The sequence below is a fragment of the Loxodonta africana genome, chromosome 9 (assembly GCF_030014295.1).
Source record: "Loxodonta africana isolate mLoxAfr1 chromosome 9, mLoxAfr1.hap2, whole genome shotgun sequence".
In the NCBI taxonomy this organism is placed as follows: domain Eukaryota; kingdom Metazoa; phylum Chordata; class Mammalia; order Proboscidea; family Elephantidae; genus Loxodonta; species Loxodonta africana.
The window spans coordinates 123,208,636-123,349,710 of record NC_087350.1 but is presented as its reverse complement, the minus strand read 5'-3'; the positions used below and the strand labels follow the sequence as shown (position 1 = coordinate 123,349,710).

The 141,075-nt window shown below is 53.2% G+C and overlaps 3 protein-coding genes across 30 annotated transcripts; all 3 read left to right on the top strand.

The window, feature by feature from the left end:
• Positions 1–20,524: 20,524 nt before the first annotated feature.
• On the top strand, positions 20,525–23,952 carry ENTPD8 (ectonucleoside triphosphate diphosphohydrolase 8). 2 transcript variants are annotated; one of them, XM_064290923.1, is made up of 9 exons: positions 20,525–20,686; positions 20,764–20,881; positions 21,673–21,823; positions 21,932–22,091; positions 22,259–22,489; positions 22,561–22,824; positions 22,955–23,065; positions 23,540–23,674; positions 23,761–23,952. In XM_064290923.1, exons 1-9 carry the CDS (start codon positions 20,561–20,563, stop codon positions 23,950–23,952), a joined length of 1,488 nt encoding a protein of 495 aa, XP_064146993.1. In that variant the 5' UTR covers positions 20,525–20,560. The 2 variants fall into 2 exon arrangements, with proteins under 2 accessions (XP_064146993.1, XP_064146994.1); XM_064290924.1 differs by lacking the exon at positions 22,955–23,065.
• Positions 23,953–33,485: 9,533 nt separating this feature from the next.
• Positions 33,486–133,168, top strand: EXD3 (exonuclease 3'-5' domain containing 3). 27 transcript variants are annotated; one of them, XM_064290767.1, is made up of 23 exons: positions 33,487–33,630; positions 49,873–50,040; positions 64,144–64,245; positions 76,326–76,390; positions 80,300–80,476; positions 80,880–81,047; positions 86,005–86,058; positions 86,730–86,869; positions 99,205–99,305; positions 105,938–106,011; positions 106,347–106,385; positions 110,120–110,286; positions 110,394–110,535; positions 110,684–110,894; positions 110,994–111,103; positions 111,343–111,505; positions 111,634–111,800; positions 111,980–112,141; positions 114,831–114,884; positions 115,063–115,194; positions 130,117–130,210; positions 131,464–131,502; positions 131,852–133,165. In XM_064290767.1, exons 3-23 carry the CDS (start codon positions 64,182–64,184, stop codon positions 132,163–132,165), a joined length of 2,637 nt encoding a protein of 878 aa, XP_064146837.1. In that variant the 5' UTR covers positions 33,487–33,630; positions 49,873–50,040; positions 64,144–64,181; the 3' UTR covers positions 132,166–133,165. The 27 variants fall into 27 exon arrangements, 25 of the variants coding, with proteins under 25 accessions (XP_064146839.1, XP_064146842.1, XP_064146837.1 ...); XM_064290768.1 differs by lacking the exon at positions 49,873–50,040 and adding an exon at positions 131,270–131,349 and having other exon boundaries at positions 131,852–132,185; XM_064290769.1 differs by lacking the exon at positions 49,873–50,040 and having other exon boundaries at positions 33,486–33,630; positions 86,754–86,869; positions 131,852–133,168.
• A 4,374-nt stretch (positions 133,169–137,542) lies between these two features.
• On the top strand, positions 137,543–138,015 carry NRARP (NOTCH regulated ankyrin repeat protein). The gene has a single exon (XM_064290764.1). The coding sequence runs from the start codon at positions 137,606–137,608 to the stop codon at positions 137,948–137,950; it is 345 nt and encodes a 114-aa protein (XP_064146834.1). The 5' UTR covers positions 137,543–137,605; the 3' UTR covers positions 137,951–138,015.
• Positions 138,016–141,075: the final 3,060 nt, after the last annotated feature.

The window sequence follows — 141,075 nt, the reverse complement described above, 5'->3', positions numbered from 1 at the left end:
ACTAGGTAGAAGCTACCTCGTATCCCTCTTGCAACAAAGACTCGGAAAAACAAGTGAATTGATCACATACGTGACAATCTACGAACCCTGACCATCAAACACAGATCTAAAGAGTTGACCTGAGTGACAGAGACTGAGAACGAACAACCACGGGGAAGCAGCGACTGTTTTTGGAGCCTGGAGCCAGCATCCCAGTCAGGAAACCTTGGCCCTGGGCTTTGGTCTGGGTGCACGGGAGCTGAGCAGAGCATCCTGAGACGATGCAAACACGGGACGCAGCCCTAGCCCCCAGAAGTGACCTCGGGGGGAAGCCCAGCCAGTGGACGCAGGCAGTGCAGCGACGCGGCTGACAGGAGGAGAAGTTACCAGGAGGCACTCGGGGGCAATCCCTACCCAGCCAACGCACACAGGCTACACGCCCCTCGGGAATCTCAGATAAAACTGTCCTCACCAAGCAAGATAAGTAACTTTGTCTATATTCCTGGGTGCTACTCTCTTCTATCTATCTGATCCCTCCCCTCCCCTTCCCAGGCAGCTTCATTAACACTGGAATTTCCTGGGCCAGAGAGTGAAGTGCACTGCGGTTTTTTTTTTTTTCCTGGTCTTTTCCTAACCCATTCTCCTGGCCTGAGAGAAGCAGCTACAAAAAACCCAGGGACCAAAAATCCTTCCCTAATTGGACTAAAAACACAGAACCAGCTCCAGCCAAACATATGTGATCCACAGTCTTGGGCTTTCATCCCTACAGGGAACAAGGTGGCTATTATAATGCAAAGGCATTTCTGGTAGGGATCTGGCTATAATTGTTTTAGCTGATTACTGGAAAGACAAGTTTCCCAGGTCTGATACCTCTGCTTATTCAACAAAGCCCTCACTGACCCACAACAGGGAACTGAGGGCTGAAGCTCCCCCCAGACCACCTAGCCTCCTGCCTTAGGGGTCTAAGGAGGGTGACACCTACCAGTCTGTAGAGGTACTTGCATCGGGGCCTAAGGTACAGCTGCAGAGCCCACCCACCAAAGTGCTTTAGGAATAGAGACACACCTACCTCACTAACACTTGGGGGAAGCCTGTCAGGATCCTGCCCCCCCTGGAGTGTGAACCCCAGCTACTACTAGAATCTGGTGCACACAACTATCACCACTACTTCTCGAGGTGGATAGGTGACAGTCTGCACCACACACTTGATGACCCAAAATCAGATTCTACTCAAGAATAGTGAACAGACTCTTAGGCTTACATATCTGGTAACAGCCCAAACCAGCTGGTAATAGGACATAAGTGATTCAAGGGCTACAACAATCAAGATAGTGCAATCTAGTAGCCCATCTATGTGTATTGAAAGAAAACAAAACAAGATAAGACCCTGTGAGCAAATATAGAATAAATCACTACAATATCTTAGAGATGGCTCGGAGACAGCAGTCGATATCAAACCACATAAAGAAGCAGACCATGACTGCTTCTAAAACTCCCCAAACTAAAGAATCAAAATCTTTCCCAAATGAAGATACAATCCTGGAATTGCCAGATGCAGAATATTAAAAACTAATTTACAGAATGCTTCAAGACATCAAGGATGACCTCAGAAATGAATAAGGCAATCTACAGAAAAAGCCAAAGAACACACTGATAAAGCAGTTGAAGAACTCAAAAAGATTATTCAAGAACATAGTGGAAAAATTAATAAGCTGCAAGAACCCACAGAGAGACAGCATTCAGAAATCCAAAAGATTAACAGTAAAATTACAGAATTAGACAACGCAATAGGAAGTCAGAGGAGCAGAATCGAGCAATTGGAATGCAGAGTGGGGGAGCTGGAGGATAAGGGAATTGACATCAATGTGGCTGAAAAAAAATCAGATAAAAGAATTAAAAAAAATGAAGAAACCCTAAGAATCATGTGGGACTCTAACAAGAAGAATAAGTTGTGTGTGATGGGAGTCCCAGAACAGGGAGGGGGGACAGAAAATACAGAGAGAATAGTTGAAGATCTGTTGGCAGAAAACTTCCCTGACATCATGAAAGACGAAAGGATATCTATCCAAGATGCTCATCGAACCCCATTTAAGATTGATCCAAAAAGAAAATCACCAAGACATATTATCATCAAACTTGCCAAAACCAAAGATAAAGAGAAAATTTTAAAAGCAGCCAGGGATAAAAGAAAGGTCTCCGACAAAGGAGAATCAATAAGTTCAGACTACTCAGCAGAAACCATGCAGGCAAGAAGGCAATGGGATGGCATATATAGAGCACTGAAGGAGAAAAACTGCCAGCCAAGGATCATATATCCAGCAAAACTCTCTCTCAAATATGAAGGCGAAATTAAAACATTTACAGATAAACACAAGCTTAGAGAATTTGCAAAAACCAAACCAAAGCTACAAGAAATACTAAAGGAAATTGTTTGGTCAGAAAACCAATAATATCAGATACCAGCACAACACAAGGTCACAGAACAGAACATCCTGATATCAACTCAAATAGGGAAATCACAAAAACAAATTAGATTAATATTAAAAGGAAAAAAATGCTCAAAACAGGGACTCATTGAAGTTAATATGTAAAAGATCACAATAATCAAAAAGAGGGGCTAAATGCAGGTGGCATAGAACTGCCATATGGAGAGGGAAACAAGGCAATATAGGACAATATAAGTTAGGTTTTTACTTAGAAAAATAGGGGTAAATATTAAGGTAACCACAAAGAGGTATAACAACTCCATAACTCAAAATAAAAACCAAGAAAAACTTAACGACTCAGCAAACAGAAAGTCAAATACTATGAAAATGAGGAACACACAATTTACAAAGAAAAAATCTCAGCACAAAAAAGTAAGTGGAAAAATGAAATTGTCAACAACACACATAAAAGGCATCAAAATGACAGCAATAAACACATACTTATCTATAATTACGCTGAATGTGAATGGACTAAATGAACCAATAAAGAGACAAAGAGTCTCAGACTGGATAAAGAAACACGATCCGTCTATATGCTGCCTACAAGAGACACACCTTAGACTTAGAGACAAAAACAAACTAAAACTCAAAGGATGGAAAAAAATATATCAAGCAAACAACAAGCAAAAAAGAAGAGGAGTAGCAATATTGATTTCTGACAAAATAGACTTTAAAGTTAAATCCACCACAAAGGATAAAGAAGGACACTACATAACGATTAAAGGGACAATTGACCAGCAAGATATAACCATATTAAATATTTATGCACCCAATGACAGGGCTGCAAGATACACAAAACAAACTTTAACAGAACTGAAAAGTGAGATAGACACCTCTACAGTTGTAGTAGGAGACTTCAACACACCACTTTCAGTGAAGGACAGGACATCCAGTAAGAAGCTCAACAGAGACACGGGAGACCTAATTGCTACAATCAACCAACTTGACCTCATTGACTTATACAGGGCACTCCACCCAACTGCTGCAAAGTATACATTTTTTTTTCTAGAGCACATGAAACATTCTCTAGAATAGACCACATATTAGGTCATAAAACAAACCTTTGCAGAATCCAAAGCATCGAAATATTACAAAGCATCTTCTCAGACCACAAGGCCATAAAAGTGGAAACCAATAACAGAAAAATATGGGGAAAGAAATCAAATACTTGGAAACTGAACAATACCCTGCTCAAAAAAGACTGGGTTATAGAAGACATTAAGGACGGAATAAAGAAATTCTTAGAATGCAACGAGAATGAAAACACTTCCTATCAAAACCTCTGGGACACAGCAAAAGCAGTGCTCAGAGGCCAATTTATATGGATAAATGCACACATACAAAGAGAAGAAAGAGCCAAAATCAGAGAACTGTCCCTACAACTTGAACAAATAGAAAGTGAGCAACAAAAGAAATCCATCAGCACCAGAAGAAAACAAATAATAAAAATTAGAGCTGAACTAAATGAATTAGAGAACAGGAAAGCAATTGAAAGAATTAACAAAGCCAAAAGCTGGTTCTTTGAAAAAATTAACAAAATTGATAAACCATTGGCCGGACTGACTAAAGAAATACAGGAAAGGAAACAAATAACCTGAAAAAGAAACAACATGGGTCACATCACAACAGACCCAACTGAAATTAAAAGAATCATACCAGATTATTAGGAAAAATTGTACTCTAACAAATTTGCAAACCTAGAAGAAATGGGTGAATTCCTAGAAAAACACTACCTACCTAAACTAACACAATCAGAAGTAGAACAACTAAATAGACCCATAACAAAAAAAGAGATTGAAAAGGTAATCAAAAAACTCCCAAGAAAAAAAAGCCCTGGACCAGACAGCTTTACTGCAGAGTTCTACCAAACTTTCAGAGAAGAGTTAACACCACTACTACTAAAGGTATTTCAAAGCATAGAAATGAGGAATACTACCTAACTCATTCTATGAAGCCACCATATCCCTGATACCAAAGCCAGGTAAAGACATCACAAAAAAAGAAAATTATAGACCTGTATCCCTCATGAACATAGATGCAAAAATCCTCAACAAAATTCTAGCCAAAAGAATTCAACAACATATCAAAAAAAAATCCACCACGACCAAGTGGGATTTATACCAGGTATGCAAGGCTGGTTTAATATTAGAAAAACCGTTAATGTAATCCACCATATAAATAAAACAAAAGACAAAAACCACATGATCTTATCAATTGATGCAGAAAAGGCATTTGACAAAGTCCAACACCCATTTATGATAAAATAGGAATTGAAGGAAAATTCCTGAACGTAATAAAGGGCATCTGTATTTTTTTTTATACAAAGCCAACAGCCAACATCACTCTAAATGGAGAGAGCCTGAAAGCATTTCCCTTGAGAACAGGAACCAGACAAGGATGCCCTTTATCACCGCCCTTATTTAACATTGTGCTAGATGTCCTAGCCAGAGCAATTAGGCTAGACAAAGAAATAAAGGGCATCTGGATTGGCAAGGAGGAAGTAAAATTATCTCTATTTGCAGATGACATGATCTTATACACAGAAAACCCTAAGGAATCCTCCAGAAAACTACTGAAACTAATAGAAGAGTTTGTCAGAGTCTCAGGTTATAAGATAAACATACAAAAATCACTTGGATTCCTCTACATCAACAAAAAGAACATCGAAGAGGAAATCACCAAATTAATACCATTCACAGTAGCCCCCAAGAAGATAAAATACTTAGGAATAAATCTTACCAAAGATGTAAAAGACCTATACAAAGAAAACTACAAAGTACTAGTGCAAGAAACTAAAAAGGACCTACATAAGTGGAAAAACATACCTTGCTCATGGATAGGAAGACTTAATATAGTAAAAATGTCTATTCTACCAAAAGCCATCTATACATACAATGCACTTCTGATCCAAATTCCAATGACATTTTTTAAAGTGATGGAGAAACAAATTACCAACTTCATATGGAAGGAAAAGAAGCCCCGGATAAGTAAAGCATTACTGAAAAAGAAGAAGAAAGTGGGAGGCCTCACTCTACCTGATTTTAGAACGTATTATACAGCCACAGTAGTCAAAACAGCCTGGTACTGGTACAACAACAGGCACATAGACCGATGGAACAGAATTGAGAACCCAGATATAAATCCATCCACGTATGAGCAGCTGATATTTGACAAAGGCCCAGTGTCAGTTAATTGGGGAAAAGATAGTCTTTTTAACAAATGGTGCTGGCATAACTGGATATCCATTTGCAAAAAAATGAAACAGGACCCATACCTCACACCATGCACAAAAACTAACTCCAAGTGGATCAAAGACCTAAACATAAAGACTAAAACGATAAAGATCATGGAAGAAAAAATAGGGACAACATTAGGAGCCCTAATACAAGGCATAAACAGAATACAAAACATTACCAAAAATGACGAAGAGAAACCAGATAACTTGGAGCTCCTAAAAATCAAACATCTATGCTCATCTAAAGACTTCGCCAAAAGAGTAAAAAGACCACCTACAGATTGGGAAAGAATTTTCAGCTATGACATCTCCGACCAGTGCCTGATCTCTAAAATCTATTTGATTCTGTTAAAACTCAACCACAAAAAGACAAACAACCCAATCAAAAAGTGGGCAAAGGATATGAACACGCACTTCACTAAAGAAGATATTCAGGCAGCTAACATACATGAGAAAATGCTCTCGATCATTAGCCATTAGAGAAATGTGAATTAAAACTATGATGAGATTCCATCTCACTCCAACAAGGCTGGCATTAATCCAAAAAACACAAAATAATAAATGTTGGAGAGGCTGCGGAGAGATTGGAACTCTTATACACTGCTGGTGGGAATGTAAAATGGTACAACCACTTTGGAAATCTATCTGGCGTTATCTTAAACAGTTAGAAATAGAACTACCATACAACCCAGAAATCCCACTCCTTGGAATATACCCTAGAGAAATAAGAGCCTTTACACCAACAGATATATGCACACCCATGTTTATTGCAGCTCTGTTTACAATAGCAAAAAGCTGGAAGCAACCAAGGTGTCCATCAACGGATGAATGGTTAAATAAATTATGGTATATTCACACAATGGAATACTACGCATCGATAAAGAACAGTGATGAATCTGTGAAACATTTCATAACATGGAGAAACCTGGAAGGCATTATGCTGAGTGAAATTAGTCAGAGGCAAAAGGACAAATATTGTATAAGACCACTATTATAAGATCTTGAGAAATAGTATAAACTGAGAAGAACACATACTTTGTGGTTTTGAGCGGGGGAAGGGAGGGAGGGTGGGAGAGGGTTATTTACTGATTAGTTAGTAGATAAGAACTACTTTAGGTGAAGGGAAGGACAATACTCAATACACGGAAGGTCAGCTCAAGTGGACTGGACCAAAAGCAAAGAAGTTTCCGGGATAAACTGAATGCTTCAAAGGTCAGAGCAGCAAGGGCGGGGGTTTGGGGACTATGGTTTAAGGGAACTTCTAAGTCAATTGGCAAAATAATTCTATTATGAAAACATTCTGCATCCCACTTTGAAATGTGGCGTCTGGGGTCTTAAATGCTAACAAGCGGCCATCTAAGATGCATCAATTGATCTCAACCCACCTGGATCAAAGGAGAATGAAGAACACCAAGGTCACACGATAACTATGAGCCCAAGAGACAGAAAGGGCCACATGAACCAGAGACCTACATCATCCTGAGACCAGAAGAACTAGTTGGTGCCCGGCCACAATCGATGATGGCCCTGACAGGGAGCACAACAGAGAACCCCTGAGGGAGCAGGAGATCAGTGGGATGCAGACCCCAAATTCTCATAAAAAGACCTGACTTAATGGTCTGACTGAGACTAGAGGAATCCCGGCAGTCATGGTCCCCAAAACTTCTGTTGGCCCAGGACAGGAACCATTCCCGAAGACAACTCATCAGACATGGAAGGGACTGGACAATGGGTTGGAGAGAGATGCTGATGAAGAGTGAGCTACTTGTATCAGGTGGACACTTGAGAATGTGTTGGCATCTCCTGTCTGGAGGGGAGATGGGAGGGTAGAGAGGGTTAGAAACTGACAAAATTGTCACGAAAGGAGAGACTGGAAGGAGGGAGCGGGCTGACTCATTAGGGGGAGAGTAAGTGGGAGCATGGAGTAAGGTGTATATAAGCTTATATGTGACAGACTGACTTGATTTGTAAACTTTCACTTAAAGCATAATAAAAATAATTAAAAAAAAAAAAAACCCAGGAGGTCTATACACAAATTCCTAGAACTAAGGTCGGAGTTTAGCAAGGTCACGGGCTACAAGGTCAACACAAACACCAGTCATATTTATATATACTACTAGTCAACAATTGAAAACCAAATTTAAAACAATACCATTTACAATAAAAACCCAAAAACCAAACTAATTGCCATCGAGTCAATTCCGACTCATAGCGATCCTGTATAGGGTTTCCAAGGCTGTAAATGTTTATGGAAACAGGCTGTACATCTTTCTCCTTTGGAAGGGCTGGTGGGTCCAAATCACTGGCCTTTTGGTTAGCAGCCAAGTGCTTAACCACTGCACCATTGTGCCCCCATAATGAAATACTTAGGTGTAAATTTAACCAAACATATATAGGAACTTTATTCTGGAAATTAGAAAATGCTGGTGAAATTTTTTTTTTAATGTTTTTAAGCCTAAATACAAAGTAAATGGAAAGGTAAATCACATTTGAATTGGAAGTCTCAATATTGTTAATATATTAATTCTCCCCAAGGTGGCCATAGATTTAATACAATACCAATCAAAATGTTAGAAGAATTTTTTGTAGCCAGAGAAACTAATTATAAAATTTATGTGGAAGGGAAAAGAAACTAGAATAATAAAACAATTTTGAAAAAAAAGAATAAAGTTAGAGGACTCACTACCCAATTTTAAGATTCATGCATGGCTACAATAATCCTGACAGACTGGTGAATAGACAGACACACGGATCAACAGTGCACAACAGAGCCCAGAAATAACCCCACAAATACAGCTATTTAATCTTATCACAAACATGCAGAAGAAATTCAATGCAGAATGGTTCTGAGACATAGGTAAAGAAAATGAGCTGCAGCCTAAATCTCACACATATTATACAAAGATGAACTTAAAATGGATCAGGAATTTGAATTTATAACGAGAAGCCATAAAACTTTCAGGAAGAAGAAACCTTCATGAGGTGAAGAGTTGTTAGAAATGACACGAGGAGGTGGGGCCAAGACGGTAAGTAGTCAGACACTTCCTGTGATCCTTCTTACAACAAAGTCCCGAAACAGCAAGTGAATCATTTATATATGATAATCTAGGGGTCCTGAACATCAAAGACAAAGTTGAGGAGTTGGACCGAGCGGCAGGGGGAGGGAGAGACAGTTCAGAAGCAGTGAGGATTGGCCAGACCTGACCTGGCCAGCACCCTGCAGGCTGGATTGGCCAGTGCACATGGGCTGAGGCAAGCGGTAGCGCTCAGGACTCATTTTCCATGCCGAGAGAGACCCAGCGGCTGAGAGTCTTCGCAGACCTGTGGAATCGGGGCAAGTGGCGCTGAATCTGCAAAAGTAAAGTGCAAGCATCTAACCTACTGTGAGGGAGCAAAAAACCCTTCCTACCTCTGGGGAGAGAGGTACTTCCCAGAAGAATTCCAGCTTCAATGATTGCCACACTCCCTCGGCTGAAAGCGGGACCCTTCACTCACCCCAAGCCACATTCCTGACTTTGGAGAGGCAAGATATTAACAGAAGGAAAAAAATAATCTGCCAGCTCCCCTAAGCCAGCAACTCAGGGCAGGCACAGCCCCTTTGCCTAGGCACAGCCATTTGGGTTCTACAGACTTTGAATGCCTTTTACCCCTGCCTAGACCTGTGTGGGCCCATTTCAATAGCATAAGCCCTCATTAGCGCAGTACAACAGGGTATATTCCTGAAGCCTAATTTCAACTGCAACAGCCAAGGGGGAATGGCAAATTCATGACATTTGATACCACCTTGTCCATTAAGCAGGGTCCTCACCTACCCGCATCAGGGGCTTGAGGACTGGTGGCTCCACCCACTCCACCTAGCCACCTGCGACAGGGGTTCAACAATAAGTGGTGCCTCTCAGTCTTTACAGCCAACAGCAATGGGTGCCCAAAGTCTGGCTGCAAAACCCACCCACCTATGTGCTCTAGGGAACAGGGGCACGCCTTGCACCTGAGCACTCAGGGGCAGCCGTCAGCCCCCTACCTTGCTTAGCACATAACCCCCTACTGCAGCCGGATACCTGGGCCTACTCCAATCACCCGTATATAGCCCGGCCCGTGTAGGACTTTAGGTGAGGGCCTGGACCACAGACTCGGTGACCGATGACCTGGACACCTGAGCTGAATCCACACAAGAAAGATAAACAGACTCTTGGGCTCACATACTGCCTGGTGACAGGATTTGAGAGCTTCAAAGGCACCGATAATCAAAGCAGCTCACATCACCTGCCTATTTGGGCATATCAAAACAAAAGAAGAAGCTAGGACAGAGTAAGCAAACATAAAATAAATAAATATAATAACTTATTGATGGCTTGGAGACAACCCAATCAAAAAACCCATTGCCATCAAATCGATTCTGACTCATAGCGAGACAACGGTCAACATCAAATCACATAAAGAGGCAGACCATGATGGCTTCAACAGGAGACCAAAATAAAGAACCAGGAAACCTCCGAGAGGAAGATAAAATCTTGGAATTACCGGACATAGAATTCTAAAGATTAATATACAGAGATTTCAAGAGATCAGGAAGGGGACTGGGCAAAATGCAGAACAAGCCAAGGGACACACAGAAAAAACAACAGGGGAAATTAAGAAGGCTATACAAGAGCATAATGACAAATTTAACAGGCTGCAAGAACCCATAGACAGATAGCAAACAAATCTGAAAGATTTAATAACAAAATTTCAGAGTTAGACAACTCAGTAGAAGTCACTGGAGCAAAACTGAGGCAACGGAAGTCAGAATGAGTGAGACTGAAGATAAAGCACTTGACACCAACTTATTTGAGGAAAAATCAGATAAAAGAATTAAAAAAAATGAAGAAACCTAAGAATTATGTGGGACTGTTTCAAGAGGAATAACCTACGAGTGACTGGGGTACCAGAACAGGAAGGGGAACGGAAAATACAGAGAGAATTGTGGAAGATTTGTTGGCAGAAAACTTCCCTGATAGTGTGAAAGATGAGAAGATATCGATCCAAGAAACTCATCAAACCCCTCACAAGGTAGATCCCAAAAGAAAGTCACCGAGACATATTATAATCAAACTTGCCAAAACCATAGATAAAGAGAGCATTTTAAGACCTGCTAGGGAAAAATGAAAAGTCATCTACAAAAGAGGGTCAATTAAGACTAAGTTCTGACTACTCAGCAGAAACCATGCAGGCAAGAAGGCAATGGGATGACAAACATAAAGCCTTGAAGGAAAAAAAATTGTCAGCCAAGAATTACATATCCAGATAAACAGTTGTAAAAACCAAACCAAAATTACAAGAAATACTAAAGGGCGTCCTCTGGTTACAAAATCAATAACATCAGATAACAACCCAAGACTAGAACAAAGGACAGAACAACCAGATATCAACCCAAATAAGGAAGTCACAAAAATCAATCAAAACTAAAACACTGAAAACAGGGAAACGAGATGTCTATATGAAAAACATGACAACATTAAAACAAAAAAGAGGGATTAAATAATATAGTCATAGAATTTTCATATGGAGAGGAAGTCAAGACGATATCAAGAAATAAAAGATTGGTTTAAATTTAGAAAAATAGAGGAAAATATTAAAGTAACCACAAAGGAAACTAACAATTCTACACATCAAAATAAAAAAGAAGAAAAACATAAAGACTCAGCACCGAAAATTAAGTGGAACAAAGAAACTGTCAACAACACACACAAAAAATATGTCAAAATGACAGCACTAAAAAAAAACTCATACCTATCAATAATTATGCTGAAAGTAAACGGACTAAATGCACTAAGAAAGAGACAGAGAGTGGCAGAAAGGATTAAAAAAAAAACCACAATCCATCTATATGCTGCCTACAAGACACACACCTTAGACTCAAAGACACAAATAAACTAAAACTCAAAGGATGGAAAAAAGTATATCAAGCAAACAACAATCAAAAAAGAGCAGAATTAGCAATATTAATCTCTGACAAAATAGACTTTAAAGCAAAATCCACCATAAAGGATAAAGAAGGATACTACATAATAATTAAAGGGCCAATACACCAGGAGGACATAATAAATATTTACACACCCAACAACAGGGCTCCCAAATACATAAAACAAACTCTAACAGCATTGAAAAGAGAGATAGACAGCTTCACGATAATAGTAGCAGACTTCAACACACCACTTTTGGTGAAGGACAGAACATCCTGAAAGAAGCTCAATAAAGACATGGAAGATCTAAATGCCACAATCAACCAACTTGACCTCATAGACATATACAGAACACTCCACCCAACAGCAGCCAAGTATACTTTCTTTTCCAACACACATGGAACATTCTCCAGAATAGACCACATATTAGCCCACAAAGCAAGCCTTAACAGAATCTAAAATATCAAAATATTCAAAGCATTTTTCTGACCATAAAGCCATAAAAGTGGAAATCGATAACAAGAAAAGGGGAAAAAAATCAAATACATGGAAACTGAAAAACACCTTGCTCAAAAACTACTGGGTTATAGAAGAAATCAAGGATGGAATAAAGAAATTCACAGAATCAAATGAGAGTGAAAACATATCCTACCAGAACCTTTGGGACACAGCAAAAGCAATGCTCACAGGTCAATTTATAGCAATAAATGTACACGTCCAAAAAGAAAAAAGGGCCAAAATCAAAATATTAACCCTACAACTCAAACAAATAAAAAGAGAGCAGCAAAAGAAGCCCACAGGCTCCCGAAGAAAGGAAATAACAAAAATTAGAGCAGAAATAAATGAAATAGAGAATAGAAACAACTGAAAGAGTTAACAAACCCAAAAGCTAGTTCTTGGAAAGATCAACAAAATTGATAAACCACTGGCCAAACTGACAAAAGAAGAACAGGAGAGGAAGCAAATAACCCAAATAAGAAATCAGATGGGCAATATTACAACAGACCCAACTGAAATTAAAAGAGTCATAACAGAATACCGGAAACCCTGGTGGTGCAGTGGTTAAGTGCTACGGCTGCTAATCGAGGGGTCGGGAGTTCAAATCCTCCAGGCGCTCCTCGGAAACTCTGTCTATAGGGTCGCTATGAGTCGGAATCGACTTGACGGCACTGGGTTTGGGTTTTTGGTTTGAACAGAATACCATGAAAAATTGTACTCCAACAAATTTGAAAACCTAGAGGAAATGGGCAATTTATAGAAACACACTACCTACTTAAACTAGCACAAACTGAGGTAGAATAACCAAATAAACCTATAACAAAAGGAGAGATTGAATATGTAATTTAAAAACTCCCAACCAAGCAAAGAGAATGAAGAACACCAAAGGCACAAAGTAATTATGAGCCCAAGAGACAGAAAGGGCCACATAAACCGGAGATTACATCAGCATGAGACCAGAAGAACTAGATGGTGTCTGGCTACAACCAATGACTGCTCCGACAGGGAACACAACAGAGAACCACTGAGGGAGCAGGAGAGCAGCAGACCCCAAATTCTCTAAAAAGACCAGACTTAATGGTCTGACTGAGACTAGAAGGACCCCGGAGGTCATGGCCCCCAGACCTTCTGTTAGCCCAAGACAGGAACCATTCCCAAAGCCAACTCTTCAGACAAGGATTGGACTGGACTGTGGGATAGAAAATGATACTGGTGAAGAGTGAGCTTCTTGGCTCAAGTAGACTCATAAGACTATGTGGGCAGCTTCTGTTTGGAGGGGAGATGAGAGGGCAGAGGGGCTCAGAAGCTGGACGAATGGACACAAAAAGAGAGAGTGGAGGGAAGGAGTGTGCTGTCTCATTAGGGGGAGAGCAACTAAGAGTATATGGCAAGGTGTATATAAATTTTTGTATGAGAGACTGACTTGATTTGTAAACTTTCACTTAAAGCACAATAACATTTTTTAAAAAGCATTACTGTATACTAATGCTATTATCGGACAGCACTTTTCTCACAGGCTTTCACTGGAAGGTCCACAAAGTAGCTTTTTAGGGGTTCTGAATATGAACAGAAGCACTTTAAGTGTGTGTAACTTAAACGTATGGAGGTACAAATGAAAAATACCATTCTCCAGGAAGGGTGAAGAGACTGGCCTGTTCAGAATAAAGGATGACAGGAAGAGTTGAAGACCAAGACACCAAATATAAGAATAAGAAATAGTGGAAGGTAAGAATAGGTAAATCTTAAATTGCTTGCAATTCTGAGAGGCTACAGTTTTTTTATTTGTTTGTATGTTTGTTTTTCAATGGACACCAAAGGATAGTACTATTTAATGAGATCTTTTAATAAAAGCCTGTGTTGGACAAAAAAAAAAAAAAAATCCCAACCAAAAAAAGCCCTGACCCTGATGGCTTCACTGGAGAATTTTACCAAACTTTCAGAGAAGAGTTAACACCACTACTACTAAAGGTATTTCAGAGCATAGAAAAAGATGGAATACTCCCGAACTCATTCTATGAAGCCAGCATAACCTGGATACCAAAACCAGGTAAAGACACCACACACAAAAAAGAAAATTACGGACCGACATCCCTCATGAACATAAACGCAAAAATTTTGTCAACAAAATTCTAGCCAATAGAATTCAACAACACATCAAAAAAATAATTCACCATTACCAAGTGGAATTCATACCGGGTATGCAGGGATGGTTCAACATTAGAAAAGCAATCAATGTAATCCACCACATAAATAAAACAAAAAACAAGAACCACATGATCTTAAAATCAATCAATACAAAAAAGGCATTTGACAAAGTCCAACACCTACTCATGATAAAAACTCTCAGCAAAATAGGAACAGAAGGAAAATTCCTCAACATAATAAAAGGCCTTTATACGAAGCCAACAGCCAACATCGTCCTCAATGGAGATAGCCTGAAAGCATTCCCTTTGAGAACGGGAACCAGACAAGGATGTCCTTTATCACTGCTCTTATTCAACATTGTGCTGGAAGTCCTAGCCAGAGCAATAAGGCAAGAAAAAGAAATAAAAAGCATTCAAATTGGTAAGGAAGAAGTAAAAGTATCCGTACTTGCAGATGATATGATCTTATACACAGAAAACCCCAAAGAATCCACAAGAAAACTACTGGAACTAATAGAAGATTTCAGCAAAGTATCAGGATACAAGCTAAACATACAAAAATCAGTTGGATTGCTCTACACCAACAAAGAGAACTTCAAAGAGGAAATCACCCAATCAGTACCATTTACAATGGCCCCCAAGAAGACAAAATACTTAGGAATAAATCTAACCAGAGATGTAAAAGACCTATACAAAGAAAACTAGAAGACACTACTGCAAGAAACCAAAAGAGACTTACAAAAGTAGAGAACATACCTTGCTCACGGATAGGAAGAGTCAACACTGTGAAAAAGTCACTTCTACCCAAAGCGATCTACAGATACAATGAATCCTGACCCAAATTCCAATGACATTTTTTAACGAAATGGAGAAACAAAGCACCGGCTTCATTTGAATAGGGAAGAGGCCCCGGGTAAGTAAACCATTACTGAAGAAGAACAAAGTGGGAGGCCTCACACTACCTGATTTTAGAACCTATATACCACCACGGTAGTCAAAACAGCCTGGTATTGGTACAACAACAGCTACATAGACCAGTGGAACGGAATTAAGAATCCAGACATAAATTCATCCACCTATGAGCAGCTGATATTTGACAAAGGCCCAAAGTCCGTTAGATGAGGAAAAGACAGTCTCCTTAACAAATGGTGCTGGCATAACTGGATATTCATCCGCAAAAAAATGAAACAAGACCCATACCTCACGCCGTGTACAAAAACTAACCTGAAATTAATCAAAGACCTAAATATAAAATCTAAAACAATAAAGACCATGGAAGAAAAAATAGGGACAACACTAGGAGCCCTAATACATGGCATAAGCACATACAAAACATTACTAACAATGCACAAACACCAGAAAAGAAACTAGATAACTGGGAGCTCCTAAAAGTCGAACACCTCTGCTTACCCAAAGACTTCATCAAAAGAGTAAAACGATTACCTACAGACTGGAAAAAGTCTTTAGCTATGACATTTCTCATCAGCATCTGATCTCTAAAATCTACATGATACTGCAAAAACTCAACAACAAAAAGACAAATAACTCCTTAAAAAATGGGCAAAGGATATGGACAGGCACTTTACCAAAGAAGACATTCAGGCTGCTAACAGATACATGAGGAAATGCTCACAATCATTAGCTATTAGAGAAATGCAAATCTAAACTACAATGAGATTCCATCTTTTCCAACAAGACTGGCACTAATCCAAAAAACACAAAATAATAGTTGTGGGAGAAGTTGTGGAGAGACTGGAACTGCTGATGAGAATGTAAAATGGTACGACCACTTTGGAAATCAATTTGCCACTTCCTTAAAAAGCAAGAAATAGAACTACCATATGATTCAGCAATCCCACTCCTTAGAATATATCCTAGAGAAAAAAGAGCCTTTACACGAACAGATATATGCACACCCATGTTCACTGCAATACTGTTCATGATAGCACAAAGACAGAAACAACCTAGATGTCCATCAACAGACAAGGGGATAAACGAATACTAATACTAGCAACGATAAAGAACAACGATGAATCCAAGAAACATCTCACAACATGGTTGAATCTGGAAGGCATTATGCTGAGTGAAATTATTCAGTGGCAAAAGGAGAAATATTGTTTGAGACTATTATTATAAGAACTCAAGAAAAGGTTTAAGCACAGAAGAAAACGTTCTTTGATGGTTACGAGGGTGGGGAAGGAGGAAAAGGGGAGTTCACTAACTAGATAGTAGACAAGAATTATCTTAGGTGAAGCGAAGGACAACACACAACACAGGGAAGTCAGCACAACTGGACTCAACCAAAAGCTAAGAAGTTTCCTGAATATGACCAAACACTTCAAGGGACAGAGGAATAGGGGCAGGGGTCTGAGGACCATGGTTTTGGGGGACATCTAGGTCAACTGACATGATGAAGTTTATTAAGAAAATTTTCTGCACCCCACTTTGTTGAGTGGCATCTGAAGCCTTAAAAGCTTGCGAGCAGCCATCTAAGATGCATCAATTGGTTTCAACCCACCTGGAGCAAAGGAGAATGAAGAACACCAAAGACACAAGGAAAATATGAGCCCAAGAGACAAAAGGGCCACATAAATCAGAGACTCCATCAGCCTGACACCAGAAGAACTAGATGGTGCCTGGCTAGCACCAATGACCGCCCTGACAGGGAACACAACAGAGAGTTGCTGATGGAGCAGGAGAAAAGTGGGGTGCAGAACTCCAATTCTAGTAAAAAGACCAGACTTAATGGTCTGCCTGAAACTAGAGGAAGCCCAGAAGACATGGCTCCCAGACTCCCCGTTAACCCAGAACTGAAACCATTCCCGAAACCAGCTCTTCGCACAAAGATTAGACTGGACTACAAAACATAAAATAATACTCACGGAGTTCAAGTACTTCAGGAGACTAAATGGGCAGCTCCTGTCCAGCGACGGGATGAGAAGGTAGAAAGGGACAGGAGCTGGCTGAATGGACACAGGAAACCCGGGCTGGAAAGGGGGGGCGGGGCGCAACTAGGATCAGGTAACAATATGTGTATAAATTTTTATTGAGAAATTAACTCGAGCTGTAAACTTTCACCTAAAGCAACATAAAAAAAGAAAGAAATGACACGGAAACCATAACCTATAAAAGAACAAATTGATAAACTGGACTTCATCAAAATTAAACATTTGTGCTTTGTGACATATACTGTTAAGAGAATAAAAGACAAGCCACAGACTGGGAGAAAATATTTGCAGATGACATACATACCTGACAAGGGACTTGTATGCAGAAGATGTAAGGAGCTCTCTAAACTTGAAAGGAAAAAATGAAACAATAATAACAGGAGAGAAAACCATGGGCAATGGACATGAAGAAACATTTTGTAGAAAATGATATGTAGGTGGCAAACACTGTAGGCACATGAAACGATGGTCGGCCTCACTAGCCATCAGGGAAATGCAAATTAAAACCACAATGAGATGCCACTACACACACACATCAGGGTGGCTAAAACAGAAATGTGGGACAGCACCAAATGCTGGTGAGAGTGTGGAGAAACTGGACTCTCTCATTGCTGGTGGGAATGTAAAATAGTGCAGGGACCTGGTTTGGCAGTTGTGTGGTGTATTCTCATACAGCCCAGCAGCCCCACTCCCGGCTGTTTACTCGAGGGAAATGAAAGCCAAACAAAGAGTTATCCATGAACATTTGCTGAGCTGTAAACACAGAAGCCTAAAGATGGAAACACCCTGTACCCTTCAACAGGTGGATGGCTGAACAAACCCCGGTGAGCCCATACAGGGGGGCTCCCCTTGGACTCACAAAGGAGAGGCCGCTGACCAGCACCCCCAACGGTTCTCAGGGTTTTATGTGGTGAGAAGGAAGTTAGTCTGCAACATTGCACGAGGTCTGATCCAGTCATATGACATTCTCTAAAGGACAAAACTCTAGTGAAGAGAACTGGCAAGGTGGGGATTCGGGGGGGCTGACTACAAAGGGGCTGCTCCAGGGAGATGTTTGGGTGATGGGGCTGCTCTGTGTCTCACCGTGGTGTGACCACACAAATCTACACATGCACAGGGAAAAAAAAGGGGCAATTTAACTGTGCGAGGAAAAAATACCCAGGTGAGAGGCTGGACTGGACTGGGTCCTCTCTGTTCCACTGCAGCTGCCAGGCCTCCCCACCTTGGCTCTGGCCGGCCTGGCTCAGGCCCCTTCCGGTCACCTGACTCCCACCGTCCCTTAGCCTAGCCCAGGCACTCCGTCTTCCCACTGGCGGAGGGTGAAGGGCAAAGTCCATGGGGCCTTGGCCAGGGAGGGCTGCCATGGGGTGGAGCGGGGTGGGGGCCACAGGCCCCAGGTCACAGGAGGACAGGGGCCCGGGGGACAGAGAGGCTGGGATGACAGAAGACTGGATGGACGGGGGACTGGAGGTTGGAGAACAGGGGTTTCCTGCAAGCACCTGCCCTCCCCGCCCTGTCACCATGGTGGGTCCAGCCTTTGCCCTCCCTGTGATCCTGAGAGCTAAGGGCACTACCGCTCCCCTCAGTTGGTCCTCCCCTCCCGACTTTTCTTCTTTCCACCGCCCGATCCCCCACCTGAGGCCGTGCCTGATGCAGGGCCTGTAAGAGTTAAGGCCAGCGGGGTACAATACGGCAGCTGCGAGAGAATGGGGTCAGGTAGGCAGTGCCGCCTGCTGTGTGCTACTTCCTCCACCTCGGTCAGTCACCACCATGGACCCGGGTCCAGGTGGGCGGTGACTGGAGGGTGGAGCAGACAGCAGGTGCCCAAAGGACAACAGACGTGTCCAGCCAGAGCTTCCTCATTGCTGCCGGTCGGCTGTCAGCCCAGGTGAGGGGGATGTCCCTGTCCCGAGGCTGTCCTGTCCCCAGGGGGCTGTCCTGTCTTTGCAGCAGCCTGCTGCCTCCTCTTTGCTGCCCACCTGGGGGGCTCAGGCTGGAGTGTGGGGTTGCTCTTCCCATGGTGTTGTGTGAGGTGGGGGTCCCTGGCTGTGTCTCTGAGTTGTCCTGAGACTGCAGGCGGGGTGCTGATCAGGAACACAGGCAGGTTTGGTGGAGGGCTGCATCTTCCCTTTGCTCTGTGGGTCTCAGTCTCACCTGAGAGTGGGATGACCCCCCTCCACGGGACAGCTGTAAGAACCATGAGCCAGTACTCCTGAGGTGTGCCCGAGCCCTCCCCAGAGCTGGGGTGAAGCCTGTGTTGGTGCCAGCATCCTTAAGGGGCACTCGGATGATACACCAGCCAAAATGGCTCAGAGCTCCCATCTCCGAACTGGGTTCTAAGCTGCCATCTGGGCAGTAGAGCCCAAAGAGGGCTGGAGCAGTCAGCGCTGGGGGCAGGGTCACCCTAGGCTGCCTGGTGACCCCTGTAGGCTCTCCCGGCACATCTGGGGACCCGGGCTGCTGTGGCCCCACACAGGCCCAAGCTAAGGGGGCAGATGCCGCTGGGCCCCACTGCCAACTGCATTCCCATGCCCGCCTCAGCCAGTTGGCAAGTGCCCATCTCAGGCCAACAGAAAAGTTTCAGGATCAGATTAGAGAAATCTAAGGTCTGGGTTTTTAAACAGAAACCAGATTTCTTTGTTCAGAATCCCCTGCGTGAAGGTCCCTTAACCGAGATGACCTGTGTCTGGGAAGCCAGCTGACCTTGCTCGTAGGGTTATATACATGGATGCCAGGGAAAAACTAGACCTCCCGGTGGGGACAGAAAAGATCACTGGTAACCCTCCTGGGTCAGCCTGATTGCAGAGAGGAGGCAAGTGGGCCAAGAGGGCAGGGGTCTGGGCCAGCTCTGCCCAAGTTCAGAGTAGGGAGACCCAAAGAGCTGGGACATGACCTCCTCCCAACCTGCCATGAAGGGAGGCTGTGAGGGGCGCAGAGGGGCCTGGAGGGTGGGGTGGGGGATACTTCCTCAGATGATGTGGATGGGGACAGTTCTGCCCACCCATCTGTTGCAGGTCCACAGAGTCCCAGACAGTGGCATTAAAAAGGGCTATCTTAGACCAACCCACAGTGTGTGTCATGGGCTAGCCTTGACCCAGACAAGGTACCTGTTCCCCACAGGCCCCTCTGGCAGTCCTGGGCCCTGCACCCTGTGGCTCCCCAGGACCCGGGCAATGGTGGTATCTGATCCCCAGGAAGATGCCCAGGGCAGCAGTGTCGAGAGACATCAGGTGCACTGAGCCCCTACTCAGAGGGCCAGGGGAGGAGCAGTAGGTGGTATCTGGTGCCCATCGCTGCCCCCCCTACAGGTGCCAGCCCTGCCCCCACTATGGGGCTGTCCTGGAAAGAGGGGGTCCTCACCATCCTGCTGGGGGCTGCCGCTGCCTCAGGCCTCACCACACTCATCCTCTTTCTGGTGGAGGCCACCAGCATCCTCCTGCCCGCAGACACCAAGGTGAGCCGGCTAGTCCAGAGCAGGGGCGCGGGCTGGGGTGACACCACGGGTTCCCTCCTGACCCATGCCACCCCCAGTTCGGGATTGTGTTTGATGCTGGCTCCTCCCACACGTCCCTCTTCGTGTACAAGTGGCCAGCAGACAAGGAGAACAACACAGGTGTGGTCAGCCAAGCCCTGGCCTGCCAGGCAGAAGGTGAGTGAGGTGCCCGTGGCTGCCGGCAGGGGGGCTCTGACAGGGGGCGGGAGGTGTGGCACCAGGCGGGGAGCTGCATTTTCCACCCCCCACAGACCAGCAAGTCAACCTAGAGAAAACAGGCTCAGAGAGATGGAGTGGCGTGCCCAAGGTCACACAGCTTGGGTGCTGGGCTGCACCTGCATGCACTCCAGGGAGGCCCCTCGCTGCTCTTTCCTTGGCACCCCTGCCTCCCAGCTCTGTCCCCTCTGTTGCCCCTCCCTCTAGACCCCAGAGGCTCCCCACCCCCACCCTGCTGGGCAGCTGCACTTCCCGGCCCTGAGGGAGGAAGGAGCTAGGCCGGCCTGGGTGTTGGGGCTGCCTCAACAAGGTGTCTCAACTAGGGGCTTCAGACCACAACAAAGTACGCCTTCAGAAGTCCGAAGCCAGGTGTCTGGGTCCAGCTGCCTCTGAGGCTCTAAGTGAGGACCCTTCCTGGCCTCTGCCAGCTTCCGGTGGCTCCAGGCATCCTGGCTTGTGGTGGCATAGCTTCAGTTGCTACCTCTGTGGTCACATGGCTTCTCTTCTTGTGTCTTCTTCTCTTCTGTCTCTTATAACAATGCTTAAACTAGGCCCCTCTCTCCCCCTACCCTGTAACCCAGGATGTTCTCACCTGAGACCCCTCACTTGGTCACACCTGCAGAGACCTTTCCCCAAGAGGTGCACAGTCACAGGTTCAGGGCCGCCCTTCCCCCCACTACCCTCCTGTCAGCCCAGTAGCCACGGAGCCTGGCCCCAGTCCTCTGTTTCAGGGCCCGGGATCTCCTCCTACACGTCTGACCCTGCCCTGGCCGGTGAGAGCCTGCGGGGCTGCCTGGAGGAGGCGCTGGCGCTGATCCCGGAGGCCCAGCACCGGGAGACGCCCACTTTCCTGGGGGCCACCGCGGGCATGAGGCTGCTCAGGTGAGGTGGCTGGGCGCTCGGGCGCTCCTGGTGACACCAAGGTGGGTGGAGTGGGGGCGGCGGCAGGGGCTCCAGCTCCAGCCAGCCGGACCCCTCCCCTCCATCCAGCCAGAAGAACAGCTCTCAGGCCGAGCGCATCTTCGCCGAGGTCGCCCGGGTCCTCAGCCAGTCCCCTGTGGATTTCCAGGGCGCCTCGCTCCTGGCGGGGCTGGATGAAGGGGCCTTTGCCTGGATCACGATCAACTACGTACTGGGGTCCCTGCTTACGGTGCTGGGCCCAGGGGTCCACGGGGGCAGGGCCTGAAGGGCAAGGCTGGGATCTGAGGGGCAGGGCGGGTCCAAGGGCTGGGCGGAGGGTGGGCGAGACCAGTGTCAGTGCTGGCTGACTGGGCCTGGGGTCAGCGGGTCAGAGTGAGCCCTGTTTGTGGTCAGCAGTACACCTTCTCCGGAGAATGGGCCCGGCCCCCCGAGGCGACGCTGGTGGGCGCCCTGGATATGGGCGGGGCGTCCACGCAGATGTCCTTCGTCCCTGGGGGCCCCATCCTGGACGCGAGCACGAAGGCCTCTTTCATCCTCTACGGCTCCAGCTACAGCGTCTACTCGCATAGCTACCTCTGCTTCGGGCGGGACGAGGTGCTGAACCGGCTCCTGGCCCGGCTGGTGCAGGTCAGGCCCACGAGGGCTGGGCGGTGTGGGGGGCTGCGAGTTCCCGAGGTGCTTAAGCGCTCTCCTTTCAGGGCAGCCACTCCGGCCTGGCCCGTCATCCCTGCTACCACAGCGGCTACCGGGCCACGGTGCCCCTGGCGCCCCTGTTCGAGTCGCCCTGTGTCCACACCTCTATGCCCCCTGGTGCCGCCCAGAACCTCACGGTTGAGGGCGCGGGAAACCCCGGGGCCTGCGTGTCCGCCATCCGGGAGCTTTTCAACTTCTCCAGCTGTGAGGGCCAAGCAGACTGCACCTTTGATGGGGTCTACCAGCCCCTGCTGCAGGGCCGGTTCTACGTGAGTGCCCCTACTGCCCTCAGTCCCGCCCCCTCCCTCTGATGGGACCTGGGGCCCTGGGTGTGATGGGGTCCCTGCTGGCCCATGGGCCTGCTGGCTGCCACCCCTAGAGCAGGGCTCCCACCCCCAGGCCTTCTCCAACTTCTACTATACCTTCCACTTCCTGAACCTCACCTCTGGGCAGACCTTGGACACTGTCAACGCCACGGTCTGGGAATTCTGCCAGCGGCCCTGGAAGCTGGTGAGTGGCCCAGGGCTGTGCCCACCTGGCCTCCTCTGGCCCCTGGGCTTTAGCTGTGGGCAGATGGGGCCTCTGAGGGACCTGCCAGGCGGCAGGGATAAGCAGGCAGGGGTGTCAGGGAGAGTGGGCTCTAGCCTCTCAGGGCAGTGTGGCCAGCTGGGTTTGGGGGAGCCCAGGGGAGGGAGGACAGCCATGGTCACCCTGCTCCAGTAGAAGCCCATGGTCTAGTCAGCTGTGAGGTGGGGACTGCACCAGCCTCCTCTTGGCAGATCCCATGAGTCCCCAAAAGAACAGCGGGGAAGAGCTCTCTGTGACTTCCCAGGCCCCCAACCCTTCCTCCTGCTGTCCAGTCTCAGTCCGGCCAGTGAGTAGGGTCTGCCCATCACTGGGACAGGGCGCCGTTGGGGGTCCTGAGCCCACAGCCAGGAAGGGTGGAGCCCCCCACCCCTGATGCCTCAGCCTCTCGGGTCCCAGGTAGAGGTGAGCTACCCTGAGCACACCAGCTGGCTTCGAGACTACTGCGCCTCAGGCCTGTACATCCTCACACTCCTGCTTGAGGGCTACGGCTTCAGCGAGGAGACTTGGCCCAGCATTGAGTTCCGCAGACAGGTGACCAGGGACCCCATCCGGCATGGCTGCACCAAGTGGGAGCTTGGGGCAGTGCCTTGCAACCCTGACCATGTGCTTGTCCCCAGGCTGGTGGGACCGACATTGGCTGGACGCTGGGTTACATGCTGAACCTGACCAACATGATCCCGGCCAAGGCACCAGCCATGAAGCAGGCAGAGAACTATGGCATCTGGGCGGCCGGTATTGTCCTTGTGGGGCTGACCCTTGGGGCCATTCTTGGGGCTGCTGCGGTCCAGCTCCTCTGGCCCCGGGACTAGGCCAGCGGCGCCTGCTGTTGCGGCAGGTAGAGGCCCAGCCCCGCAGCTCAGTGGGGGCTCCTTCACAGTTGAGGCCCTGCCCCCATCGTGCCCCTAGTGACCTGTCCTGTGGGCTCTGGGTCCTCAGTTAGCTGACCATGGACAGGGCCTTGGCATGACCTGACCCTGCTCCCAGAAAATCTGGACACTGTCCTGCAGCGTGTGTGACAGTGCAGTCTACCCAGGACTGAGAAGTGCTGATGCAGGCAAACATGGTGCCAGGGCTGCTCAGAGACGAGATGTATAGACCCAGCCCTGGTCCTGAGCCCCTGTGCCTGTGAGTGCTGACGCGTGTTCTCTGCCCCACCCTGTGAGTGCTCACGTGTGTCCTCACCATTGCTTCATGAGTGCCCACTGTTCTCGCTCCCACCCCGTGAGTGTGCCAGGACTCAGGGAGGCTGGGATCTTGTGTGGGGACACCGACTACACAGAGAAGCCCCAATAAAACCCAGACTCAGTGTGGCAGTGGTTCTGTGTGTTGGGGGCAGAGGTGGGGAGGAGGTAGACGGGGTGCACCCTGCAGAGCTGTAGACAGAGACCACAGAGCTGCCTGCCAATACTGTCCTTCGATGCCCATGAGGCTGTGGGCAGAAGTAGGTGGGAAGAGGGCCTTGTTCCCACCCTGGAGGCATCCTGCACCCAGAAGCTCAGGAGCAGGGCTCTGGAAGATGACCAGGCCTGTCCTTCCCAGCCGTGCATTGCAGGAGGGCAGCAGGGGTGGGCTGCAGTGGCCTGCAGGGTGGTGACTCTTGGGTCCACCCAGAGAAGGTGATGGGGAAGCATTCCAGGTGGAGCAGCCAGTGCGAAGGCCCTGAGAGAAGAGGGACAGGTGAGGGGCAGTGTGGCTGGAGCAGAGTGGGGGCCCATGGTCAGGAAGGGGCCAGAGTGTGGGGGGCTGCAGACAGGTCCTGCTCTGATCTGCGATGACCCTGTTACTTTGCTGCTGCATTGGGGGAGGGTAGAGGTGGAGGCCAGGAGACAAGGAGGGGCTGCTGCAGCCCCTCAGCCACCTCCCAGACACCCCTTGGTCCCTCTCTGTCCTCACGGTCACTCTGACCATGGAGGCAGCTGTGGCCTCCCCAGGCGTCCAGGTTGTGTGACTGCAGCCCTCAGTGGAATGTGAGCCTGGGCTGAAACCTGGGAGGTGGAAGTGACAGCTGGAAAGAAGGGGCCTGGCCCCTGGGGAAGGGCTGGAGGGGCTGGCCCTGTCCCTCCTGTGGTCTGAGGATGTGCCAACATGGTTAAGCGCCTCTCCCAAGCTGCGGTCAGGCCCCTCTCAGTCGCCAAGCACAGCACATGGACCACATGGGGAGGGGACAGGTAGTCTTTATTAAAAGCCCCCTGCACAGGACTCCTCAGGGCACGCCCCCTGCAGGGCTGGGGCACCTGGGGGCCCAGGAGGCTGGATTTAGCAGGTGGCTCTGCTTACATGCCCACCCAGGCCACAAAGCACTTGGGAAAAATGCCAACGCGGCTGTCATGGTGGCCCTCCAGCCACGCTTCATCCACTGCAAAGCGAGAGGGGCTCAGGACATTTCAAGACATCCGCTCACCTGTGCAGGTGCCCTGGGTGGCCACCTGAGCCCCAGCAGCACCCTGACCCCCAGGCAGACCCTCTGTCCCCTGCAGCCCCTCAGCTGTGCCTGGGGCAGCTTGAGGTCCAAAAGGGCTTCCTGGAACCTGCAGGCGTCTGGGACTAGTCCTTTTGAGGTGGCAGGGACCCAAGGAGTGCCCAGCCATGCCCTGCTTGGGGTACCTGCAGATGGGCAGTGCTGGTCACCTGGCTTGGCCTTAGCAAGGGTGGACACTCAGATCCTGGAAGTGAGTCACTGTGTCAATGCGCAAACCTGGGTTGGCATAGGAGGGGCCATGCCCTGGGGTTGTGAGGGCAGGGAACACCCTGAACCTAAATGGCTGGTTGAGTTCATTGCCTCGGCCTGACTCAGTTTCCTGCACACTGGCCTCCTTTCTCCTGGGCACCCTGCCCACACCTTTCTGGGTCTGTGGACACCCCAGACCCTCCTCCAAACCAGGGCTTCTAACTGGTTCATTCCTGTTGGAACCCCTGCTGAGAATTTGAATTTCTAACAAGTTCCCAGGAAGTTGTACATAAGAATCACCTGGGGATCTTGTTAAAATGTAGATTCTGATTCAGTATATCTAGGGTGGAAATGCAAATTCTCTGCAGGGGTTGGAACCCACCCACCGAACTGGAGTCCCGCTCCAAACCCAGGGCTGTGCAGTGTCCTGGTGGCAAAATGGCCTGGTGACGTTGGACCTCCTCTGACTTCAGGGGGCCAGGAGAGAAACAAGACAGCAGCACAGCCCAAGGCTGATGATTCCCTATGAGGTGATGGTCAGACATACCTCCACCCTCCAACTCTTTTTACCAGTTCTGACACCAGTATCCCTCCCAAGGCACTCTGCTTCTCTGCTTAATTCGTGACAATGGCTACGCAGAACTCACAGACCATACTCACGATTGTGGGGTTCATTAGGGAAGTAACTGGTTATAATTCAGGATCAGGAACAACTCGGGACAGTTCTTTAACCAGGGCAGCTTTTTCCTGGCGGTGCCCCCAGGCAGACAGGCCTTTCTCTTGGCCCTCGGCCCTGGGCTCAGCTCTCGGCTCTTGCTCTCAGCCTGGTCTCTGCCCTACTTGGGCAAGTGTTACAAAACTCTTTAGCTCTACCAGTAAGTGCCTGGAGGCACCCCAAGAGCTCCCCTAATAAGTACCGGAGGCACCCCACTCCACCAGCTAGTCTGCTGCCCCTCTCTTGCTCCAGGCAGAGTGGGTCTGCAAGCTTAGCCTGCTAGTCCCACAGTGCTGCCTCCTTATGCCGTGTTCAGTGTTATAGCTCTCTGTCCTCTGGGTCTAAGAGGTTCTCAGTGCAGGGACCCTGGGTTCAAAGTGTATGCTCCACTCCTGGGCCTTCTTCTTGATGGTAGTGAGGTACTCCCCAGCCTCTGGAATTGGCTCCCTTTAAGCCTAGTAGGATGGCAAAATTGACCAGTTCCCTCAAGAATTCCATGCACCTTATTTGCATGGACCCACTCTCGCAAGGTTCCACGTGCCATATTTGCAGTAGCAAAGCTGTCCAAAGTTGCCGCAAACATCATTTGCCTAGTCCCACACAGTCATCTTGTGGGAGCCACAGGACCACAGCTAGAAGGGCCACATCCAAGCATTTCTCCTCCTGCTTCTCAGCCTGCTCCACCCCCATGCCACAGCCTAGACTCAGCTTCCTTCTGGAAGCTTCTGCTGGAAGCTTGTCCCTCCAACTGGAAACCCCATCTCCCGCCAGCAGGCTTCCTGGGTGGATCAGAGAATAAGAGGTTGCCCATCAGATCCTGCTCTGCTGGCATGGGGCCTCCTCCCTCAGGCATCCTTCTTCACCCCTCCTCACCCCTTGTGCTGGGAGCCAGGCAGAGGGGCCAGGACCAGTCCTGGAGCTGCTGACCATGGCCCCTTCCCCAATTCCTCCTCCAGGAAGGACTGAGTGACAGAGAGGCCTGGGGGAGTGGTCAGGACCCTCAGGGTCTCTGCTGGGCCCTGACCACCATCGTGTTCTGGGTAAGCCACCCCTCCAGCTCTGCCCTCAGTTTCTGTATCTGTAAAATGGGTACAATCCTATGGCTCCTGCTGCTGCAAAGATGTAGTGAGGAGTAGAGGTGGGTCCATGAAAGTGCTCTGCAAGCCACTACACAGAGTGACATGGTTCTGCTCTGCATCTGCCATGGGGGTGGGGGGGATTTGGGAGCCAGAGAGTGACTAGCTGAGACAAAGGGCCTCTGTGTTCACTGTGCCAGCTGGAAGTTGGCCACCCCATGTTGGAAGAGGTCAATCGCCATGTAGGCGTCCTTAGTTACCACCTGGTCAAATGCCTGGGGACAAAAATACCCTCGAAACTTCAAAGCCTGCAGCCCAGTCACCCGGTGTTACACAAGTCCAGGCAGGTGACAGGCCTGCACTTCCACTGGCCCCTCATGGAAGTCACTGCCGGCTCCTCCCTCCTAAGCTGCCACAATGCCATCTACTCATGCTGGCCCAGGGTCCTGGAAGATAAGACCAGAGCGTGCCGAGGGTTGTCAGAAAGCAATCTGTGGACAGTGGGGACAAAGGAGAAACAAGAGAAGGAAAAACTTCAGGGTGCTAATAGTCACCTCTGGGGGATGGGCTATGTAGGGTCGTTGTCTTCTTCTTTACTCTTTTTGGTAGTCCAAAGAAACGCTCTACATACGTCTTAGAATCAGAAAGAAAACCACCAAAAGCTCTTGGTATGACAGGCTGCTCTGCATCCAAAGCACAACTCTTCCTTAAACCAGAGAAAACACGCGGACTGTTCCTGTTGAGGACAGCAGCCATCAGTTCAGTACAGGGACCTGGAGGCACACGCGGACTGTTCCTACTGAGGACAGCAGCCATCAGTTCAGTACAGGGACCTGGAGGCACACGCGGACTGTTCCTACTGAGGACAGCAGCCATCAGTTCACTACAGGGACCTGGAGGCACACGCTGACTGTTCCTATTGAGGACAGCAGCCATCAGTTCAGTACAGGGACCTGGAGGCACACGCTGACTGTTCCTATTGAGGACAGCAGCCATCAGTTCAGTACAGGGACCTGGAGGCACACGCTGACTGTTCCTATGGAGGACAGCAGCCATCAGTTCAGTACAGGGACCTGGAGGCACACGCTGACTGTTCCTATGGAGGACAGCAGCCATCAGTTCAGCACAGGAACCTGGAGGCACACGCTGACTGTTCCTATTGAGGACAGCAGCCATCAGTTCAGCACAGGAACCTGGAGGCACACGCGGACTGTTCCTATTGAGGACAGCAGCCATCAGTTAAGTACAGGAACCTGGAGGCACACGCGGACTGTTCCTACTGAGGACAGCAGCCATCAGTTCAGCACAGGAACCTGGAGGCACACGCTGACTGTTCCTATTGAGGACAGCAGCCATCAGTTCAGTACAGGGACCTGGAGGCACACGCTGACTGTTCCTATTGAGGACAGCAGCCATCAGTTCAGCACAGGAACCTGGAGGCACACGCTGACTGTTCCTATTGAGGACAGCAGCCATCAGTTAAGTACAGGAACCTGGAGGGACACGTGGACTGTTCCTACTGAGGACAGCAGCCATCAGTTCAGTACAGGGACCTGGAGGCACACGCTGACTGTTCCTATTGAGGACAGCAGCCATCAGTTCAGCACAGGAACCTGGAGGCACATGCTGACTGTTCCTATTGAGGACAGCAGCCATCAGTTAAGTACAGGAACCTGGAAGGACACGCAGACTGTTCCTACTGAGGACAGCAGCCATCAGTTCAGTACAGGGACCTGGAGGCAGATGGCAGGGGTGTTTGGGTCCTGCTCGAACAAGCTGGGCTGAGCGGGGGGCTTGCTGGGTGAACTGAGTTTGAGTCAGGTCTGAAGGCTCAATGGCTGTTATAACAAAGGCATGAGAGTGGCGTCTGACTCCTTTAGCTTCACAAGGGGAAGGAGAATCAAGATCAACAGCCCAAGCCTGATTCCTGTGAGGTGGCGGTCAGACGTGCCCGCTTTCTCCACCGTCGTTACCAATCCTGACACCAACCATTCTTCCACGGCACTCTCTGCTTCTCTGCTGGGTTTGATTCACTGCAACGGCCACACAGAGTTCACACACGGTGATCATGGGGTTTATTAGGGAAGTAAGAGGTTCAGAAACGCTCAGGACACAGTTCTTCTATCAGGACAGTCCCCTTGGCCTCTGCCCTGCTTGGGCAAATGTTACAAGGCTCTTTTAACTCTGCCTATAAGTGCACAGTTTGATTGGTTTAAAGTCAGGAAAGGTGTGCGTCAGGGTCGTATTCTTTCACCACACCTATTCAATCTGTATGCTGAGCAAATAATCCGAGAAGCTGGACTATATGAAGAAGAACGGGGCATCAGGATTGGAGAAGACTCATTAACAACCTGCGTTGTGCAGATGACACAGCCTTGTTCACTGAAAGTGAAGAGGACTTGAAGCACTTACTGATGAAGATCAAAGATCACAGCCTTCAGTATGGATTGCACCTCAGCATAAAGAAAACAAAAATCCTGACAACTGGACCAATGAGCAACATCATGATAAACGGAGAAAAGACTGAAGTTGTCAAGGATTTCATTTTACTTGGATCCACAATCAACAGCCATGGAAGCAGCAGTCAAGAAATCAAAAGATGCATTGCAGTGGGCAAATCTGCTGCAAAGGACCTCTTTAAAGTGTTGAAAAGCAAAGATGTCACCTTGAAGACTAAGGTGCACGTGACCCAAGCCGTGGTATTTTCAATCACATCATATGCATGTGAAAGCTGGACAATGAATAAAGGAAGACTGAAGAAGAGTCGACGCCTTTGTGGTGCTGGCGAAGAATATTGAATATACCATGGACTGCCAAAAGAACGAACAAGTCTGTCTTAGAAGTACAACCAGAATGCTCCTTGGAAGCAAGGATGGCGAGACTGCGTCTTACATACTTTGGACGTGTTGTCAGGAGGGATCAATCCCTGGAGAAGGACATCATGCTTGGCAGAGTACAGGGTCAGTGGAAAAGAGGAAGACCCTCAACGAGGTGGAGTGACACAGTGGCTGCAACAGTGAGCTCAAGCATAACAACGATTGTAAGGATGGTGCAGGACCAGGTAGTGTTTTGTTCTGTTGTGCATAGGGTCTCTGTGAGTCAGAACCAACTCGATGGCACCTAACAACAACATAAGTGCATGGAGACATCGCACTCCACCAGTAAGCCTCAGCCTGAAGGCACTCAGCTCTAGCTCTGTAGGTCAGCAAACCCAGGTCCACCAAGTGCCCGGAGGCACCCTACTCTACCAGCAAACCTCCTGCCTGAAGGTACTCAGCTTTCTCGCATCATGGACTAGGAAACCCACCATGCCATCTCCTGCCAGCCTCTCCTGCTGCCATTTCTCTGCCACCACTTCTCACCGTCTTCAGTGTTACAGCTCTCTCTCTTTCTCTTGATCTCCTGGTTCCAGGAGCTTCTCAAAGAATGAGCTCTGCTCTTGGCTCTTCTTTGGCGGTGGTGAGATCCTCTCCTTCCACCCCTGGGATGGCTCATTTTAAGCCTAGTGGGGCAGCAAAATTGACCAGTCCCTTGGTGGGCCACAATTACCTTGTTTGCACTGTCCTGCCTAATCACTTGGGAGTTACAAGCAGTGGGAGTTACAAGCAGTAGGAGTTATAAGACCATGTTGAGAAAGGTCACACAAAGGTGAACCATCATACCGCAGCTGTGCAGAGAGGGGTGCTGATGTGGGGTGGCTGCTCTGTGTGGGTTAAATCCAACTGTGCCACCCCCAGAGTGACCAAATAAAATATTATACCTAGTTCATGCCCACAAATAGCAGTGCCAGGTACACCTCTCCTCACCCTCAAGCAATTTGAATGTTGGCAGGAGCTCTGTCTGCCTTCAAAATCTCCGTATTCCTACCTCATCTGCCTGTGCCATAGTTCCTTAACTTCATCGACTTTGGGTACTACTCGCTCGTTTCTTATTGTGGTAGAGAATTTAACTTTCATGGCCTGCACCCCTTGTCCCTTCCCGCCAGTTAAATCACAATTGCCTTAAACTTTGAGTTTTGGTTGAAGCACGTGGTGTGTGATGATTAGGCCCCCCTTTTCCTGTGACCTTCTAAAAGGGAGATTCTTAGTGAAACGAGGGTAGATTAACACAGGGTGTAAGAAACAACAGATCTGGGTACACTTTACCTCATTTTCCCCAATTTTTGCAAAGTTATTTTTTTTTTATGCTTCAGTATCACAACCAGGACACTGACATGGAGTCTCTGTTGTAACTTTTCGTTCTTTTTCCCTCCTTTCTTCCCTCTCATTTGCATCATTTCCCAGGTAGTTGTCACTGGATACTCTGAACTTTCCTATGTGAGGACCTGGTTGTTTCTGTGGGGCAACTTGAGGCCGGGGCCATGGCAGGATGCTGTCTGTGGAACTTGTCTGACTTTGAAGAAAATAAGATCTTTAAAAAGCCAGGGACAGGTGCGTGTGCCTTTGTGCCCCTCCTGAGCTCTTAGACGCTTTTTGGGAAGAGGTTGGCAGACAGGTCAGCACTCACATCAGGGATTTGGACACCTCTGCCCTCAAGTCCCTGCTCATGGCCAGATCTAGCTTCTACCTGTTCCAGGAATGTCCCCGCCTTTGGCCGTTAGGTTCTGGCCTGTCTCTTTTTGTCTCTGGAATCCCAGAGGAACACGGTAGTGACAGGGGAGGCAGTGAGGGAGTGCCGTGACCGCCATGTGGCCCTTACTCAGCTACTGGTGGGGACCTGGCCTTACTGCTCCCACCCCACCTTAGGCGCCGGCTGAGGCGAGACACCGGATGGACAACCCCAGGTCACTGTCGGGGAGGGAGGGCAGGGGCTCTGGGCTTCACCTCTGTAGCAGGGTCTTTGCTGGCCACCTCTCATTCACCTACCACAGGGTAAGGAGTACAGCGTCCGAGAGTTGGGCCAGTGGGCAGAAACTAAGGATGGAGAATGTCCTCACTCAGGGATGAGGTCTCCGCGCCCAGTCCCGGGGACCCCCCGGCCGCCAAGGCCCTGGCTCCCCGGCAGCGCGGGCTCCGGTCCCGGCCAGGTACGCAGCCCACGTTAAAGCTGGCGGGCAGCTCTGGGAAACGGAGGCGCAGGGCGCAGCCCAGGTCCCCCACGGTCCACGGCCCTCGCTCCCCGGGGCCAGCCGCGCACTAGGTCCCCGAGCGCGGCCAAGGCAGTGAGACACCTGGCCGGCCGCTCAGCGGGAGGTGGGGGCGCAGGTGGAGTCCTGGGAGGGTCCAGGAGACGACGGTGGTGGTGAGGAGGCCCAGTGCTGCGGCGTAGGGGCTTCAGGGTTCAGACAGCGGCGTGGGGCAGTGGGGCCCCTTCAAGGAGGAAAGTCACGAGCGGGGACCGGGGTCACTGGGCGTTTCAAGTTCGCGGCCTCGGTGAGCGCAGGTGCGCCGGCGTCTCCGCTGCCCAATGGCGCCCTCTGGCGGTAGTGTGGCCACACCACGCGCCCAGCCAGCCACGCCCCGGCCCTTCCTGACCACGCCCATCCACCGGCTAAACCCCTCCCCAGCAAGGCATGGCCACGCCCCCTTCCGGCTTAGCCCCACCCCAGTCCGCCTTCCGGAATCTCCCGGACCTGGTTCTGCTCCAGCCAGCGGCTCGGCCTGGACCCGGCCTGTCCACGTCCCTTCTTCCTCGTTCCGGCACGGCCTGAGCATGCCCATAGACAGCCTAAGCTCCGCCCCGATCATGCAGGGACCTGACCACGCCTCCAGTTTGACCTGGCCCCGCCCCAGCCCGCCCCTTCTCTGGTTGGCCTCTCCCCTCCCTGACTCAGCTTCCCTCCCCCTGCCCCGCCCCGCCCCGGTTTGGCCCCGCCCCCGCCCCGGTTTGGCCCCGCCCCCGCTTCGGGGTTGGCCCCAGCCGCACTTCCGGCTATCCCCGCGACCCTGCTTCCGGGTCTCGGCCCACAGCCCGCCCAGCCCCAGTCGGCCTCGGTGCACCGGGGAAAGCCGTCCGGGCCGGCTCCTGACGCCGCTGCCCGCGGCGGGACCAAGGTTCCGTACGGGCCGGGCGTGGACGGCGTGTCCAGGTGAGTGTCCTCCGCGAGTGGCCCTCCTACCGGCGCCCTCCGACAGCCAGGCCTTCCGGGCACCGAGGGGGCGGAGCCGGGGCGGGGCGCGGGGACGGCGGGTGCGGGGACGGCGGGCGGGGCCTTCGCGCTGCCCCTTTCGCGCCCGGAGAGGGTCTGGGGTCGTTGCGCCGAAGTCCGTGCCGAGCGGGGGGTCCCCGGGACACTGCCTGGGGTGGACGGGCCGCGCCTGTCGGCTTGGGGGGCCACGTCGCGTCGGGGGCCGGGCTCCTAGGGGTACCTGGGGGGCTCCTGGGGGTTCCTGGGGGGCTTCTGGCGGGCTCTGGGGGGACTTCGGGAGGGTCCTGGGGGGGACTCCGGGGGGGTCCTGGAGGGGCTCTGTGGGGGCTTCGGGAGGGTCGTTGGGGGGGGCTCCTGGGGGGGCTCTGAGGGGGACTCCGGGGGGCTCTTGGGGGGACTCCTGGGGGGGCTCTGGGGAGACTTCGGGAGGGTCCTGGGGGGGACTCCGGGGGGCTCCTGGAGGGGCTCTGGGGGTTCCTGGGGAGCTCTGGGGGCTCCTGGGGGGCTCTGGGGGGCCTTCGGGAGGGTCGTTGGGGGGACTCCGGGGGGACTTCGGGGGGGTCCTGGGGGGGCTCCTGGGAGCTTCTGGGGGGACTCCGGGGGGGGGCTCCGGGAGGCATGCCTCTGCCTCCTCCAGCGGGGTCCCGCGCAGCTGGCTGGGCACGGCTACCACGGGCCTGGGGCCCCCCACGCCAGCGGCCAGCGCTGAGAGGGGCCGAAGCCAGCCCTTCCCGGTGCTCCAGGTGCGGAAACTGAGGCCCAGAGTGGGGAGGCTGGGCGGGGCGCCCTCCCCGGAGGGCCTGCTCTGGGAGCCTGGAAGCCCCCTCGGCTGTGTGCAGACGTGCCTGGGAGCCCAGGGAGCCTCGGGCTGCGAGGGGCAGGTCCCGGCAGGGCTTGGAGTCCCTGCGGAGAATTGGCATTTCCAGCCCAGTTGTACTAAACCAGAACCCATAGTTTAACAAGAATCCCAGGAGACTCTTAAGTGTAAGGTCTTGGCAACTTGTTAGAAAATGCAGCGAACTCGAACAAACCGGGTGGAAGCCCTGGGTCTGAGACCCAGGCCAGAGGCAGGTGCTGGGGGCTCCTTCTGACTTTCGGGTTCAGGAAGTAGGGACAGGCCTCGGAGGCGGTGTGGTCAGCCAGGCAGAGTGCTTTGTCCCGGGTGCGTTAGGACCCGGGCCAGGCTGGCTGGGAGGATGCCCCTCTTGGCTTCTAGTGTCAGAGGGTGTGACGCTGCGGCCCTGAGTGGGAAACAGACGGCCATGCCCTTGGGACCTTTTGGTCAAAGTGGAGGTGTGGCCCTCGGCGCCATGGGCGGGATATGAGGCCCCGGGACTAAGGGTGCTGCTGGAGGAGGTGGACAGGGACGGGGGGCTCTGGCCAGCCAGACTGGTGAGAAGGGGTCAGTGTGGACCGGAGAGCCAAGGCTCTGCCAGGCACGCACCTCTCACCTGGTGGCCCACCTGTTGTTGCACACACCTGAGAAGCCACCAGGGGGCGCTGACACCACAGCTTCCGTGAGGCTGGTCGCCCTGGCCTCCACTCCAGCTCGGCACCTGGGGTTACAAACTCAGACAAAAGGAACCCTTGTCATTGCTACATTGCTAACGAAGAACTGAACCCTGTCTGCTGTAGAAGGTGCAGGGCACGTGGCAGGCGAGCATGGAGGCAACCTGGATCCCACCAGTGCTGATTCGCTCAGGCCCCCTTCCTGTGAACCTGGACTGTTTTAGGGGTGCGTTTAAATTGCCCTGGGCCACTTCCCTCTGCATGGTGGGTGCTCCAGCACTAGCTTCGGTCAGCTGTCTGCACTGACCCTCTTCCGACTACACTCCAGCCACCAGCTGATGTGGTCACACCCCTCTGGTCATCATGAGGGTCCTCAGCTGCCACCTTTGCCCACTGAGGTCCTATCCAGGCTGCTGAGAGGGTGCCCGTGGCAGAAGGGTCCTTGGAGAGCCCACAGGGCAATGGGGAGACCGGGGCACAGAGGCCAGATGTGGCTGAGAAAGTGGCAAGGCCCTATGCAGTGGGCCATGAGCACCACAGGTGAGGAACATGGGGATGTGAGGTACTTAGTCTCCTAGGAAGCATGTTGGTCACTAACCACCTTTTGAGCTTGGAATGTTCTGTGTTGCACCCTTCAACAAATGCAAAGGCGTTTGGGCCCCACATCCTGGCCAGTCGAGAGCACTTACAGCCCAGGACACTAAGCCCAAGACAGGACACTGAGCCCAGATTTTGAGTCTGGGACGCAGGATGCCACGCTCAGGAGGCCCAGCCTGGAGTGCTGAGCCGGGATGGAGGATGGTGAGCCCAGGACGCCCAGCCCAGATGCCAAGCCTGGCGTGCTGGGTGCTCTCTCAGGCACTGCTGGGAGGAGGCGGTTCCTTGTGGAGGGAGGACTGGGGAGCCCCACACACCCCCATTCCTGTGCCTGTAGTGGCATGCATGGTTGCTTGGAGATGAGGCTGTTCCGAAGCTGGGGACAGTGTGGATACTGGCTTGGGGCTCCCAGCCTTTTAGCCCTGAATGTGCTCTCAGGAAGCTGCCACCCCTGAGCAGGGCAGGTGGAGGGTGGCCCTTCCACCACCCATCCTGCGTGTTGGAGGTTCTTCAGTGCTAGGGTGCGCCTGTTGGTGGAGTTCCATCTCATTCCTCGTGTTTCCCCACCTGGTCTGTGGAAGAAATTCACCTCTTACAGTTGTCTGGACTGTTCCCTGACTCCCAGCAACCACTGCTGTGTTCTCCGTTTCCATAATTCTGTCATTTCAGGAATGTTAACCCACTGCTGTTGAGTCAATTCTGACTCATAGTGACCCTGTAGGACAGAATAGAGCTGCCCCGTAGGGTTTCCAAGGCTGTAATCTTTACAGAGATGGATTGACACAGTGGCTGCAGCAGCAGGCTCGAGCCTAACAACGGTTGTGAGGATGGCGCAGGACCTGGCAGTGTTTCATCTGTTGTGTACGGGATTGGTATGAGTCGGAGCCGACTGAACGGCACTTCACATTAACAGTCTTTATGGAAGCCAACTTCCACATCTTTCTCCCACAGAGTGGTGTGTTTGAATCTCCAGCCTTTCGGTTCACAGCTGAGCGCTTAACCACTGCGCCACTAGGGCTCTTTAAGAATGTTACGTGGATGGAATCGTAGAGTACGTATCGTTTTGTATTGGCTCTTTTCATTCCATGTAATTCTCTGAAAATTCACCCAAGTTGTGTGTATCAGTGGTTTGTTCCTTTCTACTGCCGAGTAGTATTCCATGAGTGGACGTAGCACCGTCTGTTTGAACGTTCATCTGTTGAAGAGTGTCTGGGTTATTTCTATTGTACTTTTTGGTCACTGGAAATAAAACTGCTATGAACTTCCATGCGCTGGTTTTTGTGTGCCCACAAGCCTATGTTTCTGTGGGATGAAAGCCCAGGAGTGAAATAACTGGCTTATGTGGTAATTACATGTTTAGTTTTATAGGAAACTGCCATACTCTTTCCTGAGTGGCTGCACCCTTTCACATTCCCATCAGCAGTGAGTGAGTGAGCCAGTTTCTCCACGTCCGCGCCAGCCTTTGGTGTCATTGCTGTTTTTTGTTTTAGTCATTTTAATAGGTGTGTAGTGATGTCTTCTGTGGTTTTGACTTGCATTTCCCTTACGGCCAGTGAAGTTGAGCATCTTTCCATGTGCTCCCTTGTCACCTGTATATCGTCTTCAGTGCTGTGTCGCTTTGTGTCCGTAGCCCAATTTCTAGGCACCTCGTTCTTGTGCTGCTGTGTTTTCTGGGTTTTTTATAGGTTCTAGGTATGAGTTATTTGTCAGATATGTAGTTTGCAAACTTTCCCCCAGTCTGTACCTTGTCTTCTCATTCTCTTAATGGGGTCTTTTGCAGAGAAAATGTTTTAATTTTGATGAAGTCCACTTTATCAGTGTCATTTTTTATGGAGTTAAGTCTAAGAACACCTAATGATTTTCTCCTGCTTTTAAAAAAAGGTTTTATAGTTTTACGTTTATATGCAAATGCGTGATCCATTTCAAGTTACTCTTTGTGTAAGCCATGAACTTTAGGCCAAGGCTCACTCTTGGCCTGTGGGCGTCCAGTGGCTCCAGAGGGCTTCTGCCACTGAATGGTCTCTGTACCTCTGTCAGAAGTCAGCAGGCGGCACTGTGTGGTAGATACGCCTAAGGAAAAGGAGCACCAAAAAAAAAAAAAAACACCAAACCCAGGGCCCTCCAGACCATTCCAACTGGTAGTGACCCTATAGGACAGAGTAGAACAGCCCCATAGAGTTTCCAAGGAGCGCCTGATGGATTCGAACTGCCATCCCTTTGGTTAGCAGCTGTAGCACTTGACCACTATGCCACCAGGGTTTCCAGGAAAAGGAGTAGGTACGTTTATATGCGCTGATGTGTAAAGATGTTAAAAACACACTGGTAAGTGAACTACATTACAAAAACTTATGCACTGTATAATTGAAGTTTCGTTTTTGTAAAATGTTACCATATTGATGTAGTGTTTGAGTAGTTAAAAAGTAAAATAATGGCAGAAATACAATAAGTCAAATCAGTAAAAACAAAAAGTGGGGTGTATTTGTGGGTTCAGTTTCCGAGTTCTCTGTTTGTTCCACTGATTTGTCTGTCCCTCCACCAGTACGCCACTGTCTCGTTACTGCAGTGACATGGGCTCCATGCCCGTTGGGTCTTACTCCTGCAAGCCCTGAGTACATGAGATTGTTAGGTGCGTTGAGTCAGCTCCGACACTTAACAACCCTGTATACGACGGAACAAACACTGCCTGGTCCTGCACCATCCTCACAATCATTGCTAGGCTGAGCCCATTGCTGCAGCCACTGTGTCAGTCCATCTCGTCAAGGGTATTCCTCTTTTTCAGTGACCCTCTACCTTACCAAGCATGATTTCCTACTCCGGGGACTGGTCCCTTCTGAGAACATGTCCAAAGTACGTGAGACAAAGTCTTGACATCTTGCTTCTAATGAGCATTCTGGCTGTACTTCTTCCAAGACAGAGTTGTTTGTTCTTCTGCAGGCCATGGTACACTCAACATTCTTTGCCAACACCATAATTTAAAGGCATCAGTTCTTCTTTGGTCTTCCTTATTCATTGTCTAGTTTTCATATACATATGACATGACCGAAAACACCATGGCCTGGGTCAGGTGCACCGTAGTCCTTAAAGTGACATCTTTGCTTTTTAACACTTTAAGAGATCTTTTGCAGCCGATTTGCCTAATGCGATGCATCGTTTGATTTCTTGACTGCTGCTTTCATGGGCGTTGATTGTGGATCCAAGTAAAATGAAATCCTTGACAACTTCAATCTTTTCTCCGTTTATCATGATGTTGCTTATTGGTCCAGTTGTAAGGATTTTTGTTTTCTTTATGTTGAGGTGTAATCCATACTGAAGGCTGCAGTCTTTGATCTTCATCAGTAAGTGCTTCAAGTCCTCTTCACTTTCAGCAAGCAAGGTTGTGTCATCTGCATAACTCAGGTTGTTAATGAGTCTTCCTCCAGTCCTGATGCCCCGTCCTTCTATATACAGTCCAGCTTCTCAGATTATTTGCGCATATACGAATTGACTAGGTATGGTGAAAGAATACAACCCTGACACACACTTTTTTTTCTTTTATTATACTTTGGGTAAAAGTTTACAGCTCAAGTTAATCTCTCATGCAAAAATTTATACACATATTGCTATGTGACACGAGTTGCAATCCCTACAATGTGACAGCATGTTTTCCCTTTTCGCCCCAGCTTTCCTGTGTCCGTCCAACCAGCTCCTGTCCCTTTCTGCCTTCTCATCCTGCCTCCAGACAGGAGCCGCCCATTTGGTCTTGCGTATCTGCTTCAGCGCCCCCACGTGTCTGTCAGTTTGTTGTACTGTGGGGGCTTGTGTGGTGCTGTGATGCTGGAAGCTATGCCACCGGCATTCAGATACCAGCAGGGTCACCCATGGAGGACAGGTTTCAGGTGAGATTCCAGACTAAGACAGACTAGGAAGAAGGGCCCAGCAGTCTACTTCTGAAAAGCATTAGCCAGTGAAAACCTTATGAATAGCAGCGGAACATTGTCTGATATAGTGCTGGAAGATGAGCCCCCCAGGTTGGAAGGCACTCAAAAGATGACTGGGGAAGAGCTGCCTCCTCAAAGTAGAGGCGACCTTAATGACGTGGATGGAGCTTTTGGGACCTTCATTTGCTTTCGGGACCTTCATCTGCTGATGTGACACGACTCAAAATGAGAAGAAACAGCTGCAAGCATCCATTAATAATCAAAACGTGGACTGTACGAAGTATGAACCTAGGAAAATTGGAAATCGTCAGAAATGAAATAGAACGCATAAACATCGATATCCTAGGCATTAGTGAGCTGAAATGGACTGCTATTGGCCGCTTTGAATCAGACAATCATATAGTCTACTATGCTGGGAATGACACCTTGAAGAGGAATGGTGTTGCATTCATCGTCAAAAAGACCGTTTCAAGATCTATCCTGAGGTACAGCGCTGTCAGTGATGGATAATATCCATACGCCTACAAGAAAGACCAGTTAATACGACTGTTATTCAAATTTATGCACCAACCGCTAGGGCCAAAGATGACGAAATAGAAGATTTTTATCAGCTGCTGTAGTCTGAAATTGATCGAACATGCTATGAAGGTGCATTGATAATTACCAGTGATTGGAATGCAAAAGTTGGAAACAAAGAAGAAGGATCAATAGTTGGAAAATATGGCCTTGGTGATAGAAACAATGCTGGAGATCGAATGATAGAATTTTGCAAGACCAACGACTTCTTCACTGCAAATACCTTCTTTCACCAACATAAACAGTGACTGTACACATGGACCTGGCCAGATGGAACACACAGAAATCAAATTGACTACATCTGTGGAAAGAGACAATGGAAAAGCTCAATATCATCAGTCAGAACAAGGCCAGGGGCCGACTGTGGAACACACCATCAACTGCTCATATGCAAGTTCAAGCTGAAACCAAAGAAAATCAGAGCAAGTCCACAAGAGCCAAAATATGACCTTGAGTATATCCCACCTGAATTTAGAGACCATCTGAAAAATAGTTTTGACGCATTAAACACTAGTGACTGAAGACCAGACGAGTTGTGGAATGACATCAAGGACATCATCCATGAAGAAAGCAAGAGGTCATTGAAAAGACAGGAAAGAAAGAAAAGACCAAGATGGATGTCAGAGGAGACTCTGAAACTTGCTCTCCAACATTGAGCAGCTAAAGCAAAAGGAAGAATTGATGAAGTAAAGACCTGAACAGAAGATTTCAAAGGGCGTCTCGAGAATACAAAGTAAAGTATTACAATGACATGTGCAAAGAGCTGGAGATAGAAAACCAAAAGGGAAGAACACACTCAGTGTTTCTCAAGCTGAAATAAAAAAATTCAAGCCTCGAGTTGCAATAGTGAAGGATTCTATGGGGAAAATATTAAACAATGCAGGAAGCATCAAAAGAAGACAGAGGGAGTACACAGAGTCATTATACCAAAAAGAATTAGTGGATATTCAACCATTTCAAGAGGTGGCATATGATCAGGAACTGATGGTACTGAAGGAAGAAGTCCAAGCTGCTCTGAAGGCATTGGCAAAAAACAAGGCTCCAGGAATTGATGGAATATCAATAGAGATGTTTTAACAAGCAGATGCAGCGCTGAAGGTGCTCACTCGTTTATGCCAAGAAATATGGAAGAGAGCTTCCTGGCCAACTAGATTGGAAGAGATCCATATTTACGCCTATTCCCAAGAAAGGTGATCCAACCAAATGTGAAAATTATAGAACAATATCATTAATATCATATGCAAGCAAAATTTTGCTGAAGATCATTCAAAAACGGCTGCAGCAGTATATCAACAGGGAACTGCCAGAAATTCAGGCCGGTTTCAGAAGAGGATGTGGAACCAGGGATATCATTGCTGATGTCAGATGGATCCTGGATGAAAGCAGAGACTACCAGAACGATGTTTACCTGTGTTTTATTGAGTATGCAAAGGCATTCGGCTGTGTGGATCATAACAAATTATGGATAACATTGTGAAGAATGGGAATTCCAGAACACTTAATTGTGGTCATGAGGAAATTTACATAGATCAAGAGGCAGTTGTTCAGACAGAACAAGGGGATACTGATTGGTTTAAAGTCAGGAAAGGTGTGCATCAGGGTTGTGTTCTTTCGCCATACCTATTCAATCTGTATGCTGAGCAAATAATCCGAGAAGCTGGACTATATGAAGAAGAACGGAGCATCAGGATTGGAGGAAGACTCATTAACAACCTGCGTTATGCAGATGACACAACCTTGCTTGCTGAAAGTGAGGAGGACTTGAAGCACTTACTAATGAAGATCAAAGACCACAGCCTTCAGTATGGGTCGCACCTCAACATAAAGAAAACAAAAATCCTCACAACTGGACAAATGAGCAACATCATGATAAACGGAGAAAAGATTGAAGTTGTCAAGGATTTCATTTTACTTGGATCCACAATCAACAGCCATGGAAGCAGCAGTCAAGAAATCAAAAGTCGCGTTGCATTGGGTGAATCTGCTGCAAAGGACCTCTTTAAAGTGTTGAAGAGCAAAGATGTCACCTTGAAGACTAAGGTGTGCCTGACCCAAGCCGTGGTATTTTCAATCACATCATATGCATGTGAGAGCTGGACAATGAATAAGGAAGACCGAAGAAGAGTTGACGCCTTTGAATTGTGGTGTTGGTGAAGAATATTGAATATACCATGGACTGCCAAAAGAATGAACAAATCTGTCTTAGAAGAAGTACAGCCAGAATGCTCCTTAGAAGCAAGGATGGCGAGACTGCGTCTTACATACTTTGGACATGTTGTCAGGAGGGATCAGTCCCTGGAGAAGGACATCATGCTTGGCAGAGTACAGGGTCAGCGGAAAAGAGGAAGACCCTCAATGAGGTGGACTGACACGGTGGCTGCAACATTGAGCTCAAGCATAGCAACGATTGTAAGGATGGCTCAGGACCGGGCAGTGTTTCATTCTGTTGTGCGTAGGATCGCCCTGAGTCGGAACCGACTCAATGGCACCTGACAACAACATCTGCTTGAACTAAGAAGCGCACGCTTCACAGGTATTTTGTGTTTATAGTTCAATCTTTGTCTGAAGAGTGGGTTTTAGGAATGGTTTTAGTCCTGGGTTAACAGAGTGTCCGGGGGCCGTGACTTCAGGGGTTCCTCCAGTCTCAGTCAGACCATTAAGTCTAGGTTTTTTTAACGTGAATTGGAGTTCTGCTCCACAATTTTCTCCAGCTCCGTGAGAGACTCGCTGTTGTGTTCCCTGTCAGGGCCATCATTGGTGGTAGCCGAGCACCATTTAGTTCTCCGTCTCAGGCTGATGGAGTCTCTGGTTTATGTGGCCCTTTTTGTCTCTTGGGCTAATGTTTTCCTTGTGTCTTTGGTGTTCTTCATTCTCCTGTGCTCCAAGTGGGTTGGGACCAATGGATGCATGTTAGATGGCTGTGCTCAAGCTCTTAAGACCCTAGAGACAGTTCACCGAAGTGAGATACAGAACATTTTCTTAAAAAACTTTGTTATGCCAGTTGACCTAGATGACACACACTTTTCTTGGCTTTAAACCACGCAGTAACCCCTTGTTCTGTTGGAACAGCTACCTTTTGGTCTAAGAACAGGTTCCTCATGAGTGCAATTACCTCATGAGTACAATTAAGTGTTCTGCAATTCCTAGTCTTCACAATCTTACCCATAATTTGTTATGATCCACACAGTCAAATGCCTTCGCATAGTCAATGAGACACAGGTAAACATCCTTCTGGGATTCTCTGCTTTCAGTCAGGATCCATTTGACATCAGCAGTGATATCCCTGGTTCCAAGTCCTCTTCTGAATCCGGCTTGAATTTCTGGCACTTCCCTGAAGATGAACCGCTGCAACGACTTTTGAATGATCTTCAGGAAAATTTTACTTGTGTGTGATTTTAATGATATTGTTTGATAATTTCCACATTCTGTCGGATCACCTTTCTTTGGAATGGACACAATCTCTTACAGTCGGTTTGCCAGGTAGTTGTCTTCCAAATTTCTTGGCATAGACAAGTGAGCACTTACACCACTGCATCGTTTGCTGAAACATCTCAGTTGATATTCTGTCAATTCCTAGAACTTTGTTTTTTGCCAGCATCTTCAGTGCACCTTGGACCTCTTCTTCAGTGCCATCGGTTCTTGATTATATGGTACCTCCTTAAATGGTTGAACGTTGACCAGGTCTTTTTGATACAGTGACTGTGTATTCCTTCCATCTTCTTTTGATGCTTCCTGCATTGTTTAATATTTTGCCCATAGAATCCTTCAGTATTGGAACTCGAGGCTTGAATTTTTTCTTCAGTTCTTTCAGCTTGAGAAATGCTGAGCTAGCTCTTCCCTTTTGGTTTTCCATCTCCAGGTCTTTGCACATTTCATTCTAATACTTTGTTTTCTTGAGCTGCCCTTTGAAATCTTCTGAACAGCTCTTTTACTTCATCATTTCTTCCATTTGCTTTAACTACTCTGCTTTTAAAGAGCAAGTTTCAGAGGCTCTTCTGATATCCATTTTGGTCTTTTCTTTCTTTCCTGTCTACTTAATGACCTTTTGCTTTCTTTCTGTATGATGTCCTTGGTGTCATTCCACAACTCATCTGGTCTTCAGTCGTTAGTATTAAGGGCGTCAGCTCTATCCTTGAGACAGCCTCTAAATTCGGGTGCGATATACTCAAGGTCATACTTTTGCTCTTGTGGATTTTTTCTAATTTTGTTCATTTTCAGCTTGTACATGTGCATGAGCAATTGATGGTCTGCTCCACAGTTGGGCCCTGGCCTTGTTCTGGCTGATGATATTGAGGTTTTCCATCATCTCTTTCCACAGATGTAGTCGATTTGATTCCTGTGTGTTCCATCTGTTGAGGTCCATGTGTATAGTAGCTGTTCATATTGTTGAAAAAATGTATTTGCAATGAAGAAGTTGTTGGTCTTCCAATATTCTAGCACACAATCTCTGGCGTCATTTCTATCACCAAGGCTATGTATTCCAACTACCAATGCTTCTTTTTTTTTTTCCAACTTTCACATTCCAATTGTCAGTAATTATCGATGCATCTTGTGTGAATGTTTGATCAATTTCATACTGAAGATGTTGGTAAAAATCTTCAGTTTCTTCATCTTTGGGCTTGGTGGTTGGTGCATAAATTTGAATAATAGTCGTATTAACTGGTCTTCCTTGTAGGCATGTGGATATTATTCTATCACTGACAATGTACTTCAGGATAGATCTTGAAATGTTCTTTTTGACAATGAACGCTACGCTGTTCCCCCTCAGTTTGTCATTCTCAGTGTAGAGACCATATGATTTTCTGATTCATAATGGCCAATTCTGATTCATAATGGCCAATTCATAATGGTCTTTTTGAGCTCACTAATGCCTAAGATATCGATCTTTATGCATTCTATTTAATTTTTGATGACTTCCAGTTTTCTACATTCCGATTATTAATGGATGTTTGCAGTCATTTCTTCTCATTTTGAGTTGTGCCACATCAGCAAATGAAGGTCCCGAAAGCTTGACTCCATCCACATCATTAGGTCGACTCTACGTTGAGGCCCTCACATGTCTACTTTGATGAGGCAGGTCTTCCGGAGTTGTGTTTTCAGTGCTGTCCAGGCTGAGGGGCTCATCTTCGGGCACTGTATCAGACGATATTGCACTGCTATTCTTAAGGTTTTCACTGGCCAATTTTTTCAGAAGTAGACCATCAGGTCCTTCTTCCTAGTCTGTCTTAGTCTGGAAGTGCCACTGAAACCTGTCCATCAAGGGTGACCCTGCTGGTGTTTGAAATACTGATGTCAAAGCTTCCAGTGTCAAGCAGCACACACGCCCCCACGGTGCGACAAACTGACAGATGCATATTGCCTGAGTGCATAGCAGTGAGAAAACAGCTGGGCACTCCAGCATGAGGGGGCACGGGGCTGTCGTGTACCAGGAAGAATACACAGACCAGGTGCTAATACCCGTGTGTGTATGTGTGTTGTGCACACGGTGCAGTGGGCCACCTCTCGGGGGCACTCCCTGCTGCCCCACCAGGAAGCCTCAGGCCCTGTGGGCCCTGAACCCTCCAATGGGCTCACTTGACTCCTCCTTCCGGTGTTTTCTCTGTCCCCTCCTTCTGTGTCCTGGACAGTGCTCATGCGATGTGTGATGGTGCACTGTACTTGTGTGTAGATGGCTTTGTCACTTGTCACTTGGGTGTTTGGTCCCTGAAGGCAGGGGGCATGTGGGTTTTCTCATTCCCCACCCACAACGGTCTTTGTGGATAGAACAGATGCTGCTGAGAGTGAGGGGTTTGCCTCTGGTGGGAGGATGGTGCTGGGGGGCGCTTCCATGAGGACAGGGAGTGAGGACAACTGTGCAGGTGAGTGGAGACTGGGGGCTGCAGGTAGGTGGTCCAGGTAGGCAGTGTGAGCTCAGTGGGATCTGGCAGGTGCTGTTGAGCACATGGCCTTGGGCCGTTCCTCACAGATCAGAGCCCCTGCTGGACACAGAACCATGCCTGATCTCATGCTGTGGCACTCAGGCCACGCAAGGCACCCATGTCACACTTTAAGGCCATGGATGGCGGGCCCTCTGGGGAGGGGCAGCCAGGCTGGCAAGCCTAGCTCTAAGGAACAGCAGAGGGGTCGGGGCCTTTGCTCACTCATGAGGAGACAGGGCAGGGTGGGGTGGACCTGAATTCCTGCAGCAGTTGAGGTGGAGAGGTGATGGCTCTCAGACAGAAGCTTGGTTTAGGGCTGAACCCAGCGCTGTTAGTTGAGAAGATGCCTGTTGGTTATGGTGTGTTTCACACAGACCGGCGTACCAAGGACCTTGTGCCCACCACCTGACATGGGCACGACCGCACCCCCATGTCTGCCCCAGCATCTGTTGTTGGGGAAACACCCTTAGCAGCTACATGCACAGCCTCTTTCCCACTCTTGCCCTGAACGTAACTCTCTGAAAAGGTGTTCTTGTGTTTCAAATCAGTCGTGTTAATTCTTAAAGAAAGGGACAATTCTTAAGTTAAATCAGTAAGTTGTGAGGTACTCCCGCTAGGATGGCTAAAGTGAAAAACAACAACGTAATAACAAGTGTTGGCAAGGGGGTGGAGAAACTGGAACTGCCGTTCATCGCCTGTGGGAGTGTCAAATGGTGCAGCTGCTGTGGAAACCAGTTTGGTGGTTCCTCAAAAAACTGAACACAGAGTACTGTAGAAAAATAAAACCTGTTGCAGTTGAGTCAGTTCCTACCCATAGCGACCCTAGAAGACAGAGTAGAACTGCCCCATAGGATTCCCAAGGAGCAGCTGATAGATTTGAACTGCCGACATTTTGGTTAGCAGCTGCATCACTTAACCAGGGCTCCTGGAGTTACCATATGACCCAGCAATTCCACTCCTAGGTATTTACTCAAAAAAATTGAAAGCAGGAACATAAACCGATGCTTGTACACGAGTGCTCACTGCAGCGCTATTCGCAACGGACAATAGGTGGGAACGACCCAAGTGTCCGTCAGCACATGCACAGATAGGTTGAGATACGGTCTGTCCACACAGGGTCACGTTACTTAGCCATAAAGAGAGTGGAGGTCCTGATAGCGTGCTGTGACACGGATGGACCCTGAGACCGTCATGCTCAGTGAAATAAGTCAGACACAAAAACCAAATACCGTATGAGCCCACTTACATGAAATATCTAGACTAGGCAAATACATAGAGACGGTACAGTGGTGGGACGGGCCGTGGGGAGGGGCCTTGGGGAGTGACTGCTGGTGGGCACGGGGTTTCATTCTGGGTGATGAAAATATTGTGGAATTAGAAGTGGTTACACACCTCTGAAAATACTAAAAACCGCGGAATTGTACACCTTCGAAGAGTGGATCTTATGGTATGTGAGTTGTCTCAGCGGTAAAACAGTCCGAGGTGAATGAGAAAACATGTGGCTCCATGTGAACAGAATTGAAACCGCCTTCTCTGTTGGGCTGAGCAGCCTCAGAACCCGGTGGTTTTGGGGGTCTGTCCCCAGGTGGCCCTGCAGTGGCCCCCCTCGTATTTGGAACTTGGGAACAGCGGATCATCTAGGTCGGAGGGAGATTGCCCAGTTCTAACTGGAACTGTTCTGACCCTTTCTCCTCCTGGCCCAGGCCGGTTTCTCCTCTACCTGCTCTGTCGGGGCGTGATGGGTGGGCGGGGTCCTGGGGGGGAGACTCAGAGTGACTGGAGAGGCCCCTGGTGTTTCCTGGGCGGGTCTGCCTCGATGACCCCAGGTCCACACTTGTCTCTGGCCGGCTATTCTCCTGGTTGAAACCAGCAGAGATGTAATGTGAACTGCACATGACGTTTTAAAATTTTTAGTAGCCACATAAAAAAAAGTAAACAGAAACAGGTGACATTAATTTTTAGTAACATATTTCACACCCACCAAAATGTTGTCGTTCCACATTGAAGTCACCGTGGAGGTCCCATGCCCTCTTCACCAGCACAAGATTTGCACGCAGGCAGTGGTATCCACGGCTGGTTGCAGGGCTGGTCCCCCCCACCCTGCTGCCCGCGATTGCCTGGCGTGCAGCAGGCGGTGCCTCTGTCCCAACCAGACGATATGGCACGGCACACAGAGCGGGGAGAGGAGGAGGGCCCTGCTGTGTCCCTGTCAAGCGTCCCCCCCCCCACCGCCGTGAACCCCTGCTGCTCTTATGGGCACGTGAGGGTGACCCAGAGACACCTGAGAGAGGAGCCAGGACACACAGCCGGGCAACTGTGAGCTGCAGAAGCTGTGCAGAAAAAGCAGCAGAGGAAATGGGCCTTGGCTTCTGAACAAGAATGCTGGGGCTAACCGGTCTTAGAGTTCATTTTCAGTTATTCACCCACAAGTGTGGAGAAAATACCATTGTGTTCTGTGGCCACGGGAAGCCCACCCTACCAGCCTGCTCCTCCTGTGGCAGGGCCGAGGCTGAGGCTGTGGGCACCGGGGGTCCTGGGGGCAGGTTCCCTTCGGGCTGGTGAAGAAGCTGTGGGCACTGGCGGTCCCAGGGAGCCCCCCGTGTGCTCCGTCTGCCTGTGTCCCCTCTCTGTGGACACTCCCAGTGGTGGCCCACTGGCACGGGTCTTCTGGGTTCTGCCAGTTTCTTGGCTTTGCCTTGCATGTCTGGCCCATCTTGGGGCATCTAGGAGAAGCTCCTCAACTGGAGAGGGTTTGGAAGACACCTGGGCCAGTCCTGACAGGTGCCTTGGTGTATTGAAGGGACAGTTCAAGCCACTGTGAAGGCCGTGTGCCAGGGTGGGACGCTGAGGGGCCTATGGACCCTGCTCTGTGCCATGAGTCCCACCTGCCCTCTTGCCCCCCGGTCAGTGTCCTCACGGAGGCTTGGACCCCCACACCTAAGCGGGGAGGCCATGAGGTGGTATGGAGCCTCTTTGGTCCCCATCTGGAGTCTGCTCCGGGGCTGGGAGGAGGGCAGACGTCCCTGCCTCTTTCTCAGCCTCTGGTGAGGTGGCCAAAGGTGGGGGTTGGCGCCTGCCACCTCTTCCTTCCAAACCCCTCCCGCTGGGCCTGGTAGGTCCCAGGGCTGATGTCATGGCCATGTCCTGGCTGTCTGCACTTGGTCCCCCACCCTCTGGCCTGGGGACTAGCTCTGTGAGCGGCTACCGTTGTCCCATGTGCTGGGCAGGGCAGCCAGGTGGGTGTGGGACTGGCACATGTGGGGGCCGGGATTGCTCTGGGGCCTGTCACAGATGCTCGGTGTGGCCTGCGTGGTTCTGGCTGGGCAGACTTCCAGCTAGGTAGCCAGCTAGGTCTCCTAGCTGTGTCGGGACCAAGGGCCTAAAAAGCAGCTCCCAGGAGGAGGTGCTGGCCTGCAAGACGCTGACATCGTGGCTGTGGCTCTGTCCCTGTGCCCCAGGTGGGCTCGCTGGTGTGCCCAGACAGTGCCTTCTTCAGCACGGAGCATGCCCGAAGGGGAAGCAAAAGCCCTGGGTGAGCCAAGGATCTTGGAGTCATGTTCTGTTGTGTTGCAAGGGCTCAAGGCCAGAGTTTGGATCAGGTTAGATGCCATTAAGAAAAAATTGAGACACTTAAACGAATTGCACATGTTGATTGCTAATTTTAGGCAAAAGTTACCAAACTGCCTGGCGGCGTGACCTCAGCAACCTCCTGGAGGGCTGGGTCCCTGGGCCCTCTGTCTTGGTGTGGAGACCGGCAGTCTGGGAATGTCAAACCACCCCCATGTTTGTAGCGAAGGACAATTTGGATTCCAAGCAGATTTTCTTCGTTTCAAGTAAGTTCAGTTTAAAACCCACAGTGGGGCCAATTTGCACATCACCTCCACCTGATCTCTTGTTCTCAGGTCATGCTGGTCCTCAGCGTTTCCTCCCCTTGTCACGCTCAGACTCCAGGGCAGAGGCCGTGGGAGAGCTGACCTTGGCTCTGATGGCTCCCATCACAGGCCTGGGTGCAGCCCCAGTCCACAGCTCCGTGCGGCTGGGTGCCTTGGCTGGGGCTTACAGAGGGGAGCGCGACGGACTTGGGGTAGACAGGAGCCGCATGCATCCTTATTCTGAGACAGGTACAGCTGCATGGACAGTGCACGCCTGGGCTCCGTGTCTCTGGTCAGACGCGCCTCTGCAGGGTGGACTCTGGGACTGCCATGGCTGGGCCTGTCCCCACAATGAGGCCTCACTTCATTACAACTGCTGTGCTGCCTTCAGCCCCATCCTGCCAGTAGATGGTCCAGAGCACAGCTGGGTGCTGTCCCCGAGGCCCCACTGTGTGCCTGCCTGTGGCTGCTGTGCCCTGAGGGTGGGCCCTGCTGCTTTCCCTGCCCAGGCTGTGATGTGTCCAGAGCCTGGCCTGCTCTCCGCAGGGGTTTGCTCCTTGCACGGATGGTGGATGGACAGATGAGGACAGTGTATGGATGGATGGGTGCTGTGTGGGTGGTGGATGGATGGATGGACAGAAGGACAGGTGAGTGGGTGGATGCGTGGACTTCCCCACCAAGCAGCCCAGCCAGGATTCCACTCTGCCAACCCCACAGATGTTGGCTCGCCCTTCATGCTGATTTTTGCTGACCCCATTAGACCCTGGGCCAGGTGTGGGGAGTGAGGAAGTCTTGTGCCCCAGAATCAGGCTGGGTTTTGTACCCAGGCCTGGTTGGCCCCACACAGGCTTCTGGGGCCCCTCGGGGTCCATGTGGGTCTGAGCAAGGCTTCTCCGGCTGTCCCTGTGGGGACCCTTTGTCAGGGCCTGTGAGCTACCACTGTCTTCCCCCAGGGCTGGAGGCCCCGCAGAGCTGACCCAGAGAGGGGGCGGAGCTGCTGGATTCCTCCTTTGGGGTTGGTGGGGGCACAACAGGTGGACCAAGGTACTCACTAGCCTGCCCTGCCCACCGGGACCCTCAGGCACATGGCCTCAGGGAATAGGGACTGGCAGGCTCGTGGGGGACTGTGGGGGCAGCCCAGGAGCCTCTCCTGTGGTCAGGACAAAGGACAGACCAAGTGGGGAGCACAGGGGGCCCTGGGGTGTCCCCTCATCCCCAAGCTGGAACCCTCATGGGGACCCTGTGGAAGGAGGCCAGGCCCAGTGCAGACAGGAGGTGCTGCTATCAGATCACCGAGAGGGTCAGAGGTGGCTGCGAGCCAAGGAGGCGGTGTCAGGGTCGGCCACCAGAGGGGCCCAAAGACCAGCTCATGGCAGCCCCTCCCCATCCCTCCACTCAGGGGTCGTGCTGCAGCAGAGGGGCCTGACTGCGCCCAGAACACACGCTGTGGTGGCCTGCGGGGCTCGAGAGCATCCACAGGGGCTATGGGGGCTCCTGCACACCATCTGTGTCTGCTGACCTTCTCCTGGGGGAGGGTGAAGCTCAGGTAGCCTCCTTCCTGGAAGGACTGGACCCAGGGAGCAGTCAGCCCGGCCCGGTCCTTGCCTCGTGTTGCGTAACACCTGTACTGGGCTGGCTTACCCTTCTCCATCTCTGACCAGTGAGGCCCTGGAGAGCTCAGGCACTGGGTCAGACTCGACTCCATGCGAGCTTTGCAGGCATACCGCCAAGTGTGTCTCGGTTTCCCCACCCTTGAGTGGGATGGTGATGGTGTGTCCTTATGTATGGAGGACAGGAGGGAAGGCGTGTGCACGTGGGGCTGGAAGCAGCAGTGTGAGGAGCTGTGGTGCTAGGACAGAGGCCAACGTGACCCTTGGGACAGCCAGGCAGGCAGGGCATCGTTGGCATGACTCCTCCCTCCCGGGGCTGACAGGAGCCTGCTGCACTCGTGTCTTTGTCTGAAGCCCCCAGCTCCTCCCCTAAGGAGAAGAAATGATCTGATGTGGCACCACTGAAGGCCCTTTGCTTAAAGGGGTCATCGGCCACGCGAGCGTCTGGGCTCTTGGAAAGCGTGGACCTTGGGCATCACTCCCTGTTCTTGGAGGGCTGTGTGCCCATGGGGTCTTTGCTTGCTGACCAGCAAGCAGGGTCTTTGGCTGCCCTTCACAGTGCTGATTTCTTTGGGTCCTGCAGAAAGCTCTTCCAGGGAAGATTTGTTGTTGCCGTCTAATCAGCTCCAGCTCATGGCGACCTTGGTCCTGCACCGTCCTCACAGTTGTTGGCACGTGTGAGTCCATCTTATGGAGGATTTCCCTCGTGTGACGGTTAATTTTATGTGTCAGTTTGGCGAGGCTGTGGTTCCTAGTGGTTTTGCCAGATGCTACTCTAGTTGCTGACCCATAATGTGATCTACTCTAGTGCAGTCTAATGTAGTAATCGAAGGCAGTCAGTCATCAGTGGAAAGGGGTAGATATCTTGGCAGAACTCACGCTGTCTGGGCTCGGCACTCTTCTCTTTCTGTAACCTGACCTAAGAATCTTGGGATGAAAGCCTGCGGGAGTCTCCAGCTTTCTGCCTCCTCTACAGATTTTGAACTTGCCAGCTCCAACAATCACGTGAGCAAACCCTTTGAAGTACCTCCCCCTCCCATATACGTACCACTGGTTCTGTTTCTCTAGAGAACCCTAAGACATTTTGGTGGTACCAAGAGTAGTTTTAGAGGTGCAGAATTGGTTTTAGGGTTTCTGGAATTAGTTGTCAAATTTGGTTAGATTAAAAGGCACCGATGACTCTATTTCCAGTAGTAAAGAGGGCATTGTTAGTTCATGGTGTGATAGGGCAAGAGAGATAACGGAAAATACTACCACTGTTGTGGTTGTTAGGTACCATTGAGTTGGTTCCAGCTCACAGTGACCCTACATACAACAGAACGGAACACCACCCGATCCTGCACCATCCACACAATCATTGCTATGTTTGAGTTTGTCGTTGCCGCCAGTGTGAAAGTTCATCTCATTAAGGGTCTTCCTCTTTTTACCGACTCTCCATTTTACCAAGCATGATGTCCTTTTCCAGTCATGGGCCCTCTTGATAGCATGTCCGAAGTGAGACAAAGTCTCCCTGTCCTTGCTTCTAAAGAACAGTCTGGGTGTACTTCTCCCAAGACAGATTTGTTCATTCTTCTGGCAGTTCATGGTGGATTCAGTGTTCTTCATCATTGAGAAGCATCAATTCTTCAGTCTTCCCTATTCCTTGTCCAGCTTTCGCATGCATATGAGGCAGTTGAAAATACCATGGGTTGGGTCAGAGGCACCTTAGTCCTCAAAGTGACACCTTTGCTTTTTAACACTTTAAAGAGGTTTTTTGCAGCAGATTTGCCCAATGCAATGCATCGTTTGATTTATTGGCCGCAGCTTCCATGGCAAGAGAGGTGTGGAAAGTATCACTGTTGGATACTCCTAGGCAAACTCGTATGAGAGATGAGGTTCTAGGTGATCGTGTATTTGATCCCTTAAAACGTTGTTGTCAGACTGATGAATATGACGACACTGGCTGTTTGTTCCTACTTTCGCTGGAAAAAGTGGGGAAAGAAAAGGATGAGCTTAGGGCTTCAAAGCCCAGCTCAGGTGCCACATAAATGAAAGTTGCCATGTGTGCCGTGGAAAAAACTCTATGGCCTGTAGCCACAGAGCTGAGATTGCTGAAAACCAATCCAGAGCCTGTCTTGAGAGTGGTGGAATTACAAAGCCAACTGAATTCCCAATGACACAGGATATCTGAGGTTAAAGTGAGGACATTGATTGGGAAGAAATAAATATACATCCTAAAAATTGGGATGAGGACATATGGCCAGATATTGATAAAGCTGGGGACATTAAGTCCCTAAATTCTGCCAAGCCGCTCTTCTGCCCCTATTTGAAGAGATAATCCAGCTTTGTCTGAAGAATCTTTGCCTGAGGCAGATGCCTGGCAAGACACTGCTGAATATCCTTAGGAGCCACCCCCCACAACCCATCTTTACTTCCGGACCTATAGCTAGACTCAAGTCCCAGCGAGCCATGAAAGGTGAGGTACCAAGCAGAGAACAACTTGATTTTTTCTAATTTATACAGACAGAAATCTGGGGAATATGTATGGGAATGGCTATTAAGGGTGTGAGATAATGGTGCAAGGAACATAAATTTGGGTCAGTCCAAATTTATTGATATGGGCCCCTAAGCACAGATTCTGCGTTTGGTGTTTCAGCTGGAGGGGTCAGAAAAGGCTCTAACAGTTTATTTGGTTGGATGGCTGAAACGTGAATAGAGAAGTAGCCTAGACTAGATGAAGCTGAAATGCCAGCACTGCCCTGGTGTACTTCAGAAGGAGGTAACCAAAGGCTTGGGGAAACTGGATTGTTAGGGTGGACTTACCATGTTGGACCCACAGGAAGTACCCAGAGGACACACCTTTCACCAAGACTGTGAGGAGTGAATTTGTGAGGGGAGCCCCAGCATCCTTGAAGAGCCTGTGATTGCTCTTCTGTGTAGGTCGTTGTGAACTGCTCTCACTGAATTAAGACACCTAACTTCAGTGGGGGTGACTGGTTGTTGGGGTGGCAGGGCCAAGTGGCTACACTTAATCACCAAAGACAAGGTGGGTGTGGTTATCATAATGAAGAGCAGAATCAAAGCAGTCATCAGAATGGTCTGACCGGCATGGGTTTATGGTTGGTAATTAGTCATGGTGTCCCTGGGAGTGAAATCTACTGAATATTTACTCCATCAGGATAAATGGAAGAATTCTAGGTCAAAAGTGAAGTCTAACTTGAATTGCCCAAAGTTTGGGGCAGACTTTGGGGTGGGGACGGTGGAAAGCACATTAAAACAATTCAGCAAAGCGTCCCTGGGTGGGGTCCCACCGAGAAAGGTGCAGCCAGGCCAGGACGCAGTGGGAACGAGGCCACCCCTCGGGAGCTCGGCTAGAGCCGAGGGAGGCCCTGCGTCTGCCTGCACAGCGCTGGGGCTGGCGAATTAGGGCCTGCTTCCCTCCAGCGGCTGAGGTCAATTTAACATTAGGCACTAGAGTGGTTTAACGTGATGTAAGAAAAACAACTGTACTTTCAGGAAAGGATCCGGGAGGAAACCAACAATAAAGAAAGAGAAATTATTATTTTTGCTACTTTAAAAAGTGGGAGCTGTGCCTAAAGCAACGCCTCTCTGCCAAGAATCCTTCACTTCTGAGTTAGGAGACGTAAAAGTTTATTGTCAGGGACTGGGAACCACTGCGGGGAGGGTACGGGGCCGCCTGCCTCTGCTGGGGTCGGGGGAGCTCACAGGACTAAGCCTTGGACACCAGCTGGCTCATCCAGTGCTTGTCCTGCCCTCGTGGGTCAGAGCCTAGGGTGGCTGGTGCCTGCGGGTTCTGGGGGGGGTCATCGCAGGAGGGGAGCTGGGTGCAGTTGGGGTCCTCCCCTTAGGTGCCTGCAGAACCTCCTGTGGGGCTGGGGGCGATTCTTGGCTGACCTCTGCTGCCTGCTATTCTTTGTGTGGCGTGCGCACGTGGGGTGCGTGCGTGCGTGGGGAGCACATGTGGGGTGTACGTGTGTGGAATGCATGTGTGGGGTGCCTGTAGGGTATGTGCGTGGGGCGCGCATGGGGGCATGCGGTAGCTCTGCGCAGGGTCCTGGAGAGCGGGCAGCGGACGCTACGGCTGCACCTGCGGGAAGGGGCCTGTCGCTACAGAGGAGCGCATCTCCGGGTCCAGCCCAGGCTGGGGACCAGCGGGGCTCTGTCCTTGGCTGGCGCCTCCAAGGCTAGGAATGAGCCCTCCTCATGGAGGCAGGTCAGGGCAGCAGGAGACGAAGGGAGCGCTGTGCTCAGCGGGGTGAGTGAGGCTGAGACGGGGCAGGGCAGGACTGGGCAGGGAATCCAAGGGGGCTGTGGGCCAGCAGGTGGAGAAACAGGAACAGACGGAAACTGGGAGCAGTGGAGTTAGACAGACTGGAGGGAACATGGAGAGAGCAAGGTGGAGAAATGGTGGAAGTTACCGACCCAAATATGAATGGAGAGATGATCGTGGCCTTTTAATCACTTTCTTTTGCATCAGTGTTCTAAAATTTGTAAGTTAATTTAGCTTCCCAAGTATTCAGTGTGCATAAACGGCCTTTACAGATAGTAATGAAAGCACACCCACTGCTGATAGACGGGTTCTGACTCACGGCGGCCACGTGTGTGTTGGGGTAGCCCTGTCCCATGGGGTTTTCTTGGCAGTAATCTTTATGGAAGCAGGTTGCCAGGCCTTTCTTCTGCAGTGCCCCTGGATGGGTCCAAACTGCCAACCTTTAGGTTAGTAGTTAAGTGCAAAGCATTTGTGCCACCCAGGGACCCTTTACAGCCAGGAGAGAAAAAAAATATTAAAAAGCAAAAACAAAGCAGTGGTGTGATGGGAAGGGGGCTCCTGGGTGATACAGGTGGTTCACGAGCTCACCTGCTGAGAAAGCAGGGCAAGTAGTGCTCTGCCCCCTGGGCCTCTTGGTAGGGCCTGCCCACCGTGGGGAGAAGGACGCTCTGGGTGTGCAGGATAGACTGGCTCCAGTTCTTCATGCCTCCTTTTAGCCGTGCCCTTTGCAAGGATGCTTTGCAGCTCTGTGCACCGAGAGGAATCCCTGGGTGGTGAAAATGGTTAACCTGTTCAGCTGCTAACCGAAAGGTTGGAGGTTCACCTAGAGGTGCCTCGTAAGAAAGGCCTGATGACCTACTTCCAAAAAATCAGCCACTGAAAACCCTGTGGAGCACAGTTCTATCCTGACACACAGGGGGCGCCTGTGAGTCGGGGTCTACTTGACAGCAACCGTTTTGTCTGTCATGGCGGAGAGAACTGGAGATAGGCTGGTCCAGTCGTGGCTGAGCCTTAGCTTCCTCATTTGAGGAATGGGCTGACAGTTTCTGTCTCAGTCTCGGAAGGCCAGGGAGGCTCCCATCAGCCCCCCTGGGTGCTCGCACCCTTTCCCTATAGAGCAAGTAGGGGCCTATGGCCACCTTCTGGGGAAGGGCCTGTGGCGCCGAGGCTCGTTTTCTTCCCTGGGGCCAAACTCTGGGAGGGTGGGCTTCTAATTATCGCATAGGGACCCCACTCATACCTCTCCGTCTCTTCATCCATGTCCAGAACCAAACAAAACCAAACCTGTTGCTAGTGAGTTGATTCTGATTGCAGTGAATCACTTAATATGGCCCTTCTAGTCGAGGTCTTTGTGCTCTCACACAGTGATGAGGTGGGACTGTGCAAATAAGGTGTATGGAACCTGTGATAGTTAAGGTTATGTGTCAGCTTGGCTGGGCCATGATTTTCAGTGGTTTGGCAGTTACGTTTTGATGTAATTTGACATTATGTAATGATGTAGTCATCCTTCATTTCGTGATGTGTTGTAAATCCTAGCCTGTGGCTCTAGACCCATTTGAGAGTGGGTTGTCCGTTATGGTAATGAGACAGGATTAGGGCGGGATGTGTCCTGAACCACCACCTTCCTAGAGGGTATGACTCAAGTCACTGCCCTTACCCTAGTCACAACTCTTACCACCCTTATTCAAGTCACTTTTTATTTTACAAGAGATAAAAGGAGAGAGAAGAGAGCAGGGAAGAGACATCCTGGCAGAGTGGGGTACCTCTGGGCACTTGTCAGAGCTAGGCTTGCTGACCCACCACAGAGTGAGAGAGCCGAGCATCTTTGGGCTGAGGCTTACTGACAGAGTGGGGGTGCCCCTGGGAACTTATTGGTAGAGCTAAAGAGGTTTGTAACACTTGCCCAAGCAGGGCAGAGGCTGCCGAGGGGCTGAGGGCGAGAGAGAGAGACCTGCCTGTGGGCACGGCCGAGGAGAGGCCGTCCTGATCAAAGAACTGTATCCTGAGTAGTTTCTCATCCTGAGTTGTAACCTGTTACTTCCCTAATAAACCCCGTAATCGTGAGTATGGTCTGTGAGTTCTGTGTGGCCATTGCAACGAATTAGCAAACACAGCAGAGAAGTAGAGGGAATTGTGGGAGGGGCGGCTGGTGTCAGGATTGGTAAAAAGGTTGGAGAGAGGAGGTATGTCTGACTTCCACCTCCTAGGAATCAGCCTGGGGCTGCGATCTCTCTCCCCGTGGTGGAGTTACAGGAGGACTTCTGACACCTCCTTCACCATGCTGCCGTTTTTTACACTGACTCATAACAACCCCCTAGGACAGAGAAGAACTACCCTATAGGGTTTCCAAGGCTGTAATCTTTATGGAAGCAGACTGCCACATCTTTCTCCTTTGGAGTAGCTGGTGGGTTTGAACCGCCAACCTTTCGGTTAGCTGCCAATCAGTTTAACCACTGCGCCACCACAGCCTCTTAAGGAAAGAACAGTGCAGGCCATTTTCCTTTATGAACCAAACCAAAAAACCAAATCCATTGCCGTCAAGTTGATTTCTACTCGTAGAGACCCTATAGGAGAGAGTAGAACTGCCCTGTAGGGCTTCCAAGGCTGAAATCTTTACAGAAGCAGACTGCCATATCTTTCTCACAGGGAGCAGCTGTTGGGTTTGAAAAGTCAACCTTTTGGTTAACAGCCAAGTACTTTAACCACTGTGCCACCAGGGCTCTTCCTTCGTGAACATAGATGCAAAAATCCATAAGAAATAGTTGAATGAAACTTAGCTGCCTACGGAACCAGCAGAGTGTGTTCTGTACGAGCTGTTTCACCCCGGGCATGTGGAGGTGCAGCGTTGGCTTGTGCGCTGAGAATTCAGGGCCCACGGGGGCCACTTGTCCCCGTTCCCCTTGAAGCCCATTAAGGTGATGTTAAAGGAATGAAACATGTAAAAGTCCATTAGGGCCAAGAGAATAGAGGAGGTGAAAACATCCAACAAGACAGTGAGCATTAATTCTTTGAGCACGTTCGCAGTAGCTGCTTTAAGTCCTCGGTGAATCCAGCATTTGGGTCCCCTCAGAGTCCGTTTCTACTCTCTGTCGTCGTTTTTTCTCCTGACTGTGGATTTTTTTTTTCCTTTTTTTTTTTTTAGGTCTTGTGATTTTTTTATTATGAATGATATACCATAGAGATTCTGGATTGTTATCTTCCTCTGAAGAATGTTCATTTTTGTTCCAGCTCAGATGCTAGCTGATTACCTTGAACTTGGGTAGGCTTGGTTTGACATTTTGTTAGGGCAGATCTTGGGAAAGCCCAACATGTTTTCCAAACTTTCTTTTCTTGGTGGGACTCAACTTCTAAACTGTATCACCTGTGAATTTCTTTGGGGCTTGCTTTGAGACTTTGGTAGGATGGGTGTAGAGTAGGCCTTACTCTAGACGTGGTCCCTAAGGTGTGGCTTTTCTGGAATCTCAGTTGGATGCCGTGGTGTTCGTAAGATTCTTCACTTGGCTGGGCTGGAACTCCGGTGTCTCTTGGCACTGCCCAGTCTCTAGTGTTTCTGCTGTACTTAGCCCTGGGAAAGCTGCCCCCTGGTAGTTTGGGGTGGTCTTGCCCTGCCCCCATGGACTTCTGGGATGCCCAGCACAGCCCCCTTGTGCTGGTGCCCTGTCCCACAGATACAGTGCCACTCAGCTCAGCAGGATGCTGTGCTATGCCTGGGTTCCAGCTCTGTGGGTCTCAGCTGGGACAGGCGGGGGACTGAGAGTCGTAGGGCCCATCTCAGGAGTCGCCTCTTTCTCAGGAAGCACAGTCTTATTTTTTATTTTTTAAAGAATTTTCTTTATTTTGTTGTTGTTGGTGTTGAGAATATACAAAGAAAAACACACCACAGTTTCTACATGTACAATTCAGTGACGACTATGTTCTTCTAGCTGTGCTATCATTCTCACCCTCCTTTTCTAAGTTGTTCCTCCCCCATTGTCATGTCCCCCTAAAAATGTGTGTTAACTCGGCTAGTCCATGATTCCAGATGACAAAATGATGAACAGTCACTGGTATTAATGTGACTGTCCATCATTTTGTCATCTGATGTGATTTTCCTATGTGTTGTAAATCCTAATGAGGTGGAATTATCGGCAGTTATGTTAATGAAGCAGGACTCAATCTACAAGATTAGGTTGTGACATAAGTCAGTCTCTTTTGAGATACAAAAAGAGAGAAGTGAGCAGAGAGACAAGGGAGGCTCATATCAGCAAGTAATAAGAGTCAGGAGAATAGCGTGTCCTTTGGACCCAGGATCCCTGTGCTGAGAAGCTCCTCAACCGGGAAGATTGATGACGAGGACCTTCCCCCAGAGCCGACAGAGAGAAAAAGCTTTTGTTGGAGTTGGCACCCTGAATTCAGACTTCTAGCCTCCTAGACTGTGAGAGAATAAATTTCTCTTTATGAAAGCCATCCACTGTGGTATTTCTTTTATAGCAGCACTAGATGACTAAGACACCCATTAACATAAACTCACTGTCCCCTAAGTTTCCTGTCTAATCTTTCAAGTTGCTATCGTCAGTTTGATCCCAGATAGTTTTTAAAAGAGCATAATGCTCAAGGCAGACACTTTTTTATGTTTTAAGCTAAACTATTGTTTGTTTGTTAATTTTTATTGTGCTTTAAGTGAAAGTTTACAAATCAGGTCAGTCTCTCATACAAAAACTTATACACACCTTGCTATATATTCCTAGGTGCTCTACGCCTAACGAGACAGCACGCTCCTTCTTTGCACTCTATTTTCGTGTCCATTCAGCCAGCTTCTGACCCCCTTTACCCTCTCTTCTCCCTTCCAGACAGGAGCTGCCCACGTAGCCTCATGTGTCTACTTGAGCCAAGAACTCACTCCTCACCAGTATCATTTTCTTTCCCATAGTCCAGTCTAATCCCTGTCTGAAGAGTTGACTTTGGGAATGGTTCCTGTCTTAGGCTGACAGAAGATCTGGGGACCACGACATCTGGGGTCCTTCCAGTCTCAGTCAGACCATTAAATCTGGTCTTTTTATAAGGATTTGAGGTCTGCATCCCACTGCTGTCCTGCTCCCTCAGGGGTTCTGTGTTGTGTTCCCTGTCAGGCAGTCATCGGTTGTAGCAGAGCACCATCTAGTTCTTCTGGTCTCGGGCTTTCTGTCTCTTGAGTTGTTTGGTTTTAAGAAGACTTCAGGGGATGTTTTTGGTTTAAGGTTTAAAGATTATCTCAGGACAGTAGTTTCAGGGGTTTATCCAACCTCCATGGCTCCAGAAAGTCTGGATTCCATGAAAATTTGAAATTCTGTTCTGCATTCTCCCCCTTTTTATCAGGATTTTTCTATAGAATCTTTGATGCAAAGATTCAGTAATTGTAGACAGGCACCGTTTAGCTCTGGTCTCACGGCAAAGGAAGGAGCTGTTCATGGAGGCATTTAGCCACACAGTCCATATCCTCCTCCTGTTCCTGACTCTCCTTCTTCCTCTGTTGCTCCAGGTGAATAGAGACCATTCGTTGTGCCTAGATGGCTGCTTGCAAGCTTTTAAGACCCCAGGCACTACACAACGAACTAGGAGGTAGAACAGAAGCACTAAATATGTCATTAGGCCAATTAACTGGGATGTCCCATGAAACCATGAGCCTAAATCTCCAAACCAAGGAACCAAATTCCATGAGGTGTTTAGTTGTACATACGCAGCCTCAGCAGCTATTCTTTCCTATTATATTTTTGGTCATTGTTGTAAATATGTCTATCACACAACTTTTGCCAGCTCAATTTTTTACAGGTATACAAGTTATTGGCAGCACTTACACTAATGGGCTCTGTAGCCCTACTTGTATTCAGTGCAATTTTTCCATCACGGTAAACTGAAACTCAGTACTCCATAAGCAGTATCTCCCCCTTTCCCCTTCCTTCCTGCCAGTGGTAACTGCTAATAAACTTTGGTCTCTATACATTTCCCTTTTGTCTTTTTATATAAGTAGGGTGTCTTAGGCTGGGTTCTCTAGAGAAGCAAAGCCAGTAAAGCGTGTAAATATATAGAGAGATTTATGTCAAGGAAATGGCTCGTGCACTCATAGAGGCTAGAATGTCCCAAGTCTGTGGATCAGAATAGAGGTTCACCTGACTCACATAGCTGCAGGGGCTGGGGAAGCCAAGATTGGCAGGTCAGAGAGCAGGGCTCTTGCTCACAGGCTGTGAAGATCGATGAATCCCAAGATGGGCAGGCAAGTCGATAGCTCAAATTCCAAAACCAGAGGTCAAGACAAACAGGAGGTGGCTACAGGTTCCACAGCAAGCAAAAAGCCAAAACGTCTGGTTATATTCGGATGCGGGCCACACCCCCAAGGAAGCTCCCTTTCAACTGATTGGCTACTCATAGCAGATACGATCCTGAGAGTGATGACGTATAAACACTGATATCATGGCCCAGCCAAGGTGACACACGATCTTAACTGTCACATGAGGTCATACAGTATTTGTCCTTTTGTGATTGACTTATTTCACTCAGCACGTCTTAGAGCTTTATCTGTATTGTAGCGTGTATCATGACTTCATTTCTCCTGCTGACTGTGTAGTAGTCCATTGTATGTGTGTACCACATTTTGTTTATCCATTGTCTGTTGATGGACATTTAGGTCGTTTCCACCTTTTGGTTGTTGTATTCAGAGCTGCAGTGAACACTGATGTGCGATACTCTTTTTGAGTCTCTGTTTCAAGTCTTTTCACGTATATACCTGGGAGTGGAATGGCTGGGTCATATGATAGTTCTATTTTTAGTTTTTTGAGGAACTGCCACACTGGCTTCCACAATGGCTGTAGCATTTTGCATTCCCACCAGCAACGGATAAAGGTCAGGAAGCACAGCAGGGCCAGAAAACAGGTGCCTAAAACATGTTGTGCGCAGTTTTATGGTTGTTCTGGGTGAAAAGGCCAGACTGACAACAGTTATTCCACCATGGCCAGAGTGAAGTCTACGGTAATTTTTATTTGATTAAGAATTATATGAGGAAGGGAAAGTAACCATTGTCCACCTTGTGACTCGGGTATGAATGATATTTACAAAGCTGGCATCATGGGATCCCTATGCAGCGATTCAACAGACAGGGCTGATAGGACTCTTCGTAGGAGGCTGGGGGTGTGTACTGGGTGATGGAGGAAGACAGAGGAATCTTACTTTGAACAAACAATAATATCTAAAACTGAAAAATCAAAAAATAGTAATACAAGGGTACTCTTGAAAGAGCCCTGCTGGGTAAGAGGTGGGGCTTACGGCAGGTTCTCTGTCTCACACCTGTGTCAGGGTCAGAGTTTCATCCTGTGTACAGAGTGTGTTACATATAAAAGGGAATGTTATTATAAGTCATCACATAAATAGATTCAAGGAGGAAAAAGATAACCTCCATAAATGAAGAGAAAAGTTCTCCATAAAACACAAGTTATGTAAGCCGTCGGCACACTGGGAGTGATGACCGTGAATTTGGTGGCTTTAGGGCCTGGCACACTGCCTGCTCTATCTGGTCGGGTCCTGACTGGCCCCCCAAGGTCAGTACTCTCAGCATCCTGGGTCCTGACTGGCCCCCCAAGGTCGGTGCTCCCAGCATCCTGAGGAAGCAGAGGGTGTCTGGGGGTGGCTGGCAGCCTGCTTGAGGGCCTGGGTGCTGAGTGTACCACGGGGCCTCCACAGTGGCGCTTCCTCACCCCAGAGGGGCAACCCCAGAGGCCTGGCCTGTGGGAAGGCAGCTGTCAGTCTTGGGTAGGGCCCACCATCACCAACCCCTGCTGGTCAGTGACCAAGGGCAGAAGCAGACCCAAAGTCTGAGGACCAGAGAAGGGGACAGGAACCATTTGTGATGATAGGGTTGTCTGCAAGTGAAACCCTCAAGAACCTGTCAGCCACTTACTAGAACTAGTGTGTTCACTGAGGTGCATTGGGGTGGAGATCACCCCTCTCTCCAGGGCCCCAGGGTGCTGCGCGGGGGTAGGGGCCTGCTCCTGGGTCCACTCCCATGGCCCTCCCTACTGAGAGCTCTCAGGGTATCAGGCCCGGACGTCCAGCTGGGAGCAGTGTTCAGACTGCTCTCGTGCTCCACAGCACCGCGGGTGCAGGGATGGGCTGCCACCGGGGTCTGGGTCTCCGTTCTGTGAGAGGAGCCACGGCCTGGTTGTACCTTTTCCCCAGTTCTTCGCTCCTCAAGCTGCTGCCGCCTCCCCTGAAGAATGGACCTAGGAGTACCTGCTGGTGATGCCACTGCTGACCCCGCCGCCGGTGACCCCGCCGCCGGTGAGTCCTGTTCCACATGTGAATCTGTACCCCTCGTGGTGCGTCTGGGGTCGCGTATGCCAGGGAGAGTGTAGGGTTGGGTGTGGGGTCAAGTACAGGGTCGGGTGTGGGGTCTCGTGTGGTTCGAGTGGGGTCTGGTGTGTGATCAAGTGTAGGGTCGGGTGTGGGGTCTGATGTGGGGTCTGGTGTGGGGTCTGATATGGGGTCTGGTGTGGTTTGAGTGGGGTCTGGTGTGTAGTCAAGTGTAGGGTCAGATGTGGGGTCTGGTCTGGGGTCTGATGTGGGGTCGAGGGTGGGCTCGGGTGTGTGGTTGAGTGTGGGGTTGGTTATGGAGTTGGGTGTGGGGTCCAGGTGTGTGGTTGAGTATGGGGTCTGGGTGTTTGGTCAGGTGTAGGGTTTGTTGTGGGGTCAGGTGTGATGTCGGGTCTGGCATCAGGTACGGTGTTGGGTGTGGGGTCTGGGTGTTTGGGCAAGTGTGAAGTTGGTTGTGGGGCTGGGTGTGGGATCGGGTGTGGGGTCAGGTTTGGGGGTTGGGTATGGGTTTGGGTGTGTGGTTAGGTGTGGGATCCTGGTGTCAAGTGCGGGGTCTAGGTATTAGGTCCAGGTGTATGATTGAGTGTGGGGTTAGTTGTGGGTCCAGGTGTGAGGTCCAGGTGTGTGGCCCGGTGTGGGGTCAGGTATGAGGTTGGGTGTGGGGTCTGAGTGTTTGGCCAAGTGTGGGGTTGGTTTTGGGGTCCAGGTGCAAGGTTGATTGTGACAGTGGCACCCACCCCATCTGCCTACAGGCGATAAAGGGCTGTCCTGAGCAGACCTCGTGAGCCCCCACCTGTGGGGCCCCCCTGCAGTGGCTGCAGATGGAGACCTTAAGAATTGTGAAAAGCTTCAGCCTGGGTGGTCTTGGGAGGACTTCAGGACACACTGCCTTCTTGAGCCCCAGAGCAGGTGGCTCGGTGGGTGGCCCTGGGACTATTGGATTCTGGGGTGGGAGCAATGGAGTCCCACTGGGGGCCGGCTTCAGGGTTGAGGGCTCTGGTCCCTTGTCAGAGGATCTTGAGGGTCTGCACGATTCACACCATGGCTGCACGAAGGCCTCCTGGCCCAGGGTCTCCGCTTTGTGGGGTGAGGGTTGTCTGGCACGGGGTGGCTTCCTGGGCAGAGGGTCTAATAAGCGTGTGCAAGTCTCCCCCTCCTGCTGAAGCAGTGTGGTGCCCCCGCTCGCAAGGTGTCCCAGCAGAAATGACAGAGTGGGTGGGAACATGAGCGCGAAGGAAGCAGATCTGCCAGGCCAGGTGTCCCCCTCCCTGCCGCCGTGCCCTGTCTGGGTGTGGGAGGATCCAGGGCTGTCCGGGGGCTGTCAGCGTAGCCCTCCATCTGGGTGCAGGGAACCCCAGACATCTCCAGGGGCCTTCGAGGGGGCTGTCACGCATCCCCTGCCATTTTCAAAGTCAAATCGTGCTGATTGTTTTAAGCTGAGAGGAGTGGCTGCCCCCACCCCTAGAGAATGGCCATGAGGCTTTCCCTGTGGATGAGAAAGAGCCAGGTTAGCGGGGGTGACTGACATGCCTTCCCCCAGGTCTGAAGGGTCTGCACGTGGCTGGGCCGCCCCCCCCACCGCCCCGTGATGCCTCCTCCCAGGCACGCACCCGCTGACTCCATTTAAAAAGGAAACCTCCGTGGAGTTGTTGTCTAGAGGTGGTAGGGGCTGCTCACGCCCACCTCAGCCTCCTCCTGGGACCATGGGACCTCCTGCTGGGAGTGGGTGGGGATAGGGCAGGGCCACTGCTGGACCCCACGATTCCCTTCAGCAAGCGAGGGGGGTTTTGGGGAGACAGGCTGGGGAGGAGACGAGGCAGGCCAAGGGAGTGGGGGGCCAGTGCTGCCCAGGATGCTCTGTGCTGGGAAGTGTCCTGCAGTGCCCCCTTGTCGGCTTGTGTGGCTGTGGGTTTGTGCTCCAGGTAGGGGCGTGGGGTAGGCGGGGGCCAGGACATGTGCACATAGGTGGCCACCAGCGGAGACAGCAGTGGTGAAAAGGGGCTTCCCCGTCTGAGTGCCCCCCACTTCCACGCCTGCTGCCACTAACGCCCACGTCCACCTGCACCGAGAATTTACCCGGGACGGAACCACCAGACACACACTCTAGGGAAGGAGGGCTGAAAGCCAGATGCTGAGTGTGGGAGGAGACGGGGGCTGAGGTCTGGTAGAGATGCTGAGTGTTCTTTGTGCCCCCACCCCCACCGCCACAAGTCCCCCTCCGTAGCTCTGGCTCCACACAAAGGCATTTTCTTCATCTGCCAAGAAGGAAGGGGGTGGGGCTGGGACGGGCCTGGAAATAAGGCCCTGGGCCAGCGGGTGCTGTCAGCTGTCAGCGTGGGAGCTGGGACTCTGCTGGCCTCCGTGAACCGCCCCGTGCCCCGGCCAGGGTCGGCCCTGGGCCCTGCCTGTGACAAAGGGCCTTGCTCGGGACGAGGGGCCCTACCGGGCACAGAAGCCCCCTCGATGGGGGGTGATTTTACTTTGAATGGCCCCAGGGATCCCAGCCCCCACTGTTGCTGCTGCTACTGCCTGCAAATGTCCCCAAAGCAGCCTCCAGACTGGGTTGTGGCATCTGGGGGTTGTCTCCAGCCATCAGACCAGCAGGAGACCAGAGCAGTGGCCCAGGGGCTGAGGTGGGGAGAGGCCTGGCGGCCCCAGCAGCCCATAGTAAACATAGTGGGGTACCTCTGAGCTCCCCAGGAAGGCTGATGGACTCTCCCCACTTTCCAGGCCTGGGGGGTCCTGGATGCTCTCCCGTTACCTACTGGGCTGTGCTGGGGTGGGGGTGGTGCTGACCTGCGGCCTCTGCCTGATGAAGGATGGGTGGCAGGTGGGTACCAGGTGGGGGTCAGGCGGGGTAGGCTGAGGTCCAGGGGAGCCTGTTGGACAGGCCGATGGGAGACATGTTACATTTCATTTTACAGAAAGTTTCTTCACCCCCACCCCCCAGACCACCTCTCAGACCACCAGAGCCTGCCTCCACAGACAATCCCCCAGGCTGCCTCTTGCCCCCACAATTCACCACCCCAGACTGTCCCCGGCACTGCCCCCCCCCCCACTGCCTCCCCCTGCACCATCCTCCTATACCTCCCGCCTGTACCTCCTCCATAACCCTGTGCAGACTGCCCCCCAGGCTGCCCCCCTTGCTATCCAGGGAGGGATTATAGCAATCTTGTTTCTTTTTTCTTGAGGCTCCGCCTCCTTCTGCTGACCCTGGGGCTGGTTCTGCTGTGGCTCCGCCTCTGGTGGGGTTGGGCCCTGGGGGTCCCGACCATGTGTGGAAGGGACCACCAGCCCTCCCCCCCATGAAAGTTCCCATTCATGGCTCAGAGTGACCCATCACGGGGAGAGTCCTGCATGTGATCAGCCCGGCCTTCCCAGCAAGGCTCTCTGCCTTGGTTTACCCACCCAACACAGCTGTCCCTCCAAGACCCCAAGCTCTTCGTGGGAGGCTTTGACTTTCTGTGATTCTCTGCTGGGTGACAGTTTACGGCTGCGTGTCTGGGTGGTCCCCACACTTTACCTCCAAATCAGCTCTCAGCACCTGTCAGAGAAGACAGGAGAGATCCACAGTGCACCGGGGAAACCGAGGCCAGAGAGGTTCAGACCCAGGCTCAGCTGCCGTGACGCCGTGGTGTTCTGGGGGTGGGGGCCACCTGATGGGTCCTGGTGGGGCAGGGGTGGGGAAGAGCCCCCCTTCCTGCAGGTGGGGAGGGACCTGGGACTTGGGTGAGGCAGGGCCTCCCCTCGCCTTTTAGGGCCCCCATCCCAGGTTCAGAGAGGCACGTGGAGTGCGTGCCCTCCTCTTCCTCCAGGTCACCCGAAGGCTGTCATTGTGAGCACTCCAGGCTCCATCCCCCTGCATCAACGTGTTGACAGACCCCCGGGGTCCAGGGCCCTAATACCCTGGCTTCTCTCCATCCATGTAGACTTGCCCCCAGAAGGATCCCCAAGTGCCGCTGTCCCCACTGTCCTTCACTGAAGCCTAGTTGGGGGTCTAGAAAGGCCTCCCACCCACCTGCCAGTTCCTGGAGTGGCACAGCCTCCCAGGCCTCCACCCACCGCCCAGCCCCACCCCGCCCAGGCCAGTCCCATGGCATGCCCTGCATGAGGCCTCAGACCGGGGAAGCCCTCCCCAACGGGCACTGTTAGGCCATGGTCTTTGGGGGGCCCACCCTGACGTGCTCCCTGGCCGCTCTGCAGGCCCAGCTCCGCAGCTGTCCACCCTTGGTCACTGCCTGCCCACTCCAGCCCAGTACTGGGGCTCCAGGACTCCCACCCAGGGTTCCTGCCTCAGCAGAGTCCCACCCCAGGGTGGCCAGGGCCAATGGTAGGAACAGCCCTTGTCCTCCCTCCCTGGGGCCTCCAGAACGTATTCCAGTTGAGTTGTCACCTTTTTTACTCCTGAAAATTTGGCTTTTCACAGACACAGCTGGAGTCGGGGTGCTCTGTCTTGGGACTCCAGCACCGGAGCCTGCCTGGGAAATCAGAGTCTTGCAAACCAAAACAAACCCATTGCTGTCGAGTCTATTCTGACTCATAGCGACCCTATAGGACAGAGTAGAACTGCCCCACGGGCTTCCAAGGAGTGCCTGGTGGATTTGAACAGCCAACCTTTTGGTTAGCAACCAAGCTCTTAACGACTGTGCCACCAGGGCTCCAGAGATAAATAATTTCTCAGCCCAGCGAGCAAGCCACTTGGGAAAGCCTGTTTGCCTTGACCTGGCAGGCCACCCTCCCTCTTTCCTCCTGGCTTCCCCTGTGAGGCCTCCCCTGGGGCAGGGGCGTGCTGGCTGGGGGTCACTGAGGAGGTGCAGGTGCTGGGCAAGGCTCTGTCAGGAAGGAAGGGCCGGGGCCCTGGGAGATTGTGGTGGTAGGGAGCAGGGTTGCTGCACAGTTAGGAAGAATAAAGTTGCACAGTGTCCAGGAGACGTGGCAGGTGCCTGGAGAGCGACTGCAGGGTGAAGGGGCTTGAGGAAGCCGGGTGGGGGGTGGGGTGCAGAGGCGCCCAGGACTAGACTCGTGCTGCGAGGGCTCTCCTCGTGGCATGCTCTCCAGGGTTATACCCTGAGGTGTAGGCGACCTGCCCACAGGGCAGGACCCCACTCATCCACAGGGACAGGGATGGGGCCAACTGCCTCACAGGGGTCTCCCGTGGAATGGGGTGCCCACTCTCACCCCGCTGTCTCTCAGTAAGACCTCTGCCGTGTCCTCTCCTGCCCCTCCACAGTGTACCCCCCACGCCCTTGCTGCCCTCCACTGCTGCCCCAGTCACTGAACGGCCCAGCCTTCTCCCCTCTGGCTTCCTTTCCTTTTCAGGAAACTGTCATCTCTGCCATTTTCCCTGTGGTTATCGGTCTTTTTCTTAGGGATTTATGGTGTTGTTAGCTGCCGATGAGTCTGCCCCCAACTCACGGCGACCCCATGTGCAATGAAACAAAATGCTGCCTGGTCCTTTGCCATCGCCATGGTCAGTTGAGGACTGAACCGCTGTGGTCACTGTCTGATTGTTGGAAATAGACTGCCAGGCCTTTCTTCCTGGTCTTAGTCTGGAAGCTCCGATGAAACTTTTTCGGCATCACAGCCACACTGGAGCTTCCACTGACAGACGGAGGCTCCCACATGGAGTCTGAGAATCTTCTCCTGAGCCAGCACTGCCCCTGTGGGTTTGTCCGCACTCTTTATAAATCAGTTAGCCCACGGCAGTGGCAAGTCCGGGTACTTTATCACTTGTCCTTGACCTTGCTCGAGTGGCTCTGCTTGTTTGTGCACGGTCCAGCTTATCAGTGCTGCTAGCTTTTGCATCTCACTTAAAAAGACCTTCCCCACCCGAGAGGAGTCATAATATCCCCCCAGTTTCTCCCTTTACTTTTGTGGTTTCTTGAAGACCACGAGAAGCAGACCACACAGTACTAGCCTGTTAGGAGACAGGGCTTTGCTTTCCTTCCTGTGTGACTGTGGGCAAGTTACTTAACCTCTCTGCTTCCTCGTCTGAAAAACGTTGTGATTCCAATACTTACTCCATCTCTTTGTGAGTGTTAGATGAGCTACTTCTCGTAAAACTCCCCGAACAGAGCCAGTGCTCCGTGTGTGCCAGCTGCCTCTGCGTCTGATCCATGTGGAATTTCCTTTCTGTAAGATGGGGTGTGGGTCCAACTTTGTTTTTTCTGGAAGACTCTGAGGATGTCCTAGTGATATTCAGTGAACCACCGCTTTACCCCGCTGCTCAAAAGCGTCTTCTCTCACCGTGGAGTTCCTGTATCTTTGAGTCACTGTCTTTCTCTTCTGTCCCTCTGACTGTTCGTCTGTTCACGGACCAGCGTCACGCTGTCTTCGTTGCTGTGGCCCTGTAACCCAGTTCAGCGTCTGGAGGACCAAAACCCCTCGCGGCTCCTTCTGCTTGTTTTTCTCCTCCGTCCTTCCCTCCCCTCTCCTTTCCCTACCCGCTCCTTCTTTCCTCCCTCCCCATGTAGATAGATGTCAGAGTGAGCCTGCGGTCCTACAGAAAGTGTGTTGGTACTTGTGTTGGATTTCACTACATTTATAGTGTAACTTCTGGAACTCCTGGTGGCATAGTGGTTAAGAGCTACGGCTGCTAACCAAAAGGTTGGCAGTTCGAATATACCACGTGTTCCTTGGAAACCCTATGGGACAGCTCTACTCTGTCCTGTAGGGTGGCTGAGTTGGCATCGAACTCGATGGCAATGGGCTTGGTTTGGGTTATTGTGTAACTGCGGGAGACCTGACCTCCTAATGGACATCTGTGGTGACTCTCAAACACCCATGAGTTCTTTGGCACTCCTCCCATTAAAGGTGGGGCCAGACTCCCCTCGCCTTGACTGTGGGTTGGCCTTAGCAATAGGCTCCTAATGAAGTGAGAGCCTCTAGCAATGCTGTGTGACTGGAGGGAGGCTAGAGCAGACGGCTTCCGTCTGGCATTTCTCTTGGGCCACTTGCTCTTGGCGTACAGCTGCCATGCTGTAAGGAAGCCCAGTCTAACTCCCAGAGGGAGCCCTGAGGAGGGATCTGAGGACCCAGGTCAACGCTGGCACCAAGCCTCCGAACCCCCGCCAGCCTTCCCCATTTGAACTGAGGCCTGGACATGGAGGTTAAATTCCTCCCTAAAGAATCTGAGAACATAAGAAATGCCCAGCCTGTTTGGGGGTAAATTTTTATGCAGCCGCAGAAACAGAGCTCTATTCAAGGACACTTTTGCTTTTGTATTTGTTCTTTTATTGTCCGGTTTGTCTTTTTTAAATAGATCTCACACATTTTGTTTTTGTAAGGAGGTGTTTTGTCTTTTAAAGTTTTCTTGGTTTTCTAACTCTTCTTTGCAAATGAATCTGGAGATTTCTTTGTGTGAATTTTGTGTGTGTCGGCCTGACTTAGCTGCTCTCACAGCTTTTCAAGCTTCCCTGGCTTTCCAGGTGAGCAGCCTAGTCTGCAGGTGTGCCGGCTCTGCCCCTCCCCCCAGGCCCAAGCCGCCTCCTGCCCTTCGCACACCTGAGGGGGCACCCCTGCAGCACCATGACAGGTAAGTGTCCTCCCGCCTCCAGAGGAGAGCCGCTCGTCCGCGTTGTGGTGCTGGCTGGGAGCCAACTGGGTGTAGGCTGAGGACAGGTGGGGTTTCTCTCTCAGACTCGTGGTTGTGTGGATGAAACCATAAGTGAGTGAGTGTCCTCGTCGGTGGGACACCCGTGTGGAGGCAGGTTGTCCGCTGGCCGCCCCACCTCCTCCCGGACTGCATCTGTTATTTCGCTGGAAAAAAGCACGCGTTTGTTTATTTCTTGCCACCAGTTTTGTGGTAAGCATTTACTAGGGGTCTTTATCAAAGTTAACTTGGCAGCTTTTTTTTTTTTCCTGGAATGCATTGATTTTTTAAGGTGAAGGCCACTTTTGGGATAAAGCCATGTCTGCTCATCACCCTTCCTGTGTCTCCGCCACCCCAGGATCACCCCGGAGGAGGCGGCCCCAGTGGTTCTTAGTGTCCATGTGACCCCCCCAGCACAGAGTGGGAGGGGTGGGGACAGCCAGCGAAGACCCTGGAGCGTTGTACTTAAGCAGGTCGTCTCAGCAGGACAGCCACATTTGGGAACCTTCAGGGCCGAGCTTTTTTTCTTGAGCTTACATAGCTGCCCCACCCCACACTCCTGGGAGTCAGAGGCCAGACCTGCTACAGACCTCCTGCAGTTATCACACTCATGAGCACGTTCGTGTGCAGCTCTGGCTGTGAACTTGGGCCTGATCCAGGCTGTGGAGGTCAGTCTGGGGTCCTGCTCTCAGGCCCTGAGCCACACACCCCTGCTGTGGAGTCCCCAGAAGGGCGCATTTGGGTGCAGTGGACGCTGAAGTGTGAGGGTCTGGCCGGGGCATGTAGAATGGGGTCCTGACATCAGGCCCCGAACCCACACCCCTGCCGTAGCATCCCCAGAAGGGCACGTATGGGTGCAGTGGACGTTGAAATATGAGGGTCTGGCCGGGGGCGTTCAGAGTGGGGAGGCGCTCTGCCGCCCCTTGACCTGCCCTCCTGCTGTGGACCCTCAGCCTAGCAGAATGTCACATAACTCGCTTATCTCACTCACTCAGATAAACACCTCTCAGCATCCTGTTTTTCTTATGTCATGCGAACAGGAAGCCAGCGATTGTTTGAGATGTGCGTCAGTGTGGCTGTGCAGTGGCGGGGACAGGCCTCCCCTCCTGGCCATCCGCGGGACCACCCTCATCCACGCCCACACCCGCTAGCACTCACCCCCACCCGTACCAACCCATGCTCCTGTCTGAGACTTGGGCTTTCGCAAGCTTTCCCCTTGGGTCCTGTGGGACTGCGTGGTAGGCGGGGGGGGGAATTGACCTCACACATCGTCCACGGTCACAAACAAGGTGACATGGCCTGAACCTGGAGCTTGCAGTCTTGTGGGAGCTGACAGTAAACGAAAGAGCCCCCGGTGAAATGCTGGTTGTGCCAGTGCCAGGAGTAGGGGTTGGGCACAGGGTGAGCGGTGCTGGGCGCAGGACAGGTGGTATAAGGTGCAGGATGGTCAGTGTGAGGCGCGGGGTGGATGGTGTGGGGTGCAGGATGGTCAGTGTGGGGTGCAGGGCGAGCAGTACGGGATGCAGGGCGGGTGGTATGGAGTGTAGGATGGTCAGTGCAAGGCGCAGGGTGAGCGGTGCGGGGTGCAGGGTGGATGGTGTGGGGTGCAGGGTGGTCAGTGTGGGGCACAGGGTGAGCAGTACGGGGTGCAGGGTGGGTGCTATGGGCTGTAGGATCAGTGCAAGGCGCAGGGTGAGCGGTGCGGGGCGCAGGGTAGATGGTGTGGGGCAGGTGGTGCAGGCTGAAGGAAGAGCACTCTGGGTGGAGCGGCGGGCAGCCTGGGAGAGGACACACATGCCCACTCAGATACACACATGCAGAGCCCCTTGCTGCTTTGCTGGAATATCATGGAATCCATCAAGCAACTTGGGGAGAATTGAGAAGTTTACATTGTGGATAATATGGTGTTAAAAAACAAAACAAAAAACCATTGCCATCGAGTCGATTCCAACTCACAGTGACCCTAGAGGACAGAGCAGAACTGTCCCATAGAGTTTCCAAGGAGCGCCTGGTGGATTCTAGCTGCAACCTTTTGCTTAGCAGCCGCAGCTGTTAACCACTACACCACCACGGTTTCCAATATGGTGTAGCTCTTCCTTTATTTTGTTTATTAATTTTTTTCTCAGTGTTTTATGGCTTTTTGCACAAATATCTGTTAAATTTCTCCCAAGGAATTTGAATGTTTTTTAATGATATTTTCTCATTTCACTTTAATGTTCATTTTCTGTTTATGCTAGTTTACAGGAAAACAGTTTGTTCTGAACATTGGGTCCGTGTTGAGCATCCATGCTAAGCTCTCTGGTTAATTTACCTTTAGCTTCTCTGCAGCTTTCCACATAACCATTCCCATTGCCAGTGAAGAGTCATGTTTTTATTTTTTTATTGCAAAAACCTTTCCTTTTTTTTCACGCCCTGCAGCACTGGCTAGGACCCAGGTCACTGTGGGGTGGAAGTTGTGGGCATCCCTGTGAAGGTCCATCTCACCGGGAACACCTGGCGTGAGGTGTGACGTTTGTGGAAGGTCTTTTGCAGCTGCCTCTTACATGGTTAAGGAAGTTCTCATCTACTAGTGTGCTGAGTCACCTGTTTAAAATCAGGGGCAGAATCTAGCTGTATGAAATGGGTCTGTTGAGAGAACAGGACGGTTTTCTCCCGTGTCCTGTGATGGGCTGAGCTACTCTGGCAGACTGCCAGGTGCTGACTCGGTTTCTGGTGCAAACCCAACTTGCGACCTGCTCTCTTTCCTGCGTGCGCTGTGGCAGGCCTGGTCTCTCGGCCTTACCGCATGTCTTAGTTATCTAGTGCTGCTAGAGATACCACAAGTGGGTGGCGTTAATGAACAGAAATTTATTTTCTCACGGTTTAGGAGACTAGAAGTCTGAATTCAGGGTCCTGGCTCTAGAGGAAGGCTCTCTGTCTCTCTCTCTCTGTCTCTGTCTCTCTCTCTCTGTCTCTGTCTCTCTCTCTCTATCTCTGTCTCTCTGTCTCTCTCTGTCTCTCTCTCTGTCTCTCTCTGTCTCTCTCTCTCTCTCTCTCTGTCTGTCTCTCTCCCTCTCTGTCTCTGTCTCTCTCTCTCTCGCCTCTGGGGCAGGCCCATGGCGATCACGTGGCGTGTATCGTAAGACCTCTCCGCCTGTGCTGGCTTAATCTGCTCCTTTATATCTCAAAAGAGGTTGATTTAAAACGCCCCCTACACTAACACCACCTCATTAACAATACAGGGAAAGCCCATTCCCAAACGTGATTATAACCACAGGTGTAGGGGTCAGATTCACACTACATATTTTTGGGGACACAATTCAATCCACGGCAGGGGGATCCAGGCTTGCGTCTAGCAAGTGTGGTGCCATCAACTGCCCAACTGCTTGTGAACTGCCTTCGGCAGGTCTGTCTCAGGTCTCACTGACCTCGTGAGAGGTTTTGGGGCACCTCCCCTTTTTTGTCCTGCCCCCGGGGGAGCCCCAGCAGGTTGGTGTTGTCCTCTCTATCCCTGGGTAGAGTTTGCTGGGGAAGCCCCCTGGACTCCTGGAGAGCGGAAAGCCCGTGTTAGTAACCCTCCTCACCCAACGTATGGGGTCGTGGTCGGGGTCCTGATCCTGACCCTCAGCCTATCCCGGCCCCCACTATGTGGGGCAGTGGTCAGATTCTGGGTGGGTGCAGACAGGTGGAAAGGAAGCAGTGAGGTCATGGTGAAAGGCGCTTTCCTCCCTAACACCAAGAGAGGTCGTCGTCTCTCCTCGGCTTTGACATTGGGCGCTGGCCAAAGGCTACCACCTTTCCCTATCACGCGCCTGCTGACCCCCAACCTCCCTGAACCCAGTGTCCAAACAGGCTTTCTCTGGGGTCCTCCAGGACATGTGTGGCAGGAGCGTCCAGCCAGTTCTGGGTTGAGTGCCCCCATCTTGTGGGCCCCTCCCCATGCCCAGGGGCTGCTCTTGTCCCATCTGCAGCCAGGTAGGGGGTACCAGGAAGGCAAGAGACAGTACAGCCAAATGCAGAGGACTGTGGGTGGGGGCTCCAGGAGTGAGCCACGTAGCCGTGGGGAGGCTTGGGGAGGCTTTGGGGAGTGGCTGGCCTTTGTGAGGTGTAGCAGGAACCAAAGCTTGGGGGTAGGGGAGAGGAGGAGGGAGAGAAATGGGCAGGCAGAGGCCTCGGGAGGGACCACATGTGGTGGGCAGTGGCTGGGGTGACTGCTGTGACTCAGGTGGACTCTGGTGGGTCGGGTTGGCACCGGGCTTGGTCTTGGTGGCCCAGTGTCCTCGCCATGCTCTGGATGCTGCAGCCGTTGCAGCTGAAAGGTGCAGCCAGGGCGCCGGGCTGTGGGTGGAGCCTGCCCTGAGAGCACTGGAGCTGCTCCAGAGCAGACCACTGGCCACAGGGAGGGGGCCTGCGGGACGAGCTTCCCGAGGGGCTGCGCAGCAGCCCCATCACCCTGTCTGTCCTCTGTCACTCACAGGCCAGGACCCAGTCCTGCTCCTGCAGGCGCTGCAGGCACGGTGGCCCACGAAGGATCTGCACCAGGTGAGTCAGGTTGTGGCAACTTGTGTGCAGACCCTGGAAGCCACATACGACTGCTCTGCCCGACACACAAGGTGGTGGGTGCCGACTTGGGGCCTGTGCACATGTGGGGTGGTGGGTCCCTGGGCAGGACTGTTGGGCCCTAGTAGGAACAAGGGCTTCATGGCCCCTACACATGTCTGTGCCCGGAGCTTCTTCACCACTCTGTCTGCTAGGTCCACTCCCACCACGGCCAGCTCAGGTGGTTCAGGCAACTGTCCCTTCCAGTTCATTCACGTCTCTTCTTTGAAATTTCCTTTTTCTTCTTCCTTCACCTTTTCTCTGTTCTCTTCCCACATTCTCTCATGGGGTGCTAAGTCGATAGTTCTCAGTCTTCCTTTTCTGACGCGTACATTTGGCGTTGTGAACGTCCCTCTAGGCGCTGCTCGCGCTGGATGTCACAGGTTTTGATACGTTGAATTTTCGTTGTCCTTCTGTTGTATTTTCTAATGTTCTTGGGATGTCTTCTTTGACCGCTGTGTTATTTATTTCCAGACACATAGAGGAACGTGTTTAGGTATCTTTTTGTTGTCTGTTTCTGGTTTCATTGCATTCCTGGTGTATGTTGAGGCTTGCTTTGTGGTTAGTTTGTAGAAATGTCCCAAGCTGGGGAAAAAATGTGAATTCCCTGCAAGGGCTGGCCTCAGAGCTTCTGCCGGGAGGGACCGGGTCACTTCTGTTCACGTTTTATCAGCCGGAGCTGGTCATGTGGCCGCTCCTGGTTCCAGCGAGCAGAGAAGAGCCGTGGTGTCCAGTGAGCAGCAAGAGCTGGTTGGCGTTTGTGACAACCATGCAAGTGACCACCAGAGGCCGGAGCAGAAGCAGGGAGGCCTGGGGAAGTCACCGTAGTGACTGTGAGTTGGTGGTGGCTCGGCCAGGGTGATGGGGCCAGTGAGACCTGCTGACAAGTCCATGGAGTTTTTATTTCCATGATAATTTTTAGTTTTTAAGGTTCTCCTTGGTTCTTTTTCAAATCTGCCTCCCCTTCCTCCTGCAACATCTTGCCCCTTTCTTAGTTTTGATTCTTCTTTTATTTCATTCATAATTTTAGACATAGTTATATTAATTCCCAGATTGATGTCCTGTTATCCCACACACTCAAAGTTGTAATCCTCCTACTTGGAATGGTTAGCACTCATGGTGGGTTGCTTCCTTGTGTGTTTTGTGGGTTTTCATTGTGAGCTCGTTTCAGTGGAACTTTGCCCCCTGGTGGCCGAAGGCCTCAAGCGCCCCCACCCACACAAAAACCCACTGCCAAGTGTCCCTACAGAGCAGTTAAAGAACAATTGTTTTTACTCTCTAAGATCCCTCAGGGGTGTCCCTAGATTGAGACGAATTTCCTGGACCATGTGTGTAAATTAAAGCCCCAAGTGAGGTACAGGCCCCAGATTTCATGTATTTAGGAGTGGCTTTCCTTTTATTCCCAGAATCCAGGCAGATAGGCAAGTGGCCTTGCCCACTTCCCAGCAGTGGGTAGGTGTTTTCCCGGCCCACCCTTTCCCCAAGGAACACCCCTTGGAGGGTTTCAGCTGTTCACTTTTCAGCTGAGGGGACCCAGGCCTTGTCCCCTGCCCTCATGCAGTGTCAGCACCCACCAGAGCAGCTCTGGAATCCCCTTGCCTGCTCACTGCGCATCGTTTTTTGGCTCCCTCCTTGTTCCTGGCAGATGTAATTCTTTTTCCTGGGTGCTCAGCATCTATTTTTAGGTGTTTGCTGTGGGAGAATTGTCAGGTTGCCTGGGTTGCCCCCACTCTGCAAGCATATCAAATCTCCGAACACCGTGGGTGTTTACTCCTGGGGTACCCTATGGAAGAACTATCCATATTCTGGGAGCTGGGGAGCAGCCTCCTCGGAACAGGGTACTTGCCTGTGTCGCGATTCTACAGCTGCAACCCAGCCACCTTCACACTGCTCCGCGGGAGCTGTCTACACAACCCAGCCACCTTCACGCTGCTCCGCGGGGGCTGTCTACACAACCCAGCCACCTTCACACTGCTCCGCGGGAGCTGTCTACACAACCCAGCCACCTTCACGCTGCTCCGCGGGGGCTGTCTACACAACCCAGCCACCTTCACGCCGTTCCGCGGGGGCTGTCTACACAACCAGCCACCTTCATGCTGCTCCGCAGGGGCTGTCTACACACAGCTGAGGACCAAGGTTTAGGGGAGGCACGCTTAAACAGGGTACAGACAAGGCCCGGGGAGCAATGGGGGCCCAGGGAGATGAGGGGCGACTGCTGGCTCAGGGGCTGATGCAGGCAGTGGTCACTCTGAGGCTGAGAGGAGAGGAGATCAGAGTGAGTGGGGTGCCAGGAGGGTTCACGTGGGCGGTGATGAACCCTGTGGCAGCCTCCCCAGTGTCTGTCCCTCCATTCCTGAGGCTCCAGTCCTGTGGTCCTGTGGTTCAGAGGTGAACACATGACCCAGGCTCAGCCAGTGAGACAATGGGACAGTCATCCAGGGGCTTTGGGGGTATTTCCTCTTTCCGGGAAGGAGGCCAGAGTGAGCGTGAAGGTGCCTGGGCCCCCCATGGTGTCATGGGTCCGCTCCCCTGCCCTTGGGGACGCGATAACCCTGGTGACATGGAGAGCTGCCAGGAGTTAGGACTGCTGACCACCACAGGCTCACTTGGGGTGCAGAGGGACCTGCTGTGTGATGCCTGGGCTGAGTGAGCACTGCCCCTCATGGTGGTCCCTGGGGTTGGTGCAGACCAGGCCACAACTGGTTTAGGGCACTGGGGGGGTCACTCCCTCCCCCCACCCCCTTTTGGCTCAGTGATGGCAGCCTTGGCAGAGACACTTCAGCAGTGGGAGGGCCATGGCTCAGTCATGGGGGTGGTGCCCATGCTTGTAGTGGCCATGAAGGATCTCCTGGGCATTCACAGCCACACACAGGATACACCTCTGGCTTCCCAGGGCCCTGAAGGGGCAGCTGTCAGCGTGGTACTGCTGGTCCCTGAGCTGTGCACCTCAACATGTTGGGGGAGCCGGCCACCTGAGACCCTGAGGAAGCAGAGCCTGTGCCTGGCCAATCCAGCTGTGGGCCATCAGCAGGGAAGTTCCCACTCACACCCCAAACCCTCACAAGGCTTCCTGCCACCCCCCACCAGGGGGCCCCCGGGGGGGCCCAAGGAGCTCCTTGGTGATGCTCAGCAGCGACACAGCGGCTCTGCAGGACCGCTAAGGACACAGTTCACCCCGAAGTGTAAACCTTAACCTCCACTAGTCCTGGCAGAGGAAGCTGCAGACCAGTGTCCACGGACGAAGGTTCGTCTGGAGTTAAGCACGGGAAGACCAACTGACTGAACTTGTTGTAAACACATCTTGTTGTTTTCCGTGTTTACATAGAGAGCTCCGATACTCTGTTGTTTTTCTTTCAGCTGTGATGGGTCTTCCACATTTTCTGCTTTGTGGGGGTAAAGATGTTTTCAGTTTGGGGCTTGGTCCCTTCTTTTCACTCTGTTTCCCATTGCTTGTTGGGAGGGAGCAGGCCTGGCTGTTTCTGGAGGGAAAAGTGGGCTGTATGTACCCTCCGTGCAGGTGCCGGAGACGCAGGTAAAGTGGCTTGTAAACCTGTGCTTTCCCTGCCGTGCCACCTTTCAGATGAAGAGCCGGCCTTTGTCTGGCCCGGAGGACGAGCTCCCCGTCTCTATAGGATGATTAGTTGGACAATGACCGCCGTCCCTTGTGGGCTTGGGGTGCAGCAGACCAGAACGGAATCCTAGGGGCGTGAAGAGTCGCTGGGGGCGTGGATGGTGGCTGAATGGCAACAGTTACCTCTCTGAATAGATTAAATTGGGGAAAAAAAAATTGTGGGGTGGGGGAGGGTCTGCGGATGCCGTGAGCCCCCACAGTGGCCTGTCGTGTCTCCGCAGCTCAGGGAGGAAGCCTGGCAGGGTTTTGCTGCCCTGGACGACCCGCTCACAGGACTCCTGGACATGCTGGAGGGTGGCCGCGCCAGCGGGGGGCAGGGCCACTCACTGCAGACATGGGTTGCCTGTGAGATGCAGCGTTGGCTGCAGGCACAGCCACCACACCCAGGGCTGGCCCCGGTGAGCCATCCCCCACAGACCCCCCACGTCCCAAAGCCACGGCATTCCTGCCCTCTATCCCCCTGCACCCATGCTTGCCAACCAGGCTGCTGTGGTCAGCTCAGCTTGTCCAGGGGACAGGGTGGGACACTTGGCCTTGGCACCAGCTCTCATGCCTTGGGACATGGGCCTGACCCTCAGTGTCCCCACAGGGTCTCCCCACCTGCCCCTCTGTGTCCTGCTGCCTGCCCCAAATGTCCACCCCACGGACCGGAGCTGCAGGGTCTGCGTGTCCCCAGCCAGACCTGCCCTGACCCAGGCCCAGCCCCGTCATGTCCCAGGACCAGCCAAGGGTGGGCAGGTGGCAGGGAGCTCAGGTGGCACTGTGGTGAGAGCCTTGCTTGACCTGCCTTGTACCCTTCAGGGCAGCCCACAACTGGGGCAGCTGCAGGCCCGAGCAGCTGCGGTCCTCGCGGGGGGACCCTTCAGTCTCACAGAGCCACTGGTCAGCATCTTCCAGCTTCAGGACGCCGATCGGAGCCTTTTGCTGGATCACATTGGCCGCCTCCATGACAGGGGCAAGTTCAAAGAGGTGAGTGTGAGTTCTGATCATCCCCCATGGGAGCGGGCCCCACTGGCCAGGGCCTCGGCTAGGTCTGCACGGGGCAGGGGGCCAGGCGTGGGGGCTGCCCTAGGGCCACAAGCCTGCGGCTCCCTCCCCAGCATCCACACTGGAGTTGGTCTGGGGTTGCCTTCTCCTCCTGAGGTTACCACCCGCACCATGGCCCTCACATGGCTCGGTTCCAGGTCCCAAGTCCATGCCCTGGCCGCCCTGCATCCCTGCCATGGCCACCCCACCCTTGTCACTGCCCAAGCTTGGGTTGTCATTTGTAAACTGTGGTCGCACGAGGCAGACACCCCTTTGTCAGTTCATCTCTTCCTTCACTCAACTGGTGCTGCACCTCCTGTGTGCTGGGCGCTGTTCTCCTCCTGGAGTCTTAGTGAGGGGACAGCAGGCTGGGGGAAAGCTCGTGGTGCCCCTCCCCCCCACCCCCCAGCCTGCCCCTAGGCCGTGCCCCCTCCAGGTCCCACCCCATCCCAGGCTGGTTCCCTCTGCCTCCTGCCCTGTCCAGTCCTCCAGCCAGGGCTCTTCTGCAGGGAGTGTTCTGGTGACCCTGTGGGGTTAGGGCTCCCTTTTCCCTCTTCCTGCCCATCCCCAACCCACCCACCACCTGGCACATCCCAGGTCCCTTGCCCTCCCAAGTCCACATCTGAGCCTCACTGCCACCCCTTGAGGAGGGGACCCTGTCTGTGTTCTCCTGGCCTCCAGTCAGAGGACAAGACCTTGGGGCGCCAGGAGTCTTGGCTCTGCCTGCATTAGTGGGAGGCCTGCGTCCAGGGCTGTGCAGCCACAACAGGCTGGACTTTGCCTCTGCTCCAGGAACTGGTCCTGGGAGGGGCTGTGAGTACCTGCCTCACCTCCCAGGCCCCCCCATGGGACCCTACTCTGGAGTGAGGCACTCTCAATGGGCCCCGACTCCTGTGTCTGGTGGTTTACACAGCTTTCAGGGACACCTTTTTCTTGAACCAGCCGGGCCAGCAGTGACTGTGGGTTTGTGAATCTCCCTGTGGCCTGCCCCATGTGATGCTTGGCCCTCTTCTAGTTTCCTGTGATGGCACGTGGGGGACACCGGCAGACTAGAGCCACTTCATGGACAGCCACCGGTTTGGTCAGCATCTGACCTCTCCCCAAGCTTTGGGGGTGCCTGCTGCTCCTTGTCTGAGTACGTTCAGAGTCAGGAGCATCACTGGGGAGAGGAGGCTCAGCCCGACGTCGGGGCTTTTGAAATAGTGGCCGTGTGGCAGTGCTTCTTGGTGAGCCCTGCTGGCCCCAGAGGGAGCTCATGGGCTGAGCTCACAGACTCAGGTGCTCCAGGCAGGTGCATCTGGGTGTGACCTGAACCCCCAAGACAGTTGGGACCAGGGAGGGGTGAGCAGGAAAAGGGTGAAGGTGGCCTGGTATGGCCCTCTGGCGCCAGCCAGTGGCTACAGCAAGACCCAAGCAATGGGCCTTGATAGACGCAGGGGGCCAGTGGTCACAGGGCACATTGGGAAGCTGGAGGACAAGCCTCTGGGGGTGCCGGTTTGGAGGTGCCCACCCCCTTGCTGACCTCGAGCCCCATGGTCTCATCAGGGCCTGAGGCCAAGCCTGACTCAGGGACAATGCTGTTTGCAGGCTACCAGTTGGTACCCTAACCCCCACATGGACTTCTTCCTGTCCCATAGAGGGGCTACTGGACTTTAGGCTTTGAGTGTTAGAGTGGCCTGCCTCAACTGGGACCGGTCAGCCCAGGCAGAAAGGCACTGGTCCACAGCCCAGAGCTGTGGCAGCTTCTCCACCTTTGGAACCCTTTCTGGGCCTGTCCCGGGGACTCTGGAAGCCGAGATGGCAGCCCTGGGCGGGGGGCGGAGTGCAGGGTAGAGGGCATTCTGGCAGATGGGGGCTGTGTGGGGGTGGAGGGGTGGGGTGGAAGGTGTGGTCTGAGTCATGCAGGGTGAAGGATTAGCCCTGGGACGTTCAGAGAGGAGGGCACGGCCCTGGGATGTACGGGGTAGGATTTGACGGGGCTGTGAGAGGTGGGGCCCTGGTGGTGCAGTGGTTAAAGCGCTGAACTGCTAACTGAAAAGTTGGTAGTTAGAAATCACCAGCAGCCCCATGGGAGGAAGATGTGCCAGTCTGCTTCCGTGACAATTTACAGCCTTGGAAACCCTGTAGGGCCGCCGTGAGTCAGAATTGACTTGACGGCAGTGGGTTTGGTTTGGGTTTTGGTGAGGGGTGAGGTCGCAGTGGGGGCGGCTCTTCTCGAGCTGAACGCTGAACGAGCTGAACGGGGGGCTGAGCTAGAGCGCAGGCGGCCAGGCAGCTCAGGTTTCCTGCTGTCTTCGGTTACACTCTAGCCTTTCACGGGGCGTCTGGGGCCCATGAATGCACCCCCCTGCCCCTCCCAGCAAGTCCAGACACAAAGGGGGCTCTTGTCCCACACAGGCCTGTGCAGAGGCCATTGTCCAAGCAGGCCGCCCGGCGGGAGGTGCACGCCCCAGGGCCCGCCGCTCCTCCGGGCATTCAGGCCTGTCCGCTTGGATTAGCAGCGGCTCACCACTTAATGCGGGCAATATTTCATGTCGAGGGGCGGCTGCTGGGGGGGAATGAATGCCCGCCTTTGTCCACTGAGTTATTTTATTTATATTTTTTAAACAGCTTATCAAGGTGAAAAGATAGCTGTGCTCAAAAAACAAAACAAAAAAAGCTTCCTTGGCTTTGGGCTATGCTGTGCTGCTGGGGTTAGGGTCAGAGCCATTGGGTCCCAGGGCTGTGGGAGGGGGCTGCACTGGGCTGGGCACCTGTAGCCATTGTTGATGGGTGGAGGAGGCAGAGGCTGCCCCTTGGTGCCCGTGGCCCAGCACAGCCCAGCCTTCCCTGGGTTTCTCACTTGCTTTCTCAAAAGCAGGGGCTCCAGGCCTGTCTGGCCAGAGGTGGGCATAGCCCCAGCCGTGGCAGGAGCCTGGGTGCCAGGCTGGCCCTGCAGCACCCCACCCTGTTCTCAGCTCTTTCCTCGTGTGAGGTGCCCCCCCAGTCTGAGGCCAGTGGCAGGCAACCTTCCTGTGCCCACAGTCCCTGCCTGGCCTCCCTGTGTGACCAGGCGTGGGAAGCTGGGCCTGCCATCTCCTCTGGGAGAGTCCCAGACAGCAGTGGCTGGAGGCCGAGTCCAGGCCAGGTCAGTGACAGGGAGAGATGAGCCACACAAAGCCCAGGGGAGGGGGCAGAGCAGACTAGGAGGTGGACTCCAGGGTGGCAGCCTCGGGCAGTGGATCTGTGGCCCTCCTGAGCTGCCCCATGCAGGCAGCCTGGCTGTGTAGAGACTCAGGGAGTGTGGGGCAGTGTTGGGGCCTGGCTGGTCTCTGCCCTGAAGGAAATTGGGGACGATGAGAAGGCCCATGTTGGGGGCACAAACCAGTACCCTTGTCTCACAGTGCTAAGTATTGGTGCCAAGAAAGCTCACTCCACCTCACATGGGGTGGGTGGGGCGCTCCCCGTCCCTCCCCTCCCCCAGCCCTTACCGCCTCTGCAGCAGGCAGCATGGACACTGAGTACTGCTGTGTGGACAAGACTGACCAGGGCCTTGACCCAGGGCTGCAGGAAGGAGGCCAGGGTTGGGGTGGGGGCAGGCCAGCACTGAGGGGCCCAAGCAGGCAGAGAGGAGGGGGCCTGGGGTGCAGTGTGGCAAACAGGCTCCAGGCCAGCATCCCTGACTACCCTGCCGCATGCCAACTACCCCAGGACTCAGAGGGGCTCTGGTCGGTGAAGGGCTCAGGCCTCCAAAGACAGTGCAGGGGTCCTGGGGGACAGGACCTGGGCACTGGTCCTTGTGTGTGACACAGATGTGGGGAATGGGGGCTCAGCTGTCCCCTGGTGAGGGCTCCCAGCTCCCAGCGGCTTTCTCAGGGTCTCTGATCCAGGAAAGGCCAGAGCCCCCAGTGGGACAGTGTTAAGTGAGACCCTGACGCCCGGCTGGGAGGGACTGACCAGGGCTGGGTTCCTGGACACGGTCCAGGTCGTGGAGGCTCTGGGTCAGCGGCTCCACAGGGAAAGGCTGGGCTTCTGGGCCCCCTCCCCTCCATGGAAGCCGGGCGGGACCTTTCCCAGGCCGCTATTTTGGTCCTCCCTGTGGCTGGCGGGGGCGGGGTCCTGCCTGTTATTTTTGTGCCTACGGGAGCTGGCACGCAGGAAGTACTCATGGTGTACGTGCACGCAGCCACGAGGCACGTCCCCAGGTGGGCTCTGGGCCAGTTCCAGGGCCCATTACTCAGAGCTACGACCCCCCAGTATCGGGCACACCTGCCTCAGTGCTGGTGGCTGCTCTCCCAGGAGCCTCTTGCTCTGTTGGTTGTTTGGGGCCCTGGGAAGAATCCTGGAGGTAGCTCTGTCCACCCCTCACACTGACCACCCTGCCTCCCGTTCTCTAGCTGCCTGCCCACTTATAGGGCCCACAGGGGCCAGGCAGAGACCCTCTGCACGTCAGCAGTACAGTCACTGAGAAGGGGCCCCCTTGTCCCTCAGGCCTCCTGTTGACAGCCCCCAGCCCCTCAGCTGCCAGGCCCTGTGACCCTGGGTGGGTGGGGGGCAGCAGCCCCAGGAGCAGGTAGGAGAGGAGCAGGTAATGCTGGTTGGTGCCAGGCTTGGCAGGTGACCTTCCTCTCATCCCTCCCCTCCATGTGCTTGTCTGCAAGCCCTGACCAGTGCCCATGGGGCCAGCTCTGTGTCGATGGCGGCATGCCACTGTCCTGGCCACTCCCTAGCCTGGGAGGACACGGTGTGGGAGGGGTGTCTCCTCCCACCTGCCCCTCCCCAGAGGAGGCCTGGTCAGCAGAGGGAGGTGCTTGTCTAACAGGTTGGGGCCTCTTGGGGCCCTTCTGACTGTCCGTGTGAGAGGGTAGGTGACTGGCCCCCATCACGAGGCCTGAGCAGCTGCTTCCTTTGTCTTTGCCAGGCCGTCTTGCTGAGCACAAAGCTCAAGCTGCAGCGAGAACTCGACATTGAGAAGGTAAGTTTTCTCTCATGGAAATGTTTTGATTTAAACTTGAATAAAATCCAGGTTTCCAGAGCACGTGCGTGCAGGGGGAGGTCCCTGGGAGTCATGGGTTGGGGGTGCTGGGAACAGGACATGCTGGGCTTCGAGGGCAGGGCCAGGGGAGGCGGTGGGGCTGCCTGGTCCACGGGAGAAGCCGCAAATGTTCTCCTGGGAAGCTGTCGGTCGCACTTCCCTCCACAGGCCATCTTGGCATCCCTGCACCTTCCCCCAAGGCCACAGAGTGGCAAGGGACCCCTCGGGGCTGTGTTCCAGGTGAGATCCCCCCGGAGGTGGATGAATCACCTCAGGGAACGCAAGTGCGTGCGTGTGCCTGTGCATGTGTGTACACGTGTGTGCATAGATGTGCATGTTTGTGTGTACACACGTGTGCAGGGCATGGAGTCAGAACATAGGGTACAGTAAGTTGACAGGATGCTCTCACAGAGTGCACAGGCACACTCTGACCTTGCCCCATGGAGGACAGACTGCTTGGAATGGCCTCCAGCCTGTTCCGTTCTGGCTCTCTGGTCACTCCCTCTTCGGGTTAGCAGTGGGTCTGGGGTCTAGGCTGCCGTGGCAAAAGCTGCAACACTAAGACACCGGCTGCCTGTGGGACAGCAACCAGAGTGTGTGCTCTCCTCCAGATGAGCATCCCACTGCTCCTCCAGAACAAGGTGAACCTGGTAGAGCGTTACATGGATGGCTTCCCAGACCTGCAGAGGAGGCTGCTGGTCCTCATGGATTCCTGGTGCAAGCCTGGCTTTGACATCAGAGATGTTGCCAGGTGAGTCCCGTGGGGAGCCCAGGTGGGGCAGGGGGATGTCAGGGGCCGTAGGCACACGGGACAGTGTCTTATTCATCAAATGCTGCTGTAACAAATACCACAGGTGGGTGGCTTCAACAAAGAGAAGTTTATTTCCTCACAGTAAATTAGGCTAAAAGTACAAATTCAGGGTGTCAGCTCCAGGGGAAGGCTTTCTCTCTCTGTTGGCTCTAGAGGAAGGAAGGTCCTTCTCATCAATCCTCCCCTGGACCAGGAGCTTCTCCATGCAGGAACCCTGGGTCCAAAGGACACTCTCTGCTCCTGGCACTGCTTTCTTGGTGGTATGAGTGCCCCCCCCCCACCTCCAGTTGCTTCTCTTTTATATCCCAAAAGAAGCTGGCTTAAGAAACAATCCAATCCTGTAGATTGAGTCCTGCCTCATCAATACAACTGCCGTCCATCCCTCTCATTAACGTCATAGACGCATAATTCATAACACATGGGAAAATCACATTGGCTGACAAAATGGCGGATAATCACACAATACCGGGAATCATGGCCCAGCCAAACTGGTACAGACATTTTTGGGGCAACGCAATTCAGTCCATGACAGACAGCTCCACACACGGCCCAACACCCTCACCCCAAGAGGTTCCTAGTGTTTGAGCAGGGCAGTGGTGAGATAGGAGCCTGATTAGGTTTAGGATGGAAAGAGGGAACTCCCTTTGAAGCAGGGAGGCTGGGGAAGGCCAGAGCACACCTGTCTCCTGGGAGGAGGAGAGGCAATTTCTACACAGAAGAGTAAAAATAACTCCCCTCCCGGAAGTCACACTATGTTTGTGTTCATTTATTCATTCATTACTTGTTCATGCATTCATCCATTCATTTATAAACCTCTACAAAGCCTACTGTGTGAACTGTGTCCCAGCTGCTACGGGGAAAAGCTACATGTTGACAGGGACCCAGTATGGACTCAGTGTGCTTGTGTGTGTGTGCACACGTGTGCACACGTGTGTGTATGCATGCCTGTGTATGTGACGTGTGTGTGTGCATGTGTGTACAAGTGACTGCATGAATATGCATGTGTATGCATGCAGACATGCATGTGTGAGTGTGCATGGGTATGTGTGTATATTAGTGTGTGTGTGTACGAGTGTGTGGGGGAGAGAGATACGAAGGTGTCTCCTGAGTGTGGATGCAGGCACAGCGTCTGGAAGGAGAAGAACTTGCCACCACACACCTGGTCAGCGTGGCTGAGGTGAGGCAGCACTCGGATGTCTGTGAAGGCCCCTGAGTCACCTCTTCATCAGTAGACAGTCTTGGCCCTGCACCTGCCTCGGGGCCATCTCACTCCCTGGGGCAACCCTACCCTGCCCTTCCTCTTCTAGAACTCTGGGCAAGTCATTCTTAGTGTCTGAGTGTGGGACCTCATCCCTGTAATGGGGCTGGTTCTACCTGCTGCATAGATTTCTTGTGACTTTACATGATCTAAGTCAGGAACCAGGTCAGGCACTTGGTGAATAGACAATTGTGTTTTGTTGCTTTTATTATGTGTTAAAAAAAAAAATGGAGTGCAAACAAGAGAATTTATTGATGGGGTTGGGGACCACGGTTCCCACTGTGAAGAGAAGAGATATAGGTATGGAAAATGGGAGGGTGAGGAAAGCTCTTCCTTCATTGTCAGATTTTCTTGGAGATATTCATTTAAATTAATGATTAAAAAAAAAAACTCCTAGCTCTATGCACTGAAAGAGCCTGGGAGTAATGACACCCCATAGCCAGAAGCCTGCCCAGCACCTAGATCTTGGTTTCTAAATACCATTCTCCACCAAAAGGAATGAGGGCTCTTTGGAGAAATGACCAAGAATCAAAAGGAAGGATGGTAGCGGAGCATAACAATTGAATTTTTAAAAATCCATGAGTCTGTAGTGATGCTCATGGGAGGTGGGGAGGGCAAGTTCTTCTTTACAGTGTATACTAGCTAATAAATAAATAAGGAATGATAGAATTAAAAGACAACGCTTTACAATTCCCAATACAGTAATTGATTCAGGCCCAGAGCATCAAGGTGTGCTAAGAAAGTAAGAGATAAAACACAAATTATTTCATTATCACAAACAAAAACGGGGCCATCAATGCAGGCCTACAGACCTTAAGACGGCAATGAAGATGTCATCTACAACTTGATGCAACTATATTTGACAATTTAAATGAAATACACCAAATCTTGGAAAAACACGATTTACCAAAACTTATACCAGAAAAAAGTAGATAATTTGGTAGCCCTATTAAATAAATTGAACTCATAGTTTATATTTCTACCACAAAGAGACTTTAGGGCCAGGTTGCTTCACTGGTGAATTAAACATTTAAGGAAGGAATTATACTAATCTTACACAAACTCTCCCAGAAAATACAAAAAGAAGGAACACATCCCAAATTGTTTTATTTGGACAGCTTGAGCCTTGATACTAAAACTTAAAAAAGACTTTAGGATAAAGGAAAGTTGAATTCCAATATGTCTCATGAACATAGATGCAAAAATGCTTAGCAATATATTAACAAATCAATTAATATATTAAAAGGTTAATACAACATGATCAAGTAGAATTTATTTCAGAAATGCGATGTTGATTTAATATTCAAAAATCAATCATTTTAATCTACCATATTGACAGAAAATAATGACAAAAGCTATATAACCATCTCAATAGATACAGAAGAAAACTTCATAAAATTCAAAATTTATTCATGATTAAAGCTTTCAGTAAACTACAAACAGAAGGGAACTTCATTAATCTGATAAAGGCTATTACTCTGTGGCAGGACTGGAAACAGGGTCTTGGGGAGGGCTTTATGAGCAAAGTCAGACCCTGGTCCCCTCCCTGACCCTCTGGGGACCCTGGACCAGGCTGTGGGTGGGACTGAGAATGTCATCACTTAACTGAGAACTTTGGAATGACTATTTTGCGAGTATGAGGGTAGAGTGCCTTGCATGGTAAGATATCAATATGAAACATCTAAAACAATAATCAAGAGATCACAATAAATCAAATGATACGTTGCATTGAGCAAATCTGTTACAAAAGACCTCTTTACAGTGTTAAAAAGCAGAGATGTCACTTTGAGGACTAAGGTGCACCTGACCCAAGCCATGGTATTTTCTTTTTTTTATATATATATTTATATTTATTTAAGTTTATTATGTATCAGGTGGAACTTTACAGTGCAAATTATTTTCTCATTCAAAAATTTGTACACAGATAGTCAATGCTTGCAATCCCCACAATATGTCAGTACCCTCCCCTTTTCCCTTTATGCCCCAGGTTCCTGTGTCCATTTGTCCAGTTTTTCTGTCCCTTCCTGCCTTCTTGTCTTTACTTTTGGGCAGGTGTTGCTCACTTGGTCTTGTATATTTGATTGAGCTAAAAAGCACGTTCCTCACTTGTGTTATCGTTTGTTTTATAAGCCTGTCTAATCTTTGGCGGAAAAGTGGAACTTGGAAGTGGTTTCAGTTCCTAAGTTAGGATATCCGGGGGCCATAGTCTCAGGGGTTTCTCCAGTCTGTATCAGACCAATAAGTCTGGTCTTTTTTGTGAGTTTAAATTTCGTTGTACTTATCTCTCTCACTCTGTCCTGGACCCTTTATTGCGATCCCTGTCAGAGCCATCGGTGGTGGTAGCCGGGCACCAGCTAGATCTTCTGGGTTCAGGCAAGCCGTGGTATTTTCAGTCACCTCATATGCGTGGAAAATTGGAAGTCAGAAATGAAATAGAGCACATAAACAGCAATATCCTAGGCATTTTAGTGAGCTGAAATGGACTGGTATTGGCCATTTTGAATCAGACAGTCATATGGTTTACTGTGCTGGGAATGACAAATCAGAGAGGCATGGCGTTGTGATCATCATCAAAAAGAACATTTCAAGAACTAGCCTGAAGTACAATACTGTCAGTGATAGGATAATATCCATATGCCTACAAGGAAGACCAGTTAACATGACTGTTATGTAAATTTACATGCCAACCACCAAGGCCGATGCTGAAGAAATTGAAGATTTTTACTAACTTCTGCAATCTGAAATTGATCAAACATGCACACAAGATGCGTTGATAATTACTGGCAGTTGGAATGTGAAAGTTGGAAAAAAGGGATTGATAGTTGGAAAATATGGCTTTGGTGCTAGAAACGATGCCAGAGATCACATGATAGAATTTTGCAAGACCGACAACTTCTTCATTGTAAATGCCTTTTTTCAGCAACATAAATGGCAGCTATACACGTGGACCTCACCAGATGGAGTACACAGGAATCAAATGTATTACATCTGTGGAAAGAGACAATGGAAAAGCTCAATATCATCAATAAGAAAAAAGCCAGGGGCCAACTGTGGAATAGACCATCAGTTCATATGCAAGTTCAAGTTGAAACCAAAGAAAATTATAACAAGTCCACAAGAGCCAAAGCATGACCTTGAGTATATCCCACCTGAATTTAGAGACCATCTCAAGAATAGATTTGATGCGTTGAACACTAATGGCCAAAGACCAGATGAGTTGTGGAATGACATCAAGGACATCATACATGAAGAAAGCAAGAGGTCATTAAAAAGAAAGAAAAGACCTAAATGGATGTCAGAGGAGACTCTGAAACTTCTTGAATGTAGAGTAGCTAGAGTGACAGGAAGAAATGACGACGTAAAAGAGCTGAACAGATTTCAAAGGGTGGCTCAAGAAGACAAAGTAAAGTATTACAATGAAAAGTGCGAAGACCTGGCGATAGAAAACCAAAAGGGAAGAAGGGGTTCAGCATTTCTAAAGCTGAAAGAGCTGAAGAAAAAATTCAAGCCTTGAGTTGCAATATTGAAGGATTCTACAGGAAAAATATTAAACAATGCAGGAAGCGTCAAAAAAAAAGATGGAAGGAGCACACAGTCAGCTGTAACAAAAAGAACTGGTTGACATTCATCTGTTTCAGGCGGTAATATATGATTGAGAAACAATGGCATTCAAGGAAGAAGTCCAAGCTGCACTGAAGGCATTGGTGAGAAACAAGGCTCCAGGAATTGACAGAATACCAACTGAGATGTTTCAGCAAATGGATGCAGCACTGGAAGCACTTACTTGTCTATGCCAGAAAATTTGGAAGACAGCTACCTGGCCAACTGACTGGAAGAGATCCCTATTTGTGCCCATTCCGAAGAACAGGGATTCAACAGAATGTGGAAATTATTGATTACCGTTAATATCACACACGAAGTTTTTCCGGAGATCATTCAAAGCAGTTGCAGCAGTGTATCAACAGGGAACTGGCAGAAATTCAAGCCGGATTCAGAAGAGGACGTGGAACCAGGGATATCACTGCTGATGTCAGATGGATCCTGGCTGAAAGCAGAGAATTCCAGAAAGATGTTTACCTGTGGTTTACTGACTATGCAAAGGCATTCGACTGTGTGTTTCATAGCAAATTATGGATAACATTGAGAAGAGTGGGAATTCCAGAACACTTAATTGTGCTCATGAGGAACTTCAACTAAAGAGGCAGTCATTTGAACAGAACAAGAGGATAGTGCATGGTTTAAAATCAAGAAAAGTATGCGTGAGGGCTGTATCCTTTCACCATACTTACTCAATCAGTATGCTGAGCATATAATCCAAGAAGCTGAACTATACGAGGAGGAACTTGGCATCAGGATTCAAGGAAGATTCATTAACAATCTGCGATATGCAGATGACACAACCTTGCTTGCTGAAAGTGAAAAAGGACTTGAAGTACTTCCTGATGAAGATCAAAGACTACAGCCTTTAGTATGAATTACACCTGAACATAAAGAAAACAAAAATCCTCACCAATGAACCAATAAGAAACATCATGATAAACGAAGAAAATACTGAAGTTGTCCGGAATTTCATTTACTTCAACCCACAATCAATGCCCTTGGAAGCAACAGTCAAGAAATCAAACTATGCATCCATCAGCCCGAGACCAGAAGAACTAGACGGTACCCAGCTACCACCAATGACCGCCCTGACAGGGATCACAACAGAGGTTCCCTGACGGAGTAGGAGAAAAGTAGGGTGCAGAACTCAAATTCATGTAAAAAGAAACTTAACGGTCTGACTGAGACTGGAGGAACCCCAGAAGACATAGCCCCTGGGCTCTCTGTTAACCCAGAACTAAAACCATTCCTGAAGCCGACTCTTCCGACAAAGATTAGACTGGACTATAAGACGTAAAATGATACTCATGAAGAGTGTGCTTCTTAGTTTGAGTAGATACAGGAGACTGCATGGGCAGCTCCTGTCCGGAGGCAGGATGACAAGGCAGAAAGGGAGAGGAGCTGGTTGAATGGACACAGGAAACCCGGGCTGGAAAGGCTGTAAACTTTTCACCTAAAGCACAATTAAAAAAGAAATTGTATTGTCACAAGTTCAAAATGACATTTACGTAGAGTTTATTACCTCCCAGACACTACCTGATTTAAATGCATAGCTTATTTAATATTCTCAAGATACTATTACCAGGTCAGACAACTTGGTCACACAGCTAGAACTAAGTGGTACACTCAGGGTTCAAATCCAGGCACTCTGTTTGGAAGGCCGCACTTTGAACCGCTACTCTATCTCATCTCCTAAGGGAGATGATGCAGCCAGGGTCTACTGTGCTTTCAAAAGCCATTGTTTAAACTACAAACAATGAGGGATGTCAAATGTGAAAACTTTTTGCCCATTATGAAGGTGGGTGTGTGAGTTTCAAGAAACTGAAAAGGAACGTGGGCATAATAAATGTGCCAAAAATTGTACACAGTGTTAATGTCAGAGATGGTGGCATTTAAATGCTTATAACTGTGATTTTACCCTGAGACTACTCTCATTCAAAACAAAAACAAAAAAGTAGACAGTCACATTTAACATTCAAGGTCATTAACGTTCAAATTACCTGCATATAGAGAAAAACTACAGTGGTGTCCTAAGCAATTATGCCAAAGAAACAATAGTTGTTTCATTAACCTTGTTCCAAAACATTAAAGATATTTTGTTTCTAAAATAATTAATAATCAAAATGTTTAAACAATGATGACATTTGTCGAACAATAAAATTCACATACCTCAGATTTCTAAGGAGGAAAGTCAATCTTTATTGGCAGGAAATTTGACATAATTTGATTTTAACTTTCCAAATAAAAAGCAGCATACAGGCTCACCTTTGTGATGCCAGCCGGAAGTCAGAGAAGAGGAAAGCATGGCTCAACAAATGTGGACCTTCTTTCCTTTGAAGGTGTCTTTGAAAGGAGCAGTAGGAGGGAGAACAATGTAGATATTCTCTAGAACTGAATTTCAGAGGTATTATTTGGCCCTTCTTCCACCTGGGAAGAATTAGAAAACTTTTTTGCCTTTTATTTTCCATTGTAAGGTCCAAAATGGGAAAGTGAGTCCAGGCTGTGTCAGTCCCCATGTGGTATTAGGGTCACTAATAGCCATAGTGCAATGAATGTAGGACACAATGACCTGTGTAACTGGCAGTCGTGAACTTTAGTGGCAAACTTAAAAAATAAAAAACTTTAGCACTGCAGCACAGCCCTCAAAATCACTCAGGAAATTTCCTTCAACTGGATCTGATGCCTTACTGAGATCATAGAAGAGAACTGCTCACTTCCAATTAAGTACTTGGTGAGGAAAATTTATTATTGTAAACTAAAAAGCCACGTTGTTGATGTTGTTGGGTGCCGTCGAGTCGGTTCCGACTCATAGCAACCCTATGCACAACAGAACGAAACACTGCCTGGTCCTGCGCCATCCTTACAATCGTTGTTATGCTTGAGCTCAATGTTGCAGCCACTGTGTCAATCCACCTCGTTGAGGGTCTTCCTCTTTTCCGCTGACCCTGTACTCTGCCAAGCATGATGTCCTTCTCCAGGGACTGATCCCTCCTGACAACATGTCCAAAGTACGTAAGACACAGTCTCGCCATCCTTGCTTCTAAGGAGCATTCTGGTTGTACTTCTCCTAAGACAGATTTGTTCGTTCTTTTGGCAGTCCACGGTATATTCAATATTCTTCGCCAACACCACAATTCGAAGGTGTCAATTCTTCTTCGGTCTTCCATATTCATTGTCCAGCTCTCACATGCATATGATGCGATTGAAAATACCATGGCCTGGGTCAGGCGCACCTTAGTCTTCAGGGTGACATCTTTGCTCTTCAGCACTTTAAAGAGGTCCTTTGCAGCAGATTTGCTCAATGCAATGCGTCTTTTGATTTCTTGGCTGCTGCTTCCATCAGTGTTGATTGTGGATCCAAGTAAAATGAGATCCTTGACAACTTCAATCTTTTCTCCATTTGTCATGATGTTGCTCATTGGTCCAGTTGTGAGGATTTTTGTTTTCTTTATGTTGAGATGTAATCCATACTGAAGGCTGTGGTCTTTGATCTTCATTAGTAAGTGCTTCAAGTCCTCTTCACTTTCAGCAAGCAAGGTTGTGTCATCTGCATAATGCAGGTTGTTAATGAGTCTTCGTCCAATCCTGATGCCCCATTCTTCTTCGTATAGTCCAGCTTTTCATATTATTTGTTCAACATATAGATTGAATAGGTATGGTGAAAGGATACAACCCTGATGCACACCTTTCCTGACTAAACCAATCAGTATCCCCTTGTTCTGTCCAAACAACTGCTTCTTGATCTATGTAAAGTTTCCTCATGAGCACCATTAAGTGTTCTGGAATTCCCATTCTTCAAAGTGTTATCCATAGTTTGTTATGATCCACACAGTCTAATGCCTTTGCATAGTCTGGTATTCTCTGCTTTCAGCCAGGATCCATCTGACATCAGCAATGATATCCCTGGTTCCACGTCCTCTTCTGAAACCACCCTGAATTTCTGGCAGTTCCCTATCGATACACCGCTGCAGCCATTTTTGAATGATCTTCAGCAAAATTTTGCTTGCGTGTGATATTAATGATATTGTTCTATAATTTCCACATTCGGTTGGATCACCTTTCTTAGGAATAGGCATAAATATGGATCTCTTCCAGTCAGTTGGCCAGGAAGCTGTCTTCCATATTTCTTGGCATAGACGAGTGAGCACCTCCAGCGCTGCATCTGTTGAAACATCTCAGTTGATATTCCATCAGTTCCTGGAGCCTTGTTTTTCGCCAATGCCTTCAGGGCAGCTTGGACTTCTTCCTTCAGTACCATCGGTTCCTGATCATATGCCACCTCTTGAAATGGTTGAATATCGACTAATTCTTTTTGGTATAATGACTCTGTGTATTCCTTCCATCTTCTTTTGATGCTTCCTGCGTCATTTAATATTTTCCCCATAGAATCCTTCACTATTGCAACTCGAGGCTTGAATTTTTTCTTTAGTTCTTTCAGCTTGAGAAATTCCAAGCATGTTCTTCCCTTTTGGTTTTCTATCTCCAGCTCTTTGCACATGTCGTTATAATACTTTGTCTTCTCAAGAGGCCCTTTGAAATCTTCTGTTCAGTTCTTTTACTTCATCAATTCTTCCTTTTGCTTTAGCTGCTCAACAATCAAGAGAAAGTTTCAGAGTCTCCTCTGACATCCATCTTGGTCTTTTCTTTCTTTCCTGTCTTTTCAGTGACCTCTTGCTTTCTTCACGGATGATGTCCTTGATGTCATTCCACAGCTCGTCTGGTCTTCGGTCACTAGTGTTCAATGCATCAAATCTATTCTTGAGATGGTCTCTAAATTCAGGTGGAATATACTCAAGATCATATTTTGGCTCTCGTGGACTCCCTCTGATTTTCTTCAGTTTCAGCTTTAACTTGCATATGAGCAATTGATGGTCTGTTTATTTTAAATAGTTTGTTTTAAAAATTGGATATGACAATAAATGGTATTTTCCTTTAAAAAAAAATAATAAATAAACCATGCATCATTTTTGGGAAATCTGCTACAAAAGATCTCTTTAAAGTGTTAGAAAGCAAAGATCTCATATTAAGGACTAAGGTGTGCCTGAACCAAGCCATGGTGTTTTCAGTCGCCTTATATACATGTCAAAGCTGGACAATGAATAAGACCAAAGAAGAATTGATGCCTTTGAATTGTGGCATTGGTGAAGAATATTGAATATGCTATGGGCTGCCAGAAGAACAAACAAATCTGTCTTGGAAGAAGCACAGCCAGAATATTCGTTAGAAACGAGGATGAGGAGAGTTTGTCTCACATACTTTGGACATGTCATCTGGATGGACTAGGCCCTGGAGAAGGACATCATTCTTGGTAAAGTAGAGGGTCACTGAAAAAGAGGAAGACTCTCAATGAGATGGATTGACATGGTGATTGCAACAGTGGGGGCTTGAGCATAACAATTGTGAGGATGGCACAGGACCTGGCAGTGTTTTGTTCTGTTGTACATAGGGTCACTATGAGTCAGAACTGACTCGATGGCATGTAAAAACAATAACAGGACGGCTATTACAAGAAAAATGGAAAACAACAAGTGTTGGTGATGACGTGGAGAAGTTGGAATTCTCGTTCATTGTTGGAGGGATTGTAAAATGGCGCAGATTTTGTGGAAAACAGTTTGCTGACTCCTCAGAAAGAACGAGCATATGACCCAGCAATTCCTCTCCTAGATATATACCCAAAATAATTTAACACCAGGAATACAAACAGATACTTGTACACCCATGTTTATGGAAGCATTATTCACAATAGCAAAGAGGTTAAAACAACCCAGTGTCCATCAGCGGATGATGGATAAGCCAAATGTGGTATACGTGTGCACTGGAGTGTCGCCCAGCCATAAAGCTGACTGAAGGCCCGATATGCACTCCAACACAAGTGAACCTTTTTTTTTTTTAATTGTGCTTTAGATGAAGGTTTACAGAACAAACTAGCGTCTCATTAAACAGTATATATATTGTTTTATGACATAGGTCAACAACCCCATGACATGTCAGTACTCTCCCTTCTCAGCCTTGGCTTCCGTGTTACCAGCTTTCCTGTTCCCTCCTATCCTCTAGTCCTTACCCCTGGGCTGGTGTGTCCCTTTAGTCTCATCTTGCCCTATGGGTCTGTCTAATCTTTGGCTAAAAGATGAACCTCCGGAGTGACTTCATTACTGAACTAAAAGGGTGTCCAGGGGCCATACACTCAGGGTTTCTCCAGTCTCTGTCAGGCCAGTAAGTCTGGTCTGTCTTGTTTTTTTTTTTTTTTTAATTAACTTTTATTAAGCTTCAAGTGAACATTTACAATTCCAATCAGTCTGTCACTTGTAAGTTTACATACATCTTACTCCCTTCTCCCTGGTCTTTCTTGTTTTTGAGTTAGAATTTGATTCTACATTTTTCCCCAGCTTTCTCCAGGACCCTGTATTGTGATGCCTGTCAGAGCAGTCTGTGGTGGTAGCCGGGCACCATCTGGTTGTGCGGGACTCAGTCTGGTGGAGGCTGTGGTAGTTGTGGCCTATTAGTCCTTTGGACTAATCTTTCTTCTGTGTCTTTAGTTTTCTTCATTATCCCTTGCTCCTGAAGTGGCGAGAGACCAGTGGAGTATCTTAGATGGCAGCTCACAGGCTTTTAAGACCTCAGACGCTACTTGCCAAAGTAGAATGTAGAACATTTTCTTTATAAAGTATGTTATACTAGTTGAGCTAGATGTTCCCTGAGACCGTGGTCCCCACAGCCCGCAGCCCAGTAATTTGGTCCCTGAGGAAGTTTGGATTTGTCCATGGGGCTTCCGTGACCTTACCCTGAACAAGTTGTGCTGGCTTCCCCAGTATTGTGTACTGCCTTACCCTTCACCGAAGTTAACACTTATCTGTTGTCTATTCTGTGTTTTTCCACCCCTACCCCTCCCCTCCCTCTTAACTATCGAAGATTGTTTCTTTTTGCATGTAAACCTCCTCATGGGTTTTTACAGTAGTGGTTTCATACAACATTTGGCCTTTCGTGACTGACTTATTTCACTCAGCATAATGCCCTCCGGATTCATCCACAACACAGGTGAACCTTGAAACACTGTGCTGACTGAAATAAGTCAGACGCAAAAGCCAGGTGTTGTATGATCCCACTTACGTGAGTTATCTAGAATAGGCGATTCCATAGATCCAAAAGTTCATTTGTAGTGATCAGGGGCAAGCGGGAGAGAGGGGGAAAGGACTCAGTGCTTAGGGGGCAGTGAGCGTCTGTTCATGTTGGTGAAAAACAATTGGAAACGGATATGGCAGTGGTCACACAGCATAGTGAGCGTAATTACGTCACCAAATTTTACCTGTAAAAATGGTTGAAATGGGGAATGTTTTCTCACATACATTTTAGCACACTAAAAGATGCACTAACTGAAAAAAGGAGACAACAGCAGACAGCGCTGCACTCTCTCCCATAGGAGGGTTCCGGAGGTGACGGGGGCCAGGCTGGAGAAGCTGAGTCCAAAACTGCTGAGTAGACAGGTGCTGCGTCTGCTGGAGCGCTATGGCCTGGACCCAGGTGAGCTGGGCCCCAGCACTGCACCCCGCCCCTCGCCAAGCTCGGGAAGTGGGTGCCAGGTGGGGTCTGGGCACCTTGGCGGGCAGGGACTGATCAGCCAAGCCCGTCACACCTCTCCCTGCTGGCTGGAGAGACATTTCCCAGGCCCCTGGGATTCATCCTCCAGCCCCTCTCAGCACCTGGGCTCCTCGTCACTTGCTGCAGGCTGGGGCCTGGGAGCCCTTCTGCCCTCCCAGGGCAGTTCCAGGAGACCAAGCATCAAGGTCGGGACCAACCCTCATCTCTCACCTCTCCTGTCCCCCTGTCCTGCCTCCTGGCTCCTCCACACCTTGAACTGGCATCCTGGGGTCTTGACCTGACCGGGTTCTTGGAGCCCTGGTGGTCTACCTGTATCACAGACCTGCATGAGCTCTGACCGCCACCCAGACACCTTGGTCAGTTCACTGTCTTTGCACCGCCTGGGGCGCCTTCTGATGGACAGAGGTCTGAATTCCCCAACTTGCTCCTGTGAGCATCTGCTCCTTCACGGCTGGTGCCTTCTGTGCTAGTTTACCAGCTCCGAGGTTGTGAGCACACGATTTGTGTCATCCTCCAACAAACAGCTTTATGGTCATCTTCTCCCCCAGGCCCTCAGGTGCCTGCAGTTGACTCATGTGTATATCCAATGCCATTTCCCACCCGTGTTCCCAGCCAGCCCAAAGTGTGGCCCCCCATCACCCCACCCCCATTGGTCTTCGGCCGCCACTGTCCTGCATCTCCTTTCTCCAGTGCTGAGATCTGTCTCTGACCTCTCGGTGGGCCCATCTGCTGTTTGTCCTCCCTGCGCACGTGTGTGGCACCCTGTTTCTCCTGCCACAGCCCCTGCTACCCCCGCCCTGTGGCTCGGCCGCCATGTCCCTCACCTCCATGATCACTGCCATGGTTCCCTGTCACGTCCCCTGCCTCCACGATCACCGCGGCCACGTCCCCCGCCTCCACAATCACCGCGGCCACGTCCCCCACCTCCGCGATCACTGCCATGTCTCCCACCTCTGCTATCACCACCGCCACGTCCCCCAACTCTGAGACCACTGGTGTGGCTCCACCACCTCCACAATCACTGCCGTAGCTCCGCTGCCATGCCCCCCGTACATGTTTCCACTACCTAGTGATGAGTTCCAAGATCATGTAGCAAGTTCCTTCCTCTCCTTTTATCCTGGGAGGACTGTCTTGGCTGTTCTTGGCCCTTTATTTCCATACAAATTTTAGAACCAGTTTGCCAAGTTTTACAGGGGAAAACCCTACTGGGATTTGTATGGGATTGCCTTGAATGTGTAGGCCTTCTGGGGAGAACTGGCATCTTCATGCTCGACACTTTCTATCTTCCTTTGTGTATTTAGGCCTTCTTTAACTTAATAGCCTCAGTAAAGTTGTGTTTTCCTACAGAGGCCTTAGACATCTGCTAGATTTTTGTTTAAATTTTACATTATTTGAAAATGCTGTTTATATTTAAGTTCTGCTTTCTACTTGCTGCTACCTAGGAATCCAACTGATTTCTTTATATTGATTTTGATTCCAGGTTCCTGCCAGACTCTTCCATTGTTGTTGTTGTTAGGTGCCGTTGAGTCGGTTCCAACTCATAGTGACCCTCTGCACAGCAGAAAGAAACACTGCCTGGTCCTGAGCCATCCTTTCAATCGTTGCTACGCTTGAGCTCATCATTGCAGCCACTGTGTCAATCCACCTCGTTGAGGGTCTTCCTCTTTTCCGCTGACCCTGTACTCTGCCAAGCATGATGTCCTTCTCCAGGACTGATCCCTCCTGACAACAGTCTCGCCATCCTTGCTTCTAAGGAGCGTTCTGGTTGTACTTCTCCTAAGACAGATTTGTTCGTCCTTTTGACAGTCCATGGTATATTCAATATTCTTCGCCAACACCACAATTCAAAGGCGTCAATTCCTCTTCGGTCTTCCTTATTCATTGTCCAGCTCTCACATGCATATGATGCGATTGAAAATACCATGGCCTGGGTCAGGCGCACCTTAGTCTTCAAGGTGACATCTTTGCTTTTCAACAGTTTAAAGAGGTCCTTTGCAGCAGATTTGCCCAATGCAATGCATCTTTTGATTTCTTGACTGCTGCTTCCATGGCTGTTGATTGTGGATCCAAGTAAAATGAAAACCTTGACAACTTCAATCTTTTCTCCATTTATCATGATGTTGCTCATTGGTCCAGTTGTCAGGATTTTTGTTTTCTTTATGTTGAGGTGCAATCCATACTGAAGGCTGTGGTCTTTGATCTTCATTAGTAAGTGCTTCAAGTCCTCTTCACTTTCAGCAAGCAAGATTCTGTCATCTGCATAACGCAGGTTGTTGATGAGTCTTCGTCCAATCCTGATGCCCCGTTCTTCTTTGTATAGTCCAGCTTCTCGTATTATTTGTTCAACATATAGATTGAATAGGTATGGTGAAAGGATACAACTCTGACGCACACCTTTCCTGACTTTAAACCAATCAGTATCCCCTTGTTCTGTCCTAGCAACTGCCTCTTGATCTATGTAAAGTTTCCTCATGAGCACCATTAAGTGTTCTGGAATTCCCATTCTTCAAAGTGTTATCCATAATTTGTTATGATCCAAACAGTCGAATGCCTTTGCATAGTCCATAAAACACAGGTAAACATCCTTCTGGTATTCTCTGCTTTCAGCCAGGATCCATCTGACATCAGCAATGATATCCCTGGTTCCACATCCTCTTCTGAAACCGGCCTGAATTTCTGGCAGTTCCCTGTCGATATACCGCTGCAGCCGTTTTTGAATGATCTTCAGCAAAATTTTGCTTGCATGTGATATTAATGATATTGTTCTATAATTTCCACATTCGGTTGGATCACCTTTATTAGGAATAGACATAAATATAGCCAGTGAAAACCTTACGAATAGCAGCAGAACATTGTCTGATATAGTGCTGGAAGATGAGCCCCCAGGTTGGAAGGCACTCAAAAGATGACTGGGGAAGAGCTGCCTCCTCAAAGTAGAGTCGACCTTAATAACATGGATGGAGTAAAGCTTTCGGGACCTTCATTCGCTGATGTGGCATGACTCAAAATGAGAAGAAACAGCTGCAAACATCCATTAATAATCGGAACCTGGAATGTACAAAGTATGACTCTAGGAAAATTAGACATTGTCAAAAATGAAATACAATGCATAAACATCGATATCCTAGGCATTAGTGAGCTGAAATGGACTGGTATTGGCCATTTTGAATGGGACAATCATATAGTCCACTATGCTGGGAACGACAACTTGAAGAGGAATGGTGTTCCATTCATCGTCAAAAAGACCGTTTCAAAATCTATCCTGAAGTGCGACGCTGTCAGTGATAGGATAATATCCATACGCCTACAAGGAAGACCAGTTAATACTATTATTCAAATTTACGTACCAACCACTAGGGCCAAAGATCAAGAAATAGAATATTTTTATCAGCTGCTGCAGTCTGAAATTGATCGAACATGCAAACAAGATGCATTGATAATTTCTGGCGATTGGAATGTGAAAGTTGGAAACAAAGAAGAAGGACTCTCTCATTAAAAATTTTTTTTTTTTTTTTTTAACTGTGATAATTTCTCAAAGATTCCTGTAGATTCCCTGTATATGCCAGCAGAGCACCAGCGAATCCTGACTTTCTGGTCCTTCTACTTTTGATTTCTTTTTCTTTCCATGCTACGTTGCCAAGGACCTGGAAGACAGCATAGGAATGGAAATGGTGATCACAGGCCTCCCTGCCCCCTCCCTCATCTCAAAGGAAATGCTTCACTGACGGCGTTTTGTTAGTCTCCTCTGACTCATGGCCCCTCAGTGCAGAACTGAACCAGATGCTGCCCAGCCTGCACCATCTTCACCATCGTTGGTCTGCTCAACTCTGTTGTTGCAGCCACTGTGTGTTCCGAGTGCCTTCCAACCTAAGGGGCTCATATTCCAGCACTGTATTGAACAATGTTGTGTTGCTACCCATAGGATTTTTTTTACTGGTTAATTTTCAAAAGTCGATCACCAGGCCTTTCGTCCTAGTCTGTCTGAGTTTGGAAGCTCTGCTGAAACCTGCCCACCATGGGTGACCCTACTGGTATTTGAAACACTGGTGGCATAGCTTCCAGCAACATTTCTTTATTAGATTATGAAAATTAGATTCCATTCCTGTTTTTCGAGAGTGTCAGGAATCGATGTTAAATTTTATCAAGTCCTCTTTCTGCATCTGATGGAGAGAATGGTGTGTGTTTTTCCGTCTGTCTGCTCATCTGGGGGATGACAACAGTGGACACCGTAACGTGACCGGCCGATTCTGCAATGACCTCGGCCTGGTTGGTGTGCATTGTCCTTTTACTGTGTTGCCAGATTTGGTTGCCAGCTTTTTTTGTTTGTTGCATCTGTGTTCACAACTGAACTTGAACTCAAACTTTCCTGAAATGTATGTGTCTGTTACGCCTGGGGGAAGCTGAGTGGGCCAGCTCCCTCCCCTCCTCTCTTCTGCAAGCGTCTGTCTCACGATGGAATTATTTCTTCCTTAGATGTTTTGCCTGCAGGCCTCGGGTCTTCCTTGTGGAAACATTTGACCCCTGATTCCATTTTGATCAACTGTTTTTTCTAGAAATTTACCTATTTCATTTACATTTTCCAGCTTATTGTCACAAGTTTTTCACTAAGTCCCCTTGTTGTCTGTGGAACATCTATAGTGTTCTGGATACTGGCTGTTTGGGCCCCACCCCTGCCCCATCAATCTCACGAGAAGTCTGTCCATCTAATCAGGTGTTCAAAGAACTAGCTTTTACCTTTGCTGGTCATCCCCGTTCCACCACATTAAATGTTCCAGCCTTCCACTTTCTCTGGGTTTATTTTTCTCATTTTCCCCTAATTTCTTGAGACTTGGGCTTTACTCATTCGTTTTGAACCTTTTTTCTTTTTTAATATTTAAACAAGTTCCCATATATATTATTTTTTATTATTGTTCAGTTCAAGGTATTTTCTAATTTCTATGATGATTTTTTATCTTTTATGCATCAGCTAATTAGAAATGTGTTTCTTAATTTCCAGACTCTGTGAAATGTCTCATTTTCAGCTCGTGTCCAGGTCTGGAGCACGTACTCATGTGGGTGGGCCTGGCCATCAGTGCCCTTCCTCTTGAAGACTTGCTTCCCAGTGAGAGGAACGTTCCATTGGCTTCCAGTCTGTGTAGCTGCCGTCCCAAGGCCTCTGCCCCAAGATGGGGCCTCTGGAGGCTTGGATGCAGTCTGCCTCTCTGGCAAAACTGCACTCGTGTGGAGGGGTTGGGTGGGTGTGCATCTGGAGGACCGAGAGTGAGCAGCTTTGCAAAACACATCGACTGCCTTGTCCCTCCACCCCTGCCCCCCCCGGCCCACTGTGGCCTGTGCCTGGGCCCTTGGCCACCCATTCCTTCCTCAGAGAATGTGTATCAGGCTTTGTTCCCACACTGCCCATAGTAGTCCCAGTGTGGTCTAAAGGCCAGGTGCCTGGAGCTGGTGCCCAGCTTCCAGGCAGGTGGCCACAGGAGGAAGGCAGGCACCGTGTTCCCATGTGGGGGACCTGGGGAGCTGCCACAGCTCATGCTCTCATTGCCAAGAACCTCTGACTGGGGCGCATCACTGGCTGACCCATCCCTGCCCTGGGTGACCACGTGGACGGGGCTGTAAGTGGAGATGCTGACTGGGGCACCCTGCTAGGCATGCAGGGGTCATGCTGACCCTGCTGGAGTAGGAAGGGCGGCCAGGCCCCTGCTGGAGAAGCCTCCGGGCTGAAGGTCTCGGCCATTGAGCGGGCAGGCTGGCTCAGTGTGGTCAGCATCCAACTGAGGCTTGGCCTGCTGGCAGGGGCCACAGGGGTCAGAGCAATGCGGGCGGCAGGGCCGCTTGCACCTAGCCCTTAAACGAAGTATGGAAACAAGGTCGTGGGAAGGAGCATCGGCTTATGGCCACTGTGACACGCTGGGCCTGCAAGGTCGGGTCCCTGCTCCAGGAACCACATTCCAGTGGAGAGAGCCAGGAAGCAGACTCTAAGCCAACACCGCACAATGGCAGGAAGCGTTGTGCCCGGAGAGAAGGGGGGAAGGCCAGGAGGGCAGGGCTGCTGGACAGAGAAGACCAGGAGGCCCCCAGAGGTGGCGAACACCCAACGGAAGAACCAGTCTGGGACACCTGGGTGGGGGGCTTTCAGCAGAGCAGGTAGCTCTGCGAGACCCCAGGGAGGTGACCCCCCCAGGGAGACCAGACCCCAAGACAGCCAAGATCCCCAGGGAAAGGAACCCACCCAGGGAGATGGCAACCCCCTGAGGGAGGCGAGACCCCCCAGGGAGGTAACCTTCCCAGGGAGGCATGCTTTTGGGCCTGTGGGTTTGGGGTGCAGTGTGCGTGGGTGGGCTGGGGCAGAGGGTGTCTTCAGAGAGCAGGAGGAGGGCTCTGGAGGCCTTGCACAGGGGATGGTGTGATCTACCCTCTGGCTGTTGACTGAGAGGACCCTGGCCCCTTCCTCCCCACCCCACCACCACTCCACTTCTCGAAAGCAGGAGAGGCTAGGCAACAGGTGTCACACTCAGCTTCTCAAGGTCCCTGGCACTGAGTCCTGCTCTCTCCTTCAGCCCTGTGCTCCAATGTCATCAACCAGCAACACCTAGGGACTCTGCAGTACCTGTGCTACAAAAGGTTTGTGGAGGTGTGTATGCAGGGCGGGACCTAGGCCCTGTGGTACCTGTGTTAGGAGCAGTGTGTGCAGCTGAATGTGTGTGTGCAGGTGTGTGTACAGGGTGTGGCCTGGGCCCTGCGGTACCCGTGCTAGGCGTGGTGTGTGTGGATGAATGTGTGTGTGCAGGTATGTGTGCGGGGCGTGGCCCGGGCCCTGTACTTGTGCTAGGAATGGTCATGAAGGGCCATGTAGCACGTGGGCTGCCAGACTGGGTGTGATGAGCCCCTCAGCTGCGCCCTACAGGAAAGGGTGGGTGGGGGCCTGGAAATTCCGTAGGAGAAGTTACCCTGCATTTGCTCTTGCAGGGAAGCCTGTCTCAGGAGAACTGGGCCGACCACGTGCGGGTGAGTTCCATGGCCTGGCTGTCCACCAGACACCTGGAGAGTCCTGCTTGGTCTGCAGCACAGGCCTGTGATGTCTGGGGAAGGCAGTGTGCCTGTGTGTGTGTACTTGTGGGGGGTGTGCACAGGTGCTTGTCTTCATTGGGTTCTCTAAAGGAGCAAAGCCAGTGAGACACATGTATAGACATATTGAGAGAGATCAGCCCCTGGAGAACGACATCATGCTTGGTAAAGTAGAGGGTCATCGAAAAAGTAGAAGAGCTGGGTTGACACAGTGGCTGCAGCAATGGGCTCAAGCATAACAAGGATTGTGAGGATGGCATAGAAGCTGGCAGTGTTTTGTTCTGTTGTGCACAGGGTCACTATGAGTTGGAACCGACTCGACAGCGCCTAACGACAACAACAAGAGAGTTTAACTTCAAGGAAATGGCTCACGAAATTGTAGGGCTGGCAAGTCTCAAATCCATAGGTCAGGTGACAGGCTGGAGACCTCTGCTGGTTGATGGGATTGCCAGGGCTGGCAAATCCAAAATCCACAGGTCAGACAGCAGGCCAGAAACGTCCGCAGGGTTATGTTCTGAAAACTGGAGGTCAAGCGGCAGGAAGAGTGTAGAGTTGAAAGGGAGAAAGAGCAAGCTCTGCCACAACACCCATTTGTATTCTGGAGGCAGGGCACACCCCCAAAGAAGCTCCCCTTTTGATCGATGGGTTGATCACATCAGAGCACATCATGGCAGGTAATTACGTTATATTACATCATATCACATCACCATCAGCATCCCATCCTGTTGTCCCCTCAGCATCAACATCAACATTCCTACCCCATCACCCTGTCCCATCATCTCATCCCATCACCCTGTCCCATCACCGTGTCCCATCATCTCATCCCATCACCCTGTCCCATCATCTCATCCCATCATCCTGTCCCATCATCTTGTCCCATCACCTTGTCCCATCATCTCATCCCATCACCCTGTCCCATCATCTCGTCCCATCATCCCATCCCGTCACCCTGTCCCATCATCCTGATTCTCTTAGTGCTGCCGTAACAGCATCCACAAGTGGACGGCTTTAACCAAGAGAAGTTTATTCTCTCACAGTCTAGGTGGCTAGAAGTCCAAATTCAGGGTGCCAGCTTTCTCTCTCTGTTGGCTCTGGGGGAAGGTCCTTGTCATCAGTCTTCCCTGGTCAAGGAGCTTTTCAGGGCAAGGACCCCGGGTCCAAAGGACACACTGTTCTCTTGGCTCTTGTTCCCCTAGTGGTATGAGGTCCTCTTGTCTCTCTGCTTGCTTTTCTTTTATATTTCAAAAGATATTGATTTAAGACACAACCTAAGTCCTGCCTCATTAACATAACTGCCTCTAATCCTGCCTCCTTAACATCATAGAGTTAGGATTTACAACACATAGGAAAATCACATCCAATGACAAAATGGTGGACAGTTACACAATACTGGGAATCATGGCCTAGCCAAGTTGACAGGTATTTGGGGGGACACAGTCCATGACACCATCCCATCATTGTGTCCCATCAACCCATCCATCATCCTGTCCTATTATCCCATACCATCACCTCACATCATCACCATCACAACCCATCACATCATCACCATCACATCAGCCCATCACGTCATCACTGTTAACATCAACGTCACCAACCCATTGTGTGTGCATGTACACGTGAGGTGGGTGTGTGCAAGTCTGTGTGTGAGCAATAGTCCTCCACTACCCCTGGGTGGGGCAACAGCTTTGCATGGGCCCTGGGGACGAAGGGGACATCTGGCCTACGTGGCCATGATCTGGTTGGGACAGGGACTGGCCCCCGGGCCCACAGCAGTTAGCAGAGGCCGTGCTTCCAGGCAGAGGCCTTGGTGCAACCGAAGCCATAGGCATAGGAGGCACAGGTACTGCATGGGGCTTTGTGGAGAGTCTGGGTTCAGTGGTGAGGGTTCCTCATTCTCCTGCCGTGGGTCCAAGGCATGGCCCTGGCCAGTGCTCTCCCAAAGTTGTGTCCCCACTGTGTGTGCCTTTGGTGCCCTGGTGGCCACCCCATCCTGCCCCTGATGCAGCGGCACCATCCAAGAGGCTCAGGAAACCACGGTCCTGAGGACAGCAGCAGCATGGCCACCTTGAGGGAGAGAGGATGTAAGGAAAGGGCAGGGTCAGGGAGGCAGCAGGAGGGACACCGCAGATTTCCCGTGTCCTTTCCACCTTCCTCCCTGGAGCAGAACCCTCCCAGAGTGGGGTCCCCAGGAAGGCGGCAGCCACGTCCTTACTTTGGGCCAGGCAGGGTTGTAACTGGGACTCTGAGGTGAGGGCAAGACTCCAGGCTCCCTTCAGCCACGAGACAGCTTACCGAGTGCCTGCCCCGGGCTTTGGGTGACTCTGGCTCCGTAGCAGTGAGGGAGCTGCCCCTCTGGGTGATGAACCCCAAAGCAGAGGCGTCAAAGGGACTGGCCTGCACGTGCCCTTCCCCGATAGTAGCCTGGACGAGAGCAGCGTCTGTCTCTTTAGGCCTGAGCTAGAGGCAGGGTCATCCACGGGGGCAGGACTATCCCCAGGCCCTGGGTGACGGAGCCTCAGGGTGGAGGGCAGAGTTCCTCAGGGACCCAGAGGGTGCACAGGGCCATGAGCTGTCGGTTGGCGTCTCTCGGGGAGGGGGGTGAAGCGTATGGAGTCCTCCAACCGGACTGGCCGTGAATGGCTTCCATCCATGCCTGCCCCCAGGGGTGATGGGGACATGAGTCACCAGAGAGGAACGTAGCCCCCCACCCGGCCAGAGCCCGGAAAGGCCGTCCCCCCTGGGTGCCAAGGCCGAGGCAGCCGGAAGGGCAGCGGACATCCTGAAGAATGCGGAGGAGTTTCCACTTATTGTCGTCCACGTGGGAACCTGCAGCCGCAGGGGAGGCAGCAGCCAGAGGCTGCTGAGGGCCGGAGCCGTGGGGGAGGGTGGGCGCCCAGGCAGCAGGGGCTCCTGGGGGGCGTTGAGACTCCTGGGGGGTAGGCCCCCACCTTCTGTCCTCACATCCTGTGGCGATGGCTTGACCTGTGACCTCAGGGACTTTAGGCCTCACACAGCGACCAGCCTGGATTTATTGGTGAAGGGGTGCCGAGGAGGGCAGCCAGCCATGAGTCGGGGAGTTGGGGTGGCCAGTGGCCCAAGCAAGCTCAGCTTCGTGTGTGCTGAGGTCTTGCGGGCCTCCGCAGGGCATCTTTGTCCATGCTTAGGATCCTGGAGTGCTCAGGAGGCATGCGCCCCCGGCAAGACACCAGCCCTGGCATGGTGGGTGGGAAAGGGGTTCCAAGGAGGAAAGGTGTGAACAGGGGCTCTGGCTGGACCCCACGGAGCAAAGGTGTCCGGGCTGAAGGGGAGCAGGGTGGATGGGCATTGTAGACAAGTGGTTCAGGCTGCAGAGCTGGAACAGGAGACCACCGAGAAGGGGTGGAGGCCAGGGGCAGGAGACTTTTCAGCTCAGCCGAGCCATGTTGGCCAGCATTGGCATCGGCCTCCTGGAGCCTCAGTCGGCCAAGGCTCAGAGCAGAAAGCAGCTCCCCACCAGGCCCTCCGGGGGACCCAGCCTCCCCTTCCTCCCAGAGGATTCAGACTGGGTCCGAAGGGGTCAGGGCAGTCTTTGTGATTGAGGGATGTCCCGGACCCACCTGGTGTCTAAGAGTATCCCCTCTGGGCGTCCCTGTGGGCATCCACACCCAACCACACTGACTGGTCCCTCTCCCCAGGACCTGGTGGGGCAGAGTGAGTGGCTGCAGGACAGGCTGCTCCAGCTGCTGGCCTCTCATGGTGACATGGCCATGACTGCCCGGTGTGCCCAGGACCTCTCGCTGCCTGAGGGGCGGCTGCCGGCCGCAGTAGCCAATGAGCTGAGCAGGCTTCAGCTGCAGGAGAGGTGAGCACCCCAGGTTGGGCCAGGTCTGCACATGGCATCCCTGAATCACCAGTGCTCCAGGGCAGGCTGTTACCGGGTGGTGGGGGCCTCAGCTCTGCTCCTCTTAGGGCGGCCCAGGCTGGCGGGAGGCTGGAGGAGCCTGGCAGCAAGGACAGGAGCAGTTACTACCAGCTGCCCATTGCCAGGGAAGACATTTGCTTCCTGGCCACATGGGAGGACCTGGCCCAGCACGGGCCTGAGCTCCTGCAGGTAGGCCCCTCTGCGGGGTGGGGTAGACTCAGCCCTTGGGCAGCCCTGTTCACACCATCTGTGTCCACAGCCTCTGTGTCCACAATCTAATGGGATGGGCCCAGCCTAGGGGCAGCACCCCTCACGCCCATACCCTCTGCGTTTGTAGCCCGGTGGGGTGGTCGGCGTGGACCTGGAATGGAGGCCCTTGTTCCAGGCATCGGGCCGGCCCTGCGCTTCCCTAGTGCAGCTGGCGGTGGAGGGCCGAGTGCTACTGCTGGACGTGCCTGGACTTGCCCAGCTGCCGGGGGGCCAGGGGGTGCAGGCCTTGTCCCAGCTCCTGAGCCAGCTCTTCTCAGACCCCTCCATCACCAAGCTGGGTGAGCCTGCGCCACCAACCAGAGGAGGCTGCTGGGTGCACCCTGGGGCAAGGTGAGGAGGTGTAGGCCATATCTCTTCATGTCGGTGTGGCCCCTCAGGTTACGGGATGGCAGGAGACCTGCAGAGCCTGGGTGCTTCCTGCCCCACCCTTGCCGACTTGGAGAAGCAGATGCGGGGCGGCCTGGACCTGCAACAGATGCACAGGCAGGTCAGCATGGGGGGGAGCAGTGGCGGGGGCATGGAGGGTTGGGGCTTGGATGTGGGGGGCGACGTTTGGAGCCAGGTGTAGAGTGTGAATGGGGCAGGGCATGGGGACAAGAGTGGATGGGGCATGGGGGGCGGGTCGTGGGTTCAGAGGGCGGGAATTCAGGGAGGGGCAGCCGGAACCCAGGCGAACCTGCCAGTCTGAGTCTGGTGCATCAAGTGTGGGTGGTACTGTCTTGGTAGATGCGGTTGGCAGACAGGCCAGGCCCACGTGTGGATGCGGCAGGGGCACCACGGGGCCTGAGCCTCCTGGTACAGCAGGTGCTGGGCAAGCCCCTGGACAAGGCGCAGCAGCTCTCCAACTGGGACCTGCGGCCACTGCGGGAGGAACAGCTTGTCTATGCAGGTGCTTGGGGTGGGGCAGCTGGAGCGCTCCCAAGGGGACGGGTGGCCCCCTCCCTCAAAGCTCCTCTACCACCCCGCGGCCCCTTACCTGTGCATTCCAAGGAGGCTGAGGCAGACCCCTGCCCCCAGCCACAGACGCCTACTGCCTGCTGGAGGTGTACAGGGCACTGTGCCGAGACCCCGCCCGCTTTCGCTTGTCTATGAACCTGGTCGAGAGCCTGGGGGCCAGGCGCATCGTGAGATCAGGGGCCCAGAGGCCACCTGACCGGCGGGAGGCCCTGGCCTCGCCCCAGCAGGTGAGTGCGGGCCTCTCTGGGGAACCATCAGGGATGGGTGAAGGTGGGGGGTAGGTGCACACCACCAGCTACCTATCAGAGCTTCCAAAGAGGCATCTAGGTCCTCACTCCCTGCTGACTGGACATGACCCCTGGAGGAGCCCAGGAAGCTGATGAGTGAGGGGCGGGCTGCGTTGCAGGTGCCTGTGGCAGTGGGTGAGGGAGCAGCCCCCGAAGTCTCCGCCAAGGACTTCCGCGTGGTATGTGACAGCATGCTGCAGGGGTTGGCACGGAGCCTGCGTTGCCTAGGTGTGGACGTTCGTGTGTTGGGTGCCGGTGAGGACCACCGCAGGGCGGCTGAGGTGAGCACGTGACTTGGGTTGCATGTGGAAGGACAGCAGTCCATCCCTAAGGACATCTGGGCTTTGGGACAAGCTGGGCAGAGACCAGAGAAGACGGTGCTGTGGGCTGAACCCCAAGGTGGGTAGGGCCGGCGGTGAAAGCCGAGCCGTTAGCTTCCTGTGGCAGCCATAACAAATACTGAGAACTGGATGGCTTGAAACAGCAGAAATTTATTATCTTGTAACTCTAAGCCAGAGTCCATAATCAGTCTTGGGCTGGTGTCTCGGTGAGACAGCTGCGTCTCACCTATTCCAGCATCCAGAGGCTGTGTGTCCTTTGCTCGCCATCCCTCCCCTGTCACTCAGCCTCTTGTCAGAGCTCTGTTATCGCAGCTCCTGCCTCCGCTGACCCTCCTACCTCCTGGTGACGAGGAGACTTGTGAATACACTGGACCACCCCAGCAACCCACAGTGGGCAGCCTTCCTTGGTTCCACCTGACACTCGTAGTCTGATAACTTCTTTGCTTTCTGATGTAAGACATGCTGGCCTCATCGTGCATGTTCCCTGCCATTTCTCCAGAGCCTTTGTTCCCTTGAGCATAAATGGCACTGAGAGACCCATCTGGGTGCTTGCAGCCTCTGGGTTGTTTCTTGTTTCTAGGCCTTTGCAGCAGGTAGAGATATGAAATATCCTTTTTAAAAAGATGACGTACCTCATGAATTAATATTAGAACTTGATTCAGACCTGGGGTTTCTATTTAACCTTTTCAGTCTTCATCAGTAGCCCCTTCCTCTTAGCCAAAAGCCCTAGTACTCACAGTATATGAGCACCTACTCGTTTGATGCCACGGTTCACACAAAAAAATTCCAGAATAACAGTGCTTGTGGGGTTTTGTTGTTTCCGGGTTTCTTGTTTGTTTGTTTTACTCTCTAGTGTAGCTTGCTAGAAACATACAATTTACCGTGTTTTCACGTCGCTTTGAATAGTTCCTTTCTGTGTGGTTCATTGGTTTCATTTTCTTTTGATTTTTAGCAGTCATTTTTTAAAATTATGTTTTTTAAAAGATTTACATGGCTCCAAGATCAACCTATAAAACAAGACAAATTCAGAGATGTCTGCCTTCTCTCCCTGCCCCTTCCCCACCTCTCCTTTCATTGATTACTTAGTAATAAGCAAACGCACACACATTCACAGCACGCCCCCCCCCATGGATAGGATAGTGTCACATGGCCACCTGGAGATGGTACGTGGCCGTACCACCAGGGTCCTTAGCAATCCCTCTGGCTGCTCACCTCTTGCTGTGGGTCCATCGGCCTGTCGATGGACACCGGGGTCCCCATCTTCTGCTGTTGTGGGCAGTGCTGCGGGCACAGCCTAGAGTACTGTCTTCTCCTGCCTTCTATGGCTGTTCTTAAGATGCTTTTGTGCTGGGGATTTGGCAGCTTCCCTGTCATGTCAGGTGTGGATATGACATGCTTTTGACTCCTTGGGCTTTCTAAATCTGAGAAATTGGATCTTTCTTTGGTTCTAGAAAATTCTCAGCCATTTCCCCTTAAATATTGTCTCTCCCATTCTCTCTCTTATCTCTTTTGGGAATTCCAATTAAATCTCCTCTCTATTTGATCCATCTACTGAGGGTACAATTTTTTTTCTTTTTTAAGTTACGCGTTCCCTTTTCAGTCTGTTTCCCTGTAACTTTGATCCTTTGGGCTTTTCATGTCAGTTATTATATTTTATTATATGTTTTTATTTCTTGTAGCTGTTGTTCAGTGCCATCAAGTCAGTTCAACTCATAGCGACCCCCCATGTACAACAGAATGACACACTGCCCAGTCCTGTGCCATCCTCACAATCGTTGTTATCCTTGAGCCCATTGTTGCAGCCACTGTGTCACTCCATCTCATGGATGGTTTTCCTCTTATTTGCTGACCCTCTACCTTACCAAGTATGATGTCCTTCTCCAGGGACTGGTCCCTCCAGATAAGGTCCAAAGTATGTGAGACAAAGTCTTGCCATCATCACTTCCGAGGAGCGCTCTGGCTGTGCTCCTGAGACAGACTTGTTCGCTCTTCCAGCAGTCCATGGTATAGTCAGTATTCGTCACCAGAACTCTAATTCGAAGGCATCAGTCCTTCTTTGGTCTTCCTTATTCATTGTTGAGCTTTCACATGCGTGTGAGGTGATTGAAAACACCATGGCTTCGTTCTCAAAGTGACATCTTTGCTTTTCAACACTGTAAAGAGGTCTTTTGCAGATTTGCTCATCACAAATCTTAAAGCTGTATTTGTTGTCTTTCAGATCTACTCAGTCCTTTTTAAAGATCTGTCCCTGTACTTTGAGTATACTTTTCATTTAACTACATGAACCTTGTTTATTTTGTTCTCTGTAACTGATGGTTCTGTTGTTGAATGTACCGTTTCTACTCAGCCTCATTTCTGTCAGGTTGGATTGACTGGCCATGCTGGGGACCACCTCCACCCAGAGTGAAAGGACAGGCCCTGGTGCACCCTCAGAGGCCAGAGAGGACCTCAGCCTGTGTGCTGTAGGACTCAACGGCTGCTCTAGGGCCCCAGGCAGAGGGCTCAGGAGGCAGAGGGGCCTGGCAGGGCCAGGAGCTGGGCTGGGGAGCAGGCGGGGTTGGGGGAGTAGCCCAGTGCAGGAGTGGTATACGATGGGCAGCCTGATCTTACACTCTGGCCTCCTGCACAGATCGCCAGACAGGAGGAGAGGATTATCCTGACGTCGGGGCTGCCGTACCACAAGGTGAGGACACCAGACATGCTGTATTCCCAGGATGGCGCCCTCCTGGGGGTGGGACCCAGGCAGCTGCCCCTCAGCCACCACATCCCGGGGTCCCCCAAGTGCAGGCGCAGTGGAGGCAGTGGGGAGGCAGGTCTGGGTCTGCACCCCTGCCCTGTCAGTAATGTCTCCCTCCCTGCAGCTCCAGGCCCAGGTCGGGGCTGGGCGCTGCCTCTCGGTTGACTGTTCCCTCAAGGCCCGGGAGCAGGCGCAGGCTGTGCTCAGGCACTTCAACGTGCGAGTCACCCTCTCTGACATCTTCAGCCGCTGCCAGGTGGGTCCTGAAGCAGGTAGGCCTCCACAACTGGAGGTCCCGGGTGCTCCTGAGGGCAGCAGGGCAGCACCCACCCTGGGCCTGCATGGCCCCTCTTTCGGGCAGGGCACCACGTGGCTGCAGGGCTCCCTCCATACTAGCACATCCATTGGGGGTTCAAGGTCTAGGGCTGGCGGCCAAGCATCCCTGGCTGGTCCTGGGGACATGCAACATGCTGCAGCCTCGGTTACTTCCAGAAGGACTGCCTGTGGCATTGCCCTGTGGTGCCCGCTGGATGCCAGGGGCGGGGGGCAGCTCCCATCGGGCGTAGGTTTAAATGGAGGCATTTACTCCTGCAGAGGGGAGCTGGGGCTGCCTGGGAGAGCTCCTGGAATCAGGCTTGCTGTGGGTTTCACTCCTGGCTGGGCAGGGCCCACTCTCTGAGGGTGATGTTGTCCAGGGTACCAACTACCCTAGGTTCACGCTGCACCACCTAGAAGGTTCTGGGCCAGGAAATTCTCTAGTGGGAGTGGCCTCACCTGGGTGGGGCCTCTGAGCTCCGAGCCATTTGGTGTCACAGAGGCAGAGGAAGCACTTCCTTCCCTCTCCAGCCCATGTCACCTGCCAAGGGAAGAATTCTCCCCTGGCCCTTTAACGCCAGCACCACCCCCCCCACCAACCCCCACCCCGCCTGGCCTTGTGGGAGCCTCATCCTGCCCGAGGCTGGCTTGGCCAGACTGGGGAGCCACTGGTCTAGTTGGGCACCCCTCTGAACCATGGTGTTGTGCCTCTGTGCTGGCCCTGCCTGGGCTGGGTGAGGCTGCCTGAGCCTGTGGGTCTCCCGAGCCTGCCCAGAGTAGGGGCCTGCACTCCCTCCTCCGTGTGTCTGAGGGCCTGCTGGGCACACGGTCCACCTCCCAGGGGCACCTGCTGCTTTCCTTCCCCAGAGGAGCTGCAGGGCCTGGTTTCCAACAGGTTCCTTCTGGCTTGAACCGTTGCTGAGAACTTACATTTCTAACAGTTCCTCAGGAAGTCTCCAGTAAGAATCACCCGCGGACCTTATTAACATGTAGGTTCTGATCCGGTATATCTGGGGGTAGACATGCAAGTTCTCAGCAGGGGTTTGAACCGGCAGGAACCTGTTGGAAGCCCTGCTGCAGGGATTGGGGGAGGCGGCCAGAACCTGACTTCCACCCTGGCTGCCTCTCTGGCTACATCTGCCCACAGGGTTTGGTGAAGGAAGAAAGGACAACCCCTCTCCTGAAACCTGGCAGTGCACCTGAGCCCTCTGCCCCCCTCCACCCTGTGGAGCCAGCTGTACAGGGACTGTGCAGAGCCGGCAGGGGTAGGGGCTGCAGGGCCTCTTCCTTCGAGTGGAGCTCAGGGGCATCAAGAACTGTGTTCACTGCTGCTGTCTGTCTGTCTGCACCCGGCTGGCGAGTGGAGGCGTCTTAATGAGCTTTTCAGAGCCTTGGCTGTGCACTTTCTTGAGAAAACAGGAAGCCGGGTTGTTAGAGGAAACACCCTCCAGGCCTGGGAAGCTCGTGCTGGGGTGTGGCTGGGCCCCACTGGGCTTGACGCTCCTATAGACCCTGTGGCCAAGGGTGGAGCTTGGCAGCAACCACGCCCTGGGCCAGCCAAAGAGCCAGTGTGGAGGACTGTTGGTGGTGGGGCGTGGAGCCAGGAGGTCTCGTTGGCATTCTGGTCAGTCTGCGGTGGCTGTGTTAGTCCGAGCATGCTAGTTGGCTGGCAGCTTTACTAGGTGAACCTGGATTTGTCCAGTGGCTTTGCCCCCGCCAGGTTCTCAGGACGTCCAACCCCATCTTCTCCAGCCCAGGTTCTCAGGATGGCAGACCCCGTCCTCTCCAGTCCAGGGTGTCAGGATGTGCAGGCCCTGTCCTCTCCAGCCCAGGGTGTCAGGATGCCCAGGCCCCAAGCAGCCACTGCTTGGCAGGCCCTGTGTCTGCGTGGAAAGATGCCCAGTGCCTTGGCCACATTCCCACCACCCACGCAGGGAGCCCTTGCCACCGCCACCTTCCCAGCTGTGCCTGGAAGCTGAGCCTGAGTGGGCTCTGACCCCCAGCCCCACACCTAGCCCAGCCTAGCCCGTTGGCTGAGGAGACCAGCACTGCCCCCCATAGGTGGACACCTGGAAGGGCCTCAGGTGATGCACTGAGAGGTCGCCAGGTGCAGAGCCTGCCTCGGGTGGCCCCAGGCCTGTGGGCTGCAGACCCCACTCTCATCCTCAGGCCACAGCACAGGCTGACTGGCCATTCAGCCTGGGACTGACCTGGGCAGACCTCCCCATGCCAGTGCCCCTAGGGGCAGATGAGGGAGGGCAAGAGCCTCCCCGCCTCCACAGACCTGCCTCGCGGCCCAGGCATCTGTGCTTAGGCCCACAGTGTCTGCCTGAGCTCCCTGGACGTGGGCGCAGACCCGTTGTCCCCAGGCTGAGCTGGCCACTTCCCTGGAGACTCCCTGCCGCCAAGCCGTTTCCATTTTCTTTTCCTTCCTTCTGCTATTTTGGTGCCATTCCTAGAGGGAGTCCCGTGGCTCTCAGACCCTTCCCAGCAGCCTCGAGGCACATGGGGAGCAGGGCAGGAAGTGACCAGTGACAGCCAGGGCACCTGGTGGATCTGTAGTGCTCACTACCCCTGCCACGTGTACCTGCATGGCCCTGACCACCACGTGTACTTGTGCCATGTGTACCTGTGCGGCCCTGACCACCGCGTGTACCTGTGTCGCCCTCTCTACCGTGTGTACCCGTCGCCCTCAGCACTGTGTGTACTTGGTCGTCCTCACCACCTTGTGTACCCGTCGCCCTCACCACTGCGTGTACTTGGTCGTCCTCACCACCGTGTGTACCCGTCGCCCTCAGCACCGCGTGTACTTGGTCGTTCTCCTGTACCACATCACTGGGTGGCCTTGAGGTGCCAGCCTGTGCAGCAGCATCTCTCCATGAGGACCAAACTCCAGGGAAGGCCATGGCGTGGGGTCCTGGCCAGACATGGAGGGACTGGTCCCAAAGAGCCACCTGGGGGTGCACCCCCCGCCCACAGCCGACATGGACCCACTTCAAGCTGAGTTAGTGGACGGAGAGGTTATGCCTTTTGCCGCATTGTCTGCCCTCTGCCCTCTGCCTTCTGCCCTCTCCCTCTGCCCTCTGCCCTCCAAAGCTGGCAGGGGCAGGATGGCTGGGATTGTCCACTGGGAATGTTCACTGAGAGGACATTCCCATTGCTGACCAGCATGGGAAAATATTTTATCAAAGAAGTTTAACAAAAAGTCCAGAGAGAACCCCTGACACTCAGGCACAGTCTCTTTTTGTCTCCCTTTTGGCCTCTCCACCACGGTGCTCAGGTGGCTGCGTGGACAGTGGAGGAAGGGCATCAGACCTCAGAAGTGGGTATTGGGGGGCACCATAGGACGGTGACCCTCTGAGATGGTGGGTCCCCTGGAAAGAGGGGCCCAGGCCACGGATGGAAGAAGGGGCCTTGTAGCTAGGGAAGGGAGCCCCCTGAGGACTGGGCCATGGGTACATTGGAACCCCTCCAGGCCACCACCCCCAGTTCAGCAGAGGCTGGGGAAGGGGGGGGTGGCCGGGCCTCCTGGCAGGCAGAGAGTGGCCTGCAGTGGTGGGTGGGTGTCAGCAGCCAGGGCTCTTGCTCTGCCCCCAACCCCTGTGGGACCAGATATCCTTTCGATCTTTGTTCTCCCTCTATGAACGGAAGGATGGGAAGTAGCGCCCAGACCCTGGCCTTTGTCCACCACAGCCCCCAAGTCGCATTCCCACACTGGGTACCCCCGGTCTCAGGCACAAAGGGCCACAGGAGGGTCACCACCACCCTGCACGGCAATGTGCTTCGTGCACCCAGCCCCCCTACAGGGAGACCCCACAGGAAGACCAGACCACCCCCTCAAGACTCAGCCCTCCCCCAAGGGAGACCCAGCCCCCCCACAGGGAGACCTGGCCCCTCTACAGCGAGACCCGGCCCCTCCACAGGGAGACCCGGCCCCCCACAGGGAGACCCTGCACTCCACAGGGAGACCCGGCAACCCACAGGGAGACCCGGCACCACACAGGGAGACCCAGCACCCCACAGGAGACCACCACCACCCAGCACAGCCACGTGTTCCCCCCAGGGAGACTCACCGCCCCCCTGGGAGACCCAGCCACCCCAGGAGAAGGTCGGGTGTTCCTGCAGGGCAAGGACAGCCAGGGCAGGGAGGGCTGCCACAGGTCTCAGCAAGAGTTGGGGTGACAGCCCCACTGCGGAGATCTGAATAGCCCTCTCGTCCTGGGTGCCCCCAGAGGTAACAGCAGGACAGCAGTCAGGGCCCCCCCACCTCCATCCGTTCCCATCCTCCCCTGCCCCTTCTTCCCCCACTTCCCCTCCCCTTCCTATCAGCTTTCCAGAAAAAGCACTGGGTCTCAGCCAGAGCCCCGCCGGGTTCCCACCAGATGGCCCCTGGGGGCACTGAGGATGGGGCCCGCCACCCGAGGGCCACTGGCTCCCCGGCGCCTGGGCTCCACTGGGGCTGCCGCATGTGAAGCAGCACATCCACACCCTCAAACTGACACACATGGCCACCTCCTGCGTGCCTGGCGGGCCCCACACGGCCGTCTTTTCAGGTGGCATTTGAGGAGCTCCTCCCCACAGCCTGGCCCCTTGGGCACACCAGGCTTTCCCCATCCAGGCCCCTGGTGGCCTAGGCTGAGGGCCGGAAGGTCAGTCCCTCTGGGGCTGGCGTACAGGGAGATGGACAAGCTGGCCTAGGAGGTCCCGTGTGTAGACCCCAGAGCCAACCTCACACCAAGCCGCCAGCCTTTCACTCGGCTCGTGTCTGCGTCTGTCTACCTGGGGACAGGTGCTGAGGCCTGGACAGGGTGCTCTAATGGGCATGTCCATCAGCTGGTCTGGGGCCTGCTCAGGACGGAGCTGCATCCTTCTGGATGGCAATGGAGGAGTGCTTGTCTGCCGTCTGTGCCCTGCTGGCTTTCAAGAGGGGTTAACGTGCTTATAGCCGAAACACTAAACACAAGCTGGGAGGTGTGTGCTGGGCACAGAACCAGCATGCAGACTCAGGAGAGAGGAGGCATACCCTCCTGGGGTGGAAGCCGTGGGAGTCCAGGTGTGGGGCCAGTGGGGTGGGAGGGAAGAAAGGAGCTTTGCTGGTGCCCAGCCCCCACACTGGGGGAGCCAGAGCACACGGGGCTGTGGGCACAGATGTGTGTGCATGGTTCATGGACATGCGTCGTCTTCAGGACTCTGCCTGCGTCCACGTGCTTATGTCCACACGAGGGTGTGGGGGACAATGTCGGCTGGAGCCAGGACAGTTTGATGTAGGGCATGGACATGGCACTGGAACAGGACGTGGGGGCAGAGTGGAAAATAGATCCTGTGGCCAGTGGCTGGACCGAGGTTTATAGAGCAAGTGCTGGCCACCATGGGCCAGACAGGACAGACTGGCCAGGGGGTGACCGCTGGGCATGTAGGAGGAGGGGCAGACATGTGTACCCCTCAGACCTTCCTCCCATGTCAGCAGATCAGTCCAGGTGCCCTGGGCAGCAGCAGAGAGCCCAGGAGAAGGCTTCAACAGGAGGAGAAGGTAATGCCCACCCAGAACAAAACATCTGAATGCACCCATGTCATCCCTCCACTCTGCATCGGCTGATGGCCACTGTGCCTGCCTGTTCCCCAAAGCCCCCCAGCACCGGCACCAACCAGAGCCCTGGGCAGTTTCCAAACCCTAGGATGGCGCAGGCCTGGCCTGGCAGTGGGGATCCGTGCTCTGAGCACTGATCCAAGAGGGTGGTCCGGCAGGTCTGGGTACTGCAGACTCCTGCGCAAGTTACCCACCTCCCACAGGTTACCTGCCTGCTGGCATGGCCTGAGGGGCAAGGGGCCATGTGGGTAGCGACTCATTGGGTCTGGGCTCCACCCCATGCTGGGTAGCCCCTGGAGGAGGCGAGGCAGAGGTGGGCACCAGCTCGACCCTGGAGCTAGGTAGAGGCCCGCGTTGCAGAAGTGGGGGGCACCATCAGCCTGTGGAGATGGTACCCCCGCTCACACAGCCAGGTCAGCAACCATGGCCCTGAGCCAAGAATGTCCTTTTACAAAAGTCAAAAGATGTGTGAAAATCAGAGGATTGTCACCCCTCCGTCTACAAAAAAAAAATTTTTTTTTTTTTTTTATTGGAGCACAGACACCGGTGTGACCACAGGCCACAAGGCCCACCAGGCCCAGTGTGGCTCTGGCCCCCACATGCATGCATGCACAGGTACATACACACCACACGCACACATACACACACACACCACACACCACATGCACACATACACGCACCACATGCCACATGCACACGTGCACCACACGCCACATGCACACGTACACTGCACCACACGCCACATGCACATGTACACGCATCATGCACCACATGCACACGTACACACGTGGACCACACGCCACATGCACACATACACGCACCACACACCACATGTACACGTGCACCACATGCCACATGCACACAGCACACGCCACATGCACACGTACACGCACCACACGCCACATGCACACGTACACACGCCACGTGCGCACACAGCACATGCCACATACACGCACCACGCCACATGCACACGTACACGTGTGCACCACATGCCAAATGCACATGTACACACACGCACCACACGCCACATGCACACGTACACACACGCACCATACGTCACATGCGCACGTACACACATGCACCACACGCACACATACGTGCACCACACACCACATGCACAGCCTGGCTGCACCCCCATGCGCGGGGTCCCCCCTTCAGCCCTGGCTTGCACCCTCTTCCCAGCCGACCAGGGTGGAGAGGTCCTGCTGCCTCCCTAGAAACTTTAAACCTGTTGCCCATTGAGTACATTCCGACTCCTCCTGCCCCTATAGGGGAGGGTAGAACTACCCCATAGGGTTCTTTATGGCCCTGGAAACTGTATGGGGCAGTTCTGCTCAACAGCCCTGGTAGCACAGTGGTTAAAGCACTCAGCTGCTAACTGAAATGTCGGTGGTTTGAACCCACCAGCCGCTGTGATGGGAGAGAGATGTGGCACCCTGCTCCCATCAAGATTTACAGTGGCAGTTCCACTCTATCGTAGGGTCACTGGGAGTGGGAATCGACTCGATGGCAGTAGGTTAATTTTTACAGAAGCAGACTCTCACATTTTTCACTGTGCCACCAGGGCTCCTGTCTAGAAACTTTACTGAGGCAGTATACATATAATGAAATGTACCCTTTTGAAGTTTGATGAGTATAGCCATTTCCATCATTTCAGGAAGTCCCCTGGTGCCGTTGCCCCCCTCCCCAGCCCCTAACCCTAAGCCTGGGAGCCCCTCCCAGGCACCCCAGTGCTGAGGGGGAGTAGGGGGCTGAGGGGTCCTGCAAGAAGCAAAGGGGAGACAGGGCCTGAGAGCAGGGGCAGCTGGCAGTTCAGACGGTGTGAACACCAGGTCTGAGGAGAGGCTGCATCTGGGTGGGCGCATTTGGAGGTGGGGCTCAAGGACCGAGACTAGATGTGAACAGGGTCAGCCAGGGCAGTGTCCCCAGGGGTGGGGACCAAGGGAGAGAGGCCCCCCCCCTCTTCCCGGTCCCCTGAGCTCTTGCAGCACCCCAGCTGCCCTCCTCCATTTGGGCAGCCAAGCCCAGATGTCACTTCCTCCAGGAAGTCCTCTGTAACCCCCACACCCGCTAGACACCACCATGTTCTGACCCTTGCTAGAGTGGTTTGGGAGCCACCAGGAGCAGGACGGCCCCCTGAACCTGGGTGGCGGGCACAGGCTACAGGCTGTGGTTCAGGAGGGGTCAGACCCCAGACTGCGGGGGCTGGATTCGGGCTTTGCACCTGCTGTGTGGGGGGCCTGGGCCCCACTCTCATCTGTGAGACCCGGACAGTCAGGGGCCCCCTAGGCCGTGAGTCCCAGGACAGGCACGGCTCCTGTGCCCATCACCAGGTCTCTGCGGGTCCGCCAAGCCCGGGCCTCCGGTCCCCCCGCCCCTCCCTCCTCCGCCCCCAGCGGGGTCTCTCAGCTAGCCCCCCACCAGTCCGCCCCCGTCCCCTGTGCCCTCCCCGCCCCCCGCGCGGGAAGCCGGCCCGGGCAGGCGGCCGTTGGCTTTTGAATCTCCGCCGGGCGCCGCTGAGTGGCCCTTTCAAAGGCGGCGGCGGCGGGGGCGGGGGCCGTTCCCAGGCGCGCCCCGCCCCCCGCACCGCCCCTCCTCCCACTTTCCCACGGCCCGGCCGCCGGCGGGTTCTCACGGCCGGCGCCGCCCCTCCCCCGTCTGGGAACGGCCGCTGCGCGCCGCGCCCGTGGCCCTCAGCGGCTGGGGGGGTCGGGAACCCCGGGGACGGGACGGGGTGGGGGTAAAGAGGGTCGCTGGGGAGCCCCAGGGAAGGGGGAGTTCAGGAGCTGCAAGGACGGGGGGCCTTGGAGACCCCAAGGATGGTGGAGGGACCTGCTCAGAAGCTCCAGTGTTGGGGGTATCCTCCACCCCCGCCTGAGACGGGAGGTTGCGTCTTCCCAAACCTCTGTGCGCCCCATTCCATTTGGCACAACCCAGGACAGAGGGGATGGCTGGGCTATCGGGAACCAAACCCGGGTCCTGAGTGGAGGCCCGTGTTGGTGGAGCACCTTTCCAACGGCGCGTTACCCTCTGACCGACCTGACGGGCGCAGGGTGGCCAGGTTTAGCAGTGAAAACACGGGAGCCTGTTAAGGTTGTCTTCCAGGTAAACGTGTCTAAGTGTACGATGTAAAAACGGACTCGTACTTTACTTGAAATGCTTTTTGCCCAGGATACTTGGAGTGGTTGTAAGATGCGCCCCAGCTCTCGCTGGCCCCCCTTGGGGGCGGAGGAGGGGTGCAGGTGCCTGTAGGGCACCACATGCCAGTCGTGGGCCCATCCCTAGCCCGCTTGGCAGTCGCAGTTGGGGGCGGGCTCTGTGGGCCAGGCTCCGGTTTCACACAGTTTTCGGCACGGGGTGTGGTCCTCTTGTCCCTGGCGGCAGGAGGTGGAACTGGCTGGGCCGGGCATATCTGGGAGACTGAGGTTCCTGGACTTGGAGGGGGCACAGTAGTTCGAGACTGCATGCAGCTGGGTCAGCTTTGTCTAACTCTTGTCATCTCTGAGCCCAGCCTTTGGTGGAAAAGTCCCAAAATCCATCTGTTTGGAGAGCAGGCTCACTGGTCAGAGCCAGTTATTCCAGGAACCCCCCAAAATGGCAGCTGGGCTGGAGTGCCCAAGGGTGGCCCCAGGACATACTCCTGAAACCCTCTTGATGGTGTGATGAAGCCATCAGGCCAAGGAGTCCACACGTGGTCATGCCATCATACACTCCATGTCACACACACAGTCACACACAGACCGTGTCACACACCTGACATGCAATCACAGTCACACACTGACATGCAATCACATGCACACTTCGTGCGACAGTCACACACACACTCTGTGTCACACGGCTGACACAGTCACACACCCCGTGTCACACGGCTGACAGTCACACACACACCCCGTGTCACACAGCTGACAGTCACACACACACCCCATGTCACATGGCTGACAGTCACACACCCCGTGTCACACGGCTGATACACACACCCCGTGTCACACGGCTGACACAGTCACCCCATGTCACACGGCTGACACACCCACCCCGTGTCACACGGCTGGCACAGTCACACACCCCGTGTCACACGGCTGACACACACCCCGTGTCACACGGCTGATGCAGTCACACACCCCGTGTCACACGGCTGACACAGTCACACACACACCCCGTATCACACAGCTGACAGTTACTCACACACCCCGTGTCACACAGCTGACAGTCACTCACACACCCCGTGTCACACAGCTTACAGTCACACACACACCCTGTGCTCACTCCTGACATGCACTTACACACACCTCCTGGCACTCACCCACGTGCATACACCCATCACTGGGATGCTCAGCACTGTTGTGTCTCCATCCTTCCCTACTCAACCCCCAAATGCTCCTTCACACACGTGCTCAAAGGTGGTCCTATCGGGGACCCTGCCTCTTTTGCACGTGTCCTCATGGGCACCAGGGCCTGGCTCTGTGGCTGACACAGGGAGAGCCTGCATGGACCATCCCTGACTCCCCTGGGGATGCGCACCACGGGCCACTGCCCATCGTCTGCTCTGTCTTAGCATTGTCTGGGCCATACAAAGGGGATCAGGGCAGTGACCGGTGGGGGGAGGGGCTGGGGCCCATGGGAACTGCCCTTCCTGGGCCAAAGGGGCAGGGCGTGGGCAAGGGCCCTGCCAGAGCTGCTGTCACTGGTCACGGGTGCCCAGCCAGGGAGACCCCTTCGGGTCCTTGAGTTCAGTTCGTAGCAGAAGAGCACTTTGGTTGGATTTTAAAACCTTCCCACCTAGTAGTCATGACATCTCAGGTGCCCAGGGACCTGGCCCTGTACCCTCTGTACCCAGCTGTGCCCCAGGCCCATGGAGCTGGGGGTCACACTCCACAGGCCCTGCGGCTCTCAGCTGTGGGCTGGCCTCCTTCCTGCCCTGCCCAGGTCCCCACCAGGCCTCACTCCAGACACACCCTGCCATTGTCAGGCCCAGAACGAGCATGGGTGTACCCACTCCAGGGGCTTACAGGGTCCTGTGGGTAAGCGCTGCAGGTCCCTTGCCGCCACTGGCTGCCCTCTTCCTCCCAGACGGCCTTCAGGACATCGTGGGAGCTTGAGGTGTGGGGCAGACCCAGGCCTTGCGGCTGGCGCCTGATTGCTTCCTCCAGACGCTAACTGGAGGTGTCAGGCAGACCCCCAAGCGAGGCCCCAGGGCTTTTCATTCAGCCCTTTGGCCCTGCTGGCTGGACCATTTGTTGGGGGTAGCTCCGGGGTTCAGCATGGATGATACAGTCTGGGAGGCCTGGAACCTGCCGCTCAGAACCAAATGGGCAAGCGCCCAGGGACGCTGGCCCAGCCTGGCCCCACCCTGGGAAAAGCGTGCGGGACAATGGAGGGGTAGGAGCCCGAAGGGGCTGGTGGGTAGGTTTAGGAGACACAGGAAGCCCCCCTGGGCTTGGGCACTGGGTGGCGGGCCCCTCGTGTTCTTTTTGCTTTTGTGTGCTTCCCGACTTCTGAGCACAAGCAGCCCTTCCCTCTGAGGCTCAGAGCTCCACAGTCCCAGGTACCCCCACATTGCAGACTGCGGGCCACCCCCCCATTGCAGATTGTGGGCCACCCCTCTGCAGGCCTGTGGACCACCCCCTCCCAGGGCAGACCTGTGGACCACCACCCCCACCACAGACTTCGGGCCACCCCACCCTCCAGCTGACTGTAGAGTCAGAGATCCCAACTTAGGGTCTTCCAGGGGAGTTTCACCACGGCCCAGAGCTCCCACCCTCACCTGGTCTCACTGGGAGGGCCGTGAGGGGGGTGGGGGCAGGGCCACTTAGTGACAGGCCATGGGGGAGCAGGAGGTCCCTAACAGCCCAAGGAGGCCTCTCATGGCCTGTACCGCCCCCCTGCGCCCCCCCCCCCCGCCACCAGCCCTTTCCAGAGGAGGCAACCACTTGGCTTGGGTGCAGGGTGGGGATCCCTCAGACCCGGACACCTGGCTTTGCCTCTTGGTAGATGGATGTCTGCTAGGCTGGGGGAACGGGTTGGGGATTCCTGGACAGCCTGGCTGCTAGACCTGGGGAGCGGCTCCCAGCCTGGGCAGGCCATGTTCCATACCCCCGGCCCACTCTCAGGCCCCATACCAGGCGTCCCTGTCCACCCTCAGTCTGCCCCAGAGAGGCCCAGGTCCCAGGCTCTTTAGGGTGTGAGTGTGTGTGTAGGCAGGACTACACCCTGGGAGGCCTACCGTGCTTCCTGTGAGAGGCACCATCCCACCAACCACACACACTGCTCCATGTGCACTCAGCAGACACCTGTAGGCACACAGGCCTGTGTTTCTGGCCAAGGGGCACCTGGGGCAGGAGAGTGCTCAGGGCAGGGGGGCTCTCGGGGCAGGGGGCACCCAGGGCAGGGGGCTGTACAGTACAGGGGCGCCCAAGGCAGAGGGAACACAGACATTCCTGGAGACGTGGTTCAGGACAAATGCCGTGACCTTGCCTGTAGCTCAGCTCTGGTTTTGTCATCACACTCGCTCCCCTTGGCAGGTGTGGCTGGGAATTCCTGGACTCCCAGGGCGCTGAGGGACACTCGTGGGCTTGGCTCCCAGGCTCACTGCTGAGAGAGCCTCCAGCACCCTGGGAACACCCGCCAAGTCCCTGCCTGTGGTCAGAGGCACAGGCAGGAGTCCCGGGTACTGCTGCAGCTCCTCTTCACATACTTGCCAAGCCTAGGTGAGGGGCAGCCTGAAGGCTCAGGACACCTCACACCTCCAGGACTGGCCCCAGCTTGGGGGAAGTGGCCAGAGCAGCCCTTTCCCACGCTCTTCCTTGGGGTCTGGGCTGGGGAAGGGGCTCCAGAGGGGACCCCTGGATGAAGCCTCACCCTGGCCGAGTGCCCTGTCTGGCTGTGGGGCGGGGACAGTGTTGGCCCAGGGTCCACAGCGGATCCAGGCTGGCGACCTGGTCCCAGGAGACGCGCCATGTGTCCACCGCCCCCAGCAGTCCTCAGAGTCAAGTGGGGCATTGGCACTGAGCGGCCTTCTGCAGCCTCCCAGTGGGAGCCGTGGGAACGCAGTGTGCAGGCGGACCCCTGGGACCGGGAGCTGGGAGCCTTCCCAGCCCCTCCTGCCAGGGACTCACCTGGGCCCTCCCACGCCCCTGGCCCTTCCCACCAGCCGGGCTCTGGGGCGGTGGCCACCGCACCCTGAGGCTCCCAGACTGCAGGAAGGGGGGGGGGGAGGAGGAGGCTGGGCCCCAACCTGCAGGAGCTGTGGGCAACAGGCACCCAGGTGGGCTCTTGGCCTCTGTCCAGGGACCCTTGGGCTCCCCTCTTATCCCTGCCCAGCCCTGATGGCCCCCTAGCTGGGGGTCTGCCTTCCCACGCAGGGAGCTGAGCGAGGAGGGCCACGTGAGACCCCTGTGCAGGGGTTCTGCCACCCAAGCCTGTGACCATGAGCCATACTCAGCCCCTTGAAGCCCTTCTTTCTTCAAAGTGGAGGAGGGATGGAGGCTGCATCACCTAGGTGTCCTTCCCACAGACCTATCGTGTATAGCTGGACAGTAAGCTTTAGAGGGCAGGGCCGGCAGCCTCCCTTGGGCCGTGGCCACTGCCCGCCGGGGCTCCAGGATGGACAGGGAGGTCCTGGTGCCAGGCCTGTCCCTCAGGCAGCCGGCCAGGCACAGAGAGGGCGGGCACTTCAGGCGGGCGGCAGAACCGGCCTTTCCAGCCAGGGAGGGAGCTGCACTGGGTGATGGTGAGGCCCGCCAGCGGGCAGCGGCTGCCGTGGGAAAACCAGCCCCGGTGGTTCCCGAGGGTGGGGCCAGGCCCTTGCAGAAAGGACTGGGTGCTTGTCTGCGGCAGGCAGTGACTCAGTGTGAGCTGGCCAGCCCGCCTGCCGGCCCACCTCGGACCCCAGCCACCTCCTGCGGCTCTGACACCCCCTCCCTCACCTCCTGGCAGCCAACCTTGGCCTGACCACGTCCTGTGGGGATCTCAGCACCCTACTGAGCCCAGGGCCAGTGGGCCACTGCAGCTGTACCCTGGGCAGCAGGTGGATGCAGGGCCACCCACTCCCTCTCAGCTCCTTCCCCAGCGAGGCCTAGCGGGGGCCCTCTACCTGTACCACTGCCTTAGGAAGACCCCTGGACTTGTGACCCATGAGGGCACACCCACAGCAGCCTTCATGACCAGCGTCTAGGCTAGGTGGAGGTCTTCATGGGGACAGGTGCCTCCACCATGGTCAGGGAGCCGCTTGGTGGACAGCTGGGGCCAGTGGCAGAGGGAGGGTCCTGCCTGGGGAACAGCTCAGCCTCAGGCCCTGTCCCAGCCAGGCTAGCACCCAGTGGAGGTGCAGCAGTGAGCCCCCGACCCTAAGTGCAGCCTCCCCAGTTTTGAAATGCTGATGGGGAAGGGCAGTGGGGGAGGATGGACCCCGCCCTGCTGTGGGCACACCTGAGGCCCAGTCCCCCGCAGCAGCCACCTGCAGGCTCCATGTCTTCTCATCTCAGGGCCCTGGGAGGGGGGGCGGGAGGCAGGACTCTGGGCATGACCACGGCCCCCTCCCACCACCTCTGCACAGGCGGTCCTGAGAATTTCTGGGCCCTGCCCTTGGCCCCGCTCCCTGGGTAGGGATCTGGGAAGTGCCTGTGTGTGTCCCCAGGGCACCTGCGTGCACCTGTGTGGGAATCGGGGCCCTGCGGGCTCTACCTTGTCAGGGAACCCTCGAGTCCAGGCCCAGCTCCTTGTCCTGGCAGTGATGGTGCCTGGGGTGGCATCAGCAGAAGGGCAGCAGGACTGGCAGCCCGCCCGCCAGGTGCAGTCACCGATGGGGGTCAGGGCACCCAGTGCTGGCTGGATCTGGCCTTGGTGCCCCACTCAGGGTCATTGCTGGGGCCAAAGGGTGAGCTCCTCACAGGACCTGTGGATGTCACCCAGACACGTCACAGGCTGGCGTCAGGGTCACCACGTGTTCCTGATGAGGACACTGTATGGAAGCCATCACGGTGTCCTTCCTGATGCCTCGGGGGCAGCAGTGCCCAGGGGACTGTGCTCGGGTGGGGGAGGGTGATGGCAGGGCCTTGCAGGTTTCACAGCAGGAGAGGTTGCCCAGCTCTCGAGGGGCTGCACAGCCAGGTTGGGCACCACAGTGGTGGACATGAGCTGCGGGGCATTGGGCTGAGAGGGGAGGGGTGTGTGATCGGCAGACCCAGAGCTGCAGGCACCGAGCATGGTTCTGGGCTTCCTCGAAGCCACAAGGGCTCGGGGAGCCAGGCCCTGCTCAGACCAAATCCCTGTGCCCCCCAGGTGTGTAACTGTGACCGGTACCTGAAGGTCTCCAAGGACATGATGAAACACCTCATGAGGCTCAACGGTCACCAGGAAGGCTCCAGCAGCACAGGTGAGGGCACAGGTGCAGCCTTGCCGGTCCCCGAGCCCCAACGGGTCGAACGTGGGCTCTGTGGGGACAGGCAGCCCAGCTTTGAGCTTCTTGGTCAGGTGGTGGAGGGAAAGGTGCATGCTGGGAAGGGACCCTTGTGTGCCAGGCAGGGAGGCCCCGCCCCAGGTCACCATGCAGGCAGCACGAGGCTCAGCCCTCAGTGACCTCCCTGTGTGCTGTCCCCACCTCCTCTGGTGGGCCCTGCATAGCTGCTGGTTACCCTGGTCACATGTGCCATGCACACAGGTGCACACTCACCTGCTCACGTGCACAGCCGCTCACATGCACACGCCATATACACACGCATGTGCACACCATGAACTCACATGCATACACACATGCAGTTACATGCACACCCAATAACAAATAGGCACACCTGAGCAGACATGAAGGAGGGTGGGCACCAGCTGGCCCCCCGATTTCTCCCTGCCCTGCCAGGGGGGTTCCTACCAAGGGACCCAAGGGACTCCGACAGCCCAGTCGGCTTTCCTGTTTGTAAAACTAGAAAGAGGTTTCTCCCTTCTCCTGCCTTCCCCAGAGAGTGCTGCCCACCTCAGCAGAGAGCTCTCCCGGGCTTCTGGCAGCCCCCAGCCCTCCACAGCGTACCCCCATGGCCTGTGCCCACCCCCATCCAGCCCCTTGGAGGTTGGCTGCCTTGAATTCCCGCCCAGGAGTTCGCATTTATCCCATCCTGGGCAATGCCTTGTATGGAAGCCTAGGACGGGAGGGGGTCTCAGCCGTTCAGACCCACTGCAGTTAATCTGGAGCTTTGTTGAAGAGACGTTTGCCAGGCACATTGCAGGGTAGACACGGAGGGCGGGCCTCCCACCTGCTGCTGGCCTTTTGGAGGTCCCCATCCAAGGTCCTGAGCATCTCACCAGCCAGGAGCATCGCCCCTCCCCCCCCCCCCACTCGGCCCGGCCTGGTGCTGGCTGGTTGCGAAACCAGCTCCTTGGCAGAAGGCTTATCTACTCATCACCACAAACGGGCCGCCCCCGCCCGTGCCGGCACCGTTCTCAGGCCCCCAAGTGCCCTTATCAACCCATCTCGAGCCCAGAACGTGTTTCCCAGGGACCTTTGAGCCCCAAGAACTTTCCAAGGTGTGAGTTTCCTCTGAGTTCTCCCTCCCTTACCCCTCTTTGCTGATGGTGTGCCCCAGGGGCTGGGGGTGTGGACAGGACAATCCCACGACCCACTGCCATCCTTGTTACCAGGTGAAGAGGCTACCCCAAGTGAGGATGGGCAGGGGACAGGTAATCCTTGGGCCCCTGCCGAGGATGAAGTCGCTGTTCCCCGGGGCCCTGGCACCTTGGCCCCCGCTACAGGGTTTGCCTCCTGGTCCAGCAGAGGGATCACCCAGTTCTCAGGGGACCACAAGGCAGGGTCGGGGGGCACTGGCCAGGGAGAGCTGGGGAATAGGGCCCAGGATAGAGGGCTGATGAGCCAAGGAACTCCTGGGTGGGGGCGGTAGAGGGCCTGTGTGGATGGGGGAGCTCAGGAAAAGCCGCCAGGGGGCCAGGCGGACCCCACGTGGGCTTGGGCACAGCAGTTGGGGATGCTGGCTCTCAGCTGGAGGCTCGGTGGCCTCTTCCCTCTGTCCAGGTTCAGCACCAGAGCCGACCCCCAAGGACTGTGTCTACGACCCGCCATGCCGCTGGCTGGAGACGTCAGACCTACAGACCATCACGCCAGCCACGCTGGGCAATGGCACTCGGCTGCAGCTGGCGGGGGTCCCAGTGGGTGTGCTGTGGCGCCCGGGACAGTGGCCTTTCTACTGCTGCACAGGCTGCGGCAAGGTCTTCTGGGAGGGCTCCCATCTGGGCCGCCTGACTGCAATGTTCCACGAGGTCCTGGAGCCCCCAGCCCGGCTGGCAGCCCCACCAGGACAGGCTGGGCCCCGGGAAGCCCTGCAATAAAAGTGGTCTTGGATCCACACTCACCCTGCAGGCTGCTGAGTGTTTCTGCCCACGTGTTGAGGGGGTCACCGAGAGGGAGGTGCACCCACCTGGCAAGGTCCAGGACCAGACCAAGGTGACACTGAGGCCACAGGGCTCCTTGAGCTGGGGGTGGAGGGGACAGGCTGCCATGTGCTCTCGGTGGCCCACCCACATGCCAGTCCCACTCCCAGCACTCCAGGCTGGGCAAGACGGGGCCCTCCCTGTCCTCCATCAGCTAGGCCTGCCCTGGATCCTCCAACCCCAAGGAGTGCCAATGTTGCTGTGCTGCCGGGGCCTGATGGGATCCCAGGAGGATGGACAGACCGAGGGAGAAGCTCCCTTGGGGAACAGGACTCGAGTGGACCCAGAAGGCGGATAGAGGGATGGGGTGGGGCACCATGGCCACTATCCTCGTCTGGGAAGTCGCCCATTGTCCCAACCAGAAGGATGAGGCCTGGCACAGGAGGGGCCCCTCTGTCCCTCTCATGGCCAGGCAGGACTCCTCCCAGGAGGGCAGCAGCTGCTCCAGGCACTCAGCACTCACAGCCAGGTGGCTGCTCCTGCCCTGTGGCTGGAGAGGAAGGAGGTTCTGCGGGTCACACGGTCTGTTCCTGACCCCTCTGGAGGTCAGAGGACACAGGGTATCATTCAGGGAGCCCTGGGGGCAGAGGCCCTGGGGGAGGGGCACCAGGCAGGAGTGTGGGCTTGGGATAGGGTGGCCAGTGTCTCAGGGTGGGTGCCAGCTTGCTCTCGGGCCTCCTCCAATCTCACCCCTAGGAACCACCCCCTCGCGCTCACATCCCCTTCCTGCACTTCCTGCCTGGGCGGAAGGAAACCAGCTCAGATTTGGCAGAGGAGGCGGGTGGGCGGAAGCCTCAGGCAGCCTTCAGCCCAGGACCTCACACCTGCAGGCCCCAGGTGTACAGGTTCCGGCTGCTCTGGGGCCTCCCGGCGGGACCCTGGCCATCCCAGGGCTGGCATTTGTTCTCCTGTCTGAGCAGCTGGGGGGGGGGCGGTGGCAGGGAAGGGACAGCCAGGGCTGGGGCTCCAGTCTGAGGAGTGCATCACAGGTTTGCCAGGCAGTCTTCTCCAGCCCCGCCCCACTAGGCTGGCCCTGCTGGGTGCCGCTCACTCAAGGTCGATGCTGGAGGGGTGGGCACCAGGTCAGAGCCAGCCCTCCCCTGTGGTCACTGCCCGGTCCTGCTGGGGGCCCCCAGGGCTGAGATGGGTCAGGTGGGGCATGCAGGTGAACAGGGAAGCAGGACCCAGCGGGGCTGAGGGGCCACCCTCTCGAGAGGGGCCCACGTCCCGTTCTGGTGAGGCAGGGAAGTGACCACTGCTCTCTACCTCTCTAGGACCAAGAGGAAGCAGCCCAGGGGGCCAGCTCCCTCCGCCCAGCTGCATCCTGGAGGCCCTGCTCTGGCCCTGGGCAGACAGGATGGCCGAGGAAAGGCTGGGACCCAGCTGCAGATGGCGGTCTCCTCCCGGCTCTGGGGCTCAGGCCGGACTGCCTGGCATCAGGCCCAGGTGGCTAGTGCCGGGTCCTTCACCTCAGACTCCGGAGCAGGGTGATGCTCTCCTAGCCCCAGGGGCAGGCTCGACTGGCAGCGGCCAGCTGACGGTGGGCTCTGGCCCGAGTGCCCGGCTGGCCAAGGAGCCGCCTGCCTGCGCGGCGATTGTCTGCGGCAGTTCCTGCCCAGGCGTCCTTCCTCCGAGGCCTGGCCCGGCCGTGTTTGTTATTTGATCTCTACCCTCTCAAGGCCTTCTACCACCAGGTGTCTGGGCTGCTGGGAAGAAACACTCTTCTCTTTCCCACGCTCCCCGACACATTTTAATGAATTAGCTGGAGGCCCCGCCCCCACTGCCGGCCGCTCACCCTCCGCTCTGTGCCCAGTGGTGCCTTGAAGGTGGCGGAGGGCCTCAGCCCAGGTCTGGCCAGCTGCCCTCTCCCCTCTCTCTGCCCCTGCTGCCCTGGCCACCTTGCCCTGCCAGGGTCCCCGGGAAGGATGGGAAGGGGGTCCTTAGAGGGAGAAGGGGGGCCCTTTCAAATCCCCCATGTTGGGGTCAGAACCAGGCCAGTGCCCAGGGCAGCAGGCAGGGCACCTACAGGGCCTCGTGGCCAGGCCCAGGTGGCAATGGAGGGGGCCAGAGTCCAACCTCGCCGTCAGGACTTTGTTCTCTTTGCCTAGCCCTGCTCTTGGAGAGCAGAGGACCAGGCCAGTTTGCAGGGGACCACAGTGAGGATCATGATGGCCCATGCTGGGGGCTCGAAGGGGCTCCTCCCACCCACTGACCCATCTGGACGAAGTGTCCTCTTCTGGGATGGGCTTGATCCAGCAAACATTTAGGACGGGCTCGTGCCCTGCTGCCCCCTCCTTCCATCCTTGGCCAAGCCTCCGGTTCCCAGACCTGACAACCCCGTGGCCTCAAATGTAGACGCCATGGGGATATGGGTGTGGGGCTGAGTGGCTCAGAACACAAGTTCCCTTCTCTGCTGGCCACTAGGTTGCTCGGCTGGGGCACCCGCCAGGCCGCCGACTCCACAGCCTGTGGTGGGGCTGAGTTCCCACACGGAGCTCACAGGCCCCTTTGTCTGCCGCCTGCCGCAGGGCATCAAAGGGCTTTCTCCCAGGCTCTACCCACTGAGGCCACAGGGCCCACAGGTGCCCTTCCTCTGACCAGGCCTGCAGGTGATCTTCCCGCCTTCCCAGAGGGAGGAGCCAACTGAGGGCCCTGGGTGGCCTCACCCACTCTATCGTCCCTCCACACTGGGCCGCTGCATCCCCCCATCTCCAGGGCTGGCAGAGAGAGACCGAGACCAGGACGGAGCCACCTGTGTCTTGGGAGCCCTCCCCTCAGTGTCCAGCCCCACCCCCACCCATGCCGGGGTGAGGCCGAGGCATTAGGGAGGAGTGGACAGTGGGCAGTGGGCAGCCAATGCCTGGCAGGCCAGGACCTGGCCCAGCAGGTTCGTGCCCAGCCCAGGGCTCCCCTGTGGCTGCAGCCACCTGAGCCAGGCTGCTTTCCTGAGCTCCAGGCCTCTCATTTCTAAATGGGGTCACAGTGAGGCCCAGACTCCTGGAAGAGGTCCCTCCTCCTTCCCTTCTTGTCGCCCATCTGGGTGAGGTTGAGGGGCTGTTCACAGTCCAACAGCAGTAGATTCTGGGCCCTTGATGGGGCAGGTTCTGGGGTCACAGCCCCCTCCCCACAGCTGCCCTGGGCCAAGTGAACAGGCTTTCCCATGACCGTGGGACCACGGGTAGGCTGTGTGGGAGCCATCAGGAGGGGCCTGAAGACAGCTGCTCCATGGACCACGCCCACCAGGGTCCTGGGGTCCCAAAGAAGGCCCTCAGGAGGCCAAGGCACTCCTGTGTCATCAGGGCCCCTGGGCCTGCCGAGGTCATGGGACCCCCTGCCCTGACCAGGCTTTGGGCCTTGGCCCCTGCCTCCCTGCTGGGACCTCCATCTGTGGCTGGACAGGGTCCCCTTCTAAGTCTCAATGTTCCCACCTTTAGGGTGGGGACAACCCTGAGCCACCAGCCCAAGAGCTTCTGGGAGTGGGGGCAGGTCTGAGCAGAACGGGCTAGACCAGGCCTGGGAAGACCCAGACTGAGCTTCTCCTGGGACTCTGCTCCTGGGCCCGACATCAGATAGCCTGGCCACCAGGAAACCAGGGGACCCCAGGGGCAGCGTGGCCCTGTCCCAGTCAGCAGGGTCAGGTCTGGGGGCAGCTGGACAGACAGCCGGCAAGCATGGTTAGCCTCGCCCAGTTTTTCCTGCTGGTTTAGCTGTGACCCCTCCCAGAGCGCCGAGCAGGGTGGGGTCACACCCACGTGGGTGCTGGGCATGGGGGCAGCAGGCAGACGCCCATAGGGTCCCCACCCCACACTCCGGGCGAGCTGGCCCCAGCAGGGTGGTCTCCCCAGGCTGAGGGCCTGTCTTTCCTGCTGCCTGGCTTTCCCGCCCAGCTTCTGAAGGAATGCAAGTCTCGGCGTGTTGCGCCCTCCCGGGGCCTCCCTCTGCAGCCGCGGCGGCATCTGAGAAGTCCTTCCTCCTTCCTCTCCAGCAACCACAGATGAGCTATAAACTGTGCAGCCTAATGAGGAAATTGGGCCGGCCCTGCCTCCCAGTATTCATGTGGTCAATAAAACAGGGTTGTCACAGCCTGCAACAGTCTCTCCGGAGTGTCCTCTCAGGTCAGCCCTTGGCTATACCTAGGGCCGCTCACCTGGCCAGGCTTGCAGGTCTTGCCCTCATGCTGATGTGGAGTGGGGCACGGCGGAGGGTTTCAGGGCGCCCTGAAGACGTCCCCAGCCCTCTGCTTCCTTGGCTTTTAGGAAGACAAGACTGCTGGCCTCAGGGCTGGGGTCGTGGGGATTCAGTGCGGGGATTCAATGCCGCGCGGGTGAAAACTTCAGACGGCCAGGCCTTGCTGAACGCGGGCTCCTCCAAACACAGGGCGGGAGTTTGGCTCAGCCACGCGCGAGGGCAGCTTCCCTGGGGAGCACACAGGGGCCGGGCTGGGCCTGGCTTACTGCCTCTGTGCACCAGTGGGCTGGGGCCGCACAGGGGGCCCTCCTGGGAGTAGGAGGCAGCCCCTCCGCTCAAGAAGCGCTCAGCAAGTCCTGTCTCTCGTCCTCCGTTCCCGGGGCTGAGATGCCAGCAAAGCCCCCCACCCAGGATCGGCAGCCCTCGGCGCCACGAGGTCGCCCTTCGGCCTGGAGCAGAGAGCTTGCAATTCCCCAGGTGGCCCGAGGGAGGGTGGGCAGGACGAGTGCGAAGAAGACGCTGAGGGGCCAGAACGTGGCGGGGGGGTGGCACCCGCGGACACAGGCTGCGGAGCGAGCGGGACCCCTCCGGCCACCTGGCCTCTTCCGCCCCCGCACGGCCGGCTACTAGCACCCCCGCCGCACCGGGCACGCCCCCGGCACCGCGCCCCGCCCTGCCGCGCCCCGCCCCCACGTGGGCGCTGCCCAATCGCCGCGTCGCCGGCGCCAGCGTCACTGGCCCTCCATTGTCATGCAAATATAAAGCACGTAAAAGGCGCCTGGCGCGACCCGCCCGGGAGTGCAGCGGCGCGTGGGAAGGCGCGAGTGGAGCCGCAGCCCGAGCAGCCCAGGCACCGGGGACTGCGCGGTGGCCGCCGTCCCCGCCGCCAGGCCAGCGGCTCGCCAGCGCAGCGCCCGCCCCCGCTCGCCCGCCCGCCCGGGCGCGGCTGGATGCGGCGGGGGCCCCGCGGCGGCGGCCCCCGGCCCCGAGCGCCCGGAGCGACGAGGGGCGGCGTGCGGGGCCCGGGCGGCTGCACGCCCTCCATGCGCCCCGGCGCGCCCCAAGGCAGCCGGGGCCCCGCGCCGCAGCCGCCGCCCGCGCTGAGCCGGCCCACCCCGGCTCCGGCCCCCGACCCGGGAGCTGCGGCAGCATGAGCCAGGCCGAGCTATCCACCTGCTCCGCGCCCCAGACGCAGCGCATCTTCCAGGAGGCTGTGCGCAAGGGCAACACGCAGGAGCTGCAGTCGTTGCTGCAGAACATGACGAACTGCGAGTTCAACGTGAACTCGTTCGGGCCCGAGGGCCAGACGGCGCTGCACCAGTCGGTCATCGACGGAAACCTGGAGCTCGTGAAGCTGCTGGTCAAGTTTGGCGCCGACATCCGCCTGGCCAACCGCGATGGCTGGAGCGCGCTGCACATCGCCGCGTTCGGCGGCCACCAGGACATCGTGCTCTATCTCATCACCAAGGCCAAGTACGCGGCCAGCGGCCGGTGATGCCCGGCCCGGACCCTGCGCCCAGGAGCCCGCGCCCGGGCCCGTGTCGTCTCTGCTGTACCTTTCCGCCAACTACCTCGGTGTGCGCAGGGTCGCCAGCCCAGCCAGAAGCCCCGTGCCCGCCACGACGAACCCGGCATCCGGCGCGCGCGTCCGTGTCCGCGGCGCCTGCTTCTCCCGGCCCGGCAGCTCCATAGGCCAAGCGCCCCCCCGGGGCCTTCGGGGCCGGCGCGCCGGGCGGAGCGAGCTTCACGGCCCCGCCGCCTTCGGGTGGGGGCGGAGGCTCCAGCGCCTTTGAAATCTGAGTCTCGCACCAGCAAGTTCGGAATCCCGAGATACCGGATCCTCGGCTCGAAATGTTCTCTTCCGAAGGTGAAAGGCGGACAGCGGGGGGATGCCGGACTCGGGGGCCCCCCCCAGCAGGACGCGCCTGCCGCCCGCGCGGGGCCCCTGCCGAGGAGGAGCCCTGCCGCGCTGGGTCGTTCTCAGCTATTTATCATGTATGTGTCTATCTGTCGGTGACGTTCGTGCGCCTGGTGTTTTTGTTTGGAAAATATTGTGCGTGGTCGATGTGGTTTCGGGGGGCATAGGTTTTTTTTTTTTTTTTTTTCCTAGTCCTAAAACTAAAAACTTGAGTCTGCCAGTTCTTCGTTGCACTGAAAATACCGCCCCGCCTGATGGGTCCCCGGTGCACTTCCCCTGCACCCCATCGTTTCCCCCCTTCCGCCCACCCTCTCTGCCCTCTCACAACCCCCACAGCCCTGTTCCCCCTTCCTCCGGCTCCCCCTTCTCTTCCCCGCCCCTGCCCCCTCTCTGGAACAATTTCGTGTGAGTTTTGGAGGCGCCAGGCCCGGCGCTCCCCCGCCACCCCCAGCCCGCGAACGGCCACCAACCCCAAACCTACGGGTCTCCCAGTTTCCGCGGGAGCCTCGGAGCGCGTCGGTGTCCGCGGGTGGCGGCGATGGGGGCGACGGGAGGCGGGGACGATACCTTTTCTAGTGAGTTCTATCGTAGGTAACAGTCGGTTGCACACTTTTTTAAAAAAGTAAATGGATTTGCCAGAATTAAATGTCATAACATTTATGACAATATAAAATATTAACATATTTTAAGCCAAGTTCTAGGTGTATGTTTCGAATCTTGGTTATAAACCCAATTTTAAAGGGCGTTGTGTCCATCGTTGTGAAGGCAACAGCGTGTGCCCATATTTATATTTTTATAAAATGCCTATAGACTGTGAAGCTCTTGTGCGAATTTCTGAGCGCGTTTAAGGACCGGCAGCCCCCCCAGCCCCGCAGCTACCGGGACCGGATTCGAAGCCGCAAACCCTGCGTGGGAGAGGGGCCCCGGGGCGAGGCGGTGTCTGCGCGTCACTGTCCGTCCCCAAAGGCGCCCTGCCCGGTCGCCGCGGCTCCAATTTTCTATGCAACCCCACACCCCTCGTTGTTTTGATCCCGGGAAATAAAAGGGAGGCTGGACATTCAAATTTAAATGCGGTTTCCCCTTCCCAGCGGTGCTGCTGACCCTTCGTGCCGAAATGGGAGCTGCGAGGACACAGGTGGACGGGCCTTTGCGCAGGGCTGGCCACACGGCGCACGGGGGCGTCTGTTCGCCGGTGTGGGGAGCAGAGACGGCCGCGAGTAAGACCCAGGCAGTGACACTGAGGCACAGATCGCTCCGCAGGGAGCTTTTCTGTATATTTTTTCTAGATGCAAATACCTTTTTAATTATGTTAATTAATGTTGAGACTTTTTAGGCTTACTCCAAGCCGTGTTTGTCCTGTCTGGTCACGGCTAACTGGATAAAAGTCGACAGCACCTCCCAAGTGTACGATAGAGACTTGTAGCCCAGCATGAAAAATTTAAAATAAATTTTTCATTGATTTTTTTTTATATTAAAAACAAACTTTGTTGGTTCTTCTTGGTCAGGGTCGCGGTCCGCTGGTGGTAACTACACAATGCCCCCACCGTAAGAATCAATAGGGGTAGCCTGGAGCCTGCCTCCCATCCCCCGGCACCTCTGAGCCAAGACTGTGTCTTTGTAGGAGTGCGACACCCAGGCTGGCCCGATCCCACCCATGGGGACCCAGAGAGGGCGCCCCCAGGAGCATCTCAGCCCCTTTTCTCTGACTGCCAGCAAAGGCACCGAAGTCCCAATGGAAAGGGACAACCCTGTCTCTGCTGAGGCTCTCCTGCTCCCCACCTGCCAAGATGTCGTGGGCCCTTAAAGGAGGCCAGGCCCCCCTTGTCTCCCTGGGCTGCTACACAGAGTGAGTACCCTTCAAACTTGGGGCACCACGCCGTTGATCACTCCTGGAAAGGAGAAGGGTGCTCATGCAGCTACCGTCCCACAGGCATCTCAGGATCAGAGAAGACGTCCCGGAGAGCACTGGCTGGGCAGAGTGGGAGGTGCTGGGCTGAGCCTTGCCTTACGTGCAACGACAGCAGCGGGGCAGGGGGCCTATTCTCAGAGCACACAAGGGGAGCCCTGACTTTTGGCCCATTCCTGAGAAGCCTGCCAGGACCAGGGGCCCAGCATGGGGGTCCAGAGGGGAATGCCCTGACCTTTGGGGAGGGACCCCACTCCCAGCAACAGTAGCCTACAAAGAGGAGATCTGGGGGACTGGCAAACCAAGGTTACCTGTGAGTTACGAGGTCTCGACTCTCCTTGTAATACTGTGACCCTCCTCAGAGCAGCCAAATGACGTCACCCTGCCTGTCACAGTGTCCCCCTGCTGCAGCTTGCCTTCCTGACACTCTGACCACACATACTCCGCCACTTACTGCTCTGCGCCCCCCACTCTGTTCCCCCAAGTTGCACGAGTGCACTTCCACTGGGTTAAAAGGGCATTTACTGTCCCCAGAGCTGGCCTACAAGATGAGCTCCTTGGCCCTCAAACACCCCCAGAAGTCCAGGGTTCTTGTGGCCCCAGAAGAGAGTGAGGTATTTGACAGGAAAGAGTGCTTGGAAGGCAGGTATCCATGTGACCCTCCCTGAGGCTGGGTTGGGGGGTGGGAGACTGGGACAAGTTGGTACAGGAACTGGGAAATGACGGGCATCTCCAAATGCCAGAATGAGCTCAAAACGGGCCGTTGGGTGCAAGGGACAGACGGGGCCGCCATCTA

Bases quoted from the DNA above. Each gene is read 5' to 3' on its own strand.
- ENTPD8 (XM_064290923.1), top strand. From the start codon at position 20,561: ATGGGGCTGTCCTGGAAAGAGGGGGTCCTCACCATCCTGCTGGGGGCT. The intron at 22,825-22,954 runs GTGAGTGCCCCT...TCCCACCCCCAG, and splicing joins TGCTGCAGGGCCGGTTCTAC to GCCTTCTCCAACTTCTACTA. The intron at 23,066-23,539 runs GTGAGTGGCCCA...CTCGGGTCCCAG, and splicing joins GCCAGCGGCCCTGGAAGCTG to GTAGAGGTGAGCTACCCTGA.
- NRARP (XM_064290764.1), top strand. From the start codon at position 137,606: ATGAGCCAGGCCGAGCTATCCACCTGCTCCGCGCCCCAGACGCAGCGC.
- EXD3 (XM_064290765.1), top strand. From the start codon at position 64,182: ATGGACCTAGGAGTACCTGCTGGTGATGCCACTGCTGACCCCGCCGCC. The intron at 76,391-80,299 runs GTGAGTCAGGTT...GTGTCTCCGCAG, and splicing joins CCACGAAGGATCTGCACCAG to CTCAGGGAGGAAGCCTGGCA. The intron at 111,506-111,633 runs GTGCTTGGGGTG...CCCTGCCCCCAG, and splicing joins GGAACAGCTTGTCTATGCAG to CCACAGACGCCTACTGCCTG.